This window comes from Coturnix japonica, chromosome 7 (genome assembly GCF_001577835.2).
Source record: "Coturnix japonica isolate 7356 chromosome 7, Coturnix japonica 2.1, whole genome shotgun sequence".
Classification (NCBI taxonomy): Eukaryota; Metazoa; Chordata; class Aves; order Galliformes; family Phasianidae; genus Coturnix; species Coturnix japonica.
This window is the reverse complement of record NC_029522.1, coordinates 5,050,140-5,164,896: the sequence shown is the minus strand read 5'-3', so window position 1 is coordinate 5,164,896 and position 114,757 is coordinate 5,050,140. Positions and strand designations below refer to the sequence as shown.

Below are 114,757 nucleotides of genomic sequence, written 5' to 3'. Positions count from 1 at the left end.
TTCAACCTCTGAATATTAGACATTACAAGTTATACTGTGCTAAATTATCAAAGCTATTAATCTTTACTGTAGCGAAAGCCAAGAAAAAGCAGCAGCCAAAACCAACCTTTTCAGTTCCAGTGGTTTGAAGCCTGTCTTCTTTCCTTTTTAATTAGCTTGTTATTTCCCATTTTTTTCCTATGCTTTTTCATCTTTTGTATTCCTCAAACAGTGTTTTACCAACAAAAACTTTAATTGGACTCATAGAGAATATGCTATCCCTAAAGGAGATTTGTGAGACTCAAAAAGTTGAAAAACAGTAGTAGTTAACCCCAACAGTATGGAAAGTAGCATAAAACATTTTAAGTTTGGATGGAACGTGAAAGGTCGTCTAGTCCAACTCCCCTGCAATAAACAGAGCCCTGTCCAGCCTGGCCTTGATTGTCCCTGGGGACAGGGCTTCCACTTCTCCAGGCAATCACTTCCCTTGTCTCACCACCCTTACTGTTAAAAAACCACTTCCTTATGTCCAACCTAAATCTCCGCTCTTTTGCTTTGAAACAGTTTTCCTCCGTCCTGTTACAACAGACCCTCCTAAAGAGTCTGTCACCTTCCTTCTTACAGACCTCTTCAGATAATTAAAGGCCACTCTCTGGTCTCTCCAAAACCTTCTCTTCTCAAAGCTAAAAAGCCCCAGCCCTCTCATCCTCTCCTTGCAGGGAAGCTGTTCCACCCCTTGGATCATTTTTGTGGCCCTCCTCTGGATGCCTTCCAACAGGTCCACATCTCTCCTAAACTGAGGACTCCACATCTCAGTACTCTACATGATGTCTCACCAACAAACAGTACAAGAGAGATCATCTCCCTTAGCCCACTAACCATGCTACTTCTGATGCAGCCTAGGCCTTCTAGACTGTAAGGGTACATTGCTGGCTCGTGTCCACCTTGCCATCCACCCGTACGCTCAAGCCCTTTTCGGCAGAGCTGTGCTCCATCCTTACATCTCCCACCTTGCCCTCATAGCAAGGGTCTTGTCATGATTGAGACGGAAGACCCTGCACTTGAATTTATTGAACCTCATGAGGTTCACCTGGCCCTCTTGCTTGAGTCTGTCTAGGTCTCTCTGCATGTCATTTCCTCTCCTAGGTGTGTTGATCACACTGCACAGCTTACTGTCAACCACAAACTTTCTGACGTTGCATTCAATCCCACTGCTGATGTCATTTTTGAAGTTCTTAAAGAGCACTGTTCCCAGAACTGATTCCCAGGATACAATACTTGTCACCTACCTCCATCACCATTCACCACCACCGTGACATCTCAGACATCACCAGCAGTGGCTTAGTGACTATTTCAGCCAGTTCCCTCAGGACTCAGGGACATATTCTCATTGGGACCCATAGGCTTATAGATGTTTGGGTTCCTCAGGCGGTCATGAACCTGATCTTCACTTGCAGCAGGAAGGACAACGCCCTCATCTTCCAAACTGTCTGCTGTAGGGCTGAGTACAGAGCAGCCACGAGTGAAGACTGGGGTAAAAAAAATATTTGTTGAATGCCTCAGCCTTCTCTTGGTCCATTGAGAAATTTCCTCCTAGAAATTCTTTACAAGTCTATAGCACTGAATAATGTTTCCTAGCTGTTTATCCATCCATCCAAATCTTCTTGACACCCACAGAGACATTAGTCTCGGCTTCCAAAATCATGGCCTATATTCCTAAACAAGCATACAGAACACATCAAAACCTTGCGAATGAGTCCTAACGACAGAAAAGAATTGAAGCACATACTCAAGAGACAAATTAAGAAAACAGTAATATCAAAGCTCTTGACTTTACATAATGAACTCTCTGGATATAGATATCTTTCTCCTGGTTTTCCTCACAGGGTTGCTGCAGAGGTGGTTTTAAAGCAGACAAAAGAAAAATGACGGATAAAAGTGGGTTGTTTCTTTCTTTTTCTTTTCAATCCCCCTTCACAAAACTTCAAGTGCTACAGCTAATAATAAGTTATGGCTAATTTTCCACCGATCTGAATTAATATTAGTGTGGACAAATACAGGAAAATACAATCTGACGATGATTCTAAATGGGAAGTCCTTTTGGCTTCTTCCATACTGTACTACAGAGGAATATTAATGTAAGTGCAACTCTGACACAGGTTCAAGCTCCTAAGTGTAACAGAAACACTTGTTGTGCAAGAGTTACTATCAGTTTTAAGAAGAATTACAGGGCCATAATAATTAACTAATCACCTTAACAACAAGTGAAGTGAAATTCTTTGAAGAAGAATGCGAGTGTTACCGAGTGACTATGCTAACATATCTTTTGGTTAGACCCAGGTCTAAGTGGCCTTAAATTTGAACTAACACGCCATTCTATTTTCATGCTTTTAACCTGAATGTGATGCTATGCCATTGAAAAAGATCTACTTGAAGAGTTTATGCTGAAGGTAAAGATGTTACAAGTTTGAAATAGCAGAAGCAGTTGGCATGTCACCTAACAATTTAGCTGGCATGCAGTCTGTAAGCCACACGCACATTTCATGGCCAAATGCCACACTATTTCATTTCTCCAAATGCAAACTGCAAAAATGACCATTAATAGGAGACCTATATCAGGCACAAAATGCTGCCTTTTTCCTTCTTTTCTCTGCTCCTACCATCTGTTTCACATAGCTGTGTGGTAACCCTGTGGCTGGATGAAATGTAGCACGGCACATTATCACATAAAATCCTCCTCTCTTTGTGAAGCACAGATTTTACAGACAGTGCCAGCTGCAATCTGTAGGAAGCAGCCTGAATGTTTCCATGAATTCAGTGAAAGATCATATGCTCAGGGCGTGGCCGTGGGAAAGGCTAGTCTATCTTACACACTGTCCCAGAAGTCCAATTAGTCTTCCTTTAATTACAAACAGATTTTTCCATATCCTTTTGCACTATTCCACCCCCCAGCTTACCTGATAGCAAAGCAAAATAAAAGTATGAGTTAAGAACATTAAAATACCACAGAGGCTGAACAACATTTCACAGACTTGATAAAACCGAGTCTCTCTTGGATAAGGAATTTCTAGAGAACCAAATATTTCGTTCCAAACGTAATAAAACATTACAAGTACTATGGCCACAGAGGAAGGGGAATTACATGCAGTTATTGAGCTCATAAATTATGTATAAATTCGACTTATATTCTATTCACATATTAAAGCACAGTGTCTCCACCCCAAATGTAAAAATAGTAATAATTTTAAGGCCCAAAATTATTGTGTAAAATCACAATTCAAGTTTGTCCAAATGGCAAGCAACTGAAAATTTCCACTATAAGCACAGAAAATACAGGTGGCTTTAATGTAGGCATGCATCTTTTCTGCAAATTTGCATCCTGTATTTATTTTCCTAGATAAAAACAAAACCCTACAAAATTCTCATAGTGATTTCACTGTTCTCCCTTAACTCTATAGGAAGCTTTGATAAGGATAACTTTTACTAAAATTAAATTAAAACTCAATCTATTGACCAGTTCTTGCCCACGATCAGCCAGTGTCTCAGATGCAACTACAATACTCACTTTCAGTAGGTTTGCAATTCAACTTTAATACAGCAAATACTTCTGAGACTAAGTTACCCTAAGTCATTATAAGAGATAATCTTCTCTTCTGTTTTCCCACACTTTCCTGCACTTCTCTACATAAAACACCTTCAAAGGATCACCCATTGGACACGCTCCCATTTTACTCAGAGGATTTGAACTTGCGTGCCTCACCTCTCTCTCTCATGTGTTTTTCCTGTTCCACACAGCGTGCAAAACTTCAGATTCCTTTCACTGAGAAATTCTGTTCACAGCTGCTTGCTTGGCAGAGATTTGGTTGGGGGGCAGGACAGGTGAAACCAATTTTCCTAGCAATGGGGAAAAACAGTTCAGACTTTCATCATCAATGGCCTTGGCAGTGCTGGAGCCAACGGAAACCACATCACCAAACTGATTCCATGCAAGGGAACCATCCAGAAGGAAACAACCAAAAAAATGTCCTGCTTTTATATCAAGGTAGCTTAGGCCAAGCTTCCTTTGGTGAAATGCAGATTTCTCGTGCATGGGCTTCCTCTCGTTGTTGATAGAGCAGGATATTTGCTTAAACCCAACAGGTAATGAATACAATATTCAGAATTAATCAGCATATACGGTAGAGAGAGAACACTGTTCTCTTCTGAAGCTGAAAGAGCAGGACATCGATAACTGGGTCAAACACAGATACAAAATGTCCATACTAATTCTTAACTAGATGCAAGTATGTTCTGTAAGAGGTACGTGCTTTGTGTATTTGCAGAAATAAAAGCGCTTGACTACTGCTTCAGATCTACAGAATTTCAAGAACAGAAAAGATCTTCACAAGCTAACTACTCGCTTCACTAATATCTCCAGGTTTCTCAATTGAAATCAAAATTTGCAGGTATAAAACTTCTATTCCCCCCCCCCTCCCCTCCTGCCACCCCAAAGTAGGTCTATTTCCCCTTATCAGGACAGCATTAGGAAGCAATCGTCGTACTGGTATTTTTATTCTTTTAACTGCCTGGTGATGTGACATACAGAGAAATAAACCAGGCACCTTCTTTAGAAAACCTGAAAGCTGTTATTACCTGGACAGTCTGTCACATTTTACATACCCTTATTTATTTTATGCAACATCTCAAATCTATACTGACTGCACTGCTGAACAGTTGCTGTTGCTGCACATGATTCCAGGTCTAGTGGAATTTTTATGATGGCATGAATTATTCTGGATAGCATATAAATGATTTACTAGGAAACGCAGTGCTTCTTGCTTAGTCTAAGCAAAGATAAGATGGATAAAACACAGACTTTGATCAAGAGCAACGCTGACAAGCTTAGTTGCGTCTGACCTGTCCTATTCCAAAAGTCATCATCTCCCAGATACGAATTCAGGAAGATGCTGAGATACCAGTAAGCACCATTCTCATCCTCCAAACTAAAGCATATTCATTCCCAGACTGTTGTTATCAGAGAACATCTAGCTTTGAAGTCAATACCGATCTGTCTTGTACCACTTCGGAAAGCTATGGAGAACGGAGAACCTTTGATAAGCATTTTTAAGGAATAGAGAACTTCAATTCGGAAGTGGCTATCACCCAGAGAGCTGAACTCTGAACCCCACACTGTTGAGTACCAGTCATTACAAAGAAGATGACCTTAAAACATCTGTTGAATATCAAACTAGAAATCTTATGGGAAATTTGAACTAATTCAGAACTAAGAGCCAAATAGCTACTGAAAGTATATAGCACTACTAAACGTGGAATGATTACAGTACAAACAACATGGGTTTAATTCTAACAACAAGAAAAAAAGAAACAAAAAATGCCTTCAAAAGATGTATTTTTCTATTCCTTTAAGTTCACAGAGAAGCACCAAGAGAACATAAAGAGATAATAAGGATTTTTAAGTATTTTTATTTCTCTTACTGAATCACAGAATTCAGAGTCTTTAATTAGCTAACACAAACCTAATTTTTATTCTCTGCAGGAGAGAATATGAGTGAGAAACGTAGTGTTTACAATCAGCCTACTCAAAATCTGTTCTCAGGCTATGGTTTGGACGTGATGACCTCAGTTAGTACACTTCATATACTGAGTTGGAAGGAAAATCTCCCGGAAGGAATTCCCAATATTAAGTCACTTCAGTAAGACAATCGACACCATTATTTTCTCTGCACCTACAAACCACCAACCAGGCTTCCAACACAACTAAGTAAATGTATAATCATTACCTAATGTGACCTCCTATAAGCAGCTCTATCTTCTCATCGCAACCCATTCTAAGAACTCACCTTATAGTATGAAGTGCATATAACAACCTCATATAACAAATATTTGCAACCATCTTAATCATAACTTGACCCCCAATAATCTGAAAATTATATATTCACATCTTAATTATCAAAAGATATTCGGGAGTAGCTACATTGTAGTGAAGTGCAATGAGACACCAATGCTGCATTCCGTAAAGTAAGTCTCCTGCAGCATACTGGCGTGAAGAAAGGTGATTAAAATTTAAAACCCATCTTAACTCTCTGGCTGTCAGTCACATTGATTGTCGTGGATTCCTTCATTTCTCCCAAAGAGTCTCAAAAGGAATTAAAATCCATCTATGCTTACATAGATAATAATGGCCAATCTAGCTGCTATGACTGACAGGAACCCCAAATGCACCAAACGCACTTCTACAGCACCCCAGACCAAATAAATGCACTTGAAATACATATATTTATTTATATTTTTTATAATACCTCTTGATATTTCAAATTATCATCTGGAAACAGCAGCCAAACTCAGGACTGCCTTTTCATTATTACTATTATAAATGATATTCTTGTAATGCCAGCATGGGCCATTACTCAAAAGCAGTCTGACCTCAAACTTTGATCAGACAACAGGAAAGTTAGGAAAGAAAAAGTACTGTAACAAAATTACCATTACTTGAAATATAACATATTTCTTGATTAAAATTCAGAAAAATACTACAGCGTACAAAAGAATATAACTTACATTAAGTTATTATATGTAAGGGCTAAATATCCATGCCACATCGCAGAGGATTCTTAAACTAAACTAGTATCTGATGATTATCTTCACTGAAAATCAATTTAAAAATCTATGGATGTAAGATCTAAGACTTTATTCAGATTTTGAAGCACAGTCCCGAACAGCAGTTCTCAAAAACTTTAAAGTCCTTTAGTTGGGCAGATTCATTCATTATTGTTCCAGTACCGTAGGGATTTCTCACATTTCTCTGTGCTTAAAACAATAGCGCTGAAAGGGTGTTAACTTCAGAAGCTAATGATTTTTTTTTTTTTTAATACCAACACCATTAACAATTTTACTATTCAAACAATACCTTGGGGAGATTCACAACGCATGCTGGTGGTGTGGAAATGGACCTGCCTACCTACTCATAACACTCATGCCTTTTAATTTATCTTTTGTAAAAGGAAAAAGTAAACATCAAGTACAAATGCCATAGAGAGCGCAAAAAGTGTTACAGACCAAACCACTGGCTCTCACTCTGACTTTTCTACAAATTGCAGGTAGCATAACTGCTCTGTAGTATTAACTGTACTTATCTCAACTTGCCATCTGCAAATGCACAGATGTAACTACACACACAGTGCATCTTCCCAACCAGAACCCATCATGCATTTCCATACTGAGAGAGATCAAGCCTGAGTTCACTTGCCTGCAGCTGGGCTCCTTTGGAATGCCCTGAAGGGATAAGAGATATATACCAAATCTGGCCCCAATCTCCCTCAAGCACCATGCACGGAGGCAGTTGCACTTGAGGTGCACTTCCCAGGCAGAAGTAGGTGCCCATGTACTGGGCAATCTCATCCCACCTCAAATATGTAAAATCCTTTCAAATCTCTTTGCTGTTAATAACTTTCCTACACACAGCTTAGCTGAAGGAGTGAGAGATAAAAAATATACAAAACATACGATGAGAATTTTAAGCAGCAAAAAAATATATATATATATATATATATATATTTTATATATATATATATAAAATACATATCACTTTCATATTCTGAGTTTCCTAGTCGTTCCAATGAAGTCATTATGTAATCACATGCCTAGAGCAAAATGAACAACAAACTCAAAAGCAAAGGTCGAGTGAAAAGAGGAGAGAGGGATGGGTAGGTGTCGGCATTTAAAGGCCTCTACAGAGCGCAAACAAAGGGCAAATTGGTTAAGTAAAGCTGTCAGAAAAAAATCAGCAAGGGCCAGAAAAGCATTAGGAAAATTCTGGGTGAGATCCCAACCAAGAGCTTTAACATCATGGTATGACTGTATGAAACCAGAAGACAGCTGAAAGAGCACTGGAAATAAGTAGTGCAGATCACCAGCAACTGCAATCTATCAAAACAATCACTGAGGCAGATGAGTACAGCAAGCCATGTAATTTATCTTGTTTACATAGACTTCAAATATTGTATACCAGAAACACTGACAAATACAGAAATATGGAATCCTTTTTTCAGGAAACATCTCCTCCCACAGTTTAAGTGATCACATTCAAGTGTTCTTGAAGCACTGAAAGGGGTGAAGGAAGGTATCCTCTTGCATAGCATATTAGTTTTACTAAAGCATCACTAGCTGCTGAAGCCAGCAGCTTGCTTCCTTGATTGCAAATGGCACTGCTGGTAGCTGTTATTTGCCAAACAGACATGAAATGGCAGCCCTGAAGGTGCAAATTTTGTACAAGTAAAACAGCAGCACCAACCTCTATTTCCTAAGATGCATTTTGTAGAGGAGATATTCGATGCTGGAAAACATAGCCAAAAACAAGAGGCACACACTGCTCAAATAAGACCACACTGGAAATCCTGACAGCCCCTTGAACAATTTGAAACTTCTCTCCAACAAATTATTTTCACGACAGAGCTGCACAGTTCTTGTTAGAAAAAAAAATAAAAATGAAAAAAGAAGAAAAAAAAACAACCCCACACTCAGTGCTGCCTTAATTTTGTTCAAGGACTCTTACATGGACCTTTGGTAACTGTTCATCTGGAAATTAAGGACTCGAGAGATTTTCTGAAAGCAGCAAGGGATATCCTGAGTCCCAGCCAGAAGCCTAACAATACAGCTCGCAGCAGCCAAAACTGTACAAATTGTAAACATGGCTCACTACCATGCTGCATGCTCACAGACCCTTCATGTAATTGTATTTTAACTACACAATGTTTCTGTGAAAGATACTAAGTTGTATCTCATAGACATCCAGTCAATTAAAAAAAAAATAAAAATCAAACTATGGTTTTAAATTACAGTTTATATCTGAGTACGTTTAGGTAGTCAGCTTTGAAAGCTATAAAGTCTAATTGTCATGTACTTTTTAGGAACAAAAAGTAACTTGAGATTTGAAAAGTCTATTCTCTACATTATTCCCATATCATTTGCATTTCTCATCTTCCCAGTATAACATTAAACTTTATTTACGATAACTCATTCTAGGCATAGAGAAAACAATGAAAAAAAAAAAACCGACAACAAACCTGATTCATATTTCAGCCTCATGGAAAAGCAAATTTTCCCATATTTACTACCATAAAATGTCTCCGTTACATTTCTTTAAGCAGTATCCTTTTTCTCCAATAGGACTGTGACATAGGTGGAGCTCATCACTAAGGGATTCGGATTAGTTTCTTGGCACAAGTGGTTATGACGTACTTGCTGCCACATCCTAACATTTGTTAGCATTCTTTGTCCTAGATGCAGCTACCACATCCAATGGGGATAACTAAGGAATTATTGCAGAAATCTGTTATCTGATCTATACATTTAAGAATATCATTATTGAGATGTGCTTCTGCAGCATTTGTTGCATTCATTGCAAGGAATGCATTCCTTCAGTAACTTTGAATGCTATCTGCAGATTATTTCTTGTTTCCACTCAAGTATGCTTGTAACAAAGCAGGGCTGTTTACGTTAGAAAGATGTAAGATTTCCAAACTATTCTAATAAGTCATTTTCAGAGCAACTGTTCTAAAGGCCTTAACTATGCAAATCTGTTTGTAAACCCTATCATTTTTCTTTAAGTTAATTCATTTAACTTTGGTAAATACATCAAGTAGTTAATTTTGATTGAGGTCTTTTNCGAGAGACAGACTTGATGAGACATCCACAAATGTGTGCCTTCACATCTTTGATATTCTAGTGCTTCTCCTGACCCAGGAGAAGCCCAAGTGTGATCCTGACTCTAGCAAAGTTCTCTCATGACAGAAACTGGGAATGTATTTCTGTTACACTTCTCCGTCCTCCGCTGGCCCTGAGGCCATCACGAGAGAAAAGAGTCTTTGAAGCGTAACTAGTGTGTTGAAGTTGCCAGAGATGATTAAAATGCAGAATGCTACAAGAGAAATGACCCTGTTCTCAATAAGGCTACATGCCCAGATGGTCGCTGTGAAGTTCTGTTAGCATTCTTGGAGAACAGAAACTCTACAGCTTAATCAAACCTACTGCATAGCTGGCAAACATGCATTTCATCTGACGACATATGTCATTTATGAGCAAGTAACATTTAGAAAAGTAAAAAAGAAAGTTAGGGAGCTGTTGTTGATCAAGACTTTAAACAAAACACAAATGCCTTTCTTTCTGTGCTTATTCTAGGAGGAAAAGGAAGTAAACACCATTAATGGCTGATAATCACAAAAATAATGTTACTTTTTATAGCCTAGAATATAGCTTAGATAAACACAGATGATCTTTCCTTTAATTGCTTTTAGTCACTGGCTTTTGAAAATGTCTGGTTAATTACATACTACAGTTATTAACTAAATGTATAGCTAGATTGCGATACGTGAGTTTCAGAGCAATCAGTAAGTTCCTATAGAACTAAGGAGAAATTCAACTATTATTATTATTTAGGTAAAGCAAAAAGAAATTTAGTTCCTTAAAGCGACCCAAACATCTTCTTTTCATTTCAGCAAGCACTGTGCATAGTAATAGTAATAGTAATAGTCTCGTGCGGGTTGGAAGGGACCTTAGAGATCATCGAGTCCAACTCCCGGGATTCGAGCCTCTGTGCTGCAGAGCGGCACTTCTACCACTTGCACCACAGGGGGGATTCGAACCCCGGGCCCGGGTGTTGCAAGGCAGCATTCCTAAGAGACATGCAAGAAAAAAAGGATACTAAAGCTCACCAGGCTAGAACTGATTTGAGATCAGAAATCCTTCCTCTGAAGTGTAACTGCTTCAGTTCAATTTTATTTGTGAAATGTAATTAAGTATTATAAAATAAATGAAAAGATCAAGAGGCGCATTGCAAAAAATAATAGCCCTGTGATATTCTGAAGCCAGAAAACAACATCACTGCTAACAAATCCAAAACATCTGTTGCCACACAGCATTAATTGGTCTTATGAGCAATTTGTTATGGAGCCAAGCTTCTAAAAACAAGATCATTGGGACTGGAGAAGAGGTGAGGGTGGGAGATCAGTTGCTTCCGGTATACTTAATGTTCTTCCAAAAGCAAGTTGGTCTCTCCATAAGCGCAGTTTTGAAACAGAACTCATTAATGTTTGAGGAGTGGAGGACAACCATTAGATGCTAGCACAGGTCTACAAGGTGCGAAAACCACTAGCAAATTACCAAGAGCTGCATTTTCCCTTGCTTATTCACAGTGAATACACATTCAAAAGTGGTTTTTTGTACCTCACAGAAGAATTTTGGGGACATTACTCCTAGACTTAAATATTTCCAGGGAGTTCCTGCAAGAAGACCTAAGTGCTAAAGAAGTAAATTCTTCCCAGGAAAAAGACATGTAACTAAAAGAAGATAGAATCTAAACTAGAACTCAGTTACATACTCCACTTTGCTGATCAGTTATCTAAACTTATGTAATCAATTTTATTCTAGGATACTACAGATACTAAAGTAAATACAATTTGAACCAAAATAATAAACCATTACTAGGAGCAACTGCTGCATAAGATAAATAGATTGCTCTGAAAGTAGTGCCTTCTATTTATTTTTTGTACGTAACTGTAATAGATACAAATAGCATGAAAACGCTACTGGATAGAATGAATTCTCAGCTACAGAACACTTTTTTTTTCCCCCCCTACAGTCACTGCTGTTGGTTTGCAAGGACGAGCTGATTGAGATGCCTTTCATTTCATGGTGTGCCAGCTGTGCATGGTCAGATAGAACATGGGCTGTCTTCCACACCACTGTCAATACTGCTGAAACACATCGCCCCACCACCAACAGCTACACTGTGCACACCACCACTGTTTGGTCTCCAGAAGCCTTCAGCGAGCATCAGTGAATGTCAGTGTGTGCCATTTTTTCCACAAACAAGAATTAAGTTTTAGAATTTTGCCTCTCACACACCACGTCAGAAGCCATTCTATCAGACTGCCTCTCTGCAGCCATCTGTCTCACTGCAACAAAATATAATGGGATACTAGCAGAAAGGTTCATTGCTGCCCATTTCAGCAATGTCTACTTCTAGATGTCACAGACCAAGAGAATGAAATAGGACTCATTACTTTTGGAACAGCCCTCATATGTTTGTCCACATAGGTAATGAGTGTCAAATATGTTTTCCTTTGAATGATTAAGTTTACTGATTTTTATCTGTGAGAGATGAGAAACAGTTCCAGCGAGCTCAATCCTACTTCCCTGAGAAAACAAAACAAAAACAAGAAACAGCACCAGCTGCTTGGCAGGGTTCTGCTAGAATGATAACACAGTCTCCAAGTGCTCTCGTTAAAGCAATGGAATTAATTACTGATGAATACTGACACAGTAACAATGCTGATAACTGCATCACCTACACTAGCAAAGTAGCTCTCTGCTCATGCTACACTAATAGATGGATCCTTGTATGAACTGTTTTTCTATTGTAATGTTTAAATTAAATACATTTCAAAAGCAAAGACTTGCTAGTTAAGAGAATTTGATATACTAAAAACATGCATGCTCTTTATTAAATCTACCTTAATTACACACAGGAAAAAAATCAGACTTTTCCTAAAGGATATTCACCGTCTCACTTGGGTTAACCTTCAATATTGATTCAGTTGAAAGTTCATTCTGCACGTGGGCTGCTACATTGTCATCTAGCTCCACTTTAAATTAACAGAATAACGCTCATGACAAATAACACCTATTTTACAAGGACGATGAATGATGAATTGCATTAAAAACATAGGAAAGGGACAAAAGGACATAGGAAGTTCTTACATACCAGTTTTGGTGAGAAGACGAGAAAAACAGTAAGAAGTAACTAAAATCATGCACAAAAAATTAGTGGCAAAGGAAACACTGAAAAATATCTAAACAAACAACAAAAAACAGCAGCAACAACAACAACAACAACAAAAGCCAAAACGTCAACCACAAGTTCTGCTGTAACTCCATGAGCATCAAAGGATCTACACTTTTTTTGAATTATGTTCCAGATTAATAAATCTGGAAGTCAGGGAAGTTAGACAGGAATCTCATGAGAACACATTTTCTGATGATATTTTAGATACTCCCAAGTTGTAAGCCTGCCAGAAATAATGCAAGAGCAGCTTTTTTTCCACAACATTTTGGTACTTCAATTCCAAATCTAGCAACAGAATAGGAACTGCAGAGGCATGTGAAAGACTCGTCAGCAATAAAATCTTCACCCATTCATCAGCTATGTGCAATATGGCATAACATGGATTTTGGAGGAGTAGACAAGAGAGGACTCTGATCTCATTTGAATCACTTCATCCCTTTCTCATTGTGGAAAAAAGAAAAAAAAAAGAAAAAGTTGGCACTACTTAAAATAAATCAAATTTGACAACAGTCACAGTTCTGTTTGTTTTGTTACCAAGCGGTTTTCCAAACATCCAAGGTTTTTCTTGAATGCTCCACTGTGATTTCACATATGACATTTCTACAGCTAACGGATATGCCTGGTAAATAAAACGGAGCACTGCAAAGGTTACCTTCCTTAACTAACACAAGGAACAAGATAATCCATTGAAATGCTGTCAGAAGGGATTGTCTATTGGTAACAATGATAATGTTCTTGCTATATTTCCTAAAAAGCAAAGAAACCAAGCTCTAATTTTCTGCAAATTATTGCTTAAGTCTAGCTATGACAAAAGAGGCAGTTATATCCATGCAACTGACCACATATCTACCACTTCCACAAGCACATCTTGCATTTCTTCAAAAGACATGCAACTTGAAAAAAAGGTCTCCCGATAACCATGCTCTCATGGAATGATGATTAAAGTAAATCAAAAGATTAACTCAGGAAAGGAAGGTTTCTGGCTTAATAATCCTTCATGCAACCTAGGTAGATTCGGTCATGAAAAATTACTTCATGATTTGCTCTATTACAATATACACACAGGCCATATATGTAAAAAACAGCAAGTTCTTCCAGATAGTTAACAAGAAGTAGCAATCCTCCTAACGATTTGGGGATATGAAGAGCTTTTGAAATGCAGCAGTGAGAGAATAATAAAACACAGAAAAAATAAAAAATGTATATACTTGGTAGTTCCACAGAGACTATGCAAGATGAAAACACTGTCTACAGGATATCAAGTGGAACAACAAGCACAAAACAAATAAGTAAGCAAGTAAACTTGAATTTTGCTTTTGCTCTTTTTATCTAAATGACAAGGCCTAGATAGTGGCAGCATCAGAGGAGCAGTGCTGTTTTCTCTTTGAAAGCTGATGCGCCCCAACAGAAGGGCAGGAAAGGCATCTGAATCTCCTCGAGGAGACAGCAGTTGCTTGATAACTTGCTGACCTTCCTGTTAAGCCCAAAGGCTGCAAACACACAGAATCCATACGACCCGTGACATCTTCGAACACTGCAAGATGTGAACCAAGGGTCCCTGCCAGGAAACAACTGTCTCTCCGTGACAAACTGAGGTTCATCTCCCTCTGTGGGACTGGAAATAATTTATACTCCGCTTGAGGATACTTACAAATGTAGGCCCACATTTATTTTCTTTTCGAAATATCTGAACCAATAAACCAAACTGTACATAGAAGCCTTTTTCATCTTTTTATGCATAAAGCTAATCTGCAGAAGCAGGAGCAATTTGAAAAGAAAACAAACAATAATTACCAGAAATTTTCTGATGATTTTTTGAAGGTTCTCGTGATAAGAAAGGCCAGCATAATTTAAATTTCCAGGAAGTTAAACTCCGTAAAAAGCACATTGGTTTCATCTCCACCTAAATCACTCTGATGATCTATGGCAGTATGAATGAATCACGTCCCCTTGGGCAAATTGGTATGACCCATTTCTAGATCGCAGGCTTGAAGTGCATCAGCTAGAAGCCTGCCCAGGTGAGAGCTATTTCTATCTCACTTTCTTGGGAACAGAGAGTAAGGAGATAAGCTTTCTCACCCGAAAAGCAAACCAACAGACATCTTCTTTAACCATGGTTATTGTCTTGTCCTGGAGACATGACATATACTCAACAAGTCCAGTGTATTTTCAACTAGTCACTGTCTAAGAAAACATAGTTGATTTCAACAAGTAAATCATCATCATATGTAGTCCTTTGCATATGATCAGTGCCCTAAGCAGTTAAACATTCCTTTTGAAAATGGATTCTGTGACATATTTCTTGGAGCTACTTCCATTGAATTATTGCATACATACAGGCATACAAGACAATTTTCAGAAGGAATGATGTAACCAGTGTGCTGTCACAAAAAAGCTGCTAATTAGTATTAACCGGTTGCTTTATTTCCTACATTAATCATTCTCTTTCCTATTCCAAACAATATACTGCCATTTTCTGTTAAACAGATAATACAATTGGATGTGGAGACTACTGGGTATCCCTTCAAAGTAGTAGCACAGCCCCAGCAGCCAACCGACATTCTTTCCCCACACGTGCTTTCTTCTCAATGTTTTCTTGCCAGTCACTAGCTTTTTTCCTTCCACCTGTACAATTCCCTTCAAATTGTTGCTGATTTTGCAAGACTCTGACCTTGTGTTGTGCTCTGCGCACCATCCATACAGTTTCACAAAGTCCTTTGTAAGTATCCTACTCTGTCTTTAAGGATTTGCAGGATTAAAACTCGAAAGCCAAAAGAGCAGAAGTAAAACACTTGGTCTCTGACACTTCCAGCGAGCCATTCAAGCTGCACAGTAACTTTTCAATTAGAAAAAGATTTTGATGAGTAGCATCAACTCCAGTCTCATCCACTGACACTCCATATCAGTTAATGTGTCTCTTATTCTGAAAGAACCAGAACCTTAGGGACGAATGTTCACAAGCAGTGTCTGATTTCTCCACCCCTTGTCCTCCCATGCAGAAGTTCGTGCAAAAGAAGGCAGCACAGAGATATTTAGCTGCCAGACAGACTTCCCCTCACAGTTCTGCTAACCTCAAAGTTGTCCTATAGTACCCTTAGTTTTCCATTTCACAAGACTCTGTCACAGAGCTACAGCCTGGCATTCCAAATTAAGCTGAATTTAGACCAAGAATTCTTTCATCTCAGAAAATAAGATATCTAGATTAAAGACTGAGATATTCTCACACAATCCTGAAAACATGCAGTCTTCATCAGCACCCAAAATCTACCTGGGTTGGTTTCTAATCTATCCTACTACTTCCTGGAGAGCAATTCCAAATTTGTGTCCTCCCAGATGTGATTGAATCCCCTCGCTTGACCTCCTTATTTCACACTAACTCAACAGCTTCTTAAAACATTTGCTTCTGTGACCATTTGTGGGTGTCCTTCAGCTACAGTAGTGTCAGTGTAAACACACATCACATAAACTGTCCACAAGTGCTTCAGAGACCCACAAGTGCTATTTCACGCCCTCACCTTTTTAGAGCAGACTGGCCTTCTGTATTATAAATGTTGAAAATAACCTGAAATGTACTGTGCACGTCAGAAACCAACACTGCAAATGAAATGTTCTCTTTTACAACTTTAAAATCTAAATTTTTGTTTTAAAACATTTATCTAGACTTCTAAATTCAGCAGCTTGGCATAAGCTTCTGGAAGTTCATTTTGCAAAGTACACTAAAACTAATTTGCCATTTCACAGTGCAGCATTTCCTGGCTCTTTTTCTCATTACTTTATCCACCCTTCTTGTCATTACCAATGATGATAAATACTGAATATTTAAAAATATACATGAAGTATGAATAACTTTCTACAAATATATTAGATAAAAAGTCTATCAGATTATATAGAACTTTGATAGAAAACAGGCAGCTCATAACCTTACTGCGCTAATAATAGGGCGCTGACAAATTAACCAAGCTGGTAAATACGTAGCTTGGTCATAACAGGATTGCACAAGAAAATATACTGTAATGACCCTGCCTTGAACATCCTGTTATAACCCATTGTTCCTCTCTATTACTCCAATTCAGCAAGTTTGTTTTTTTTTTTAATTGCGGATGAATGGCAGCAAAGGAACCAAAGTAACATTGAATTACATGTGTACAAATCGTGGCTTATAAATAAGCAAAAAAAAAAAAAGGATCCTGAAAAATTGAGAGAAGTTTTGAGCCACCTGATAGCACAACAACATTTGCATGGCAACGGAAATAGGAAAATTCTTTTCCTTGCATAGAGGAGCAAAAGACACAATAGTAAGAAGCTTTCATACACAGCGACTGGATATCTCGCCTTCACTCCATATGAAAAAATACAAGCTAGCTTATCACTGCAGCTACTGGCATCTTAGCTGAGTAAAGTACTAAAACCAAGCAACTTTATTTGTTGCCAAGTTCACATAATGAATAGAAAATTTATTCAGCAACCCTACTGTGAATTCCTATCGTACACATAACTGCAAACACATATCTCACTACCTAAAAGAATCTTTCTATTTACATAAACAATCACATATGTAAAGAAATGGCTGGTTACTGACCACCGGACACCTGGCTCAGCTTTGCCACTGCAGTCAGAATGTCATGCTCTAGGCACTATCATTCCAATTACTTATTTGCACACAGGCTTTACAGAGGGCAGTGCATTATAATTATTATGGACATTTTCTGACTGTGTGACAGCAGTTTTAATTCCTTCCATCACATGATCTTCCTTGCTATCAGACTTCATCATTTTACTGTTACTTCATGCTCAAGAAGGCAGAACATCTTCTACCTCAGAACTGTAAAGCTGTTCTGTTTAAATGCTTATTACAAAGGTTTAGAAGTCTAACTAACAAGCAAAGGAATTCTAAAAGGAAAACAAACTTATGTGGGACTTCTTAAGCGACTCCTGCATGGTAAAATGCTGTTTTTGAACACTTTTATTTGGCATGTGGGCACTTTCTGAGAAAGCTGAGTTATCACAGGTGACCACCTGTGAAGCCACAACTGTCTACCACAGTTTTGGTTTCATTAGATAATATGCATTTAAGAGCATCTTTGCTCCCTTTGTCTAATCTTATTCAGAGATCTTATTGCATTTGAGCCTTAAAATCCACTTTGAGTTATTTCAGTGCTGGCTTTGCACTGACTGTATCCGCTTAATCTTACAGACAGTGGTTTATGTTGATATGTTCTGGTGCCCTAGTGGCCTCACAGAGATGGTGTAAGTATTTAGCCATCCTTCCAACATACCTTAAAACACTATTGTGTCCTTCATGGGCTGTAACATGACTCTAGGAAAAGCTTAACATGTCTGCAGACTATGTTATCTCTATAGCTCTAAATAAAAAGTGCCCAGCTAAACTACATAGAGTGAATTCTACCCTTGGATTGCATGCATACTTTATAGAACAGCTACAAAAGAAATGGGATTTTTAAAATGTATGCTGAAATGTTGGGGGAGGAAGGGGAGAGAAAAAAAAACACAAATGCAGGCCTAGCACTTGTATCTACCTCAATGCAGTGGATCATGCTAAAACACAAGGGGAAAAAAAAAGCTCTTAGGATCCATGATGAGAGCTATGAAAAAACTAAAACAGAGCATCCAGCATGCAAGAGGACAATGTAAGGTTCTTGCAAGGCAGTGCTGGGACTTCTGAAATCAACCTGCAAATGACACTGTCAAGATTTCAAGACTGTTCAAATCACCTTCTGCACTCAGAAATTAAGCACCTCCAATACAAATAACTGAACAAGCATTAATGAATACCCAATCATTGTACTTCAGAGAAAATAGTTGGATCTGCCAATTACAAACACTATCCCTGCCTGTGATAGCCAATTTTCTATTTCTACATTGCTTGCTGGTGTGCAATTTAAGTCCATGTTTAATCTTTTATATTTTATTTGTTTTTTACAACATCTGAAAACTATAGAATGGATTTAACCTTTTAGATCTCCTTTACTGAGAGCTGATGGAGGAGCGGGGCTGCCGTTCTGCAGCTCTGTGGGGCAATCGGAACACTGCAACAGCAGAATTCAACCTAAAGGGAATCCTTATTCTCATATGTTAATTGTTTTCCAAAGTTACTCTTCTCTAGGACTATAATTCTCCTTGTCTGGTTTTAGCACAAAGACTTTTGTTTCCTGATGCACGTAAACAATTAACTGATTAGATATATTTTTTTAGTGTTTCTATCTTTACCTACCCAGAACTGAAAAAACAAAACAACACACATTAAAGAAAAACAAACAAACAAACAAACAAAAAGTCCAAAAACAAAACAAAAAAGAAAAAGAGAAAGAAAAAAAAGAAATAGCCTCAAAACCCCAAACCGAGCTGGCAAGCACATAACCACAAGAAAGGATACAATTTAGCTCTGTGTTTAAGTGCTCTCTTAGTGTTAACCAAGGGCGTCTTCTGATTGCTGCAAGCTTCAGGCAAAAAGCGCAACCCCGGTGGCCTTCAATATGTTACCATGCATTATACAAGACGTTTAATTAAAAACAAATTGAGAATGCAGAACATGAGCCACGCAGAGAGTACCTGAGCAGCAGTCAGGAAGGAGCCTTAATTTTGACTTTCCTGAATGTTTTCCAACTAACCTTTTCCTGACTGAATAATAAATCTATTTTATGAGAAGTCACCCATCTTGATATTCAGCTGTGGTACACTCGCTGGTTGCTCTTAAGAGCCTTTCACGGAAAAGGACTCCCAGTTTAAACAGGTAGTCATTTAATGGAAAGGGTTCGCACCCTCACCTTCCCCTTCCAAGAAACTGGATGTGTTAGGACATTCATTTCTCTTTGAAAGGAAGGATAAGGCAGAGGTTAATTTCATCCACATGAGCTAGAGTAGGATAAGCTTTAGGAAACACTGTCAAGACATGTTCTTAATGCCTGGCAAAGTGACTCATTCAGAGCCATCACAGGAAAGGAAGTGGAATAGAATAAAAAACGGAACAGGATGGAGGCTTACACAGGAGAAAGAAGTGACAGAAAGGAAACTGAATTGTTTAAAGAGGCTTGAGGTTACAAGTCCTGTAACTAGATAATTTTTTTTTTCTTTTAAAGTGTATAAAATATATTTTTATACATATGCAAAATACACGTGCTCTACGTGTATAATGTACATATATGCACACACACTTAGGTATGCACATAAGTGTAAAAACAACTGCTTTCTGACAGAAAAGAGATGTATTTGTGCTTCACTTTGCAAAGCTGCCTGCTGAAGTTTTGTTTCAGTACAAGAAGGCTTTACCAGGGTATGGGAAATAAGCAAGGATTTCCTCTAGAAATCCACACATTCTTCAATATGCTATTCCATACAACATGGGATGCTTAGAGTACAGAATCATCCACTTACGCAAAAATGCACCGAAACTCAACACACAGTTACACTAGCCTCTAAAAATATACTCTGTGCAACAGATATAAGAACAAAAACAACAAAATGCCCCTATTTTCCCCATTACAAAATATAGAGCATTAAATTTCATGTACTAGCAACTTGATGCAATGTGAAAAAATTTCTCTACTCCAAGTATTTTGAATGTTAGGATAATTATCTATGATGTCAATTTTTGGATTTAAATGTGTGGACTGTTTCAATAAACAAACAGCACTTGTGCAAATAGGATTTCTACTGACAACTGACTTTGACTCCCGGGGAAGAACATGGAAGTATTATTTTTAGTAAGGGCAAAGCTTAACTGATTCCCAGCTCTCCACAGATCAGATCTGACACCTACAAGTAAAAAACTTCTCATTGAATAGTCCAATACAAATGCATGGGTTTTCCTGCTCAAATGGATACTCAGAAAGACTGACAGACTCATTAAATCACGTAATTTTAAACAAGAAATGAGACATTTAAAAATGAAAAAGGCACAGTCCAAAAGTTATCTGGGAAAAAAATATACCAAAATAAATATTTTTCAATTCAACATCTCATCTCCCAAACAAACTTATGTATCACTGTGGAATAATCCTTATTTAATCCCCAGAGTGACACCTGCTGGATTTCACTAAGAGAATAAAAGGGCAGGTAACCCCATAATAAGAACATTTCAGGACAACTGGTACAAATCTGTGCCCTTTAAATAAAAATAATCAAAGGATGCAGTCAAATTCCCCCCCCCCCCCCCCCCCCCCCCCCCTCCATTTATGGCATTAAATTAATACATAAATACACAGAGGAAAGAAATGAGAGCTTTAGACATCACATTAATGTCTGATACTTACATTGTTTATTATTTCTGTCTAGGAAGGACTACAGAATACAAAAACGCTGGGAAAATAACTATACTAATTTCTCATAAAATTGACAAGAATAAAAAATAAAGCCTAAAATGCATGGGTTTGGAGTGAACAACTGCCTTTGCAGTTTATCTTCTGTTTACCTTAATAAATCACTACTAAAATAAATGGGCTGTACACTTTTCAAGCTCAGAATTACAATACAACAGGCTCTTAAAGGAAGATAAATCTTTGGGAACTAAAAGGATACTCAGCCTAAATGCAGCTGATGGAATACTGTATAGGGAGTAGCTGCTTTGAAAAAAAAAAGGAAGAAATAAATATCAAATTCACTGAAGTTTAGTTCCTTGTTTTTTGGTATAATAAGGGAAGTGAGGCTGGTATGGGCTTCATTAAACAAAGTTCTGTCACTAATTTTGTTTGGGATATTTTCTTAAATAAGGGTTTCATGCTCCAGGCACAAATCCAGAAGCACAATGTTATTTTTGCTTTCCTAAAATTTGGTTAGCATCCTAATTGTCAGCCACAGCTTAACAGTGGCCAAAACTGCCAGAAATTCTTGGGTGATATCTGTGTTATGTTAAAAGGTAACACCTTCAGGGAGACATACAAATTTACACAAGGAAAAAGAAGAAAGATTCCTAACTGAATTACGTGCTTCTCTCATGGAATTTTTTTTTATTTTATTTTTTTTTTTAATGCATTACATTCAGCTAAATGGATTTCAAATGCATCTTTCCAAGGAAAAGCAACTCTAAATAAATCATTTCTGTTCTTTTGGACAGCATCTACTGCAGTAGTGATTGAAAGTGCTTGTGCTGAACTAGGGCAGAAAAAGAATGACTGCTGGGAAAATGTAAACGTTACAAACAAGGTTGGGAGACTAAGACGGACATGCAGAAGAGATGGTTCTGGAAATAAAAATAACTGAAAATCCTAAAATGTAGCCTTCCAGTTTTTTGTCTTGATTCTAAGATAATAATAATAAAGGGCTTCAAACATGCATGGAATTCTTCCTCCTTTTTCTTTTATGTATTAATACAACATTCATATGCACCCAATTTAAAGCAGTACTAACGATTCACTGTTTTCTAAACAAAGGACAAGGTTTGAGGCTAATTCACTTGGTACATCTCCTTCAAAACACGTATGTTGCCTCTTTAGTTGATACATGAAGAGTAAACCTGAGATAGATACTTCCCACACATGTTTAAAAATTATAAATACAAGGATATTGTCTAACTCGACTCCAGCACTCTGACAGTTACAACAACTGTTACGTGAAACAAGCAACTGTTTTCAGCAGCATAATGCTAAATGAAAGCAGACCCTGCACAGAGCAGCACCAGCCCCTACAGCAGAGGTAACCATAATGCTGTGGTACTACCAGCACTGCGCATGTGCTCTATAAGAATGACTGCTGATCAGAAGCACAGAATATATTTTGCTAGAAGATCATCAACACTGTAATCACATTGGAAACACGTGGGAGCTACCTCTTAAAGAGAAATTCTGTTTAAAAATAAAAGATAAAAATTCATGCTTTTGGACTTGTCACTAGATAAATGCCTTCAATTTCCTTAATAATATCCGACATTGTGTCCAGCACTTACTATAGAAGTGATTAAATAGATACTTTTAAACTATCATTGTGTACACTTGATTATTAAAAACACATTGATAGCAACAGTTCCCTCCAAATGACTGGGCTGGTTTGAATCCTTTATCAGTATGATTTCATACTCTTGTGGGCCCAGTCCTAACCACCTCTTCCACGTGCTACAAATGCTGATGGAAGCAGCTAACTTACTGAAATTCTCAACAGATGGAACTAAGTTCATAATTACAGTAGTAGCATAGGAAATTCTTTTTTCTTCTCTCAGTTCTTTTCTTAATTGTAGCCCACTCTCTAAACCTGGATTGCAGTACTCAGCCCATAGAACAGTGCTGCTGTCCCTACGTGGGCCCCATTTTTTTAGCCAGGTAAGCCACCGTAACCAAGAACAAGGCATGTAGATCTATTTAATGAGGAATACCCCAAAAATGGCAAAAATTATTAAAAAAACAAATGCCGGTAGATCACAATGCGCCAGTTACAGGATGGATACTGTCTGTAACCACAATAAATACTCCTTCAACATAAAAATACCCTCACTGAGGAATATCCTGCCCTTTGACAGTCAGTGGAAAAATTCCCACTGGCTCTCAGTAAATTACAACTACAACAGTTGCATTGTATTGGGATAAGCATACTCAAAGGGTAAAACGTTACATTTCTTAAGGCAGAGCAATAACCCAAATGATCAGGAATTCAGAGTATGGCAACATTTGAACAGGACACCTTGTCACTCACACTGCACGTTCAGATAGTCAAGTGTGTACAAAACAACATGGACATTTGTCCTACATGTCGTCTTGCTTCATTTAGAACCACCAAGCGCCTTTTGTGCTGGTGGTTTTTAAAGCTGGATAAAGACTTTGCAATCATTACTAAACGCAGTCAAGTCAATGACAGTTTAAGCAGATTGCAACAATGAAAATACACATCTTTATTTATAATTGAACATTTCGTCGTGGCAGCATGTGTGTTTTGTAAGAAAACACAGATTCCAAGATTGTCTCATTCATATTTTTCCAGAACCAGTGTGCCCCCTTTCAACACACCAAAAGGACCTCAGAATGCAACAATCAGGCTTTTGGCACATCACGAACCTGAACAGTTTTAAAAGGTTATATGCATTATTGTTGTAAATGAATGATGTGATCCCCAGGATGCACAACATTACTGCAAAGACTCAGCAGTGGCTCATTTGTAAGAGTAAAATTCAGCTCCAAAGTATTTGGCACAAGTTTATTAAGGAACAGAACAATAAAATCACAGCTATTTTTCATGCTGTTTCAACATAAGCACCTTGGGATGACTAAATGAATCACCACAGAACCAAATGCAACTGTGAAATCAAACCTATTCTGATTCTCAACTGCCCTTCAGTAATAAAACAACATCTCCTGATTCTGTAGATCCATTACACGTCCAAACAAGCAGATGACCAGATGCAGTGAAGGCAATAATCATAACTGTGCAACTATATTATTCAAAACAGAATATTGCATCTGCTATCAGAAGATGAAGAAGTGGCAAGACTCTTAACTATACACTGGAAGACACAGAATCGCACACTACTCGCTTCTCAAGGTAATTCAGTACAAGACAACTACCTTACAATAAATCAATTCAGTGAGTGTTGGAGAAACCCCAACAAGAGAACTCCTGCACATGTACAAGCACTAAGCTCAAACTGACTTTTTCTCAAGCAAATGGATGCTTCATGTGTTCTGTCGTGCTACAACAATGCTAAACCTAGCTATGAAATAATTTGGATATGATTTCTTCTTGAAATAATAACACCACTAAGATTAAAGAAGCATTCAGTAAGAGAACTTGCACCACTTTATCACCCAATTTGTCTCATCTTGAAAGAGCTTCAGTTGTATTGAATTAGTCTCATGGACCATTTTCAAATCGGGATGCCTCTAATTCTCTCCAGATGCAGAGTCAGACATATGGCTAACTGATATCAGGGTTTTAGAAGGAAACCTTTCAACGATTATTAGGACTTTTTTTTTTTTTCTTTCCCCAATATTTCTATTTATTTATCATCGGTTACTTCCCTCAAGGATATATTAAAGTAACACTGGCTATAAAATCAGCTCAGCATTTGGTAACTAAAAATAAACGAAGCTTTTTCCTGAGACCCTTTTCTCCCTGCAGATCACATAGGACATACTGAGGTTCACGTAAACGCATGCAAACACACCTAAGTCGTCCCTCTAACATATGTAACACCAAACGCGTTCAGACAGCACCAACACATCATTCTTAGGTAAAACAATGACGCTGTTTCGATGTGTACTCACCACGCAGAGTTGTTCCCAGCTCGGTCGCTCAGTTCTCCCTTCCCAGCAAGGGTGCGGATTGCTGCTCGTTCTCCTCCTCGCCCGGCCGGCTCGGAGCCGTGCGGACGCCCGCTGGGCACCGCGCAGTCCGAGAGCCGGCGGTGCCGGCAGAGGCGCCCAACAGGGAAGCGCGGCTCTGGGCAGCGCCGGGAGAGGCTCAGCTTCTAACTGAGAAGCGGCGGCAGCAGCGAGCCATCAGAGCTTCCTGTTACATCACCGAGACCCCGCCCGCAGCCCGCGTTAAGTTACTCTTCGCACTCACATGGCGTGGCCCCGGGAAGCGAGGCTCGTCTAGGGTTTCGAGGAGCTGCCCCGTGCTGCCTGGCAGCCTTGTTCCTGCACCATTCCCGAGGTCTGCTGCGACTTGTCTGCCAGCCAAAGGTTCGTGATCCTAAACGAGTTGGAAAAGACTCATCCTACAGAAAGGAGAGCAGAGGATTTGTCTCACATATCTTCCTCCTCATACTAGACCTAGAGAAAGGAGTCATTAAATGAACGATTACTCCGAGCCAAAGTGTTATCAAGCTGCAGTCCTCCCAAACCTGAGTGACCTGAGTCACCTTCGCTGGCACTGTGGGGCTGCATCATGCCCCAGAATCAGTACAGAAAAGCTGTATAGAGAAATGTCTACGTTCCTCAAATAGAAAACAGTGCTACAGCGCAGAGTCACATTTAAACTATGCACTTGCTTAAACTGAGAAAGTATCATAATAGTTTTGTCTCAGTATAATAACAGTTAACGAAGTCTTTGAAATAACAAGGATATGGAATCAACAGAGCAGAACAGACCTCCAGCTATATTTAATTACCACTGGTTTCAAAGCATCAAGTATAAGATGCCCAGTTTGCAAACTGCTACAGCTCAAGACAGAGCAGAACAGATGACAATCCTTAGACTAGCTGCAAAGAAGCTTAGATCAGGACCTAAAAATGTTTCCTTACGAGCAATTATTGCTTCCTCTTTGAACAACTGATACCTGTGCTACAGACAGCATCTGTGCTCTTCAAACCAACAGTTGCCATGTACACACATGTGCTACACTAAACAAATGCGGAGATCATGTGGCATTGATCTCAAATACTAGAAACACCACCAACACCAGTAACCTGCATGGGACGCATTGCAGAAAGTCATGGTTTTCTGAATGATCATCAAAATCACAACAATTTAATTTGCTCATGAAACAAGTATTTCTGCTTGCTTCTTAGTACCCACTGTGAATCCACTATTTTACCAGCAAAAGCATTTGTGGAACATGCAAAACCGAGAAGGGAACACATCAGGCTATTGAAAACCCTTTCTCCGAAAACATAAACAGCCAGAAACCTAATCCGAAGGAAAAACAAAAACCAAGCCAGGAGCACAAATGTTTGAAAGAGAGAAAAGGGGCAGCAACAGTTTAAACTCATGCAGTCGCTGGACAGTATGAATTCTGAAATTCCACTCTGGGGCTACTAAAGCAGCAGGCATATGAATTTAAGGCTCATTTGGCATATGCAAATGTTGGTACTTCTAAGATCTTATATCCATGGGAGAACGTCTGAGATGTATAATCAGTAAGGAACGAAGAACTGGCACTCTAAACTTCTGAACAATGTAAACAGAAATAAGACAGGGATTAGTCCTGACTCTGACTAGGGATGGAAATTAAACTGTTTGAAATAAGCAAGGTCACCTCAGGTGGTGGAATTTCATTAGAAGTGAGCCTGGCTGCCTTATTTTAGACCAATTAGGTCTGGGTAAGGGATTGCAATATGGTACATTACACACCATAACCTAGAAAATAATCCATATATTCCAGCTAAGCACATATGTTTGAAACAGACTAAACATCTCAATTAATAGCACAGATTTATTACGTAGACCACGTTTGCTTTGGCATGTCAAAATCAGCAGTTGTGTGGGCTTGAGGTGTTTTTTAAGTTCTAATTCCTTACATTCTACTTATTTAGCTGTCAGTGAAACTTTTTTACTCCTACTCTACAGGTATTTGAGACTTCTCAGCTGGTGTAATCTGCACTTTAAAGATGCAGCAGGCCCCCACACTACTTCAGCTACCCCTTTTCTCTGGTTGAAAGGCATGTGAATTACACCGTATAGCTCTCACTGCTATCAGCAGCGTGGGTGGGAGCACTTCAAAAGAGACTTAACAGAACAGCAGACTACGTGTGTTTCAACTGAAGCTTAAAACCTCGGGATGAAAAAATTAACCATTTCCACCTCTTACCACGAGTTTTGATCTGATGCGAGAAGCTCAAGGATAAACAGTTTTCCTAATGATGGGACTAATCATGAGGGGAGGCTGCTTTTTCCCACCTTTCCCTTCGGGCCAAGCAGCGCAACACAGCACATCAGCGCTTAGGCCGGGGCCATGCCAGGGTACGTTGCAGGGACCACGGAGCGCACGGAGCTGCAACTGCCAGCCCGCTCCGTCTGCGGCGTCCCCGGGGCGGTGCGGCGCTGCCACCTAGCGCCCGTCTGCGCCTCCGCTCCTCCCTCCCTACATCGGGCCGAAGGACCTGACCGGCACGGGAAATCGGGAATAACGATGCTCCCCGTGGGGACAGGACGTTGTCTGCCCATCCCCCTCACGGTCGGCAAAAACAGCAAACGAGCTCCGTGAGATAAAGCTTCAGTAACCGCATGGAAATCGCCACGGGTTCAAAAGGAAGTTTCTCCCATGTGGTGATATGTTGCCTATAAACCAGAGTTCATATGGAAACACTGAACGCCTGGAAATGGATATACAAAAGTTATTCTTTTCCAGGAGATACCACCAAATGTCATCTTTATGTCTACACTGAAATGTTTCAGAAGTGGATTCTAGGGGGATGAAAACATCATTAGTCTCTAAATAAATGTACCAGTTTTGAAAAGGAAATGGATAGGAGATACAGAGAGAAAACTTCTTCAGTAAGGAAATGTGGGGAGGAGGGGGAGGGAAGAGATATAAGGGATAGAAAGTAGAAGTAAAAAGGAGAGAAAAAAAAGGCATGCCAGTAAGAACAAAGGTTAAAAGATGTAAAATGATTTCTCAAAGACATTTTGTTTCATCACCTGCATGGACTGAGGGCACATACCAAGTTACACACAGAAAACCATCCAGCCTCTAACTTGATTGCTTCAGCTTGTTGTCTCCCAACACAAAATGTGGGGGAAAATTTCCCAGCAACGTGCATGCTTGCTCTGAAGCAATGAAGGCAAAAACAGGAATGAAATTTCTAGATTAATGGACTCCAGTTAATTAATCATGTACAAAGTAACTTCTGACTTGTCAGCCTTACGTTTTAAGTTCTTCACCATTCTGACATCTAATTCTTTATTTTTGTGCATGCCTGCTATGGCCCAATTATTCCCCCTATTACGTTCATAGCTTAACTGCCTTTGAGAAATGCAGTGATCTCACATCTTGCATGTGGTATTTATGCAGATATTAAAAATACAAGAATGAATCATAAAAAAACAAAAGGAATTTCTGTTGGAATTAATAAAGATACAGTCAGATGATACCAATGTGGACCTTTTACAGGAAAAACTGATTCAGTGCGTCCTACAGCAATGCAAAAACAACGTAAGGAAAACTGAGCTGGGTAACTGGTATCATGGCTGAATCCAGCACCCACATCAAATTTCTGATTATAATCAAATCAGTTTTTTATAGTATATAACATGCCATTTTCCTTCCTCATTGCACTAAGCAATTATACTAAAAGATGAATATCTTTGTAATGGTCTCTTGGTTAGCACAGCTAATTAATCTTGAGATGCCGTAACTCAATAGTCTTTTGATGTTCCAGCAACCACAGAAGAGTTTCCCCAAATGATCATTTGGAGCATAGGGGAGTACCTGTTAGTCCTGCCTTAGCTACTGATGTTCTGGAAGCAGAGAAGAGAGCACAAAGCAACTAAGCACACTTGGCAAGGAGAGTCTGTTATTTGGCAGAACTCAGCAAGCAGACTTAGAATGGGAAGCAGCCACAGAGCCAGGTTCCTACGTGGACAGAAAGGATGATTTTTCCTAGACTTCTGTGTTGGATTTGGTAGTTGTGGAATCCAGGCAGCCAGGGACAAGTTGCTGACCGAAATAGAGCCTGAGGAAAGACATACTACCATGAAATGACACATGATTATAACACCATATATTTACAAAAACATCAGTTCTTTTTTACACATTTATCTTCAAAATCATAGAATAACAGAATGGTTTGGAGCAGAGGAGACATGAAAAGTCATCCAGTTCCGACCCCTTGTCATGAGCAGGGACATCTACTAGATTATGCAGGCCTTGAACACCTTCTGAGATGGGGCGTATCTATTATCTCATTGAGAACACTTTAAGAAAGATCCAATCATACTTGATAAAACCTAGATTAAGAGCCATTATGGGATTTGGGCACCAGAAATAAGAATTTCTTTGTAAAAATCTGTGGCTGTTATTTAGCCCCCTAGATTCAAAATGCAAAGCTACTTTCATCTTCAGCAGTCAAGCTTATCCTCTTTGAGGAGTTAGTTTGAATTTCACCAGGTACATAAAAACACACATTTTCTGAAACCACACATATTTCAGAGAGCTCAAGCAAAAGAAGGTTAGCCCAGCAGAACATTTATGTTCTATCTTGTTTACCTTGCTCCTCACTGTAGTGTCTGAGACTATCACATCTATTTCAGATAATTATTTTCATGTTACCTCTCACAAATAATGGTTTCAGTATCCTCAGTAGTCTTCAGTCCAAAGAGAAACTGATACAAGATACATTAAAACTGATCAAGATACATTAAAAAAGATTTTCAGTATTAAGGAAGGCTGCAGGGTACTTCTGAAAACCTTTCTAGGAAACAACTATGTTTTCCCTCCTTAAAAAAAAATCTTGGCAGGCTTACCCAAGATGAGAGAGGTGTATTGCAGAAGGGCAGGAACTGAATGACAGTCTCATGTCCGTCTAAAAACAAACAAGCAAAGCCTACCACAACAAGGACAACAAAAAGCTACCAACCAACAAAAACACAAACAAAAGAACCCTCACACCAATAAAGTCTTCTGGCAAGCATATGTACTATTATGTCCAAAGCAAATGTATTGATTTCCTCATCCATGAACTGGGATTGTTCTTTCTTTTTTTATAATAAGAACATTTATTTCTGCAAATCATTAACTCACTAGCCACGAGTCTACTTCATTAACAAGGACAACATCAGTGAACCTAGCAAATATATTTTAAATTCTTATAAATATCAGTTACATTGCTTCATACACTCAAAATTGCAATTCTCTCTTAATGGTTTCACTGAGTTAATTCCAATTCACATTCATCGCACATTAGTGTAATTCTGTGCACTTCAATGGAGTTACATCTGTCTTGCATAACCTAAAATAAATCTGATTAAAAACAAACTGAGTTTTTATTTCTGCCTTTAAGCAATAGATCTGTCTCAATCTACAGGACTGAGATAATAGTGTATGACAAGTGATTACTCTCTGATAAGTCTTATGCTTGCTTTTCTCTTGTTTTTAAGATCAAAATAGATTTCAGAAAAGAATGGGGAAATAAAGTAAACTGGAACCTTTCCTACATTCTAATCTTGAGTTCTACACCCACATAGCCTATTACATCCTGTTTCAGCTCTAGTAATTATATTGTCAAACTACATTTTAAGAGCTCTTTTCCAAAGAACAAGGTAATGTTTATTAACACAAATGAGGCAAACAGAATAAAAATATAAACAGCTTAATAATATGCAATCAAAATAATCCGTACAGTAAAAATATATTTAAGTGGTGCATTCTAAAGGCTTTCATTCACAGGTAAAGTAACAGTTTACTTCCCATTTCCATAAAAATTAAAGCTGTATTCTTCCGTGGATGATTCCCTCCCCCTTGGTCTTTCGTGACTGTTTCTTTTTTTTCTTGATTCTTATTAATCTTCTTCCATCTTCTCTTTTAATGAATCCTGAGAGTAAAATGACAAAGTTAAGACTGCATAATGAAAATCCTCAATTATCCAAAATGAGACTAGTCTTGTTTTCAAGAAAAATTCTTGAGAAAAGAAAAAGGAACATTCAGTCTTACCCGAAGTCTTCATATGCCCAACCAGTGTTAAGCAGCCTGTTCTTGTACACAGTATTTTAGTATCCATATTGCTCGCTCTAGCTCTCTCTTGTGCTTACCAGTTGCACTGGGCCAACACTTTAAGCTATTATGTTCTATCAGCCCTTTACTTTCTACTAAAAACTGCAAGAATATTTCAGCCCATAGCATGCATAATACTTGCCTTTTGTGACACTCTGTGGCAATATCAGTTCCCATACCTTTCCTGCAGATTCTTAAACATGACTTCCTGGAAGTGAAATTATTTTCATTCCCACCACAACCACTGTAGGTAAACGGACGACATCTTCCAGTTGAATAGTTGTAGAAAAACCTTGTCTCTTTTGCTCTACAAAGTCCTTTATCCATAGGAGTCAGGCATAAAGAGGGGATAGGAGGTGGTTCTAGAAATACCAGAAAAAACAAAGTTATACAATACTACCCTGTTTTTGTTTCACTTCTATTTTACATGAGACTTGAAGCTTTCGGATCCTTGAAGCCTATGAACTTTACTGGCAAATTTAATTCTGTCCTCCTGAAAATCCAGGATACTGAGTGTAAGCATTTGTCATTTCATGACCATGAAAAATAACAGCAAATATTATTCTATCCTTCATTTACAAAAGCAAACAAAACTTTACCTGAAAGCAAGGTTTGGTTTATATGCGTTTAGTGACAAAAGCAATATTTCTGTGGTTGGAGATAATATTCAAAATCAATTGGGGGAATTTACTTGTAGAAAATGAAACAAAAGAACTGAAATCAGGACAGCCTCAAAATAAATAAATAATTAATTAAATTTTAAAAAAGGGAAAATACTGGTGATAATGAAGGAATTGGACTTTCCAAATTACTGACAGATAATCTGAAATTGTACAGAAGGGCTGCTTTGAAAATAATGCTTCCTATTCTATACTGTTAGTCCACTATGTCAGAAATGGATGTTAGTGGTGTGGCAGCAGAGGTTGAACCTTCCCACCAATATTCTGTTACATTTTGTTGTCATGCAACAGACGGCAGCAGAGGGACAGTCTGACAAAATGGCTTCTGACGTGGAAGTGCATGTGATGTAAGGTGTGATGTTGAATTTCTCCCTGTGGAAAAAAAGGATACTCATTCACATTCATGCTTTTGAATATTTCTCGAGCCCAAACAGCAGATGCAAGCACAGTGAGACGCTGTGCAGTGCCTTTTAGCAGTGGCAATAGCAAGTCATCTTTACTGCACAGCATGTGGATTCTTGTTCGTTGCTGGTGAAAATGCATATATAGCCAGTGGTGGTGATTATGCTGAAAAGCAGTTTTGTAGCTGACAGTTACCAACCAGCACTAGTGCGCTCTTTGTAGCAACCCACAGAAATAAACAGGAGGCACTTCTTTTGGAATGATGTACACATATCATATTTTATGTAGGATTCAATACCTTAAATATTTTATTGATTTTTTTGTTTGTTTGTTTAAAGAATATAGAAAGCTTGACCTAAGTAATAACATTTGTTTTACTAGAGAACACTGATCAGTAATCAAGAAAAACTTCTAACTGGCAGAAAAACAAAGGATTGAATGTAGAGATTTAAGTTCTTGACACAACTGCAGTGCTGGTGACTTTAGGGCTGCTGTTAGGTTTTTACCATTCACAAAAGACTGATGTTTTGTTGCTTTAGTGTTGCTGCAAGCAAGAGTGTGAGAACTGAAATACCAGCAAATGACCTGGAGTTAACTGATGTACCTGAGCACTGGGGAAAACTCAAGCAGCTCACCTGCACCAGAATTTTCAAGTTTTCAGAAACTCTACCCAACCTGGAAAGATTAATTAGTAAAAGCAAAACTGACATATGGTTGCTGTACAGAAAACAAGAAGAGGAACAGGAGCCACCATAGCAACAATTACGAGGGATCCAAAGGAGTGCCATTTTCTTTAAAGAAGTTGCAGCGTTGAGACAGTTGAGGTCTGACTGCATAAACAAACAAGTGAAGCTAGCTAGATTGCCTGAAGTTAGAAAGCCATGTAATCTGCAAAACTTCTTTGGAGGAAAGACCAAGTTAAAATTTGAGGACTACAACAGAGCTGAAGGCATCCTGTTTTTCAGAAAAGTGGGAAGCAGGTGGGTTACCGAAAGCAAGAAGTTACAAACTAACTTGAGCAATTCAAGAGGCTGAAAAGAAAAAAGCATGAAAAAATACACTGCATGTCTAACACATACCTGATGAAAAAGGCTTGTTTGCTAAGTATAATAGCTGAATCAGCATATTGATGAAAAGATGAAAAAATGCCAAAAAAAAAAAAAAAGAAATAAAAGCGTAACTTGTGGAAGACAGGCAAATTAAATTATTAATATATTTTAAGCCATGCTAGCAGTAATGTACTATTCAAGAAGAACATTGCAGATGCAATAAGTGAGTCATGAAATGGTATTTGAAGACAGATAAAAATAGTTTGAAACTGTTATGAAAAAAGCACTAATTAATTTCCCTGTATTATCTGTGACATTATTATAGCAGAAAGTGAAGTTCACTTTCAATCCAGAATATGTGCCCACAACAGATATTAAACCTACTGTCTTATTTATAATAAAGATGGTAGACAAACTGACTATTGCTGTTTTTGGTATTGGCTCTCTGGAAACTCATGTGCCTAGAAGAAATAACACCCGGCATGGAAGGGAAACTAATATTCTAAAGACATTTTTAGAAACATCAGAAAAAACAAACAAACAAAAAAAAAATCCCAAGACAACAAAATATGCTTACCTATTTTATAGCAATAGAAAGGCTTTCCAGTGATGAAGGAGGTAAACTAAATTGTTTTGTTATTTAAATTTAATTTAAATATATACTCATAAATTGTTTCTCTTGGGTGTGCTTTTCAGAATCCTTGTTTCTAAAGATTATAAATTTTATTCTGTTTCTAGATTTGTACTGTTCCTAAAAATTGCTTTATTCTCTAGAACACAAGAAAAATGCCTAAGACACTAAAATGTTATTTCTGCTCATCTTCAAAGGATTTGCACATTCTTCACACAGACAGAAGCAATCAACTCTTTATTTTGTCACATAGCAAAATACTGAGAATTGTTGAAATGGTTTTTATCTCCTAGCTTTTCTATGGGGGACTAATAGAAGAAATAAACAAATCGCATAAATGACAAAACTGCACAGAGACTAAGGGATATACATAAAAACACTAAAAACAAGCGAGCATCACCAACACATATCCCACTAGCAGAATTATATTCCCCTCATGTAATCATTAAATTTGTATGAATTCATTACAGATGTCAACTTCACTGAGTGATGAATCCAAAGTGTATTTTTAAATCTACTTTGCTCTCAATTTAGATTGTTACAGTTATACATAACATCAATATTACATATTTTTTTCTTGAAATCAAGACAAAAAGTACTTCAATTGCATAGTAGCGTGTTCTAAAATTGATAAGTTCTCAAAATTTGTTTTAATGGTGGTCATGTATTTTAAAGAAAAGATAAAAGACCAAACACACAAAATGTTATGGTAGCAGATCAGCTACTTCATCTGTTCTTAAGGAGACAGGAATCAAACATTCCTTCCCAAGCAGCCCGTTTTAATCTTATATGTGTACAACTATATTCTCTCACCCCTCACAGAGGGCTGTTGAAAGTCAGTGCATATTTGCAAGAGACTTGCTTTACTTTATAACTTTATATGCAGCCTAGTGCAAAACAGATGAAGGTTTTAAAGGAGAAAAGAAAGTAACATCTTCATATTTTCCATTGAAATTCACCAGTCCTTCCAGTTTCACATTTCCCAGCCACACTGACTCCATCTACCCCTGTTACTGCAGTCTTTCTTCCCTTAACCTTCCAGTCTCTTACCTTCCCCAAATCTGCTTAACCTCAGAATTCACCACTGCTGAAAAAACCAAGAACTTTTCTTTTTTCTTTTTTTCCCCATTTTTTCTCAGAGAAAACACGATAAATAGGCCTCTTTGCTTTTATAGGCCAGTTACTTTGTGGATCGGGGGTTCATGTTATGAGCTCAAGTCTGAGCGCAGGTACACTCCTAAACCCGTAGATTTATTTTCAGGCCTTAAATTATGCAAATATTTGTCAGTAAAATAAGCTGCCAAGAGGCTTAATGTTTTATATTCAGTCATTTTAATAGCACAGTGCATCGGTGTTTTGTATGTGGAAAAAAATCCAGCTGTCTCAGAAACTTACCTCAAACCAACTGTACGTGATCACAGTACAATCAAACAAAATAGAATATAACAGATTCACAATTTGTTAGACATTATTCTATTGAAGAGCACAGAATTTTATTCTACATGCTTATTATCTTACAGACTGTATAACACATGAAAGCATTGATCAATCTGTAAACTGTCATTCAATACACAAAAGCACAAGGAAGAGTAAATGCAAAGAAAGAACAAACAGAAATACTTGATAAGAATGCTCGGTCTTTTCCCAACCGTTTCTTGTTTCCTCTTGCATAACTGTGGATCATAAAAATGACATGCCTCAAATTCAATCACCCTTGTCCATGTGAGCAAGCACCAGCAATCTATAGTGGAAATTATACTACGTAGTAGTGCAAAAATACCTTGAAGTAGACATGAAATTCATTCACACTCACCTTCACAATAATCGAACCAAGAGCTGAGTTTAAAATAGCCTTAACAACAGTAAAACTGTGTTATGATAAATACATTCCTGTATATTCCAAATACAATTCTTTCTTAGGCTGTAAAATGAGCTTTAAATCAACACCTGCCAGTTCAAACCCCACAGATGTATTCATTTTGACTAAAAGATTTCTGCATCACTGCTTTTGGTTTTGATCTTTAATGCTTTGTGTCTGTCAGACTTCAGGACAGGACAAGGTGCGATGAGTATTTCACCATCTGATATCTATAGGAGATATTTAAGTAAAAATACATTTTTCACTTTGACTTGCCTTGCTTACCAAAATAACTGACAAAGATTGAAACCAATTCTTTAGTCTCAGATAAACTGGAAAACGAGAGGTAATGGAAAAGAAATGAAGAGCACAGATAAATACAGAGAACTGAGAACTACAGAAGCAAACTCTTACCAAAAGAGCTAGGAAACTTCTTGCGCTCTTGCTGTGGGTAACTACTGTTCACAGTATGGGACTCCTCCTCATTTGGAGCAGTTGGCGACAAATTTACTAAAAGAGGAAAAAAACAATGGGAGGTAGTGGGGTGAAATAATAAATGGTAGGCTAACTAGACACAACAAAGTATTGAAAATAAACTATAATTAGTAACTGCCTGATTTGTTCCACGATGTTATTAACACTACTATAAGACAGTGTTCCTTCAAGACCCGAAGGAAGAGGAAACTAATGTTTTAAGGCAACTTCAGGTTAGATCTAATTTTCTTCTTTCATTTTATTTGTGTGTGATTGAAATCAAACTTGGTTTGGTAAGGCTGTTATATTACTGGCAGATGTTTTGCAGTGATGGTACGTTTTCAAGCTATGTATTATTTATGACAAAAACAAACATAAAGCTAGATTTATTGTCCCCAGCTCACTATACTTACGTATTTCACCTGATGCATAAATCCCCAAATAAACAATAACATGAGCAGACAAGCCAAGGAGAGTTTGCATTAAAAACCAACAACTATGAACCGCAAAAGCAAATTCTTACCAAAAATCCCAGGAAGCTGATTGGGTTCTTCCTCTGGGGAGCTACTGTTCATATGGGTAGGACGTTCTTCATTTGGAACAACTGGCATTAACTTTGCTAAAAGAAAAATGAAAGAAAAACGATGAGGAAAAACACACACACACCAAAATTTCAGTATAATTAAAGTTTAAAAGCAACAAAACATTTTCTTTTTAAACTATAGCAATGGCTCCTTAACAACCTGGAGGCTGTGGATGAGAAAATGTACCCATCCCAAGAATACAACCCACTGCCCTGAGAAGTGGAGAGGAGTTAGGAAAGTTTAGTGTACTCTGATACACAACAATTCACTGGAACTATAAGGACAGGGGAATAGAAACATGATTTGTGGTCAGTCTAAGCTGCTGTTTCATAGCCCAAGCTGCACAGCTAAATGATTCAGAATTGAGACACAGTTTTTCCATTGTTCTTTGGTGGGAAGGTAGCAACCCACGGTAGGGAAACAGTAAAATTATACATCTTTTTTTCCTCACGAGACCCGTTTGAAAGGAGTATATTCAGATGTAAGGGTTAAAACATATGCATGTGAATATTTTATGGTCACTATCCCCTGATCAAGGTCGTTGATGAAGATGCTGAACAAAACCTGACCCAGCACAGACCCCTGGGGGACACCGCTAGTTACAGGCCTCCAACCAGACACCGCACCGCCAATGACAACCCTCTGCACTCTGCCAGTCAGCCAATTCTCAACCCACTTCACTGTCCACTCATCTATCCCATACTTCCTCAGCTTTGTTATAAGGATGTCATGGGGGACAGTATCAAAAGCCTTACTGAAATCAAGGTAGACTACATCTACCGCCCTCCCCCTGTCTACCCAGCTAGTGACATCTTCATAAAAGGCCACCAGGTTGGTCGAGCACGACCTCCCCTTGGTGAACCCATGCTGGGTACTCCTGATAACCTCCTTATCTCCCAGGTGTCTGGAGATGGCATCCAGCACAAACTGTTCCATCACCTTCCCTGGGACAGTGGTGAGGCTGACTGGCCTATAGTTACCCGGGTCTTCCTTCTTGCCCTTTTTGAAGACTGGAGTGACATTGGCCGTCCTCCAGTCTTCAGGCACCTCCCCAGTTCTCCAAGACCTCTGACAGATTACAGAGAGCGGCTCAGCAACAACCTCCGCCAGCTCTCTCAGCACCCGTGGATGCACCCCATCAGGTCCCATGGATTTATGGACCTTAATGTTTCCTAGGCACTCACGGACCACCTCTTCCCTGACTAAAGGGAAATCTCCCATTCCCCAGACTCTCTCAATCAAACTCCAGGGTCCGGGAATATACAATAGGCTTAATCAACTACCATGAGAAAAATAAAAAAGGTAAGAAAGTCATGTAATATTAATTAAAATTAATCAAATATATCATCTTTAACAGACTTTCCCTTTTTATTTTACATTTCTCATTTTTGTATATATACTTAAAAATACATAACTGTGTAAACTTCAGGTGTAAAACATTGCCCTTTAAGAAACTACTAAAATGTGTTTTTTCCCTTGGAGGTAAACACCTTCAAAACACAACGCTGTTTCTAGAAGAATGAAACTAAGAGTAATGAAGATGATGACTTACGGTTGCCTTGGCAGGTAGCCTGGCATTCTTCCAAACTCCTGAAGTTGTTCCGGTTTCCTAGGCACCCACCATACATGAATAGTTCACATTTTTTTGTCTCTTTGTTATAGAAATACCTGGAAAAAAATCCTCGGCAGATTCCAGGGTCTTTGTCATGATAACAGAGGTTGGGTTTTTCTGCGAACAAAGGTAAATGACAACAGGGTGAGGGAAGAAAAAACAACAACATACACCAGATGCTAAGACAAGAACAGAGTTGGAGGAAGTTGATATAATAAACTTAATCACTTTACAGTATAGACAACCTGTAAAATAACTGCAGTTTTAATGTACTGCTTTTGTTCTCTCTATATAACACTGCAATATCTATTAAAAATATTTGTATTTTAGTTTCAGATTCATTTTACATATTTTGCTAAAGGCAGAATAAGTATTCAGATTATTCAGAAAACACACAAGAAAAATTCCACATCATATTAGAATCTCTTCTCTCTTTTCTGATTATTGAAGCAATAGAACAGGCTTATTTTAAGGACAAGAGAGTAACCGGTGTCTGTAGCTGTCCTTCAAATCATTGATGAAAATGGGCAAAGATAAAATATCTCACCTTAGTGTGAACATTGCTGTTCTGCTTAGGAGATAGCCTGGAACAATAACAGGGAATCTATCCAAAGCAGCTATATACCTTATCGAAAACTGTCTAAGGTTACTGATGTAAACATAATTACCTCTTCCAATTTTTGCTATCATCACCTCCAGAGGCAATTCTGTAATACCAAAAAAAAAAAAAAAAAAAAGAAAGAAAAATAATTAATAAAGACAATGATGTCAATGTCAAGCCTCACCTGTAAAACAAGAATGCCTCGCAGTGACTGTGATCCCCGAAGAATAAGAATATAACACCTCTTCCCTTTCTTTATCCTCTTTATTAGAGAGGTAGCACAAAATCTTGGTACAAAGGATTGAACTATGTTTTCTCATGTGGGAAGAACTGACACACGTGAAACTAGAAGATAGGGTAAGCAGTGGAACTGTGCCCATACGGAATTGAACTGGCAAATTCCTCCTCATGTTACCAGAGTCAGAATCTTGAACCATATTGTCTTAGTCCTCAAAAGACATTTAATCATCTGACTTGTTTAGCCCCTATTAATACTGCCAACAGCTTCAAAGCAGATCTAGCTAGCAACAAAGACCTCTGACATGCTAATTCCTTTTGCAATGCCACATAAAGTCAGAGTAAAGTTATCTTTGTGCTGTTTATGATATTAAAACATCAGGTTGATTCTTAAAGGAAAAACTGGAGTTGCTGCTATGCTCTTCCTTGTTATGGAAGCAGAAACATCAGATACTTCAACAATCTTCATCCATACACTTTGTGTAATTTTTAATTTTCATAAAACAAACAAACAAAAATCTTCCAGAAGATTCATCCACAATATTCTGGCTCAATCAATAGCGGAAAGAAAGAAAACCTGTTTGCTTTTCTCTGTAAAACCTTCACAATGCTGAAGGCCTTAAATAATTATTACAATTCTGTTGAACTGCAAAAACAGAGCACTTGCTGTATATTTTGTATCTCATTTTCTTTTTTCTAATCATTAATTCAATTCCAACAAAACAGACCTTTAAAGTCCAACAGCCGTAACTGACATTTTAAAAGATAATTATTATTGCAGTTCTAATTTTGTTGAATCAGTAGATGTTAAAGATCTTTGACAGCCCTACCAGCTGCTCGAAGAAGCAGAAATGTAGAATGAGAAATTGGGTGTGATACTTTCAAAGCAATCGATGTGTTGACCACCATTTTATCGCAGTGTCAAAATCTATTTCATTTTAAGAACTCAATCAAAACACGACCCTAGCCAGAAAAAGAAGCTTTCTCATATTGCTCTCTATTTAACAATGTATCTTTCTAAATTCAGAATGTTTGCTTGCAGAATCTAAAATAATTCATATGACTAGAACACAGTATAACAACTGGGAACATAATCAGGGACCTCGTATTGGTATATTAACCAGAACTTTACAAAATTCTTAAAGTGTATAGATGACAGCTAGAAGAACTGATAGAAGAAGAGGAGAATGGGTACTGGCCTGTTACCACACATTTGTTCTGACATTCTTCCAGAGTTAGAAAGTTGTTAGCATTGCCTTGGCATCCACCATACTCAAATATTTCACACTCACGGCTTCGAATATTGAAGTAAAAGCGCATGTGGATTGCTTTGCATGGACCTTCGTCTGCTTTCAGGGCACAGTCTGAATGTCCCAGTTTCAGTGGTGGTAAAGGAACACCTGTGATAAAGAAAACAGGACAGCTGTTATCAAGCTGGTTTGCTGTAGAGTAACTGCAACATTAGATTGCTTGCCTGCTCTGCTAGAAAAGCACTTGCCAATATACATGCATAAAGCTCTGAACAAAAAACACAGATGTAAAAAGGTCGTCAACTCCATTGGAAGAACAGTTCCACTCAATCATATGGAAAACAGGTTACAGTTATCAACTGAAAGAGCTCATATTCTAAACTTTCAGGCCATACCAGAACTCTCTAGAGCAGCTACAGGCAGCCATTTATTCATAAGAGCTCACGAAAAATTCTCAACAACAAATACATTGAGAAAATCCTGGCAGCTCCCAAAGACACACTGACTACCACTGCATAAATAAAAAGCAGAAAAAGTGTCCGCTGGACTCTCTCTCTCCCATGCGTATCTAATAACCAACGCTGCTCATGAAAACTTCTCACAAGCAGTGTGGCAAGACAACCCTGCAGAGGGCACCATTCCCCTTCCAGGTTAAATGTTACCAGCACATAAACCCATCTGTTACAACTGAAAATTTACCATATTGTCATAATTTCTGAGATCTCACTGTTTTCATATTCGATCTTTCAATAGTCTTTAAAAAAAATGATATAATTTTTTTTGAGATCTTTTCCTGCAGTTTTTTACCAAAATGAATTATTTTTACCTTAGAGTGTTTTGAAAGGTTTATGGAGCCTGTATGCTTGCAACAGCAACAAGAACAGAGCTGAAATCTTTCCCTCGCTCTCCCAGAGCTAATCAGAACACTAATGTGTCTTAATGTTTATGTGTAAAAGAAGCACTATATGCAATTTCTCAGAAAAGAGGGGGAAAAAGTGACATCAAGCATTCACATGAACATTACAGAGCTTTCTCCTCCTCACAAGATAAAGTTTCCACTTTTAACTACAAGAATCCTCAGAAATCAACATTATTAGTTACCCCGCTCTGTGGCTATTTAGATTTAATGTACAAAATAGTCCTTATTATCAGAACTTTAAATGAAATGAACAGCTGAGATAAATCCTCATGAACAGTAAGGTCAGGTCAACGGAAGGTGACACTTACTCCATTTGGGGCATTTATCACTATTATACTTACAGGAAATATGTTTTACCAGTAAAATCTTTTAACCCATAACATGTAGATCCCTGAAAAATTAACACTTACTACACTATCACCGTTGTCACAAGAACTGTAGCAGATAATTTATCTTCTATTTTTAAAACTGACAAATGACAGACTGATGTCTCATTTCAACATATTTGGTCCCTAAAATGAGCTATTTCCTCATTAGTGAAATGATATTTACAGATTGCAAAGTCAGGAAGAGAAATTTAAAAATATTACTGAAGATTTCCTAACACAAAATGTGGATGCATTTTCATTAAAATTCCTACAGAGTTCAGCTTGCCCAACAGCTTTCTGAATTTTGCTTATTTCCTTATCTGGATAATCCTGAAGAATCACAATTTAGATATCGGAAGTGATTCCTAATGTCTAAATTTCTCCAATGTATAAAGTCCCTTGACTTGAAAAGGCTCAGATATAAAAGTTGAGAGGATACTACATTGCAAACTGAAACTTTAGAATCCCCTTAACTGGCAAAAGGGTGAAAAATGCTTCCAGAACATGCAAAGTATCAGTAACATTTGGATTAACTTCTGAGAAGCTAACATCAAACACTTCGAGCTGCACAGAAACCAATCTGACTCAAATGGGGACAGGTGTGACTTGGCAGCTGGTTATTTTCTTGGCACACAAGTAATAAAACCTCATAAATGACCTGTGCCAGAGACTTGGTCCATTCTAAAAGACATAGCAAAAAGTTACTTAGTACTAGAATTACAGACATAAAATTATGTTAGATCATTTTGCTTTCGACATTTTACCCCAGCCATGGTCTGGCCTATCAAAACAGAAATAATGTGCAAGCATAGTTGCAAAACTGTACAAAGATGATGAACAGATGGCTTGGTACAGTTTATCTTAGGAACTTTCTGGACTCCAAGCTTAGTTCCCAATAAAACCCCAAAACTTAATTATTGTTTTAGTTACCTCCTCAGGCCTTCCCACTGCAGTCACTGACACTGTTATCACTGTCATATGTGCTGATGTTTGCTGCAAACATTATGACTATTTCTATAGCACTTTTGCAATTTATGAATCAGCAGAGGCATTTATTTTCTTAGAAGTGCTAGTAAGTTACCATACTTCAACTAAAATAAGTACTCTGCAATGTCTCAGAAGGCCAAGCCCTCTCCATCTGAGCAATAACCAAATGACTCCACAGAAAGAAATCTCAAAAGGATTTACGCAAACTGAATCAATCCAGTACCTGGAAACAGAGACAGAGTCTTTCCCCATTAATTTATACCTGGGAACAATCAACTCAACATGAATGATGTAAAATTACATTTTCTTTTTTCTCAGAAAGATCCAATAGATGAGAAAGCAAACATGAGTATTTGGCCATTGCTTCACATAGATACCTGCCTGCACTCATTCCACACGCACAACATACAGAAGTCAGTCTGAAATGAATGCCTCCTATTAACTTCCATAGGAACTACACAACAGATACCAAGAGCACAATAACACTGGTTGACAGAGCAAATTCTCAGCTAACAACACTGTTGGTCAACATCGTCACTACCACTGGTTACGCATTTTCCACAGCAATGAAGAAAAACCTGCATGCCGTGATTCTAAAATCTATACCTGCAGAGGTGACCACTCTCACTGTTGGAATGGTTGAAATGCACCACCCACTGCCTTGCAGTGCTCACATCCAGTGTTTGATCTGCATAAACATTCAGCAAGTGTCCATCTATGTGAATGGGTGCCATTTTTTCCAAATGGAGGAATTCAATTAAACACAAATGTCAGAAGCTATTTTGTCAGACTGCCCCTGTGCTGTCACCTGTTGCAAGGCAACATAACGTAATAGAATAATGGTGAGCCCTCAAACAAGAAAGGCACTCCTATACATCAAGGTTAAAGAGAAATAATTTCCTTCCATAACAACTTATCTGACTACATTAACATGCTAAGTATAGCAGTGATGTGGAATGGCTTATAATTTAAATTGTAGTGACTAATATCAATGTGCTCTTAAAACACTCTCTTCATTTGCAGCAGCTCCATGATTGTGCATAATTAATAATTATTGTTCCAAGGATTACTGCTATTGAAGACTTATAAAAAGATACAATGTGGATGGAAATTTGCTAAGATGTGAGCTGTTAGTCTGTCAGCAACAATAACAAAAGGTTTCCCTTAGCTGTACTCCTTGTTGGGCTTCAAAATTAGACCTGTCAAATAGGACAGGTATTCACTACATCTTTCTCTGCAGCGTAAGAAAGGAATTAACATTTTCTAAAAGGAAAAAAATCATTTTAATGAGGCCCAAAAAGCATATTTTCTTCTCACCTGCTTTCTCAAGCATGATTTTTTTGTATGAAACTTAAATATATTTTGCAATGATACCCAGTGTAGAAACATGGAACCATTTCAATCAAGTCATAGTACGCTGAACAATGGCCTCGTAATGGTATGAGAATCCAAGAACCTCCCTTGTTCCAAGTCACACTTCTGACATTATTTTTCTTGACACAAACTACTAACTGTTGAGTTTTTGTTTATCCATCCATAGCAAGTCAGTTGGAATTATACAAAGAACTTATCTGAGGCCAAGGAAAACAACCAAGGCAATCCAGAATTGTATTATCCGTAGAACAAACACTGCAGATTAACTGTGACTGAAGAAAGCTGCACACAGGAGAGAGCAATACAGCTCTACACTGCTGTTCATCACATTTCTAACTCTCTTTGCATAGGAAGGCAAACTCTGAATTAGTACCAGCACATTCCTTTCCCTCAACACTGAAGTTTTCCAGGGAAACTAAAGGGGGAGTAATCTTGACATCTAATACCGGGTTAGGTTAGCATTAGATGTTTCAAAAAGCAAAAGAAACTGAAGTTCTTAAAGTCAGCTAACAATTTTGTTAGAGCTTAATGCAAAATCCAAGCTGCTCCCGACTCCTTAGAACTCAGTTTGTTTTTACCACTGTTTTACACTCAACTTCCAAATTTCCTTGAAAATTTTCCAGGTACAGAGTTACATCTACAGTGTATTCTATCATGGTGTGTTTTGGTTTTTTGTTGTTGCTTTGTTTTGATGTGAGATAGTTTTCTGTCAAGTCTTACCCAGAACATCCTCTTCTTCTCCATCATCAGAGTCATCAGTTGCATGTCCAGTGATATAGACAAACAGCAGGATAAAGGAGAAAGCTAAGAACCATCCTCTCTTTCTTCCTTTCATTTTCCTGAATAAAAAAAATTGACAACATACACTTGAATGAAGTTCCTCGATTATTTTGTCTAAGTTATTAGCAAGGTAGTACATAGTTTTACATATGCAAACTAGAAGCTTCCAGAAGAATATAAGATACATTAGAATAACTACATTGTAAGAGCAATGAGAAACAGGACAAGATTTTTGGTTTGTATTCAGCGGATGGCAAGTCTCTCGTCCCATCTCCAGTACAGACTAGAGGCACTGCTATTATTTTTATTTTAAGCTATGATTTTAAATCATCTTCCAGAATCCATAACTAATTAAAGTGTACCAGTTTGTAATATAAAGTAGTTCTTAATGTCAACTACACATGCACGGTTGACTGACATTTCTAATTCTACCAAATAAGTTTTACTCTACCTGAAAATCTGGGATTTGGCGTCAAGCTCAGGACTGTTTTTATAACAAGTATTTCATCACTTTATGATACCAGGTTCCTTGAAATTGCAATTCACAGCAGACAGTGCAACAAGAACTTCAACTTTTTAAGCAGTATTTTGTGTCTTGCAGACCCTCTTAATAGAGAATACTTGAATTAATAAGTCTAGTGCTGTTCTTTTCTACATAAGAGCAGTATAGCTGTAATCTTTTCTACGTAAGAGCAGTATAGCTGTACCCATTCACACAAAGAAAACTTCTTTATTCCATAGCTACTGGAAAGTTTAAGTTGCCAAAGGTCAAGTTGTGCACTCACATGTATGAAAGCCCCTCAGGAAAACCTTTGATTTAATTTTTTAGAAATACACATTCCCAAACTAATTACAAGTTCATTAGAGAACATAAGATAAGAGGCTCAGTATCTCCTTCCTTATAGATACCTTTTTCTCTTTAAGTATCATACTAAACTATGGCTAAGTTATTTAATAACAACTTCACAGAAATCTTAATAACTAGGAAGTCCCTTGCCTACAAGCACTATTTTTTCTTTACTATTATTGTCCTCATGTTTATGAGGAGAACTGATACAGACGCACTAAAACAACGAGGGCAAGAGGATCTATGAGAAGAACTTGTCACTGATCTTTGCATATAGCTTTACACTATGAGAGCTGTAGAGACGCTACAGCTATATAGCAGGTGGCAAAGAGGAGTCACCTTTAAGAGATTAAACTTTTCTGACTGGTATATCTTTGGCTATGACGTTATAAGTAAAACATCACCATAGTATCTAAGAAAACACAAGCAAGCAAGGAAGTCTCAGAAAGGTGAAGTACACACAGAAAAAAAGAAAAAATAAAACAATTTTTAACAGCCACTCAGAAATGTGCCAGAACCAGAAATTGCAATTGTATCTTCAACACCAAATCAGAGACAGAATTTTCACTTCTCACTCTTCAATTGATAAATGTTCTCCCCATGCATACTCACTGTTTTCCTAACTAGCAGTGTTTGTACTAAAAGGATATGTTTCACTTGGCTGACCGTGGGATAACCTTACATTACTAAAAGACAATAATGAAAACCACCAACTATGGCAATGTGTTATGAACTCATCAGTTCATTCCAACTTTTCAGACAAAACTCAATTGCAATAGACAATGCTACTGTCTGCATTTACTTGTGTACCCTATTCAGTTATCAACCTTGCTCTTTTATTTGTCTGTTTAGTAGTCTCTCACTTATGTGTGATGAATACGTGCATTCATCATTCTTTCTGACGAATGCTACCTTCCTGCAAACAAGTTGTTACAATGTTATCTTATTGATCATCTTTGCAAATAATGTACTATTAGAGGAAAAGAAGAATCTTTACTGAAATGCCAAATGCTCTCCACTCAATACTTCCCAGTTCCAGGCTTGGCAAGAGCACGATAAAGTCTCTTATTAAGATATTCTCAACATTTCAATTCATTGCTCAGATAATTTTCAGTTTTTCAGTCAATCAAACAGCAGAATCCCACTTCAGTACTTACAGAAAAGTAACTATTCAAGATCAAGGGCAATGGCATTACCATCACAGTTTCAGTAAGACTGCCCTAAATTTGATCTGCTTCTATGTGCTAGGACAGAATTTAATGCTAGAATATCCACATAGAAGGATCTGTTTATAGACTGCTTGGCAAAAATCATGTTTGAGACAGTAGATGCTAGGAATAAATCTCATAATACATAATATGGAAAGGTTTTAACAAACTAAAATAATACCATAACAGCACAAGGCTAATCCAAAATAAACCAAGAAAATGGCTAAAAAAGTTTTATTGACTACATTGCTGCTAAAAGTGAACAGTTGAAAATCTTCCTATTCAGCTTTTATAGGTCACTCCATGATTTCCAGAAACAGAACACCTCTTATGATGCATTTAGCTCAAAACAAGATTTTCTTCTATGCAAAATGATGTGCTGCAAGGTCTGACAACATTTTTATGTTCTTATTCCAGCTTTAGATAAACAGTTATGGTAAATGTCTTTATTCATGGTCTGAAAAAAAAAACATCCATGCTTTAAAGGGGAACAAAAGAACTCTGTGCAAAGTTGTCTATATATGTGAAGACATATATATACATATATATACACACATATATAGACAATGTGAAGTTGTCTAATACTGTCTTTATTATTTCAGACACATCTTATTTATATTAATTTGAAACTAGCGAACTCTAAAATAAATTCACAATTAAGAAAAAACTGCAAAGGGAGAAATATTAAGTCAAACACTTCAAGTCTTCAGCAGGATCATGTAAATAAAAACAGTGATAGTTTGACATTTAATCTAGATAAGACCATTCAAGCTAAATAAAATATCATAAAATATTCAGCTCAGTAAAACATTCAAAGAACTTGAGTGAAGGATTGCACATAATGGGAAAGATGGGGCATGTTTTGAATCCACAGGAATTCATGTTAAATGGCCTGATTATTGAGACCAAAATGTGGAAACTTTTGGGAGTACAGACAGCCCGTTAGTCCAGCAAGGTTCTTAACAAGAACAGCCAGGGGTCAGTTCAGCATTAATACTGTTTTTTCTATACATCAAAATACCAGTAAAGCAAATTCTTTGAATTCTTAAGAATCTTTCCTTAGGAACTGGCAGTTTGTTGATCGTCAACTAACCAGCTTTTAGAGACATTTTTATATCTAAAAACAGACAACATCTAAGTTTCTTGATAGTGGAATCAAATGGTAACACAGTGACTTGGCTACTGAATTAATTAAACTCACATTTGTGAGTAATGCCACTCACTTCTGCCATGCTAGACAAAGCAGACCACAAGTAATAAAGCAAATTCCACAATGAAGATCTTTATTATCCGGTCTTAAATAGCCAGACTTGTTTTGCCCTTTTACATAAATACAAAAAAAAAAACCAACAAAAATTTCTATGCTTTTAGCAGAAAGGACCAGAGCAGTTAAAAAAATTGCTGTACTTTCTGAGACTTTTTCATGTATAGTTACTTAGCAGACAGTTCTGCACGATACCAGAATGTTTAGAAACAACCATTCTTTTTTCAGCATGGTATTTATCTCTAACCAGCTAATGGGAAAAAGCAAAACAAAAGCTAGCATATCCGTAGAAGCCAGAAACAGACAGTTTCAGAAAATGCCATCAAGTGACACTGTAATGACTCTAAAAGTGACTCATTCACAATGACAGGCCAGGAAATGGAAGGGAAAGAAGAAAGAAAAAAGCAAAGAACACAGTACATGGAAGAACATATAGCAGGAGATAGGCTATGTGTAGTCAGAAGTTAAATTTAGCACATCCTGAAATTAAAGACAAGGAAGTCTAATTAGACATTATTATAGCACCTCTGATATAAAACCAGACTTTTATTAGCTCACCATAGTTCTAAGGCATTATATTCAACCTATATTCATTTTGCAACAACCACCAGGAACTGTACAATAGATAATTAACAGAACATACCTGTAGCATGGTCTCTCAGCCTGTTAAGTCAGTGGGTTGCCTGAAAGCATTTTTTACTGCATTTGCTGTTTTACAGCTATTCCAATTAGTATATTTACTTACTGCCTACCACATCATTTATCAATTCTAATAAAATTACGTCCCTTTAAACTGAAAGACAAATCACAGGCTATACAAAACAAATCTTTGAGATGCATCTGCACCCTAGTCCTGAAAAAAACAGCTTAGCATAAGAAACATGTCAATTTCATTGGCCAACATTTCTTTTTCTGTTTGGTAAGATGTATCCCACAATGTTTTCACAATGTGTCAGTAGTACTTGTATTCTCTGAATGTCATTGCCTTAGGGGGATAGTTACTAAAGGTCTGAGTTTCAGTATTTTTCCTTCCTAGTTCCTTTTTTTTTTTTACAACAATGACACATTACATTCTGCGAGCATGCAAGAACTGAGCCACCTTCCCAGCCTTACCAAACTAGACTCCTGCTAAGATTTATTTCCAGAGTCGCATGTTGTTTTGACAACATACATCAGAACGGCTTAAAAAGTAAAACAAACATTTTATATCAATTCAGTAGTGAGAGGGATTATCCCTCTTCAACCACTCTGGCAGTACTGCCTTGACAAAGATTTTTCTTTGTGCAAAATAATGCTGAAGCAATAAGTAGTTTCCCTTTAGGTGCGGCTTCACAGGTGAAAAAGACTGAGAAAGCACCATGGCAGTCGTACACTAACACATCAGTCTATCTTTTAAAGATCTACTCATCAGAGAATCTCCTGTCTAGAAGAGATGTTAATGCAACAAGTTGCTGTATTTAGTTTTTATATTCCACCTGCCTGTTTCCTTCCTCATACTTGCAGCAGAGAAGCCCCACTGTACATTAAATGAATTTCAATTTCCACCTCATAGAAGACTGAGGATGCAAATCAAGGTCAAGAATTAACAAGTCAGTTATTCCTTTTTATGAGACAACTGCATCTTTGTGACACATTACGTTCCAATCTAAGGTAAATCTCTACTCATATCCATCCTTGTTTTCATTGTGACATAGCTTCCAACAGCGAAAGGAAGTATTAATTTGTTCCTACCAAATTACTTTTAAACATGTAATAAAACAAATCACTAATGTACATTATTTCACAAATCTAAAAACAACCAAAAGCCTACCACAACCACATCGCCAATCCTGTGCTTCTCTAATGGACTGAATCATTTCAGTGCCTTATATCTGTCATCAGTTCAGGTGTGTGCATTTTAGCATTGTACTTACTACAGAAATATACCTACTTGATTGCTCTTATGTGAAGCTGTCAGCTACTACGGAGAGGCATAGGAGCAAACCATCTGCTACAATGACACATCTCATGATTGATTTTAACCCTACCTGACAATTAATGTTATGAAACCTCATCATAAATGACGTTTTGCACACACACCCAACATCAAAATAATCATTTTCATCCTCTGTCAATAATCAAGTTCAGCTCACCCTACCTTTCTCAAGTGGATACAGAACAAATTTTAACTTCAGTGGATGTGTGAGCTTTGGATTACTGCACGGTTAATGCTGCAATTAAGACCACTGGGAATACCTCTCACTTTAAACTGCCTCAAATTATTGACCTGCAGAGTCTCAAAACTAAAATAAAACAACGTGGCAAGCCAGACAGAGAACTGACACGAGCTTGACAAAGCTGTGGAGGGGAAGCAGGGGAACTTAACAAAAAAATGAGTAACAGTGACACAGGAGAAAAGTAGAAAATGTTTACAGAAAAATACTAATGCACACCTTTATGTTAATGCATACTGCACCAGTGAAGTAGTTCTTTCATATAATTCAAGTATTTCCAAACTACTTGTCTCAATGACTGTTCTCAATATAGTTATTGTAAAATCAGATCATGGAAATCTCTGTGTTCTGCAAGAAGGATGTCTAATTTTCTTGAATCAAGGGTCAACATATTAAAAGGCCTAGTATTATTTTTCTCTAAAGAGCAAATCAAATTAACCAAGTAACTTGGAGGGTATAATCAGTTGTGCATAGCACATATCACAGAAGGTGACAACAACACTAACAGAAGAAAATGAACAGTTGCATTAACAGCAAGGGGGCAAATGCCCTGTGGAAACTGATCATAGTTGTGAGCAAAAATTAAAAGGACTAAAAATAAATCCATTTTACTGTGAAGTAACTATGACAGGAAAGGAATTGTATGACTTCCCATATGGTTTTGCTTCATTCTGTCCCCAGGGAAACTTTGTCCCATACTCTTGTAAAGTAAAATAAATACAGCTTCATAAGATAAACAAATAAGAATGGGGGGAGTTCATCCTCTTTTTGTTCTTTTTTAAAAAAAAAAAAAAAAGTATGAAAGAAAAAGAAAAAAGGGTAGTTCTCCCTAGTTTAAGTGCGGAGATCCATAGAAATTCAGACCCCATTTCTAATCCTTACAAAAACACACCTAAGCAGTTTTTGTTTCTTTAGGAATGGTCAGCTTCTCCTAGTTTTAAGAGTGAAGATAAAAAAGACAGTTCAAAATTGAGTCCAAACAAAAAGCAGTAAGTATTGGAAGTGGATCATAAAATCTTGCTCCAGAATTGCTGTATACAATACTCTTGTAATTCTTGAGGCTTGTAAACTCTACTATGTTAGCTTTTGTTGCTATTTTTTATTTTCATGTTTTTGTATGCTCTTTCTGGTTGACACTGCCCACAAACGCTGAATGCACAACAGCAAACACAATACACAACAAAATCAATATACTTGCAAAGTGCTTCTGGAAACTACCGCTTTGATTTGAAATGCAGGAGAAAGTTACTGCTAGTATCATCTTTCTAAAGTAAATGTAGGAACCAGAATAGCTTCTCAGAACGTGAAAGACAGCATCAATTCCTCTTTTTGTCCAGAGACATCATACTCAAGCTTCCAGAACCTACCTAAATTCCATTGCTACACCTGTGTGCTCTGCACTCAAGTAATTTAAGGCTTACAGAGCTAGCTAGATAGAAGAATAAGATTAAAGATATTAGTGACCCTGTACTGGACAGAAAATCTCAATGCTTCTGTTGACGTATTTAGCATGGAGAGTTTACTGGAGAAACACATAAACAATTCCTGAAGCTTGGTCTGCAACCCAGTAATTCTTCTCTGACTGTGGGTCTGCTTTAGCAAGAGGTTATATTACAGTCTCTCTAAAGACTTTGGATATGTTTTCTAATAGATTGTAAGTGTGCTCTTTTACACCTTGACTTTGCCTCATAGTCACATTGTATCCTGGACCATTTTTCCTCAGTCTCTGGATGTGTCTTCTAAGAGAGATTCTGCCTCCTTTTTTTAGGTATATTCCACCTCATGGCCCTTCAAATACAATTCTCCACCTTTAAAATTTAACAAGCTTGAGTTTTGACCACTAAAGGTCCAATATTAAGGAGAATTTGAAAACTGCATTACATTAATTGCTCAAACAGGCCTGAATTGAGAAGACCATAGAATAACAGTTAAAACTTATTCTGCATTTAGAATATCAGCTAGATGAGTTACAACTGTGTTGTCATTAGCAATATTACCAAGTGTGGACACCGTGCTGAAAGGCTAAAAGCACTGAGACCATATAACTACACTGATAGCTGAAATACACTTCATCTACAGACTGCAAGTCAAACAGCACACAAAGTAAAGATAAACTGAATTATTGAAAGTTTACCTTCAGAAAAGAAAGTCAATTTAAAGAATAGTTGAATATTTTCTATAACGAAAGCTATATTAAAAAAACAAAATATATAGATTTATCGAGTAATTGCTCGTGTGACTACCTTTTAATGACAATTTATGTATTTGGTAGGAAAAGAGGCTAGAGCAGCATGCGTTCTCATCTTCAGCTCCTTAATGTTGTTCTAACTGAATGCATGACGCACAGTGTAAACTCTTTACTGATTACTGATGGCAAATTCAGCTTAATAATCCAAATGAATTTACTGAGGATGGAGGTATTTGTCACCTTTACAGGTGATCACAAACTCTCTTCTAGTATAATTTAAGTACATGAAGAAGGTTACAAAGGAAGGACAATTTTTCCCAAGTAGATGCCTAGAAATTACTTAAGCTTGCCTCAGATGTTCATATCTGTACTGACAGCTTGGACTTCCTGTCTTTGCAACTGTCCGTAAGGCATTCAGGAAGGAAGGTTTATATCTTCATATGTTTTCCATGAAGTACTTTGATGACTAATTTCTATAGTACTGAGTCACACTGACCTTTCACATACTCTCCCCCCTTCTAAACTGGTGTCCTCTCTACTCTACTTTTCTCATTGTTACATGCCTTTTCCTCTTTCAAGTTACATAAATATTTTCTGGCTCCATTATTTAAAATTTTAGATTAGTTTTTGTTTTTGTTGTTCTTTTTAATACAGTCTAGCATCATTCTTTTTCATTAAACAGTTACTTAAAATGAATTTTAGACAGATCCTTAAATAAGATATTAAAGAAGACACCAGTGATGGTCAGACCAACAAAATCTGCAAGCCTCATTCACTATTCCGTTTATTGTTCAAACGTTTACTTACTTGAGAATTTCTATAATACACTGTGAGTGAAATAGTTTTGTACTAACATCAGATTAATTTGACTCTCAAACGCTCTCACAGTATTACTTGCTTCAAACGTTACAAACCTTAGAAGGATATGAAATAGCCCAGCAGAATCAAGTCTGAGCCAAGCCTCCCTTGAAGCTGCTGTATGAGAGGATTTTTTCTATTAACTACAGCTTTTTTTCCTTTTTTTCCCTTCAAACTGCAACAAATGGCTTTGCTTGAAAAAATCTTCAACTTATTTGAAGCTAAAAATACCTTAATCTGGCATTCCGAAAAGCAAAGATGAGTTGCATTAATATTTGTAAAGCTACATTAATTGCTGCCCTGTTTCAGATCTCTAAACCATAAGTCTCCCTTTTTGCAGCACATATTACTGGACTGTGAATCTAAATATTTGAGTTCCCCACCTATCACATTCTAAAGAAAACCTTACAGCAGACACTTTACTACCAGCTAAAAAGAGATTTGTAAAGCAAAGATGTTACCAAGTACTCACCAAACTCCTAGAAACAGTTCTTGAACTCGGAAAGAATTCCTGAATCAGTGCTGAATGTGATCCTCCCCTACTAATTCACGTTTCAGATACTATGTGGGGGTGTGGTGTAAAACAACAAGGGCACAATTGCAAATTGATCTTCCTAGAGCAGCCCCCTGACTGTTGATTCATCAGCTAGTCGATGCTGCTTTTGCAGAGCACAGAGGTTTACTCTGTGTAGAAGTCAGAGATCTGCAGCAGCAGCCAGGAAGTTTCCTGTCTCAAGTTGCCAGATCTGCCTGCAGTTTACAGCAATTGCTTTCTAAAAAGCACTAGCTAACTTGAAATACACTTTTAAAGAACAACTTACAGAACGTAGAATATTCTGTTATTTGTTCCTAACAGACTTTGATTCTGGAGGATGCCATATTCACTGCATTTTTAAGATAGAGACGTTGTAGTTTATTACTCCGGTGTCTTTTTTTTTTGATTGTTTTGTTTGTTTTGTGTTTCTTCATGTTTATCTGTTTTTAAACAAAGCCATGCTATGCACACTAGATCTAGGCTAGATTCATTGTAACATCTGGAGCCTGACTGTGATAAAGGGCTCTGCTGCCTTTAGTAAAATACATGCAGTCCTTCTGTGAAACTAAAGGTAAACATTAGTACAGTATCCAACCCTTTCCTCAGCCACTGTACTCCTGTAAGACAGAGCCATTTAACTTGCCCATATAAAGACAGTAGACTATTCCTGGACACAACACAATGGGAACTTCCCAAGTAATGAATTAAAAAGCCAAAAGGAACAGATGAAGAACAGTAACTTATACAATCAGTAGCTGTAACCAACTGCAATTATTTCCAGGCAAAGACAAACAAAGGAGTCAAATAACTTTCATGGAGGATTTAAATTTTTATGTTAATCAACATCCTCAATCAGATAGGAAATTTCTCAAAGCCAGTTAACAGGCTTATTGGTTCTGAAAGAAACAGAAGTGCTTCTGGTAGCATTTTGGATGTTCTGTCCATTGTACCTGGATTTTAAGTATGTTTGCAACACATCTCAGGGCAAAGTCTGTAGCCAGCTGAGTTGACCAACTATTGACTGGGTCAATAATCAAATGGATTACCTACCCCAAGGTAGACTAGAAGAACTCAAAATGTAAAGGGGCAGCTTAAATGCTGGGGATTGGGTTCTGCTGTACAGTTACTAATTACCAACTCCTAGCTCAGATAAAGGGGAGAGCAATCCCTTCCCAGAGAAGCTAGTTAAGTGGAAGCAGTCCGCCTGTCATGTGTGTAACATTAAACCTTTGAAAAACATTTTGGGGGCCCATGCATTAGGAAATGATATCTGGTAGTGCTACCCATACATCTCTGTAAGGTTCACAAGTAAAATGAGATATATACTAAAATCATATAATGGTTTAAAAAATAAATAAATCTGCCTGTAAATTTACTATAGAAATAACATCAACTAGGTTTCCAAAAACGACACACCTCATCATTCTGATGTTCTTACAACTCATTTCCGTGAATGAGCAGAAATTCAAATTTATTCTGCTATACAAAGTAATTGCATTGCAACTGCTTTCTGTGCAGCCACACTGGATACTGAGTGGGCTTAATTTACCAGTCTGTCCAAAACCATTTCAAATCTAAAGACTTGACCTGGTATAAACTTCAAGTTGGCATTTTTGTTTATTTTTTTTTATGAGTAATGTTGAAATACTTAGAGCATATGCAAAAAAATGTTGCAGGTTTCTATCATAATGTATCAGCACCACTTCTTTTCCCCAGAAATCTTGCTTGGGTCACTCAGAGCTAGTGTGCAAAATAATACTCCAGCCCACTTGGCATGCTACTTTCTGCTGACCTATTTTGAAGAAAATCAAGGTTCAAAGGTCAAAGGAAAGCCCAGAGAGCATTTATGTGATTAATATCCTATAGCCAGGATATCTTTACTCAAGGAAAACACTCAAGAAAATCACAGACTGGAGAAGAGCAGGAAAAGCACGGCAGAAAGGTCTGAAGGACAGCAGACAAGACCGGAGCTCCTAAATACTTTAAAAATCATTCATATCTCCAATAATTCTTAATAATATTAAGAAATCTAACACAAACATAGTTTGTACCATCATTGTACCCCAAAAATTGTCTTACAGCACATTATTTTTTTAATACCTTTCTACCAGTAAACAGATATATATATGTATGTACCAGCAGGACATCAGGAAGATGGAAAGAAAACGGTTAATAACTAACCTCAGAGCTGAAGAGTACCAGAGCAGTGGTCATCTGGAATTTGTGTCACCAGTCTGAGTTGAAGATTACAGAGGCTGAAAGGGACAGAGGGAGAGACAGTGAGCTTCAGATTTAAATTTTCCAGTACTACGCAGCTTTATTTTATATGTGTAAAACTGATCAGTCTTTGCAAAACGTTATACTTGAATTCAGTGTTGTTCAGAAACAAAAATTAAGTGCAAATGTCAAATATTGCTATTTTACTGTGAAAAAATTCAGGCTAAGCAACACAAAATTATATGCAAAGTTTTATGTATGCATGTACAATATACATAATATACATTAATACACACATACAATACATAATTTTAGGGAAATCTATAATACGTGAGGCAAGACTGGCAATAAAACACAGTTGGAGAAACACAAGTATTTGCCTATGCAAGCTGTTGTTCAGGTCATAACACAAGTGGTTCTTTCAGTGAGGGTGTGACATTGCTTGCATTCTCCTTCAACGACATAAATATTTCTTATGTTTTATTGCCCCCTAGTGATGACAATTCATTTTTCCACAGCTTAATACTTTTACAAATTCCATAGAACAGCATTCTGTCTCCCACCTTTAATTAAGTAAATCAATACTTAATACATCTTTACGGTGCTTGAATTGGGAACCTCTTAAAAAACTATTCTCAATCTTCATAAGGAACTAGACAGCACCTTTACAGGAAAAATACAGTCAGCATGGTTGTCTTGTCCCACTGATCTTAAAAAGTGAAGGGTAAGAGATAGTAGTCACTATCATCATGTATGGCAAAAGCTCCAGAAGAACTTTTCCTCAATGCAGAAGCATCTACTCCTGCAAAACTTCTAAAAAGACAATATGTTGCTATTTTTTTCCATGCACAGTGGCATGGCAAAATATAATAAGTTGGGGATCAGCTACATAGCACAGACTCCACATTTGCACAGCTAGTAGTCAGTTTTGTAGTCAAGCATTACATTATCTCATAATCAGTTCATCTTTTTTAAGGCAGCTGAAGTGAATAAAGAACATGCTTGTTTTTCCATCTGAGGTCATCTATATGCAATGATATGCAACGACATGCAACTTCAAGACTGTTCCTGGGTTATTAAAGAGGAAATTTAGGTAAGCTCCTTTTATTAAGATGGAGCTTTGTGAGTAGCTCTGATAAGTGGTTTGTACCATCTCTCTCATATTATTTGTGTTGTGGTCTTTAAATCATTTAATATTTAAAACTCACATTAAAAAAACATGGTAAAAAAACCACATAAGGATGGCAAGAACCCAGCAGCTGGCCCTTGAAGACCTGTATCTGTAAAGCACTTCTCCCCTTTTATTCCCTGTTCTGTAACTTCCTGTTCTTACAAGGAAAACAAGGCTATCTTTACTGTTTTCTACCAATTAAAACTGGAATGAACAAAAAGGATGATTGTGTATTCCAATAACAGAACATTGAGATAGTACAATAAGAACACTGCATTTTCAGACAAGATTTCTGACCTCACTTCAGGACTCACCTTGAAAGGTAGACTCTTCAAATGCTACTACTCACTGCATCTTTAAATGTCTGGGAGACAGCACTCATAACAAGCTAAGGCATGTGTATGTTTTGGAGGTTTAGATAGAGGTGAGAAAAGGAAGTGACAGATCAAAGTGCTAATCAGATCCATTCCCTACTGGATGCAAAGTTTCTCCCTCAAAAATACTGAAGCTGTTTGAGAAGGAGCAAGAAACGCATTCAACATCTGCTTTTAAAATTTGTGCTTTTCTTGGTATCACTGGTCAAAACTATTACCTCTTGCTAAAGGGTCAGATGTGAGAAACTTTGAAATTCTTATTTTAGCTGGACACCTGCTCCCTTTCTCCTTCTTTAAAATACCCTACTTAACTAAATTTTCAGATTGTCACAAGCTACTTCTTTAGTACCATTACAACAATAACAAAGTACAAAAAACATCACATAGCATTTTGAATAATAGCAATATTTCAAGAATCAGTTCAAAAAAAATAAAAATAAAAATAAAAATTGAATAACTGAGGAAGTAGGGGGTCAGGTCAGTATCAGATACCACTCATTCTTTAGAGCCAGAAGCTATATGAGATTTGAATTTCATTACAAAATTCACACCAACTTTAATTAAAACAGAATCAGGTATGACAGAGTTGTACAAATTTTGTCACCTTCCTTACACATGGACTATTTCTTAATTCTTTTTTGGCCTTCGGTGCATTAATATTGACCCAAATTCCACCTACATCCTTCAGCATTCATAAAAATGTAGATTAAGTCTAAAACTTCCTGGCTTAGTCACTGGATGTCACTGTTGCAGCACTAAGAAGTTAGACATGTTATCTAGAAACAAGAGGTAAATTCCACTATTTTTTTCAATATATTTTTTTTTAATTATTTTTTTAAAGGAATTCTTTCCTGTTCAGGATGAAGTTAGTATGACTTTTATTACAGAGACCAGGACATAGGATAAATGCATGCTTTGGGGAAAAACAGACCATTCTTCTAGCTCAGTTTTCATCTGATTTCAGAACTGCTTCTGCTTTAGTGAGAAAACTTGCCCATTCTTTGCTTTTGTTGCTCTGATAAGAGCTTTATTTCTGGATATATTTTATATATACAACAATGCACAATTCTGTTAGCATTTACACACAAACATATATAAAAATATATACAGAAGCATGTGTCAGTAAGAAATCAGCCTTCTTATAGATACTTTTCCAAAACCCCTCAATATTCATTACATCAGCATTCAGGTTATCAGCAGTGGTCATAGCAGTACTCAGCTGTTTCCATCTCTTCTTTAAATTAACCAAAATGAAACCCAGTGGAACCCACATTTAGATAGATGAGCAAGAACAAGCATTATTTCCTGTCTTTGTCTTTTCTATTGATTTCTGTGAAAGTTATGAGCTTGTCTGTACATCCTTTGTCTTAATAAATGATTAACAGAAATGAAAATTATTTTCTCTGTGGTGAATTTTACTGGAAGCCACTGGTTAAAGAGGTTCCTCTGAACAGAACCTAAGTGGTCTTCTATGACATTCTGTTGTTGTTTTTAAATGCAACAGCTTCTCACAACCTGTGAGGCTGAATACTCCCTTTATGATATGGCTGAAAAATAAAGTAGGCATGAGAGATGCTCAGGACTTGACATAAGGAGCAACAACAGGAGTTTCACAATATGCCTTCAGGAAAGTATTTTGAAAGGATGAGTAATTGTAGGAAATGGCAGCGGAGGACACCATGAACAGCTGCCTGCTCAGTGAAGTCTAAGCAGCTAGTAACAATGTATTTGCTACCAAACTTGCCAGATCTGAACCTACTCCTCAGCCCTCTCTGCTGCAATAACAAATATGCTTTCTCCTGCTCATCCTACTTCATATACCATGTCATTATGCCCTTGCCTAGAGCGGCTCTTCAGCATCCTTTCCCTAGTTCATATTTACATGTTCCATCCTCTTGCTCACACCTAGTGACTATTCCAGCTATAAAAAAACAATACAACCAAGAAAGAAACAAACTGAAGGGATGGTAGACAAACAAAAAAAGCATTATGACCAACTCCTATGATGAGGACCTGCACTAATTCCCTAAGTCTGGTCATCAACTTTCCTAACTCACTGGCTTGCAGACAAACCAACCATATACCTGGAGAGAAAAATTTTCCTCAGAAGACTTAAAACCATCTCTTAAAAATGCTGCATACATCTTAACTGTCTTCAGCTGCTTAGAAAACATAGCTGAGCCTAACAAGCTCCTGAGGCGCTGTCACAAGAAGGAAGCAGACTACTGAAAACAGCCAATTCCTCCTGTGAGACAATCCTACTGCATTGCACCTACTTACCAGAGGATTATTGACATGGCAACTGTAACTCCTAGAAGGCAGAGAACAATTGTCTGTCCTGTGCTCATACTCTCCTTGAAGCCAAGGACAATCAGTGTTTCTCAGGTAACAGAACACCAATCCATCTTCAGCAAAGTTCATGCTACCTAGCACTGAGAGCAAAATCACAGTTTCCCAGTATTAATATTTTTGCCAGCAAGTGAAAATAAGTAATATATTAGGAGCAGATTAAACATGGATATGAGGTCTAAATGTCAGTTACTATTCTGAAGAGACAGGTAATGAAAAGAACAATGGATAAAAAATTCCTATGAGATAAACCAAGTATGTAAACAGAAAATCAGAATATTTCCAATGAAAATTTACAAAAAAATAGTTTATAATGCAACCTCACCCATGAGCATCTAGAAATCCACAATATTTCACATCTTCGTATTTTGTTACATACCAGAAGATGAAGTTCAGAGGTGATTCACTAAGTCACAGGCTGGACCAATTAACAGCTTTGCGCAGAAACCATGAAGTACTGGCAGCTTCACAGGATTTCCAGCTGCAGTCAGCAGCTCCATTCTTTGGCAGAGAAGTGACTTCAACTAATATACAGAGTTCAACGCACTTCCTATGAGAAACAGTTCCATGGTGCACCAACAAAAATCAAAAACTTTAAAAAGATCTTTTGCAATATTGCTTGTCTCAAGAGACAGGAAATGGAAAATAAAGCTATTCATGAGAGTTTTCCATTTGGACTTAATTTTTTCAAAATGAAGAGTAAACATCTGGGACGCTGACCAGCCAAAATCTCTTAAGCATGCACTTATCTCAAAAACACATGAGTTGAAATACTGCAAGAAGGAAGTATTTTTACAAAGCAGGACAATATTTCATAGGAATCTAACAAACTGTACTTAATACTGCATTTGTCTTTCATAAAGAAAAGTATATTGATCAGTAACTAGATGAATGAATCAAATGAAAATCTAACCATAAAAATTTTGTAACAGTAATGAATAAACAAATGCCAGCCAGTTCAAGTGAAATATTCACTAATTGAACTAACAGAGGAAAAGTCAGATTAGTAATGTTAGCAAAATGAGTGCCATCTGCTGAAGGTTAACGGAGCGTCATTATATTGACAACAGAACGATGCTGTATCAATAACAAGACAAAATAAGATTTTTTGCAGTACATCCTTTGTAAAACATATATAAACACAGCTGTTCTCAGAGAAGTTCTATTTAAGATGTGGAAATTCATGTGGTTTCTAAAGAAAACATCAAATTGAATTTCTGTAAATTACTAGCTAGTTGAGGAATTGTTATAAATGACAAACATCTCCCACCGAAACACTACATTCACATTAAAAGCTTTTTCATAATCGCTACAAAAGACAATACAAAGTCAAAACCCATCATCACATTTTTGTACACCTCTCCAAACAAAACCTACATGCACTACATTACTTACCCATCAGATTTCCTTTTGGTACTAATTTTGTGAGAATGTAGTGAAACTTGATCAAGAGTTGAAGTCTCCATCCACATTTGCTGAATTAGACCTTTTGAATAAGAAAACTTGTAAAGAAGAAGGATTTTTTATAAAGCTTAGGTGATGTTGGGAAAAGAAGATTAGTATTACTCTGTATTTCTATTTGATCCTCCACAATTTCTTACCAATACCATACAAATCTCTTCTAGATTCTGACAGAAACCTGACAGCTTGTTTGATTTCTTTACAGCATGTGGAAGAGCGGGGGTCATATTTTTTGCTTCTTTATGCTTCAGGGTAAAAAAACAAAAAAACATCCAAAGCCAAGATACTGTAATACGTAGTCAGCTGTAACAAACTGGATGACTATTCTAATGCAAGCATACACATTTATTTCACAGAATAATCTTCATACATTCTATTGCTTGCACTTAGTTTTCAAGCAAGCTCTTAATACAAACTATGTGCAGTAATACAAATAATGAAGCAATTCCTCTCAGTATCTGAACATACACTGAATAAACAGTTCTGATCATGACTAAATAAACTACTGAATCTAGAAAGAATGCCTTACAAGGATAGTCTAAGTCCAATCAGAGACCTGGATTTCCTACCTGAGATAGTAGTAACTATGTGATATGAGGTTAGGAGGGCAGGAAGCCAAATTGTATTGTAATCACACACAAGATCTACAAATCAAGGTTCTTACAAGCTAGTTGCTTTCTTTGCTGTTTCAGCTGCCTATGAATAACCTAAAGAGAAAAAAAATTGCTATCCAGTAAGGCAGTGTCTATTTACAACCATAATATACTTTGAGCAGGCTTTGCCATTCAGTGTTAATACATAGACAATCTTCATGACTGAGTATGTAACCTCAACACTGTGTTTACAAGGATTTACAATCCGCTGTTTCAAAGGAAAATCATAGCAATGACACTGTAAATAAAGCCTATACTCACATCACATAAGTCAAAAATTCAAGTAATAGAGAACTCAAGTAGTTCTCCTGCTCTAGTTCTCATAAGTTAAAAGATACACAGGAGTGAGGTAAGCAAATATTAGGAGATAAAAAGATCTTTTTTTGTGTGCATGTTTCAATTAATATTCAGAGAAAAAAGGCTACATCATACATTTCACTCACAAGCTGTGATTTCTTCTGAGTATGAATGACTTTGTTAACCACCATTTTTAAATGTCTGTTTCTATTCATGCAGCCTTGGTACTTTCAGGTTTCAGTATTGACTGGAAGTGCCAGATAAGCAGTGGGAAGAGCACTGTTCCAAGATACTGAACATGAAGAACTCAACACATTATTATCTAGAAAACTACAGAAACTACAGAACATTCCTTTACTTGGAACAGAAGGATGTCATGGGTCTGCAGACCATGAAGCATTGCAAGGACTGGGTTGCGTTTCCTACATAATCAGGAGAGAAAACTTTTTTAGTACAAATCATTCTCAGAAGCATTTTTTGTGTTCTGCAGAAGGGAATGAAGTGATAGTTATTTGCACCTAAGCACAGGAATCTTGTAACTGCACTACTCTATCCACTTCATTTATCAGGACGACGAACTAGAAAGACTGATAATTCAATCTGAAGCACGCCAAATTGCAAGCTTCCCTCTCATTTTTATTCCTTTAATGATAAACTAGCAAAAGAGAAGTTGAAGCACTGACATATAATCAATAAAAAGAACTTGAATAGGACAGACACAGAATGGTGTTATAATTCTTCAAATGCTGAAGCTACAGATAAGAAAAATGAAGTTTTTTTCAGGACTAGTTCAGATAGGTATTCAAGATGATGTATATTCATTCAAACAGGTCAAGGGTATTCTTTAAAATACAAGGTTCACTTCATTTCTTTTAGCGTGGTTCAGATAAGGTCAAATTTAATGAGAAAAACAAGGCAAAGAATCTTTCTGAGTAATACGTCATTCACGAGGAAAATAATAGTTCATGAATACATGCACAGGAACACCTACAATTTAATTTTTCTTTCCTTCTACACCTCTATTATGACTTTGTTTCTCAACATGAAGCCCAATAGTTTATTCAGTGACACAGGTCTGCATACAATTTATTGTCAGGTTGTGTCAAAATTCTCCAAACAAGAACACAGGCACTGTCATGACTTGTGCTCTGTTGTTTAAAAAAATCTCACTCGCTTTTGAACTGTGCTTTTTGGACACAAACAGCAAGCAGGTGGACAGGCCAGCTGGAATGAAGGAAAAAATAACCCAGAAAAGTTGCAATTGCCCAAAGCAAGAGAAGCACTGATTTAAAGATGGACCCCTACAGAGATTTTTAGATGTATGTTTGGAAATAAAAATATTCATGATAAATTAGGTAACATTTTACCTCTCAGTAAGCATGCCTTTTTTTCCCCCAAAACTAAACTGTCTTTTACTAAACTTAGCCTACGTATCATGTGTATATATGCATCATCTAAGTAAGGTCCTTAGATTTTTACAGGGATTATACACATTTGATTTCCTTATAAAATCTTCCTCAGCTATCTCTTTCACTTACAGGAGACTACAGAAAAATGATTAGCCAAATATCTGCTTTAATAATGGGCTACCAGTTTTTTTCTGCTTATGGAATTAAGGAGGCAATGACTAATCAATTACATATTTGATTTGCCTGGGTATTGAGCATATCATAGGGCATGTACTTAACAGCAAACTGTTAGTTTGTCGGTGACTGATACCTGCCGTCTGGTGGAAAACACTATACTTCACAATATTTAATTTGATTACCTGCTAATTATTTTGGAGAAGCATTTGTGACTTTGCTGGTAGTTTTCACTGAGAGATAAAGTGGAAAAAAGTGTATTTTTTCCCTTCATCAGTGCATACTAACCTACTTTCCATGCCTCTGGAAACAAAGAAAGGCAGTGCAGCTCTGAAGAAGGCAGCCTCACTGTACAGAGAACAATCAGCTTGGAATTTTCTTTCTAGCTTGCAAAAGGACATTTTTCCTTACGTTAATACTTTCAAAGTGTCAAGGAAAAAAAACAAAAACAAAAAAACACCTGCCTAGCTTTTATTTCAAAATCGACTTGAAAATAGAGTCTAATCAGTGTAGCTTTATCATTACAGCAATGAAACCCTGCTCTGTTAGAAGATATGCAACTCAGGTTTAAGAGGCAGTACAGGTTACTTAAGTGTAGGATAAATACAGGACCAGGACAGAAGTTGTAACTTAATTACTCAGTGTCCATCTGATACACACAGAGTTTAGATACTTTTACTTCCCAAAAGATTTTTACAAAAAAAACAAACCACCCGATTTGTTTTAAAATGTATCTCAACTGTGACAAAGCAAGCATTTCCTATGCGTGGTACTCTTCTACAGCTACAGAAAAAACAGTCACTTGTCCACAGAATACATATTTTTTTGGTAAAGTATATATAATACAAAAGAACCGCACCAAAACTCTAGTGTTACACTAGGTACCTGTGAGAGCATCTCTTTTCCTCCAAAATAAGAGGAGTTGCAGTGGAATGCAGTGGAACTCTGAATATTTACCACCTCACAAGCATGGGGAAACTTCAGCACCCGGCCAATCTCTGCAGCTGCCTGGCTCTAGCAGATTTTAGGTCCACTACACTGAAAAGTAGATCAGTCACTAGGGGTGTGAAGATAGGTATGCCCCAGTTTTGGCCTATTTCAGCGCATAGTTAGTATTCTATGCAAGTCACTAACATCAGGATTTTATAGTATTTGCTTAATAAGTGTTTTTTGTGTTGTTGATGTTTGTTGTTTTTTTTATCCTTACATGCAGTATCTTCTTGGAACCACACATACTAATACTAAACATACTATTGAAGTGTTTCCGTAAACTGTGCCAAAGAGAAACCTGTGAGGTAAAGCTAGTTGTGAAAATAAAGTCTTCTAAGAAAAAATAATAAAAATCAGAAAAGAAAATAAAGAATTAAACAATGATATCAGGAAAGTATAAAGTAAAGCACCACTGAGGAATTAAGAAGTTAACCTATCATTATTATTTGATTCTGTGAAAGTTTAGCATAGTTCTACTTTGCATGAACAAGACCTAAAAGTTAACAATTGCACCACAGACAATCAGTATGTAATACGAAAAGTCAGTCATTAAGAAGCAATTTTGCACATAGACAATATGTAGTACAAATGGAAGCTGTCTTCAGCAAAGCTGGTCAGTTTTCACCAGGCAGAGGGAGAACACACCCACTGCTTCCTGCATGCCTAGTAAGAGCAGCATGACAACCAAGGAATTCGATAATGCCTGTGCAACAAAGGGCTGAAGCAAATGAAAAGAGACACTGATACTGACACAGGACTGAACAACTATAGAATTCTACACATTTTTTCAGCGGAGTAATACATTGTTAACTTCCACAAACTCCACCAGACTGCACAAAACATAAGCATTCTATTTCAGCAATGCCGAGCAGAGAGCCAAGTCCACACTCCCTAATTGCCTGTGGAAACTCCTTCTTTGGAGATACTCAACACTCACCCAGACATTTCCCTTTGTAATCTACTGTACGGAACCTGTTTTAAGAGTGGGGATTGGAACTGGTGTTATCTAGAGATCCCTTCCAATCCCTGTGGTTCTGTGATTGTATGATACTTGAACAGTGTTCTAACACAGCTGGCTATTTATGCAGAACCACATTCTCAACACACAACCATTAAACTGAATCAGTACTATTGAATCATCAATTCTGAGACATTTAATGAGAGGATCAGACTATTTTACGACCAAGACCCCAAGATATTTGCCTCACTCCTGCACTACCATACAGGCTTCAAAACCTAGGTCAGATCAGACACAGGCTCCCCAGTCAGACTTGTCCTACTCTATTTAAAACAATATCTGTTCTGAACCAGGTATCAGAGAGTTTGATGAAAAACAGTATTTCTGGTTTCAATTTAGGAAGTGTCATAAAGTCTTGCTGGTGACTAACTGCTCTTTTTGGTCTCGGTGCCAGAGGGATGATTTAGCTGTCGCATTGCCATGTGCCCTCAAGCCACAAAATCCGCTGCATCAGACTTTGTATTCATCCCATAAAAAATTAGAAAGGCACACTGAGTAACAGATGTTAATTCTTCTTGTAGAGGTTAGGGAATATTTACCAGCTCACGTGTTTTTATGGTTCTTCCTTTATCCGTTCTTTGTAACTGTTTTCCAAACCTGACATTTTGACAGAAGTTCAAATAACATTTATATTTAAACCTTTTATCCAAAGAACAAATAAAGCTCTACACAGTAACAAACAGCAGCACAAAGTAATCTCTCTCTAAAATAAATCATCTGTTATATATGCTGCAGGAAATACCTATTATGTCTTAATATCTCATGCTATAAAACAAGAAGTTCTGCTGTGATGTTTTCTCATATTTCCTGGCATTAATCTTGCTCATATTAAAAAGTATAATTGTTTTTACAGTTTGACAGCTTCCCTAACTACCAACTACAGCATTTAACTGTGAAGAGTAAACTCTTCTTTCCTCTTATCCATTCAAGATAAAGACATGGAAAAAAAACAAACAAACAAAAAAAACCCTTATAGTTTACGTTCCCCACATACACAAATAAAACTAGCAACACACATGAAAAAAATCACGTGGTTGAATCAAGAGACCAAGGAAATCCAGATCTTTTTAAGAAAATTGAAGAATAGATAATACAGTATGTTAAACCAGTTTAACAGCAGCACATTAGGGAGCAAGCAACACAGTAGCAGCTGTCATTGGATTAGTAAGTAAAATTGAAACCAGTGGGCTTAGAAAACAATGGGGTTACAGTAGTTTTGAAGGGTGTTGCAGTATAATTTTTACATTATGCTTGAGTAATTCTAAATGTCAAGTCAATAATTTTTCAACAAGCTGACAAAAACACATTGAAAGTAACATATGAAGTGAAGTTCATAAACCTTACAGACAATAACAAGCCTAAAAATATTATCCGGAATATTTGGAACTGGAATTAAAGTAGCTCTTCAGGAGAGAAAATTATGGCAGAAACACAAAGAGTTTCTTCCAGCCCACATCAACAGGACATATTTTTTGCACAGTCTGTCTTTTATCATTATTATTTGATAGATCTTAGCTGCAAAATGCCAGCTTGCAGAGTTTAATCTGCATTTCAGATTGTGTGCCTAGAATGTAATTTTCTTATTAAAATGTAATTAATGCTGGTAACGTCAGGATTTACTTACTGTTTCACTGGATCTCCAGAGCAAAGTAATGAGTTTGAATTACATGTAAAGCCCTTGATACCTGCAAAAGTGATAAACTATCAGTTAATTCAAGCCTTTTCCCTTTTCCTTCTCTATTTTTTCCCCCCAATTTAATCAGCCTTCCTTTATTGTCCATATGTCATGGATCATTTTAAGTAATGCTAGCTTTTTATTTACCCAAATTACATTGGAAAATAATGCTAATTCATAACAAGAAAACTTGTTCAAGAATGGAAACTTCCATTCCCAGAAATCTTAAGTACTTTAAGAAATAACACACACAAACCTTCTAAAATACATGAATAGTCAGTTATACAGTTTCCATACAATGTTCATTTCAGCATATGATTTAAAGAGAGATTATAAATTGTTACAGAGTATGCCTTAGAGCTGTGAGCATTTCATTTCAATACTACCATGAGTTTGACAAGTAACATGACATACCACCTAAACTGTATTTATAAATAGAAAAAAACAAAAACAAAAAAAAACAAAAAAACAGCACAAATTATAGTGCAGAGATGGCAGGAAGATTCCCTTCAAACACCTCTCCCAACTCAGAAATGGTACTGTGCCATGTGTGTCAGAAGGTAAGTAAAAGTTCTTCAAATACTTTAAATAAAAGTGAAAAAAGTAAGCACTGATACAGGAAACTACAATTGAGATGCGCATAACTGGGCTGAGAAAATGTTTTGAGTGACTCCTATCATTTAAAGCCTTCAAGAAAGTGGTCCCCCAAACCTACATGTATGTGTCATATAGAAAGCTTAGAAAGCACATTAGCAAACCGTGGTTCTTAGTATTCTACAGTATTGAGCAAAATACAAAGCACATTACTCAAGGTTTATTCTTTTAGCTTTCCAATCTGAAGAAAAAGCAATGCGAATAATAGCAACACTTCCACAGTTAACTTGTATTTTCAGCTGTACCATATTTTGATTTTTTTAAGCTTCAGAACATCTTTTTCCAAAAGAAGTGAAAGACGCAGAACATCAAACCAAGTTACTACTCAAATTTTCAAAAGCTGTAGAAACCTGCATGTTATTTAAAGCAATGAGATGACATCAGTAGACAGAAAATGCCAAGAGGGACTGCCTGCTTCAAAAACATGGAGATAGTGGAAAAAATCCTCCCTGGAGTTTTATTCCTCCTCATCTTTTGTTTTTGTTTGTTTGTTCCCTTCTTTTTTATTTATTTATTTTTTAAATGGATCGTATCAACAATGTGATAATCTCACATTCCCATTCCACTGTCATTACATTCACTAAAACAACACTGCCATTATTGCTGAAGTCACTTAATTTCCTCTCCAGCAGATAATATACACAAATGTGTAATAATATTATATTGTCTGTCTTAACTTCCTGCTATAACAAAATAATCAAAAGGGAGGTGATAAAACATTACAGATGCATGTGAAAAATCCTTACTGATGGACGAGCAAGTGAGCAAAATTTAACCCTGCAAAATATAAGGATATGGCTTTATCTAGAGCAACCTGCCAAATCTTCAATCTCACTGTTTCCTGAGCAAAAAAACTAAAAAATTGGCTTTGCACCATGAAACCAATAAAAGCTTTCCTCACCTACATGGAATAGAAGAGTGAGCTCTCAAATCCCATTAAACTATAGCTTTCATAGATTACATTCCAGACCCAGGCTTGAAGCTAAATGACCTCCCACTGTTAAAAGGCTTTATGAATTCTTTCATTTTGTTTACTTAAAAAAACCTGACATGCTTAAATTATCCAGAGTGTATTTCCTCTACTTTGAAATCAAACTACGCATTACATATTTCATTTCCTCTTCAGCCCTCCAAGGAAAAATCCAAAAGGTTGCTTCATGACTAATAGATGTTAGCAGACAAATAAACCATTTTGACCATCTAATTAGACCTTTTATGTGGTTCCAACCATAGAATTCTTTAACTCTCTCACTCAATTCAATTACTGGCCATATGATATTTAAATTCTGATTTGATTTACAGATATAAAAACCACAAAGAGTGTATGTACAGCATGCTGTCACAAATACATCTGGTGGTTAATTATCCTCAGCATGTGGATCTTGTTTCTAAAAAGAATATACTATCCTTGGTTCCCAAAAAGGTAGCTGTGTTATTCATTCAGCTAAAATGTATTTCTTCCTTATTTTTATTACAATTAACATTATATAATTACAATTAACAATTAACTGACACAACTTCCACTGAAAATAGAATGAGATACTTTATGTGTCTCATCTTTTCTTCTCTACTCACTCCACAGCCAATAACTGGCTAATAACACAAGCTCACAGGAGTACCACAAGTGGAGCTACTAGTACTATCAGAAATCATTTTTCAAGCTCTTCTAACCAAACTATGCTGAACAAAGTCAAAAATATGCTTAAAAAAAAAGTTGCATCTAGGACTTCCTTCTGCATTTTTATATGCATGACTAAGGAAAAAGCCTTCAGATGTCAACTGCTAAAGTAGCAGAATTGCCTGAACCTGGTATATGGGACAAATTCAATTTACTCCAGCCCCAAAATTATATTCAGTGAATGGTAGTTCAATGACAGAGTGTATTTCCCCATTATTAATGGATAAGATGAGGCTGATAGGACACAATAAAAAAGACTGTAATTTTTTCATATACATTCTATCTGGGTTGAAGTAAAATACTGAAGAGAAACTAAGCAATTACAGAAAGTGAAAAGAGAAGTATATTCATGTCTTTACAAGTTTCCATTTGGATGTAGACTCCATAGAAACACAGGAAAGACAGACTAAAATAATTATAATGTCAGAGCCATTATAGATTCCTCAGAATAAATCTTAAGTCATAAGACTGCTGTATTAGAAGATACTGAACACAGTATTTTGTAAACATTCTGATTTCAAACACTACACTATATCTCAATACACATACAGTTAAACAGCTTAACAAAAAAAGGAAATACAGCTCTTAAAAAAAAATTAGAAGAAATGTCAAAGGAATTTAAAAGCTTTGTACAACTGCTATATATCATAATGTTATTAACATTGTTCTTGGAAAAAGTAATCTCTCCTTAACTTCTCTCTCTTCAAGAGTCTTAAATCTTGCCTAGAAAAAGATAAACAAGCATCAAAGTCATCAAAAGATGTGAATTTTGTAAAAAAAAAAAAACAAAAACATTATTAAAATGTGGATTTACTTAACAAACGGAGATAATCTATCATGAAACAGCCTTTGATCAAAAAAGACCTTCTTATTAAAGTTTAACATTTTATTGAGAATATACCCATGATAAGAATTTATATCACTTAAGAATTAAAGCAGAAGGTATCCATTTGAAGCAGCAGCAATATAATTAAGTCTATGAGATTTGCTGACCCACATCACAGATTTGAATACACTTCCTTTAAATACCTGTAGGTGGCGATGAAACACAACTGTTTCTTTAGAAAATGACAAAGTAATTCTGCAACAAAGCAACAAAGTTAAGCAGACCTGATGTGAGGAAAGTAGCAGATGTGACGAACAGCTGACTCAGCAATCAAATTCAAGTTTATTCTTGGTGCTATCTTTCCTCAGGTGTTCGTTGCAATGCCATGCCTTACAGCTCCATTTCCAAGACTTATAGTGCAAATTAACAGGGTAATTTGAAATTGTTTTAAAAGCTCGATAACAAAAAGATAAACTGAAAATTTAGCTGTCATAGATATGACACAATCATAAAACCATAGAAATTCATGAGTTTGAAGTACCTTTAAAGGTCATGTAGCCCAACTCCCCAAAACAGGGAAAACTACAGGAAAACTACAGCTAAATCAGAGTGCTCAGAACCCCATACACAGTATGACCTTGACTATCTCCAAGAATGTGGCATCCACCACTTCTCTTCGCAACATCTTCCAGTGCCTCACCACCCCTATGGTAAAAAAAAAAAAAAAAAAAAAAAAAAAATTACATTCAGTCTAAGTCTCCCCTCTTTTCATTTAAAACCATTGAAACCTGCATCAAAAGAAGCATGGCCATCAGGTTAAGAGAGGTGATTCTGCTTCTCTGCTCTGGTGAGGCCTCACCTGGACTACTACATCCAGATGTGGAATCCCTGGTACAGGAGAGACGTAGGCCAGCTGGAGCGTGTCCAAAGGAGGACATCCTGATCAACACAAATTTCACCTCTGAGTATAAACTACGACAATGTAGCTACTAATAATAGCTCTCAGGGCCCTCAGCCCAGATCACTGGAATAAAACAGTGCTAACTTACTTCTCCATAAACATAATGCAAAGAACAAAATCTGTGCCAGGGATTATTAACATACAGTAACATATTAATCAATTGCACATGAGTCCTTACTTTCTGGATTCAGAATCAACATAAAATAATTCCATGGTAGGACTATTTACAGAAAACATTCTGAAACATTCACAATTATGTGTATACTGTATGGAAAACATCATAGTTTGAGCTATTTCCTGTAATAATAACACTTGACATCTAATTTCCAAGCTGAATTCAGCCTTTGAAAGTCATTAAACATAAGAAAAATATTTTAAGGAAGAAAATAAATAACTGTTATTAACAGCACTACAGTTTTTCTACAAGAAACAGCGTGAAATTATATTTGTGAACTTGGTACAGCCATGTAGTAGGATATAAATCACTGCATCTACATTTTTTGATGGTAATAGAACATAGCAAGTTTGAAATTGCGTGAACAACTCTCCTTGAGTGTTAGGAAATCTTTACTTCAGTCTGCACAGCTTTACTTGCATCAAATTGAATTAATGTCATTATATTTCTCAATATGCCCCATTTCTCCCTTGCTATTTTATTTAAATGGTATATTCTAAAAACCAGTGTAAATAGCCAGGCAAGTCTGGTCATCTCTAAAAGCCAGCTGTATGAAAATGAGACCAATATAAATCAGTTTGTCTCTTCTGTTATGCATGGAAATTAATGAAAATCAATGTTAATTTATATAGGTTGGAAATGTGGTTCAATAACGCCTTTTATCACTTGAAAATATAAACCAGCTCTGAGCTGACAGCTACATGTTCCCTAAGTGGCCAAGTGCAAAAACTGGCCCTAAAACTAAGAACAGTATCTCAAAACAAACAAACAACAATGCAACACCAACAGCTATTAGATGGAATGAACAACAGAAGAGGCCCCAAACCACTAAACCTCAGAACACTTGACAATCTGTAATAGCTACGTACCTCCCCAGGGTTCCAAAGTGCATCTTGAGAGATTTAGGGTAAACTTCATTACTGGCTTACTTAGCTGTTTATAAACTATCCTTTTCCTGACTCCTACTTCAAGTATCACACTTTAAATAAACCTCTATTCCTTGTTTAGCCCATTCTTAGCATCCTAGTTATCTTGAACAGGGCGCCCCTTTTTGCACTTCTCAATATATTTTGGGGTGGGAGAAGAAAACACCTGGACTATACATAGCCATTCATCTGAGCAGCTGGGGAGAAACAAGGAAGTAACTACAACCAAGTAACAGCACCGAAGCGGAAACTTACCTAATCTCCCACTGCTTTTTTCCAATTATAGAAGAACTAGCATTCCCATTTGTCAAATTCCCACAGCAAGACAGCTCAGATATATTATTTCATTTACTACCTTCTTTTTCAACGTACCTTAAAACTGTTTTGCACCGGAAAGTATTGAGGTAAATTATCAATCCTACTGTATGCTGCGCATAGGTCAGAGCCTGGATTTTAAGCCTGGCTCTTCATGTTGTCAAAAAACAAAGTCAAGATCACAGTTTTGTTGACACAGGGCTTCAAAATTTCTCAGAACCAATCGCATACTGCTGCTGGGAAATCAACACTGCTACAGTGCTGTGACTATACCAGTTTCCATTCACTGCTCAAGACCCTGGTCCATAAACTGACTTATCTCAACCTAAACCCCACCACACCATTACGGAACTTTTGCCTAGTGTTTTTGCCCAGAGCTGTGCCTAACCCTGGTTACCTTCTCTTGAACTAATCAAACCCATCTAAGCTTACTCAGTTTCCCAGTCTGATCTCAGACCTGCTTCATTACACAGACTTGCCCAATGATCTGGACTCTCATCTGACTGGTTGCCATCCCCAGACCTGCCACGCTCACCTTGCTCACACCGCAGGACATGACACTTTTTGGTTGAGGCACCATTATTTCAGTCTGAACAAGGTTTATCTTCCTTTGTGCAACTATCTACTCTTTTTTCATTCCAATGCCTTAATGTATTTTTTTCTTCCAGGGGATATTGTAATGCACAGCTAAAATATATCTTACAGGCCACTTCATTTCCAAAAGACGGACCTGCTCTCTCCCTGCCTCCTCCCTTTCTTCTTCTCCTCCCAGCCATCACACCCTTATTTTACATCAACTCATCTGCTCCTTTGGCTTTCGTGCTCCATTCAACAACACTCAGCAAAGGGATTCACAAGTTTGTTCATGGAAAAGGGAGGTGAACACTTATCCAGACAACTGCATGAGGGAAGAAAGGAGAAGAGCAGAACAGGCTCTCCCTTTCTAAGTGAGACTGAGTTGCGGTATCAGCTCCAACACAACAGCAACTTTTCCTTTGGTTACCTTATTTCACAATGCACTGTGGCTCTCCTTTTAACTTCAGTTAAATATATAATTTCCAACCTTGCAAATCCTCAGCAACCACTATAAAAAAATTTGAAAGGCACTAAAAAAAAATAATCTTATTTTACATCTAATTACAGTTGAAACACACATCGTTGTCCTCCTACAAGCAGTGCAAAAGCTAAAGTTAACGCTTCACTGAGTGCAAAGCTGACAACATATTAAATGTCTATTTGACCCTTTAGTCTGCTAATGTTATCAGTGATGAATAACTAAAACACTGAGCTCCACAGCTCCATTTGTTGATAGAGCTACAAGCTGAAACGCCTCAGATGACTGCTTTCAAACTACACCTTAGGGAAACTTACCAGATGTTTACACAAATAGTTCCTTATGTAATCAATTAGGTATAACTACAGAAGACACATACCTCAAATTTATCTAAAGAAAACTACAGAAGATACACACAGGGTCCCTCCACCTCACTGTTGTGTTTGCTTGTTGCACATCACATATCCCCAGCTGAGTTTCTCTTATTCCTCCTCTTGAAGTAGAACTGAAGTACTCTGTAAATTTAGCTGACTGCCTTTTCAGCTCCCTCGGACAATACAAAGCAGTGAGGATAAATACACAGCACCCCATAAAAGCATACAGCATGGGAGCATTCAGCCGGACAAAGCAAGTCAGATTGGCTTAAAACATGAAGGAAACACAGCCTCAAGCCAACAATGCAATTTCAGACACAAAAATACCTGGGATGCCTACCTGGTGGGTCCTGAATGCAGTCATGTTAATCTTGTTAAAACACCTGTTTCAAAGACTGCTCTTGACTTATTTTTGCCTCCTCTCTAAGCTGCAATTCTCCCTTAAAATGTATTTATCATATAATTCTATTTCTTCTTAGATTTTTGATTGTCTTCTTAGGACAATCAATACTTTCCCCAAACACATATTGGTTGGTTTTGCCCTAGCATACGTACCAATGAAGGATTGTTTGTTACTGTTCAGAAAAAAAAATATATATATATATATATATATATGATATGGGTCCTCCCAATTCCTATTTTGCTGAGGAAAAAAAAAAAAAAGTCATGCCAATGTTTCAGCTTGGCCTGTCACAGTTCATTGAATTTGAAGTACAAGCAGCATGTCAGTAGTAGTAAGCCTGGCAGAGACTCCAGTCAGTCACAGATGGAAGGTCAAAGCTGGTGGCCTAGATGGCAGCTTTATGTAAAGCAATTGAAAAAGAAGGGTAATGAGTGAAACAATTACTATATTGTAGAACAGTAGAAATGGGGTCTGAACTATATTAAACACAAACATTACTCATACTAATTATTTAGATCTACATAAATGCTTCTCTCGATGCAGCCCAGGATACAGTTGGCTTACTGGGCTGCAAGGGTATGTTGCTGTCTACTGTGTATCCTACCATCCACCAGCACCATGTATCAAGGGATACACATAAAGGCCAGATATTTTGGGGTTAAAAGCACACCACTTAGGTTGGGGAACACCAAAACAGGTTTATGAAAATCAAGGCATGAAAAAAATCACGCCTACTTTTCAGAACGCAAGATTTGAAAATAAATTCTTTACTAAGTTTAACTACTCTAGTAACCAGCTGTGGAACAAAAATGGCACAGTTCAACACAGAATTATTTAGCCAAATACAAACATTATGTATATTCATACAGGCTCAAGGTAGGAGGATTTAACACTATGTAATATGCTACTCTCAGACTGATGTTAGGAGTCTCTTCACAAACCATGAGACACAGGTCGCAATACCTGAAATGGCAAAGCTTTATCATTGCAATTTATCATTGCAGCTAAAGAAAACACCATCAAGGGTGACAGATGCAGAGGATCAGCCAAAAGAGACCCAGCAATTGATACAATTTTCTTATTATTTCTTTTATTTTTACTTTATTTATTTATAATCAGCATAGAGAAATGTATACTGTTTCTGCTGCTTGTTCTTTTCCTAGAGAGGCAGGTGAAACAAAGTTAAAAACACCATGCAATACTTATAGTTTAATAACTCTGCCTAGAAGATTCTGCTAGAAATATAGCTGCCTGTTCATTGCAGGGGAGTTGTTCTAAATGGCCTTCAGAGGTCCCTTCCAACTCTAAGGATTTTATGATTCTACAAGATCTATACAACTTAACTATCAAATTCCATCATAGCATTTAGTAGAAGCTGGTAGAAGATGGAAGCTGTGCTTCCATCAGTCTGCCTTTCCACCTTAATTAAGTACAAAATAAAAGACAAAGTTTAAAAGCTGTGACATTCACAGGCTAGCCTGGAAGGGAAAGGGCTTCCATCCTACCTCAGCATCTACTGGAGCCACAGAAATGAATCTTGAACCTTGTAACGCATATCAAAAATCCACAGACGTTTCACTACCAGTCTCGCAATTAGTTAAGTCCTCTCCTCCTGCTGTTCCATTACGATGCTTACCCATATCTGAGCAGAGTTTTCCTTAATGCTTTTAGTACTAATATCTTGGTCACATGGTCTAGATAACAAAATACTTCCCCCTCATAAAACTACTTATGAAGCGGCACCTGAGAACATCATTAAAGGTTTCAGCTACTCTGCCACCTGCCATTAGCCCAGACTGAGATCAGAACATTATTGCATTTACCAACACAGAATTTTATTTATACTCAACAAAAGCTCTTCTCAATATATTTAAAATTGTTTTCATATCCATCCCATTTATTATTATTCTTTTATTGTTTTTTTCCCCATAATTCACTAAATTTTAAAAGGCGTTTACATGTTCAAAGCAGGCCCAGTGAAAATAAAAGCATTTGTTCTTTAGGAATTAAGACAGTTTACATATATAGCAAACAACTGCTGCCACTCTAGTTTATTCACAATATGCCACCATGACATCTAGAGATACACAAAGCAGATCTGTCTGACCTTTACCATCCTTTGTCTCTCCCACAGCACCTATTTCCTAGTTGTGATATCCAAAGAGCACTTTGTGATGCTGGAGCTCCTGTTTACACCCCCTTCCCTCAAGAAGACAAGTCACTTCCACAAGATACAACACAACCAACAAGTTTCTGAAATCACTTCATTCATAATTTCCTCCCAACGTTACAGAATCATGTTTCCTTGCCAGAAAACAGCATCAGCTATACTTCTGAATTACTTAAGAACTTGTTTACGTACGACACTTACCAGTTAAGTCACAACAGGCAGCCAGCAGACCATTGTGGGGGTACAGCAGGTTAAACCTAGTGCTCCCAGCATTTCACACAGCTCTCATTTCTCACCTGAACACCACACACAGGTGGCTCCTCAACTTCCTTCTGCAGGCCAGCTGCTCCATTCTCTATATTACAGAAAAAGCTTCTCCTCCATGTGCTGAGTGCAAAACAGGGCTGTTCCTCTGCAGGCAATCTGTAGAAAAGTAGTTTAATAAACACAAAAACAGTAATAAAACAAAAACTTAACACAAATTCAGATATGCAGGTATGCTACTGATTTTACTTTATAAAAGCAGGACAGAGCACTGTGCTATTTGCAGATTCTCCCACAACTTCTGCACCACCTTAACCTGAGAGGAGGACCAACTATAGAGCCTGAAAAAAAAATTCTCACATTTAAATAAACAAGTGACTACCTTTGTGTCTGCAAGAGAAAATGAAAGCAGAAGCACACTGCTCATTTTGATGAAAAACCTGAAGAAAATTACAAGAAACAAGGAGCCTACATAAGATTTTTGAACTATGTATAAGGGCAGCATATAGAGTAAGGCAGGCTCAGCAAGTGCCTGAGCATTTTGAGTGGGAAGCCTTAAGGTACCTCAGATAGGGCAGGAGAAATATTTGGGTGGGAAGCCTTGGTTTACCTCAGTAGGGACAGCAGAACAGCTCAAGTGAAGCCCTGAGGTACGTCAGCATGGAAAACAGAAAGGTTTGGGCAGGAAGCCCTGACTTCCCTCAGCAGGGACAGCAGGAGCATTTGGGCAGGAATCCCTGAGGCACTGCTGTGCAGACAGCAGAATGTTCTGAGCAGGAGGTGCTACCTCCGCATCTAGGAGGGAAACAGTGGGTTATCTGAGGACAGTAGGAGCATTTGGGTGACAGCTGGTGCATAATTGATATAGAGTAGACAAGCTCATTTACTGGTAAAAATTACAGTAAGAATTATTTGAGAAGTCTAAGGAATCATCTGGGTGAACAACTAACCTTAGAAAGCAGAAAGAATAGGTGCAAAAGCCAGAAAAAAAACACAGCATGAGGGGGAGACTGCCTTCAGTCCCAGACCTCTGCTCTCAGCTTTTTATCTAGCCAGAAGACAATGTACTGTCCTAGGGACTCCAAAGCTGTTCCTAAGAGTAAGGGGAATAGAAAGTACTGGAAAAAAAAAAAAAAAAGACAAGTATATTAAAGGCAACAACTGTACTATTCAGAAAAGATGAAGTCAAAGCATTTGTGCAACTAATGCAGCAGTAAAAATAGATTCCCAATTTATTTATAGCACTTAATACTCACTTTTCAATTTAGCAATAACCACTAATCCTCTGCTTATGGACTCCATACAGCTCTGCCTCATAAAGAATAAATTCAGAGTTAGTATTTATTTGCCATCACATGACACATATGAAGTATATAACTGCATTCTTCATGAAGCCTGCATTTCACATAAAACTACAGCTCTCAGACCCGTAGTCTCCATAAATCAGATTCTGAAAAACATAAAATGTATCCATTCGTACTATTCCCAGTATTAAATACTATATTATCATACCAGTAAACACCTACAACTCCACATTATTCTTGTCCACATGAAGTAGACATATACCTATTTCAGTAGTGTAAAGGGCAGCTACTATAGTAACTTAGCCATGGCGTAAGGCATTTTTCTACTTAATACTGATCGCTGAAAATGAAATCGCCAATCAGTTTTTATAGCTAATTTAAACCTCCTGATGTGTTTGAATGTCATTTTCTTGTTTTCTTATATGATACGGAGAGGATTAGTAATCTCCTCTGAAGAAGCTAGGGAATTACCAATGGTTTATTTTCCCTGAATTCAACTTAGATTCTTAGTATGCTCACTTATGCTTGTTAGGAACTGGGGGTATCTGGAGAGCTATAAAATGAATCCCAAAATGACCTTGTAACAGCAAAGCTGTGTATGCTAGCCTTCAGCATTATAGCTGCAGCACAGCAGGTTTTCTGCTTCTATTAAAAACATGACATATCACAGTGATAAACTGTTTAAAAAAGCAGTAAACTCAAAAAGCAGCATACCTAATTTCCAAGCCGAAAATCCACATTGCTCCATGGTAACAAAACATGTCTTCATGTTAATAGCTTGGTAGAAAACTTCTGGGGAAATAGAAGTAAAAGATGACTGCTGTGCAACTCAGGCTCACTGTAAAATTTAAGAGCCACCTTATTTGCTAATAAAGTTTCAGTAATGCCGTCTTGAAAAGCCCCAGGATAAAAGACTTTTTTTTAATGTATTTTTTTTTAAGTGCAGAGCTTACCATGATGATTAGATTAGAGTATAAAGGGAAATAAATATGTTCAGTGCTATTCTTCGTAATGGTTTCTCAGTTCACAACACTGACACTAAGTTGCCTTTGTCTTGGTGTTTTTTTTTCCCTGTTCATTCATTTTGATTGATTTCTTATATAGAATAATACAAATGGCATCTTTCAATCTCTCTTCTCAGCATGCCTATTACTGCTTTTACTCTGAGAATTTACTCTGATAAAGAGAGTATGAACCATCTGTATAGTTCCCTGTGGGAACCATGGGTTTATGTTATTACTAAATTACTTGGTATGTGCTACAGGAACAATGCCATCTAATTATCTGATAAACACAACCTGCAAGACAAAAAATAAAACTCTAAAATTTCATATTAAATTTTGAAATAGCAATGACAATGATATTCTAACACTGGTACATTAGCAATACTAAGAACCAAATCCTCTGTCTATGAAAAAGATGGAGGATAACAACATTATTTTCACAGTACTCTTCATTCTTGCACAATTCTTTTGACAGGAGGTACTGACAGCTATTCAGTCATTATTAGGCTATAATCTATTTAGACTATCTATACGGAGGATGAAATTGAAGTTACAGAATTATCCACTAAGCCATCTCTCCAGAATTTCATTTTTCATAGCACAAGCTCTTGAGATCAAAGATTACTTCATTAATACAGTCAGTTTTATTCCCCATCAAAAATCTTTTATTTTAAATGACTAGATAATACTCAGATTGAAAGAGGTCATTTTCCCCAAGGTTAGTCCCATTAGATGACTCATCCTTATTGTTTCTTATTGTAATCTCCCACACAGTCATACAATCTTTTACCTGAAGAAGGTTAAGCAAGTGAATATTAGAGTTATGCTATACTACATAGTATTACACACCCCATATAAACACATGATATACACATACTAAGGAAACAATGTTAGATTACCCTTTGTATGACTCATAAAAAATGATAAAATTAACTTTTAAGTATTCAATTACATCTTGTTTCTTGAGATATCAAGTAAATTGAGATGAGAGCAACTAAAAATGAAGTCCACATACATACATCTTTATTTTTTTTTAAACAGAAGTGATCTACTAGTCATCCAACATGGCCTATAGCAATTTAGTCATTTCTTTGCTCTGTTAGATAGTAAGGAAAAAATTTAAGATATTTCTTTGTTCCTGGTAAGGTTTTTGAAAAAAAAATTGGGAACTAAGAGCAGATGATGATGATGCAGTTACAGAACATTCACATAACTTGGTCCTTTGTCCAATAGAAGACTGCTATTACTTCATTTAAAATAAAAGCAAAGAAAAACCACTTCTGCTCTCCCTTTCTCTTTCAAGATAACAGAGAATTCAGTACATAAATTACTATTATGGTACTCAGGATGACCTCACAGGACTTATTACCTGAAATTATAACCATTTTACATTGGATCCCGGAGGTTTCAGAGTTAAAACAAACAAATGAAACAAAACAACTACTACAACAACAAGCAATACTAACACTGTCATGGGAAAAGTTTCCTTGCTACTGTTTCTCATTTTATGCTTGGGACTCAAGCGCAGTTCTGTCAGAGATAAAATAAACAATCAATATCCATGAAGGTTACTCAAATAAGCTTCTGCAAACAAATGTCAGATGACATACAGGGCCATTATATCATTTTCTCTAAAACTCCATCTTGTTCAGTGAACCTATCAGTTCCACTGGTCTCAAACCTAAGTACAGAACTCTCTGCCTCCTCTCTAACTCCCCTTCCACCACCACCATATCGATACAGGAGCCCACTTCTGTGACTACACCCTACTTAAATACTTCTCTCTAAGGAACATTGTTAGGGTTTAGTCTCTTATTTAGATTTTTGCTATAATACAACAGTATAACTTCAGAAGCATGCAGGGACACTTTTACAAAGCAGTTAATTACTAAGGGAAATTAGATATAAACAAGAAATAGAAGCATCCAGGATAGCATTTTGGTTCTGTACTTTACAACCTGTGTGTTACTATAAGAACCTCTGAAAGTGAAACTGACTAGAAACTGTAAAGCTTACTATCATCACATTATCTTTCAAGAGAGAAAAAAAAGAGAACCGAGGGATTAGACAGTATGCACTTAAGAGACAAGTCCTAAAATTTCATCTCTGAGAGATCAGGTTTCTCTAAGTTTTTCACCTTTGTTGAGAAAGAGACCTCAGCTAGGCAAAACGTCTCTAACATTGGCAAGCCTCCTGCTTACTGCTCTGTACCTGGTCATCTCACTTCTGCATCTGGCTTTGTGGTTTCAGTCAGAAAATGCTTAGACATTTTATCCAAAAGAAAATTACACTCTACCCTTTCCCTCTGCATTGGAGTTAGTGTTCATTATTAGAAAAAATGTGGATGCCTGATGTGTATGGTTGCAAAGGGACTGCTGAAGGAAATAGATGTATTATCATCTGGCCTTGAGGATAAGATATGATATCCAGTTGTGCATTTTAACAAGTCTCAACATAGATAGCAACCAACGAAGTGATCTCAGGTTAGATTAGCACTTTACAACTGCACAGTAAAGTTCATGTACAGAAAAATCCACAATCTAAACTTCAGCCATTTCTTGTCTTTTAGTTTTTCTTTAGTATCTCTACATTTTTTGTGTCCCTCCTGTTTTTCAGAAATGCCTGAAATTAAGTTAACATAATTTCTCACAGATCTATGGAATTGTATCAAATCTGAAAGCTTTCATCTTTGAGAAATCCTACAAGACTGCAAAAATGCTGTATTCGATGGACATCAGTGTTGACTTCATATAAATCATAGCACTCCATATTTGGGCTACCGATTATGATCCATACTGATAACGAATTTCAAGACATTCTGCTTGACTGGAGAGTTTATATTTTTCTCCTTCACTTTATACCACATTTTTATGTTTCAAGGGAGGGTACACTGGGTAACCGGATTGCCTTAAGTTTATTTATTGCACTACGCTTAGTTGGGCTCACACTGCTGAGAACAAAAGCAGTGTGTGCAGGACACAGCAATGTTAAAGGTCTCTACAGCAGCAAAGAATTTCTGTGAATTCTTAGAAGGTGAAGAAACAATCGTTTTATTCCTAGGGACAAACAAGGGATTTGAAGGTTTACTGCAGTCTGGGAAGCCTATTTTAAGTCATTAAACAGAGAAAAAAAAAAAATAGGCAAAAAGAGATGTGTCCTGAAAAGCCTCATTAGGCAGGAGGGAGAATTCCTTTTGCACCTTTCAGTTTGGTTTAGTCTTATGAAATTCCTGTTTCCAGAGAGTTACATTTTTCAGTGGCACAAAATCAAATTACGCTTTAGGCTACTACACTGAGAATCTCATGCCCCACCATGTCATCATCACTACATATTGCTACAATTATATATATCTCTATATTTCCAACTACAGTACAATATGTGTAACGCACACTTAAATCAACAGCTTATCATTTATCTGGAGATGAGTGTGCTGTTCACAGTTGTTTGTGCACCTGAAGCAGACTTAGAAAACATCTTTCCAAGTACATTGTATTAGGAAAGATTTGCCCCGAAGAGTCTTGCAGTTCCTACAGACTTTTTCAACACCACCTATATGGAAAAGACCAAACTTCCTTCCACATCATTTACTTCCTTGCCAATCTGATGACACTTATAGATCAAGCATGCAGCAGGAAACACAGAAATAGCACAGTTAAGCAAAACAATTCTGATTTATTTGTAATATCCCACCTCAATAGTTACAGCCAAGTCTAACACACAGTTAAGTCACATCTTCCTTCTTGGAATTTGCCTATGTCTCCTAGACAACCCCTGAGTCACAATTTGCAGCTAAAGAAGAAAAGCAAAGGAAACACCCTCTCAAAGAAAACACTCTAAACCCTGATTTTCAATATTTGCTTGATACAATGTCACACACAAACTGCCAGTTCCATTCAATTCTAACCAAAATTGCAAAGGACATGTAGGCTACTCAGACCACTTTGAATTAGAGATAGCATCTACTTCACTATTAAAATGCTTCATAACTTGAAACCTTTTTAATAGTTTATATTATTATTATTATTAAATATTATACTTTTTATTACATTAAAAATTCCAAAATGTTGTTTAGACCATCAAAGACACCATAATCACAAGAGGGGATGATTTAACAGATCATTATAGAATGAAACTGCAGTAATACTGTATTTTTACACCTCTTTCACTAGAGACTTGGGCTGGAAACACTGCAGCCAGATGTCCTCAGGGATATAATGCACAGGAATTGAATCTCCAACTATAACCAGCTAAGGGTTTTTATTAGGCTTCACATACGGAAAACACGCCCTTTCAGTATTGAGGTAATGTAAAGCCCCAGACAGCAAACTACCTGACTACAGACCTCCAGATAGACAAGATCCTATCCTATAACAGCTGAAACAGTTATCATTAACTATTCATACTACTTCTGCTGCAATAATCTAACTCAAAGAATGAACATTCCAGGCTCACCAGTCAATGAGATTTATGCCGAGGACTTACGTTTCCACCATGATACTGATCAATAGAACAGGAGAACATACTAAATCAATATTAAAAAAAAGCTAACTAGAGCATTTCTGGTTTTCAAATGAAGACCTTCTCTGCTGGCAACACATTAAATGCTAAATACCTAAAAGCAAAAATGCCATCTCCAATTGTTATTTTGTATATTTACAATATACTACATCTTGGTCACTTAAATAATTTTCTTCACAATATTATTATTTTAAATTAATTGTTGTCACGGGTTACTTAGATTTACCTATCCCCATGACAGGGGAAGCCACCCCGTAGGGCCCCCCGGGGCCCGGAAAGGAGGGGGAAAAGGGGAATGGGATAAAAACAGCGGCAATCTAAGGAGGAAAAACTTATTTTACTAAATATGATATCGAAATACAAGATAACACAATAAAATATAATTGAGGCTAACAAATCAAATGAAACAGAGAGAGAGAGTCCCCAAAAACCTAGAGGCCTACTGTAAATTCTAGGCGACATGGCTGGAACACTTCCCACTCTCTGAGAAGTACGAGAGAAGAAGAACACTCCAGCCTGGGAACAAGATTATATAGCGTCCTGGTCCCATGACTTATCACTGACCGTGTTGTTCTCTGGGATATGTAGTCTTCTTCTGTGGACTGCACATTCAATAGAAGTATCCATGCTTTACATGATGTTATGATGTGGAATACTGATAGCAAAATTACAAAATTACAAAACCATGACTTTTGTAAATATTCTGAATGTGTACATTTTATTACAAAATCCAACCTTTAAAATAAAACTGACAAGAAGAACAAACAAAAAATCCCTCCACTGAAATAGGCTTGAATTAATTTAGTCCTATAGAACTCTAAAACATATATATCTGGTACACATCAAACTTCCTATCCGCCAGAGTCTACAAATTCCTGTGGTAGTTGCTGCAACAAACTAAATGTGCAACCAAATAAATAACTAGGGGGAGGGATAAAGTAGAATAAAAAAAGTCAGCGCAACAGAAACAAACAAAAAAAATCACCACGAGAGCCCACAAACTGAAAGAAAAATCTTTCTTTTAAATCTTTGGAGTATTTCCAGGACTGTGGAACTGAACCATTCTCAGATTTCTCTTCCTACCACGTATTTTCCATGAAGAATGTTTTGTGAGCCACAATCACGTAGTAGATCTTTAACAGATACAAACGGCAACAGCTCCCCTCACAACATAACTTTATTTGGGAAACCAAGACACTTCAAGTGAAAAAGCATTGAATTTCATTGCATTTCTCCTACAGCTTGACCTTCAGTTCGCTTCCAAAGGGGCCAAGACCAAACAGTCCACAAAACCATATGCTACTTTTATGTTTATAATTAAGCTATTCTCTTACAGGCCTGCAAAATATTTTCGATTGTTACACCACTGCATTTGAGTCTAAAAGGGAAAATCCTTTTTGTAAATTCTTTCAGGTTTTTCATCCATTTCCAATGCCTATTGCAGTATCTTAGTGAAATTGTTATCCAGGGACCTTAACTAAAGACATTTACAGCTCCTGTTCTGATGACTAACTCACTAATAGTCCAGTGTCCTTCACAGATAGTTGTTTTTATGTCATAATCATCCTTCCAGAGGCCAGAAGCATAAACCAGATCATTATGAGTTAATTCAAATCAATGTCCAATGACTTCCTAATTTTCATTTCACACTTAATAGCATTCATGTCTGCATTTGGCAACAATTCTACTCAAACTTTCCATCAGATACTCTTAAGAAGTTTTTTTTTTTCATCTTTCTAAAAGCATGTGTAATCAAGCATGAACACAGACCATGTTTTCTTGGTGAAATGGCTGGAACTTAGTTCATTTCAATACCACTGGTCAAAAATCTCTCTTGAATTTACACAAAATATTTTTATCCTTACACTTCTATGTAAAACTTCAATTATTCAGTGGTAGTCTGTCACTTCTCCTCTGCTGCAGACTCACCCAATTAAGAGAGGTAGCTTAGATCTCAGGCTCCTTGATAGTTTTACTGTCACGGACAGAAAAATCACATCCTTTGTTTAGGTTCTGTTCCATCTAGAAATGAAGTTATCCTAACAAGACAAAATCATTATTTAGTATGTAACTGTACTCGAGTAGGCTGTTCACATGAATTTTATTGGTGCTTACAAGTATAACTTGAATCATGCTGCTTTACTATTGCACTCTCGTCTGTGTGTTTCTCCTGTTTATACACACATTATATTGCTACATGTTCAACTGACGCTCTTGTATGTTAAAAGTACGCTTAAGTTATGCATACACATTTCATTCAGTTCTGTATTTGAAGTTTTTTCAAGATTTATTCCCCATTCTTTTCTAGATGTGTTATAACTGCTTAGACATGACTTCAGAAGAAAGGGCTTTCAGCCTTTTAATCTTTCCTCTGTTGTGTAACCTCTACTGCTGTATGAAACCGTTGAAATAAACCACTTGCTTGACAAAAATGCTTAACTCCTAAACACTTACCTGAAAAATACTTCAGCAAGAACTGCTTCACTGGCTCATATAAGCTCCTCATAATTTAGCCTCAATAGCAGGTGTACGCATGAAGACAATTAACATATTATTCGACAAAAATGTTTTTCTCTTGTATGTCCTTTTAGTTCTGAATAACTGGCGTAACAGTTTAACAGAGTGAAGTATTACTTCATTTTGAACCTAGCACAAACTTTCCAAGCACATATCATTATTTTCAGAGGAACATGTATTGTTGCAAGTACCTTAAAACCTGTTGTATTCTCATATGTATATATGTATTCCTTTGCGTATGTATTATTTGTGATAGCAACATCAATGAGAAAAAAAATCCCATAAAGGAACATTACACTAAAAGCAATAGGAAACAAATTATGTAAAATTAAATAAAACCTATTTTATTAGAGTTACCTTTTCAAGGTACTGCCACTTATTTTCATAGACAGTGAAGTGCTCCCTCTTGACCCTAAATATCTTGGAACAAGGAATGCTGTTTTCTTATACTGAACAAAAGGTAGTTATTCTTCATCGTTACAAGTAAAAAGGCTTCCTAGTGAATTACAAGGCTGAAGCAGAACAGTGAAAGCTCAGGATTCTCATTAGGGAGATTTGAATCAAGCCATGTACCCTCAAAAGGTTTACTTCATTGTAAATAGCTTAGAAAGAACTTGCTAGGCACAACAAAATCATCTTCTTGAAGATTTTTCATAATAAACTATCTTTCACACCCCCAGATTATGACAACACCCTGCTTCCTGCAGAAAAACTGTCATCCACAGATAAACCATTTTCAGGAGTCTTCAATGCTAGTTTACTTCTAAACTGAGGAATCAGACGACAGATGTAGCTGTTTATAAAAGTCTTGATTCTTTGCTGCTTACTACTCCAGGCTTAGTACTGAAAGTTCAGTACTATTAACTAGTAATAAAATAGGCAAGGCATGGGTTACTTCACAGTTAGAAAAGTACCTTAACATAATGTTGCTAAAAAATTAATTAGTCTTCTCATTAATTATAAGACACATCCACAGCACGACTCTTCTTTCTAACAACCATGACAATATAATAAGATCCTGTTCAAGACAAATAACAGCCTAAACCTGAATTTTTAATAACCTATTGTGAGAGTACTGCAGCAGGGGACATAAACTGTAATTCACTGGACAGACTTGCCATATGGTAAGCTTTTAGTGCCAGCATTAACTCCCAGAAACCAACATTTCCCTTTTTGAGCCTGAAAAAAATCAACAAAACCTGTTTGCTCTCAAAGGGAAAAAACAACATTAAGTCATGACAGATATGATCTCAGCTGAGATTTTCTATACTAATATAAAGTATTTTCTGAGGAAACTGTCCTTGCTGCTACGTTCATACACGAGTATTGGGTACATACAGATGCTTTGTAGCAGAACATTTCAATACTACAGGCTCCAGCACTTTTGCCCTGCTTCCAAAGTTCTAATCTAATACTTTCTCTTACCTAGCTAATTAAACGGCTTCTCAGTAATTGCTCTGCAGAGGACTCCCAGGGCTCTGACTTGCTCACTTTCCACTGTTACAGGTATGTTCTGAAAGGCCAGAAGTGAAGATGTATTCAGTCTCTACCCATAACACATCAGAAGTATCAAGTTACAGAACAGTATCAATTATATTTACACATATTGTGGAAAGTACTGATATCCTGGAATGGATGAAGTGATACTTTACTGGCATTTATGAGCCCCCTACCAACTATATGTCTGTACATATATTTTTTTGCAAAGTCTATCTGTCCTACATACATATGTATAAACATATCTGGCATTGAACACCTGCCCATAAACAAAGCTAGAGAAAAAATTCCTGAATAAGCAAAATACGTATATACATGCAAATAAAAATAAATAAATATAGGTCATTCTGTCCTTAATCTTACAGAGACTTACAAGTTCTTCAGTACCATTTCCTTACATGGGGTACTTAAATGTACTGTATTATGTTTTAATTCCAGTGCAGACTAAAACATACAGATCTTACCTGTTTTCATGAGTCTGCCAGACTAGAATGATCTGTTTCTCAAGTAAAGTGAGTTCAATGACATCTTGACCACAGGCCGAGACAGTAAGTAAATTATAGTAAACTGAATATTTCAGAAATTTAAATGAGTTTCAATTTGGCCGGAGAGGATAAAAAGTAAAATAAATAGTCCAGTTTCAAGAGGATGTTCTATTACAAGAAATGTTTCAGGCATCTTTATTCATTCCAACATTTCTCCTATATAATACATCTGTCTTATTGATGCGAAGTCAGACCTCGAAACACCTGGAGATGCTGGATACTCTTTTTATTATTATTATTCAGAGGAAGAAAACAAGCAAAGAAAAAGCTTTAGAAAATCTACTGCTGCAGAAATGAGCAAGCAGAAAAACCCTAAGTACTTTCGAATATGTGGAGAAATAACTGCATCAAGAAACTAGTTCAAAGACAACACTGTTTCCTTAACAGATTTTTCCTTTTCTTTCAGATAAAAACACGCAATCACCAGGATAAATTGATTTTTTTCCCCAGATTTGTTAGCTGTTCTAAATGTGGATGTTTTCCTACATACAGCCTGTTCAAGGATATTTCAGTTGCAGGATCTCAGAAAGTCATGACAGATGAATATCGTAAGCTCCAGGGGTAGACACTCAGGTCCCACAGTGCCAAAGATCTGGGGTAAGCAGTATTTTTCTAACTGCATTTTCTAAAGGGCTGTGAGACAAAATGATTCAAAGGCCATAGCAAATGATTACAAACAAAACAAAACAACCCCATGCAAAATAAAAGAGAAAAAAAAGGAATGGCTTGAACTGGGGCAGAGAGTCAGAAACTTAAGACAGTTGCTGTTTTTTAGGTTATGGGTGACTTCATGCCATCAATTGCTCACTGCTTTTACTTGCTGGTAATTTTACAGATTTTTTTCTAGGTCACGGGATTAAGTGTTCATTACAGTAGCCAGAAATTACACTTGGTTATGACTATGCTGTTCTGAAACAAGTGAAGATATCTAGACTCTAAACACAACAAGAAAATATGGAAGACAAGATTGGGACTTAAGATTCTGTGAGAAATGTGAGAGGAACAAAAGGTGTAACTAGAAGGGCAGCAGGATACATGGTAACAAGTTTTGTTTTCACATACCTTAGAGGATCCAGAAGAGGACAAAAGCTGCCACCTCATTTCTCTCAATTTTCAGCCCCCCTTTCCTGTCTGTGGCTACACAACTTGTCTGCTCAGATCTGCAGGAACAATAATGAACTTAGATGGAACCAGGACCAGCAACAGTGTCTGAATTGTGGAACAGGACCAAATTGTTTCTGGGTCCAAGAACACAAGGAATAAATCAGTGCAGATAAAAGATCAGGCCTATGAGAGAATTGATTTTGGAGGAATTTGAGGATTAAGGTAGGAATAAAGGGCTTCTGGTTAACTTGTGAGAACTTGTCTTTTGAATGATGAGGAAAATATCTGTGTATGGAGCAAGCTATGAACATATTTTGCTAACTGTGCATTCTGTGTTCCTATTAAGCTTAATAGAAACAATACCTACAAACCTCTACTCGGGTACAACACAAACACAACAATTTGAGGTAAGGAACACTTCTAAGTGACTTGGTTTTAATTTCTGCCAAATGCATGTGAGATTGCAGACATTTAAGCCTCCAATACATATTTATTTTTCATTACCTTAATGGGGCTCTGAGTATTACAATAATGAATTAGGAATGATAAGTAGTTGCCAATTCCAAGTAAATTCATCAGAAAAACAGTCTCTGAGTGCAAGTCTGAGACTACAAACACATACCTAGAATGTAATAATATAAATAAGTTGCTACATGGCTTATTTTTCTTATAACTATTATTTCACAATATATAAAACAGTTGTATTTCTTGTTGACTCTCACAAAAGCATACTTCTTTGGTTCAAAGTGGCAATTTTGAGCCTAAAGATGTTTTCAGAGTTGAAATGAAATTTCCGTTGGGGGATGGCTAGCAAATAAACACACGTCATCTTTTATTATTATTATTTATGGTTCGATTGTTTTTATCTGCCAAAAACCAAGCATAAATAGGAAAAAAAAAAAGTCAAATTTATGGCTAGTGTCAACAGCAACTACTCAGCTTACTATACAAGGATAACAGTTGGGAGAAAAAAAAAAATCACCTGCAGTTTTTAGTTTGTGATTTACAGCAAAAAAATCACCATCAAATCTCTGTGTAATACTGCTGAAGTCATTGTATCACTCAAGAAGCAAATGTTACTCCCAGTTTCCTTGAAGCTGTAGTCAGTGATTAAACACAAGACAAGTCTAAAAGCAATTTAAAAAGTTAAACTGTCTTCTAAAATGCAAAGTTCAGTCCTTATAATTCAGATGGCTTCAAACAATGCTGATGCCTTGTGCTCTTTGCAAATGTAAAAGATTCCGTGTGCTAACTCTATTAATCATAACTTCTAAAGAAATGAAAAATGAGTACTTGAATATTCTACTACTCTTCCCTACATTTATTCTTTTGACAATTGTTTCTATTGAGAAAACTTTAAATGTTTTAATAATTCACAGACCCATTTTATAAATTGAACTATGTCCCCAGATGGGCTGATGTTTTTTATGATTTTATAATCATACCATTTTGCAAGTCACTGTACTAACAAAAGTGAAGAAGACCTGTGCCCACAAAGCCAGAAAATAAATGTTCTTGACTCTGAAACACACGCAACACAGCTGAAGGACTGATGCAAAAACAGTACCAAAATACTCTTTAAAAATCTGTTTCTTTTCTTACTAAAGTAATTTGTCATAAAGCAGTGCTGGGAAGCCTCCCACCTGCAAACAAATCTGTTTCATCACCAAGTCATCAGTGAAAACACATGCAGTAGTCACATGCACTCAAGACTTCAAGCATTGCCACACTGCTACCTGCACATAACTGACTCAGAAAAGATTTTTGTATTCTAACTGGGGGCAGGAAAGGAATTCAGCCCAAGAGAGTCACCAGAAAACCTCATTGCAGTGCAGAGAACCACCAGAAACCCTACAGCAATATTTCCAAAGAAGGGAGCTCTTTCCCCATGAGTTTCATAGACCCTCAGTTACAGTGCTGCCCCTATACCAAAATCATCTGCAGGATTAACTCACTTAGAAATGATTTATGGTGAAGTTTTGGCTCTGTAAAATGCCTTCAGCCTACCTTTAGCCAATTCATTTCTGAATTATATGTATAGTAATTTGAGTGAGAGAAATGGGTACAAGCTCTTACATACTTCCATATTCTTGCTGCCTGTTTACAGGATTCCAGAATGCTCATCTGGTCAAAGTTTTTAGATTTGAGAACCCCATTCTATGGTGCTGTACCTCAGCCACTGGCTGCTATGCAAGGAAATGGGGCTGTGAATATCACATAAAGAAAGTTTCTACCTCAACCTCATTTCAGTATTATTCTTTTATTTTTTTATTTTTTAATGTTGAAAAATATTTGTGATTTAAATATATTATTCATTGGCAATCTCTTGAGTGTCTTCGAAAGAAATAGCTAAAACGTGTATCTATGAAAGGACTATTAACTCAGATCGAAGACAGAAACTGGCAGGTCCAAAACTTGCACAAGATGAATCTTCATTTCGAAGTTAAAAGTGACAGTAAAAATTCCCATCTGTCCAAAGGTGCTTATGTCAGGTGACAATGCATCAGATGGCATTAAAAATCAATTACTTCCTCACATTATTTTGCTGCAATTGCAGAGTTACAACAGAACTGAAACAAGCCATCATTGCATTAAGGGGAACATAATCAAGATATCTGAGAGTGAGCAGGTGTCCTTTTGTATAATAAGCACTTCCTTGTGTTTCTTTGGACTCATTTGCCATGGATTATTTATTCATAATGCCATACAGCTGCTCAATAGATGTCCCTACTTCCGACACAGTTTTCAACCCCAAATCATTCTCAGCTTGTCAACAAGTTTAAACTTGTATTCTTTCAACTTTCAAACAAGAGAATTTGTAGTTCAGATATGTATGAACTTTGTTACTTTCCTCCAGCCTGCTACCTGACATGTTAAGGCAGGATTTTTTAACACATTCTACTTCTCAGCATTTCAGACATAATTAAGAGTATGTTTTACATCTCCTTCTCCTCAAGATCCTTTCTCACCTATTTTTGAAACTGAGTAACAAGAACTTATGGCAGCAAACTTGGCTGAATCTTCAGCACTTAAAGCAATACAAAAAATAAGTCAATCTTAATGCTTGCTCAAAATCTAGTTGTCCATCTATGCTCAATTCTACTCCCATTTCAAGTGCTAAAAAAGGAAATTGCTCAATTTCATATGTTATTTAAAAGGACAAAAAAAAGCTTCTCAATTTCTTCCTGAGTTCAACTCTGATAAGCATGTTCCATACTGTCAAACTTCACTACAAATATACTTTCAAAAACTACAGATAACATGCTTACATCATAATCTTTCAGATCCCTTTAAAACCAGGCATCCAGCAGAATATAATTTTTAAGCTTTTAGTTATTGACTGCTATGCCTCAGAAGAGACAGAAAACACAGACCAAAGAATTTATTAGTAAACTGGCTTTAGTCAGCCTCAGACTACTTTCATGAGAAAATGAGCATTTACATTCTGCTACAATGGGAGATCTCTCAGGGAAGAGGCAGTTCTGCTCCACCACCAGCTGAGTTAGAGGTGAGGTTAAAATTAGAAATGCAGAGCCATATTTGCCAGTTAAAAAAATGAAACATCAGTGCTACCAAATATGAAAAAAGTATTATAGAAAAACTTGGCAACTGTGTTTCTGTCAGACCTAAGTCAATATGGCCTGCGTTGAAATTAAAAATATTTCCTACAATTTTTATTTCCAAATATTTTGTTACTAAATTGACTTCTAATTTAACACACCAGTAAACAGGATACCTAAGAGCTGGCTTTTTATCTGTGCTATGACCACAGTTTTGATTAGAGAGAATTTGCTGTGAAGCTATTACAAAATTCAAAGCAATCTCTTCACACTGTGCCAAGCTGTATCTGCCACACTTGAAAATAAGAAAGCAGATTTCAAGTGTGCTAAATTGCATTGAGAGAATTAGTCTACGCAGACTAAACACTTCATCCTGCTTGAAAAAACAGCCTTTTCTAACATTTTGCTTCCATGGGAGATGATACCCTATTCATAGCTCTGGTTGTTAAGCTCGGAGTTCCACAAAAGAAAATAATTGTAATCCATCCCATAAAGGAGCAGGGAAATAATATACTACTTTCAAGTAGCTATAAAGCAGCATGTGTTAGCAACTCAGTAAGCCATTAAATAGGCTTGTTCCTGTGCTTTAACTCCCTAGGGCCTCATTTAAAAGAAATTAGAGGCCTTTTATCTGCAGAAAACTCTCAAGTTCACGCTATAATTATGTGCCAAAGATTATGTAAATTTAAAAGCGTTTGGTTGACTAAGAGATCTTTGCCAACAATGCATTTGTAAATATACTGTTTGTTAATAGAATGGTAGAGCTATTACTCAATTATGTGATTATATTAATAAATCACAGAAATTACCAAGTATTTAATAACACTAAAGTGCTCTGCTGAAATGTAGTACATAAAGGTGTTTCAGTGTAAAACCTTTATTTTTTGGCTAGATGCTTTTCCTCCTACTGCACGTAGAAAACTTCAAAATCAGCTGTTCCTTCAGAATCATCCATACACATTTTACTATCTGTTCCTCCAAATACAGCTACTCCCTCATTAAACTCTCAGTGGCTTCTTTGTCATTGCCACAGTCTACAAACTCACCATACATGTTGTATCATAATCCTCCACAGAAATATAATTTTCCACGTAGACCTTACTGAGGTCTTGCAGTATCTAAAGGGGGCATGCAAAAGAAATCTTGAGAGGGTCTTTTTTTACAAGAGCATGGGGAGACAGAGCCAAGGGCAATGGCTTTAAACTGAAAGAGTGGAGATTTTTATTGGATATAGGGAAGATATTCTTTACTCAAAGGTAAAGGGTAATGAGGCACTTGAACAGGTTACCCAAAAAAGCTGTAATCTCCAGAAGCATTAAGGCTGAACATGGCTTTGGGCAACTCAGTATAGTGGAAGATAACCCTGTTTAGGACAAGAAGATAAGAACTACACCAACTTCTCTTCCAATCCAAACCATTCTGTAATTCTATAATTAGGTCCTTGAAGGACAGATTTTAAAAAAGGAAAACATATTCTTCAAGTTTGCAATTGACCCTCTAAAGTCAAATAGAACAACGAAATGAAAGTTTTTCATCTCATTTAATCAGCTTATTTCTCAGCTAATGGCTGAAAGATTTTTATTCCTTAGTAAAACAAAGAACTTATAAAATATCAAAAATGTTCATTAAAAATTTATTTCAAGTCACCAACTCTTTGGCTTTTATCTCTTCGCCTTTAAGTTTTCTTTACGACTGACATTTTGTGCTGATGGCATGCAAAGTGAAGTTTTTATTTTAAGTCTTAAGAACTGTTATTTTAACATGAAAGATAGGAAATGATGAGAAGGTATCTCATCTCAAGGGTGGTGCTCTCCCCCTTGTCCCCATTACCCTCCCTTGGCCTGGCCTTGCACATTAGGCCTTGGGGAGGAAAACAAAGAGCAACAGTGCCAATTCTATCCCAAACTAGCTGGGTGGCTGAAAGAACTGATAGCAGTCACCCAGTTCTACAGCTGAGAACCAGGTGAACATTTGTCTACAAACCCATCTATGACTGTGTGTCAATCATTCTATTACATAAATAGCTAGGCAGCCCAACAGCCCATTTGAACTCTCCTGCATGGAAGCCAGCTGCATGACATGATCTCCCCTTGAGTAGAAATGCCTCTTGAGATTACAGCTGCATAGAGATCCCATTACACCAGGATACCAAGGCACCTCACCAAAATTAAGAGTTCATTTTAGCCTTTGTTAGCTTCACCAAGATCGCATCTTAGATTCACTGTAAGCTTTGCTAGCTTTGCTAAGATTATATTTTAGACTGATATAGCACATATAACACTTCGGATGTAAACGGTTTACTGAAGCTGTGACTAGCAGTGAATCTAGCATCTAAACTCCCTGTGTCTGCTCTTCAAGGAGTTAAGGAAGCAAGGGTGTCTACTCTGAACCTTGTGACTCAACATGAGAGCCTCTTTAATATTTAGATAAGAGCTGTCGATCACACCTTGGACTAGATGCAAGTCCAGCTGCACCTAGGCTCCTTACCTCTGTGGTTCAAGGAGTTTAGCAAGAAATGCAGTCCACTCTGAAACTTGCGATGCAACAGGAAGGCCTCCTGAACATATATGTTTAACCATACCCCCTAAATAGTAAATAATCAAGTGTATATACCCATTTCAAATCTCAAGTCACCATTAAATCATTACATTATATCTTCATTATGTCAATAAGCATATTCCAGCTTCTCTTTTTTCATGAATAGTAAGACATTGGTTTTTTTCCATCTGTGACTGTACCTATTTAAAATAATAAAAGCATTGACCGTTTAGCTTTTATTTGCAACAGATTTTACCTTGGGGAAATAAATATTACAAGTTAGTATTCACCAAAATAAAACTTCTTCCAGTGCAAGGAATTATCCTAAAAATGACCTAGTAAATATTAAGCTAGTAAACATTCTGACAGTGTTCCATTTCCAAACTGTTCACCAGAACAGTCAGTGAATCATACTTTCAAACAACCTGATATTGGAAAACATAAACTATACTTTGCCCATGCAGGTAATCAGTTAAACATAATACTTATTTTGAAACTATTTCATGAGGGGAAAAAATATCACCTAAAAATAAAAAATAAAAGATGAAAAGACTAAAATTAGACACCATATTCAATATTTGAATTCGTTTCTAAGTGGGATTGATCTACATTCACAAAGCAAACCCATTATAAACCCATAAGAAAGTTCTCCAAACCAGATATAAAACAGATAAGATTCAGAGCACAGATCTCTGACAGACTTAAATAAGTAGGAAACATCTGCAAGAGCAGAATGCATGAACCTAAACATTTTCTTTTCAATACCCTTCTATTTTTCTGCAATTCAAATTCCATACCTTTCAACCGCAAGAGTCCAAATGCAATTGTTTATGGGCAACTGCGGCACATTGTTCTTCTACCTAGGCTCTAAGTTGAAATAAAAATCTTGGTCGGCATATAAGATCATCAACATTAGACAGAAGGCAGACAACTAAGCTTGTCATACTCAAAGGGAAAAAAGAAAACAAGCAGATTTTCTAACTCTAACTGCAATTTAAGAAGTTACACTGTTCCCTTTAAATGCTGCTGTAATTATGGAAGAGGCTCCAGACATTTCAGTAAACCAATTTGGTTTCAAAAGATTGAAATAACCCTCTATGGCAGTACTGTTGTTGTGTACAATGTCATATACACACTTAACATTTTAAGATGACCCTGCAAATGGAAACATTATGATAATCATTAATGTCTCACTTTTTTTTTTTCAGAGCTCCCTCAAAACTTCAAAACAAAATCACACTACTCTTCATAGCATTTGGGAGAAATATACATTTGTACTTTAACTCACAGTAGCACAGCTAACAGGTGTTAACTAGATCAACTTCGCTGTTCAGTTCTTCTCACTACCTTGTCCAAACTTCAGTGAGGAAAAGTGAAATGGGGGTGATAACAAAACACTGACACTACTTTGGAGATTTAACTCTGTATACTAGCTAGATAGCAGAAATTAAAAAAAAAAACATCCTCCATCTTCATCAAAATCCTTTTCAAAGAAATAAATGGAAGGTGCTTATTAACATTCAGAACATCTACTGTCAGTGCTTCTCAGTTTAAGCCTGTTTTTTTATTACTAAACATCACTAAAAAGTGACACAGTAACAGTTTACTCTTAATGGAGATCCATAGAAATTATTTCACTCAAGCTAATTTTTCAGTGCTTCACAGCTTTGTTTCAGAGTTCTCTTCTTCAGAATAAAGAAATAATTCCAAGTAAGAAGATTACAGCTATTATCTGCAATCTTTCTTTCAATGACAATAGAAACATCAAGACTGTACAAGTGACAGACACATCTAGAAAGAGAATAAGACAAGACCTAAGTTTCATTACAGAAAGCTAGTTGGATGAACATTTACCCACACATCAGGAAAGATTTACAATGCCAGCAATTATTAGAAATTAAGATAGGATTTTAAATAAAGTTCATATCTAAATCAAGAAATCACAAATAAGAGAAAATAAATATACACAATTCAGAAAGAGCTGTCATTATCTTTTAAGCATATATTAATTTAGCATATATATTCAAGCAATAGTTTCGCATGCTCCCAAATTTTCTTACACCATCCAGTAACAGCCACATTGTACTGATTTATTGTGGTGAACTGTCCATCAAAAAGTGTGAGTCTCCTGAGATTTGTCATAAATTATCACAAAGGGGTTGCTGAGTTATCATACTTACAGCAGAGGTTTTTATGACAGAAGTGATGCTTTTTTTTTTACGTCCTCTAAAATCTTGAGCTTATACATAAGCTAATCACCAATGTGTTTTCCCCTATAATAGGAAGCAGCCTTTCATTTACAGTTTTTGAGGTGCTTTGATGTGCTGCTCATATTGCTGTTTTCTGCAGTATTTTAAACCATAACTAAAGAGCATCAACAAACAACAAAATTAGCACTCAGAAGCTTCCCCCTTGTTGCAGTTCCCAAAAGCTACTGACCCTGCAAGACTATTGAAGTCCAAAGAAGGCAAACTTGGGACCCCAGTAACACCTGGTATCTTTTGCACAGATCGCTGAAAACCACATCTTCTCATCACGTATCGACACCAGCAATCTAAGAACATACCTAATTACTGTATAACTAAAACCTTATTAATTAATTTTATATTTGTTTTAGTTCTAGATGGAGGCCTTCCTGAGAGTGAAAGATTAAGTCCTATGAATAAAGAACTTGATCTTTTTTATGACCTTTGAAGTACAGTATCCTGTGAAACATCCCTACAAGATGAGTACCACATATTAATTGATAATTAACATTACTAATGGATCATTCTTATGGAACTTGTAGTTTATGCACCCAAGTATCACAAGTCAACATTTGCTATTTAAAATAATTATAACTAGTCAAGTTTTTTGTTAGTTCTGATGCCAATCAAAATCCAAGTTAGCGAGTATAAAGAGCGTTAATTTAATTTTCTCTTCGCAGTTTCAGGTCATGGAATTTCATCAACACTTTGCCACACTTCAGTAGCACATAAAGACTGTAACAGAAAAGGCAAAACGAGAATTAAGAGAAAATCACCTTTAAAATTAATTGAATCAGTAGTTTCTTTTATGAAATCAAGTCACAACACATTCATCTCAGCTGGAAAAAAAAAACCTCAGACACAGCCTAGGGATTTCCTGTCCACCGAAGTAGAGTTATAGCATTACTTTTCTTCCCTAAATGACAAAAAGCAAGGACTTTTTAAAATGAGGCCAAAATTAATTTACTTATTCCAGTATTCACATGTTTCAACTACATGGCTGTACAAGAACAGCAGCAGGTTCTCTTTCCCCTTCCTGAGTTTCTTCTTTTCAGTCTTACACTTGATCTTCCATTTATCAGTGTGAGGCATAATGATAATCAATGGCATCAGGATGCTGCAAGTTCAAGAAAATACTTGAAAATGCTTTTATCTTTTACATAAGGTTTCATAGAACCATATCTCTTCACAGTCTAAAGGCAGTAATTTCCTACGTTATAATACTGTCATACAACAATCACTTTATTCATTTGCTTAAGGGTGTAAGGGAGTGAAAACTTATTTGTATGAGCAAATAGTGATCAAGTGAAATCAGATAATTACAGTTGTTAGCATTTAAAGGTATTAAAAAGGATGACAAGCCACTTGTTCATGCTGGACAGAGAAGTATTCAGCTTTGAAAAAACAACTAAAAACATACACTTAATGCAAACATTTCTGTGTTTGCAAGCACGGAGGTAATACTACAGGAAAACACAATGCAAAACTGGAGGTGTTGTGCATCTCACAACCCAATGCAAAATTAAATTTTGGCAGCTAAAATATTCCCTAAGTTGCATAACTACCTTATGAATTTATTTATTGCGTTACAATTAACCCCCTTCCTATTATTTTTCTTTTAAGTAACATGGATTTTAAATCTAGTTTCACACTTCCCATACTGTATTTAGCTGTTTCTGAAGAAACAGAAATGCATCCTGCCTCGTATGCTATGGCAATAAGCATCCTAAGATAAAATCAGAAAGAAACTAACTCTAAATAACTTTCTCCTACTCCCAAAAGACCAAATCTTAGGATGGCTGAACTTCAAAGGACACAGAAGAAATAATCAGGAATTCCATCCTGCTAAGTAACAAAGGGTTTTTGTCTCAACTTTACATGGTCCTGCACAAAGGGCTAGGCATGTACAACACAAAAAATACGCAAAGCACAGCAGTTATAGACAAAAAGTCACAGAAGTGATAACTCCCCCACTTTCTTCACCATGATCCTGCTGAACACTCACTAACCATTATCAATACATGAAAACACTCACCAAAAACCTATGTGTTAACTAGCAAAGAAGCAGCTCTGGCTATCTTAAAAAATCCTGTCACCCAGGGCACAGTTCATTGCTCCTACACAACCAGCTCAGTGGGATGCTTTACATGAAACGGACTGGACTAATTAGTTTAGTCATATCTTAATACTCCTAACTCGAAGTTAAAAAAATTTTCTTTTACAAGAAAGCTTCAGAAAAAAAGCTAAGACTTCTATAAAATGGGAACTTAAGCCACTACTGAGAAATTATTTGCTGCCTAAAAAGAACTCAACATAATAAAATTACTTCAGCCTGTTTATCACTACCCAATTATCTTAAACAGTTCATGCCCATTTTGAAAGACCACTAGAACTTCTCCAAAGGAAAAGAAAAAGCTGATCTCCATTTAAATTAACAGTTGGAATAACAGTACAAATACAATTGAAAAATGTGAACGTGTGCTACTGCCTGCATCCAGAGAGGGCTTAATTTACCTCCAAGTAACTGAAGTAAATCAGCATTTTTTACATGGCACTGGCACCACATTTATATGTTAATGTTTTCTCATGAGTTGTTTATTTGTTATTCTTAAGTAAACCTCCCATTTCACACCTACATAAAAGAGGAATCCACTTTAACTGAAATCAATAAGAAGTACACGACTGCAATTGATGTGATTTGAAAATGAGAAGATGTTAACAAATCAACTGAAACTACATGATCAATTCTGAAAGCATTCACTCCTTGTCCTTATGAAGTTTCCTATTGCATTTTCTCCTGAGCAGCAGCTCTGACAGAGTTACTTTATAAGGTATCTTTAAGCACTAGTAGATACAATTACAGAAATCTGCCAACTTGTCAAAAAACTTTTTGTATATTAGAAAGAAAGCACATGACCTCTGCACATCCAAAGCACACCAGTTAGACAAATGAGAATAAACCTACAAAAGCTACATTCTAGGAAAATATAAACTTGAGTGGTTTCTATTCTAATTACTCAGCTTCGCAATAGATACTATTTTAAGTCACCTGACTAGCTTACTTCTGAAGTACTTCAGGAAGACTCAGAAGTCATTACAGTCCAGAAAAAATGACATTAAATTCTGCTAGTTTCTAGATGTTAATATTCCAAAATCGTCATTCTTTTGGAGAAAGAGAGACTAGCAGCATTCACATAATAGTGAGAGAAAGAGAATAGTCACATAGTCTGTAGGCTCATTAGCTAGAAAGCTAATCAAATGAAACTAAAGAACACAATCTGTATATAAACATACAATAAAATACAACAAAATATATTCTGTATATAATCATTCATATATAAGCATTAAAAAAAGCTAATCATACAATTCAGACAACTCGTTACTCTTACCAACTTCAGTACTGCTCTAATCAAGTAACCCTAAAATTATTTACACTGTGTAATTGCTTAAACATTTGGTTTTATGGTTAATACATAGCAACAGAAGAGACAAAAAAAAAAAACAAACTAAAAAAAAAAACCTGGTACCAGACAAATATATTGAGTCTTGATCATTTAGGTGTTCAGGACAGCTCAATGGTCACAGCTCATTTTCATTCCAAAATTGTCCTATTACAGTCTAAATGGCAACAGTTCAATCCTGAAATGCTTCTTTAAGTAGTCATCATTTAAAATGCTTTCCTGACTGAAGAAAATAGTAGAGATGCCAAGAGTCCATTTAGCTCATATATTGTAAAAATAAATTTCTATTTGTTCCATCGGGGCATTTCTTTAAGTGACTTGGTCGGTTGAAGGAATTACTTTCTAAATACTTAACTGTAGAAGATTTATTAAGTTAATAACAATCATTCAAGCATGGAAGTTTATTAATTGTTTTAGTGCTTCCCATTTATTGAAGAAAACAGTAAAAAGAGTAGGGATACTTTTAAAACTAAATACTTATTTCAAGCAGTCTCAATACAGGAGTTATGAAGATACTGCTACATTGATGGGGCCTTGAACATTTGTAATCAGTCTGGAAAGTATTGCCTGAAGCCATCAGCTGTTGCCTGATGAATAGCAAGCTCTCAAACCCAATTTTAATTAACAGCACCAGCTGATAACCTGACTTTCTATAACAAGGAATACCAACTGAATTTATAGTAACTGAATGCAACTGGAAAGTATTGCTTTGCTAGTAAAATGACTCTACAGTTCACAGGACAAGAATTGATCGTTGTTCATTACTTGGTCTTGTTGAAAAATAATTGATTTCACACAGTTCCATTTCTAATAATGAAACTATTCAAGGAACAAGATAACTTTCAGAATAAGCAAAGAATACTCTACTCTAATGGACTGAATAGGTTACAGAGAGAAAAACAATTAGGAAGAACTAGAAGAGCTTGAAAAATATTTTCTCCAATTCCTTTTGTGGCGGCCAAGCGTTCATAGCGACGTCGCTTTTTGATCCTTCGATGTCGGATCTTCCTATCATTGTGAAGCAGAATTCACAAAGCGTTGGATTGTTCACCCACTAATAGGAAACGTGAGCTGGGTTTAGACCGTCGTGAGACAGGTTAGTTTTACCCTACTGATGATGTGTCGTTGCGCTAGTAATCAGACCTCAGTTTTCAAAATCACCAGGAAACGTACCAGTTAATTTTTTCTCCCAGTAACTAACAAGTTTTAAACCTTTTTTTTTGAGGTGAAGACCTGTACAGAACTTGAGTTTGAAAGAGTCAGAGCTCAAGTAATCCATTTCACAGTATTGTCCTAAGGAACAGATTACAGAGCTAAATTTTGGGTCTCTCCTATTTGTCAGCGTTGGTGTTTCTCTGTCTTTACTAAATATAAGAGATCACGGAAGAAGAAAACTCTTTTCTCCCATTTCCCTACCCTGGGCAAGATGCATCTCTGGTAGGTAAAAAACCTGAATAAACTTGAATCCTGCAACAAGACAATTCATACAAGCAAACAGACAGCTGACACGTCAGACTGACATACTAGTCACTAGTGAGGACAGTCTGATTTGATGATGCAGTACTACAATATTCAGTATTGCATTATGAGTTTCCGGAGCCATTTGCATCTTGTTTCCCTTTTTCTATCCACCATAATTGTTCTTTCCCCCCCCCCCCAAAAAAAACAAAGCAAAAAAACCAAACACAAGAACACCTAAAAACATTTGCAACAAGGAAGAAATCTGCAAACCAAATAATTACGCAGCATCCTTTACCTGTGCATTTCCTTGTAAGACCCTTCTGTGCTATTCTCTTTTTACAGTCCTTATTGCTGTGAATTATATCAGCTTGGGAATTACGGGTTAATAAACATGTTATGTTTCTGACACCTTTATTATAGCCAGATAACTCAATAGCACAGACTAGCAGACGATTCTCACAGAAGCTCTGAGATGATGATTCAGCACACCTTTTTCATTTGCTATACAGGATAATGAAGAAAAGATCATTAAAAAATTGGGTGCCACGCTGCTGGATGTTTCCCTTAGAAAAAAATATTCTTGAAAAATTATTTCTTACCTTGTCTTTGCTGACAAAGCAAAATTAAAAACATAACTCAGTTCCAAGAGATCAAATATCAAGTTCAAATTGCCAGAGGCTGAGAAGCTCATCTCCAGGTTTTCCCTATAGCATTGCAAGTAGAGCAGAATGCTTTCATCAGCAGTCTCACCCATTCCTCCTATTTATCTGCAGCAAAAGCAGAAAAATTCTAAGACAATGTTTCCATTAGATAAAAAACAACAGATTACACTAATGTTTCCAACTGTGTAAGGGTTATTATGCAAATCAGTCTGTATCTAACAATGCTTAACAGCTGCTACAGTTGGAAACAATTTTCAGCATTTTTAAGTAATTACAGGGAAGTTGAAAGTCAAAAGCTTAATCTTCAGTTATGTAATATCTTTTGGCTCATTGTTTGTATACTACATATGAAACTACATCAAGAGTTTAAAACAAAAGATACATTGCTTCAGTAATGCAAGAAGAAAAACAACAAGTAACAAATAAAAGAAAAATAACATTCTATTTTCAAAATTTATTGCAGGAAAAGAAAAAAAATGAAGACCTGGCACAGTCCTACTGTTAGATTTCTGTTAACACGGATGGTGATAATAGTTACCTTGCTTTGCATAGTCTGCATGCCACAGAGAGACAACTACCACAGGATACACAGGCAAAGAGCCATTTCTGTTAGTCACATCGGCTTTCAAGTGCCTAATTCTCAATTATTTTAATTCTTAACTCAGTAATCTATATTGATAAACTATTTTCTTTCTTATACTCAATGATACAAGTACAACTCTACTGGTCTAAAAGTTTTGTTAGGATATTGTGTTGGTTCTGTGCACAGCTAAATAGCTTCCTGATGTCAGTAAAAGAAAAAGATGATTTAGTTGGAATTAAACAAGAATGTGCTTAGAGGTTACTTGCTATCCTTCTGCTGCTTGTGTCTTTGGCACAATTTCAACTACAGCAAAAAAGCAAACAAAACAACAACAACAAAAAACAACAAGCCTTCTGAAACAATGAATAGAATTCCCAAACCAAGAGGAGAAACAGATGCTCAGAGTAAACTTTCCAGCAGCAAATTCAACCTACAGTATTTTCCACAAGATTTTATGAAGTCCATCTTGATTTAGAAAGTGAATAGAGAAAACTGATTCAACAAATAGCTATCAAGGACTCAAGAAAATCTTTGGAGAGAGTGCTGTAATATTACCAGAGGGACATTCTGAAGGAGATGCATATCTGCACCTCCCCATTCTATGAACACAACTGTGCACCAGCTACTTGCTGCTGAGATGCTGCACACATTGAATTACTACATCCACATTAAACCTGATCCTCAATGTAGAGCATGAAAGAAAATGGAATGTACACGGGTACAAGCACTCAGTAAAAATGCACTCCTTACCAGAGGCATTAAAACGCATAAACAATGTCAGACTACTGCGATTCCTAAAATTTGAATCAACTCGGAATTAGATCTCGACATCTGCATAAACAAATGTTCTGATCGCATCTAGTTGTGAGTCTTCAAAGGCAGTAAGTGGCATAAGGCACCTACTTAACATTTTGTCAACCTTCTGAACAGAAAATTATTTGTACCATGCACTGAAAAAATTGTACTCAGATCATCAAGTAATTCCATTACACAACAACGCTGGCATGTTTATCCGCCCCCTTTGCAAGTTAAGCTTGCCCTCCATAAAGGCATTTCAGCAGTTAGACTTGTTGATTTTCCAAGTTATCTGTCATTTTTCCATAATCTCTAGTAATGCTAATCATGACTACATAACATTTACCTAAAAATTAAAAGGGAGATTTCACTTCTAATAAATATAGATAGATGTTATTTTCTAACTTAAAATAATAATAATAATAACAATAATAACAATAACAACAACAACAATAATAATAATAATAATAATAATAATAATAATAATAATAATAATAATAATAATAATAATAATAATTTGAGAGAGAGTCAAGAAAACACTAACCAAGAAAGAAAGAACTAACCAACTAGGGATAAGCACAGTCAATGGGGTCTGGATTAGAATTACATCTATATTTCAAGGAGAAGAAAGGAGATAAGTTAAACAGCCTTTTTAAAAAGCTATTCAGTAAGCTAGTTTAGAGATTAAAGACTTATGTTCTAGCCGTGGTCAATTACCTCTGAAAGTTATTGCCGCCAACTGACTCCTTGATGGCTCCTGTGAGCAACCCTTATTGCCTCGTTCTCGATACTAACGAGCAGTAAATGTGCGTGCATGTCACAGCACCATCGTTACAAGTGCAGTCATCTGGCTTGCTTGTCCCAGCAGATAATCTAACACCAGCACGGACTGACTCTTGTGCTATCTCAGGAACACTAAACACTGTGGGCTGTAGAATTATTCCTCTGGGCTGATATATAATTTTGTAGAGGAAGGAGCCACAGGAGGCTAAGTGGCAGTGCTTCTGCAGCCACTGGCTATAGGGCATCTGTTGCCTTCTGCAGGCATTGAAGCTTCCATTTCGGCATAACCAAGACGTAGAAAGGTTTAGGAGCAGACAGCTCTTCTGCATTAAAATAGTTGTGAGCTGTGGCAACAAGCATGCGGTTAATCAGTCAGATTCAAGCACCTACGTTTAGAATTGTCCTCTTAAGAGGACAATATTTTAGCTGCTTGCTGACTTTCTGCATAATTGGAACCATTTAGGAAGAAAGTTACAAATGTGCATACATACATAAAGGACTGAGTTATGTGAAAGATTGATTTTACTTACTAACGCTGAGCAATCATCTCTGTAATATAAAATCATCTGCTTAGGAAATAGCCCTAGGCTTCCAGAGCAGAAATTGGTCAAGCCACTTCCTTGTTACGCCAGCACCTTCCTGTATTTGTCACTGTTACAGTATTTAAGAATAAAGCAAATTAGGAAAATCCACTATGCCCAGCCACCCTAATGAATGAAATTAATTGCTCTGTATCCTTGAGCAACGTTCTGATTCAAAAGGGATATCCTAACCTCATTTAGTCACTCAATCATTATTAAATGCAGTTCATAGTATACTGGCCACAAGTATATTGTAATGTTCCTACTTGAAAAAATGTAAATATTGTAGTGGGAGAATACTGGAAAAAAAATACCAGATAAACAGTGTTGATAATCTAAGACAGTCCACAAACTGGAAAAGAACCCATGACTTATTTTTTGTTTGTTTTAAGACTAATCCACGTTGCTTAGTACTTCAAATAAACCTAAAATCTATAACTATTATCTGCATTGACATCAGTAGTTGTTCATCTAAATTTTTCATTACAGAACAAGAGAAATAAAGAAAAAATGCCACGTTTTCACCAATTTTACCCTAATGAAAGCAGAATAACGGCTCAATTGAGAATGATTTATAGGACACATTTGTGAGAGACTTTATTTTGTAATTACATTACGAGAAGAACTCAACAACTACTGCTTTCTTCCAAAGGCAATCACCATGAACAGAAGTGATTTGTAACTGTGAAATAATCACTGTTTGGATACTTGTTTTTCTGAGCCAATCTTAATTCTGATAGTGTTAGACATCCCTTTTTCAATTAACTATTTTAACACTGGTACAGATTCAAAAAATCCTAAGACTAATTCAAGGTTCACACATAAAATTTGGTATTTATGACAAGCCTCTTAACAGTTCCTTGTAAAACCTTTACAATTTGGTCATGTCTAACAGAGAAGTCTAACAGATTTTCTTTCCATCTTCAATTTAGACAAATAACATGAAGATGAAATATAGCTTAAACTTGGCTTAGAATGCATTGCTGCTTAGATTTAAATGAAATTAGCCCTAACCAAAGTGATTAAGAAATTCACACAAGACTGACATGCTTGAAATCACTGCATAACCAAGAAGATGCCTACTTCAGCCTAGGTAGGATCTGAACCATGAAGCCATATTCTATCTCCACAAATTCACTTTCCACTCTTCTTCCCTGCTTCTCCATACAGCTTTCTATTACTCCTCTAATTCAGAATTATTCATTTACACAATAGTTCCTTTCTGATACTCCCTGTTGTTAACGCTAATAAATTTGTGACTTCAAGCATGTCTGACTTCAAACTCACGTCTCAACATGTATTTTGAACTACACATGTCTAAATAGTTGAGAATTACTTTTGTAGGGTGCAGAAATGCTAGCAATAAATTGTAAGGGCAAAATCCACTTCTAAACGATAGTTATTTGTAAGGGTATCCTTAGAAGTATCTTGATCTCTTCTCAGACAAACTAACTTGCATTAAAAACAATCTATATATATTATACAGCATAAGACTTACTTAAAACTCTACAGACTACTGAAATGGCTTCTGCCTAATTCTTCTTCATAATGACAGTAAAGACAGAAGACTTACAGATGGCTTTGAATATAAGTATCCAATGGATTCTCATGATCAATACAATTCAATTCCAGAGCAGTAGCATATAGACAAATACAAAAGAAATTGCCTCAAACATGAACTTAGCTGAACTCTCTCAAAATCTTCAAGTCTTAATATTTACTTAATACATTCCTTACATTATTACTCTGTTGCCATGGTAAAATTGATATTTCAAAACAATTGTAGCATTGGACACACTTAAAATGTATTATTTAATCGCAGTTAGTGGGTTGCCAAAAGTCAATTTAATTACCTTCCACTGAAGAAAGTTAACTCCCCATCATTTTGTGCCTTCCCTGAAGTACTAAGCTTTAAAATACAGGAGAACAAGTTACTATTCATCAGAAATTTTATTTACCTCAAATCTGTGAAAACTCAAGACAAATTAGAACTCACATAAAGAACAGTACAGCGCAAGCCTGCACAGTGTGCTCAGAACAGATATATTATTGCACCTTGCTGCAATTTCATTTAAATGCAAAAACCAAAGTCACCCCATATTTAGAAAAGACTGAACAACCCTGGCTGGTCATTCCTTTAACAGAGGGATGCAAAACAACCATAACTTTCAGACTCATCTAAGAGACTCTTAGGATTCTCGGTTGAAGGAAGGATTTCACTGGCTCTTTAATAAAGACTCCTAAACTTCAAAATGCTGTCAAGTGATTGTTGTATTAAGAAGATAAACTAGTCTGTAGTCTATCCAGCAAAACGTAATTGAAACTATGTCAAGTCATTAACAAGTTTCTTCTAACCAATTAGAATGAATACCATTTAATTGTTCCTTCAAATTTACAAGAATGCGGCTGGCCACTTTTCATTGAGTAAATCCGGTATTATTGATTTAAACATGATGATTACTTGGAACAGCAGCTGCTAATCCAATTTGTGCTTTAAAGGAATATTATTCACGTGGCACATTAATGCCCATACTTAGAAGAACTTGTGCCAGATATCTTTAGAACTGTGTTAAGAAATAACTGATATGTCATTACTTAGATACCATCTACATTGTTTTGTTTTTTGTTTTTTTTTTAATCAGATAGTGTGCCTCGGTGGCGCAGTGGTTAAAGACGCCGCCTTGCAACACTGGGGCCCGGAGTTCGAATCCCCCTGTGGCGCAAGTGGTAGAAGTGCCGCTCTGCTACACAGAGGCTCGAATCCCGGGGGCTGGACTCGATGATCTCTAAGGTCCCTTCCAACCTGCACAAAACTATGAAACTATAGGTTACTCTCAGAACACTGAGTCAAAAATCCTTGAAAGACTTTAAATCCTCAGAACACACAGAAAAGCTTTCAGAGGTTTCCATTTGTAGAATTCACATGTTTTCATGCTGGCTCCACCTACTTAGAGACAGAATAGAACCCAGTTCTTTTAGTGCTGCAACCAATTGCCACTCTGAGATTCATGGGACAATTCTTTGTCAACAACAGTTTAATGGCTTTTTCAGTTGTCTTTGGTAGTTTAAGGTTCCTCACTCTTTGTCAGCAATCTCAGCTATTTCCATGTTTAAAACAGACAAGTTAATATAAACAGAATAAAATATGTATTTACATAAGGCATGTCTGTAGACTTCTGTAATCCCTAAAAACGTATGTCAAAGCAAAATACCAGATATTAGTGTCTGCACACTCCACATCAGACAGTCAGACATTGAGCTCTGTCACTCTTCATCTTACGTCTCTAAGCAGTATAATCATCGAATACTCAGAATAGAAAGCAGGAAACGGAAACAGCTGGAATCCCCCTCCCTCCCCAGATATGACAGTACAGATAGTATTATGGCCCTTGTCATTTTGGTAGATGAGCCTGGAGTCTCCTGTCATTCAACTGAAAACTGCCTCAAGGAGAGCACTGTCTAACACATTAATTACACTCTGTGCTCCTCTGTATAAATAAAACTGGAGATATGGCCTAAGCAGAAAAAACTAAACCTTACAGTCTTGCTTTCTCATAAGAACTCCAGAAGCAACTCTGTATTTTTCTCTAAAGATGAACACATATAGAATTTTTGTAAAAAAAATCACGAACAAACGACTTTACGAGGCAGGATACCAAGTAAATACTCAGAACAGAGTTCCATCTTCCAGCCCTATGACAGTTCTGTACATAGCCACAAGATGACGCTAGACAGGCGTTTCATTATTTTGCAGGTGAATTAACTGCAGCAAAACTTGAACCACCCGACCCAGGTCATAAAGACGAGCTCAAAACCAAAACTACAAATCTGAGTCTCCCGTATTAGCTAGTGGATGCATTATACTTCATAATGTCCAATGTTGTGTGCACAGGTAAATTGGTTCAGCCTTCGCAGCAAAAAGAGAAACAGTCAGTGCACTTCTAGTTTTCCCGCTGGTCCCTCATAAGCCCAAGACTGGGGATTTTTATTTATCAGCAGACTGCTTCCAGTTATTTCACCTGCTTTCCTTGTGATCCTAATCTCATATCCACTGAATTCAAAAAAGCAGATCAATTACTTCCAGGAGCGTTCAATCAGCTGCAGAACCAAGATAAGACTCATTTCAAAGTACAAGCTAACAGCAGCAGTCTGGGAGTCAGACAGCAATGGGAGTAGGAATCAGGATATTCTGAACAGCAATCTACAGTCCTGAGCACTTAGCAAAACAAAACTACTCTCTCCTGTTGCCTTGTTATGTTTCAGGTTGGTTTACACGCACCGCTTGGCTCAAATAGAAAAACAGTCATCTTTTTTTCACCTCACATGCAGCTTTACAAGCATTAGAGTAACACAGGTAAACAGTTACGATAATTTTCCATGATTCTCAGTCTACCATTTAGTTCAAGCTTACTACAACTTGTAAGACACTGGAGTGCTGCGCCAACATGCATAGTGTAATTAAATGAATATTTTATCTAACCCACTTAAATCACGAAAGGGCAGTTTTTATTTACTAACAAAATAGCTCAACTGTTCTACAACAGCGTGCTAAAGAACAGCAACAAAAAAGATGCTCCATTTACTCATACCAGTTAAAGATGAATAATCCTTCCACTTCAAAAAAGGGAAGTTTTTCTTTCACTTCAGGTTGGCAGCTAAGAGAATTAATCTGCATCCCAATGGGAACTGCTCTTTTCTCTATTAGAAGATAGAAATTTAAGTTTTTGATACAATTGCAGAAAAAACATGGCTATAACAGCCTAGTACTGTACCTAAAAAGAGAGCAGAACGCATGTTCAGTATTCTGCGCAAGTAAGACACAGGATGCATCAACATCTTCCAATCTAGACAAATCCATTAACAGTTCTAAGCTTAGCACTGTTCAAATTATTTGTCTTTTACTTTTTCAGCTGGAAGTAGACATGAATTTATGCCAAGATGAAGGCATGAAAAACAACTTCATTTTTAGAACCTAAAAAGATCTCAGGGTTCAGTGAAGGTAACAATGTGAGGAATCATTTTCTTAATGTGTGATGCTTTCCTGGAAGTCACCATGGATTTTAAGTATTCTTACATCTCAAGCTAAACTTGGGTGTGACAGAAAAGGCATGAACACCTATTGAAGAGTTTGTGCAATGCTAGGAACTATGAAATTAGAACTTTTAAACGTGATTGAAAATAACAAATCCATTCTAATTCTGTGTATTTGATCAAACAAGTTCATCAGCAATCACTGAAGTCTAATTATACAGCATCAATGCAAGAAATACTATATTTTCATCACTTAACACAAAGTTCAAATTCCGTTTAACCAAAATGGTTTGATAAAGCTCCTCTGAGAAGTCTGAAAATTACCATTAATTACTAATTACAGGTTTTCAGAAATTTAAAGCCTTATTAATATGCATTCAAAACACATGCTTAAATTCACATTTGTTTCACAGCAATTTAACTTAACAGATTTGTATGAAAGTGCCTAGACTTACAGTGTGTTATTAAGAATAACTCTTGACTCCAAGTGGTGGGCAATTTGATCACTGCTCTTCACTCTTATGAAAAGAAAGACTTGCAATAACAACATGGGATAAAACGGCTTGCTCAATGAAGCCAGTGAGACCAGAGTTCAGTGTAACAGAGGTTAACTCCCTGGACCTATGAAATCCTCAGGGAGCATCAAGCTAAAAAAGCTGTTGATTGCAACTGTACTTCACTACTTCGAGCCTAAAACAAAGATTTGTTCACTGTACAAATGCTTTAAGTCGCATTGAGAAATAGAAGCATTAAGCCTATTGTGATTTGAATCATATGAATTCCTCTCATTAGGTAACGGTTACTTCTATAACCCACATAACATCAGCATTGCTTAACAGAAGCTGCTGCTTTTCATTGACCATCTTTATACTACAGTATTGGCTTAAACCTTCATTACTACCCCCTATTAAGAAGTTTTTCTTAACATCAGAATCTTCCTGTTATCTCTTTCAGTATCACTTAAAAGATGTCATGGTACAGTTTAGCACACTCCCCTTAAGATACTGTCTTAGAAGCACACAAGTAGGACATGGGATGACATTTGCATTCTCTAAGTGTCTTCAAGAAACTATAGGTCCTTATTCTCATGGTGATATTCCAAAATAGGCTGTAATTGGCACAATTACTTCCTGGCTTATTCACACCGTTGAAAATTATTTGACACAATTGCTTCGCATTTGCTCTTTTGTTGGAGCTACTACAATAACGCCACTGTTCAGGGTGTAAATGAAGTACACAGAGACAAAGAGGATTATTTAAAAACCTGGCTGCATTTCTCTGCATTAAATTCTTTCGCTTTAAAAGTGGAAGAGTATTCAGAAAATGTAACCTCAAAACAGCTTAAAAAAAATACACTGACTTGGTAGTCAGTACCTTCATGTATGTTGTGACTAGGGCATTTCTGCTTGGACAAATCCAGATCGAGTAAAGAAGACAGAAACAATTATCTACAAGAACAGCTTGTCTTCTTGCTAACTTCTAATTACTTCAAGTTAGCAACACATGAAACAGAAACTGCAGAACTTGCTTGAATTCAGCCTTCCTAGCATCGTTTACACTCCAAAGGAAAATATAGAAGCTCAAGGACACACAGGTTACATTCTATAAAACCCACCTAAATCTTATTGACAAAATATCAGATGCTGTGCATTGCACAGAAGAAGGAAACATCTGTGACCACTAACACAAAGAGAGATGTTTGAAAGTAGTTTTCTAGAATTAGGTTGTACCACTGACTTCTCCTTTATTTTTAGGCCACACAGGAGACTTACACAATTCAGTGATTTCTACTGATATAAATAATAACTCTTCACTGCAGTCACAAGAGTTTTCCATTACTACTAAATAAGGCATCCATACGAACCACAAGTAAGACAGGGGGCATTGTGGTAAAGAAATAAAAGGGCAAAGAAAGACACAAAAATAGCAGTCATACAAGCTCTGGGCTACAAAACACCAATTATAGTATTGCTCCTCTCAAATCAATACTAGAGCTATTCTTTCTACCTTGAATTAGCAAATAAGCTGTAAAACCTTGATAATAAATAGCTATTGCATACAGCAACGCTTTCTGGAATAAAAATTGATATCAACAGCTGGAGATACTGTTCAGGAAGGAGACCCTGACAGGCAGCCCCAAGGATGCAGCACAAGCAAACACCACCACAGGGACTGTGCAGCATTACAGAACAGGAACTGGGGAAGATCACAGTAAAAAACAGCAGTAAGAGATTCGGATGACTCTGGCTGCCAGTACTTGCTAGGTCATACTAATTGGTCCTGACAGTCAACACCAACCTAAGATAAAAGATTCAGGAACTATCAGTCTTACAAGCAAGGCTTGTAAATAGCCCTGGATATCAAGATAACAGTAGGGCAGAGAGATGCAAATTCAACTTGCCAGTGTACAAATCAAGGCTACCAAAACATGGTGCTCAATATACCCGCCGCTCATAGAGACATACTTCAACCTGAAACTGCAAAATCACTAGGATCCAATGAGAAGACCTGGAGCCATACTACCTTACCAAGAATAGCTCAGAGTTACACCATTCAACACTCAAAAAAGAAAGGCTTATCACATTTTTATAGCCAAATGAAACAGCATATTACGGAATTTCCTGTAGAAAGCCACTTCACAGGGCAGATTATTAAGAACAAATACCATCCAAACTACCTCTGCATTAGATGCTGAGTATACACTAGTATGTGTAGACTAATGCAGTATGTATGTACATACACACATACCTTTCCTCTTGTTTGTTATTCAAATTCTTGTACTGAAACAGCTTCTCCCCCCCACACCCCCCTTATTAACCAGCTGGAGAAACATTGATCATTTCTAAGATTACTCTCTGAATTGAGCACAG

At 36.8% G+C, this 114,757-nt stretch overlaps 1 protein-coding gene across 6 annotated transcripts; it reads right to left on the bottom strand.

Annotated features, from left to right (window-relative positions):
* Positions 1–29,180: 29,180 nt before the first annotated feature.
* Positions 29,181–79,783, bottom strand: TFPI (tissue factor pathway inhibitor). 6 transcript variants are annotated; one of them, XM_015867886.2, is made up of 16 exons: positions 79,716–79,783; positions 78,954–79,005; positions 77,730–77,856; positions 67,847–67,907; positions 61,616–61,706; positions 60,600–60,770; positions 60,152–60,303; positions 56,291–56,364; positions 44,937–45,055; positions 40,518–40,718; positions 39,149–39,187; positions 38,421–38,597; positions 36,808–36,903; positions 36,225–36,320; positions 31,370–31,552; positions 29,181–31,011 (listed from the first exon to the last, which is right to left on the bottom strand). In XM_015867886.2, exons 9-16 carry the CDS (start codon positions 45,049–45,051, stop codon positions 30,902–30,904), a joined length of 1,017 nt encoding a protein of 338 aa, XP_015723372.1. In that variant the 5' UTR covers positions 45,052–45,055; positions 56,291–56,364; positions 60,152–60,303; positions 60,600–60,770; positions 61,616–61,706; positions 67,847–67,907; positions 77,730–77,856; positions 78,954–79,005; positions 79,716–79,783; the 3' UTR covers positions 29,181–30,901. The 6 variants fall into 6 exon arrangements, with proteins under 6 accessions (XP_015723372.1, XP_015723375.1, XP_032301596.1 ...); XM_015867889.2 differs by lacking the exons at positions 56,291–56,364; positions 60,152–60,303; positions 60,600–60,770; ... (3 more) ...; positions 78,954–79,005; positions 79,716–79,783 and adding an exon at positions 54,047–54,292 and having other exon boundaries at positions 31,333–31,552; XM_032445705.1 differs by lacking the exons at positions 56,291–56,364; positions 60,152–60,303; positions 60,600–60,770; ... (3 more) ...; positions 78,954–79,005; positions 79,716–79,783 and adding an exon at positions 54,047–54,292 and having other exon boundaries at positions 40,611–40,718.
* Between the last annotated feature and the right edge of the window lie 34,974 nt (positions 79,784–114,757).

Bases quoted from the DNA above. Each gene is read 5' to 3' on its own strand.
- TFPI (XM_015867886.2), bottom strand. From the start codon at position 45,051: ATGAAAGGAAGAAAGAGAGGATGGTTCTTAGCTTTCTCCTTTATCCTG. The intron at 40,719-44,936 runs GTAAGACTTGAC...TCTTTATCACAG, and splicing joins AGAAGAAGAGGATGTTCTGG to GTGTTCCTTTACCACCACTG. The intron at 36,321-36,807 runs GTAAGAATTTGC...TTCCTCTTTTAG, and splicing joins TCAGCTTCCTGGGATTTTTG to TAAATTTGTCGCCAACTGCT.